This window comes from Prionailurus bengalensis, chromosome C1 (genome assembly GCF_016509475.1).
Source record: "Prionailurus bengalensis isolate Pbe53 chromosome C1, Fcat_Pben_1.1_paternal_pri, whole genome shotgun sequence".
Lineage (NCBI taxonomy): Eukaryota > Metazoa > Chordata > Mammalia > Carnivora > Felidae > Prionailurus > Prionailurus bengalensis.
In genome coordinates, this window is record NC_057345.1 from 130567713 (window position 1) to 130711891 (window position 144179).

General features: G+C 37.1%; 1 protein-coding gene across 2 annotated transcripts; it reads left to right on the forward strand.

The window, feature by feature from the left end:
• The first annotated feature begins 10564 nt into the window (after window positions 1–10564).
• SPOPL (speckle type BTB/POZ protein like) lies at window positions 10565–97098 on the forward strand. 2 transcript variants are annotated; one of them, XM_043576621.1, is made up of 11 exons: window positions 10565–10705; window positions 68377–68513; window positions 68705–68826; window positions 69318–69469; window positions 71517–71644; window positions 77054–77231; window positions 77312–77367; window positions 78975–79097; window positions 89089–89231; window positions 89321–89374; window positions 92731–97098. In XM_043576621.1, exons 2-11 carry the CDS (start codon window positions 68436–68438, stop codon window positions 92873–92875), a joined length of 1179 nt encoding a protein of 392 aa, XP_043432556.1. In that variant the 5' UTR covers window positions 10565–10705; window positions 68377–68435; the 3' UTR covers window positions 92876–97098. The 2 variants fall into 2 exon arrangements, with proteins under 2 accessions (XP_043432556.1, XP_043432557.1); XM_043576622.1 differs by lacking the exon at window positions 10565–10705 and adding an exon at window positions 12156–13142.
• The last annotated feature ends 47081 nt before the right edge of the window (window positions 97099–144179 follow it).

The window sequence follows — 144179 nt, forward strand, 5'->3', positions numbered from 1 at the left end:
TTTATTTTTGTTTGTTTTGGTTGTTATAGGTGGAAAGGTGAATCTAGACTCTGTAACTCCATCTGTGAGCTTTTCTTAAGAAGCAAAGGTAGTAGCAGGAAGGACTCTGAAATAGCCTATCATCAATGTCTTTATTTCTTTATATATAATGAGAATGGGTGGGAAATTTGGCTCAGATTATATATATATATATGTGTGTGTGTACATATATATATATACATGTATAAATATACATAAATATTATATATATAAATATACATAAATATTATATATATATATTTGTGTGTTTACATAGTTTTTTGTTTCTAAGATCATAAAAAAAAAAAAAAAACATAACACAGATGAAGCAAACACTGGTACCACAAACACATTCTTTCTCCAGAAACAAGAGAACTCCACTGGGAAATGCTCATTTATGGTGTGGTATCCTAGCCCAAGCTTTATCCTGACACTTTACACATCCAATTTCTCCACAGGGGTCTGATAGATGGGAAGTTTAAAGACCCAATATGTTATTAGCTGGGGAAATGGCAGTGAATGTGGAGGTAGGCCTGAACTAGTCATTTAAATTCAGTAGTAGGACAACAAACAAGAGGACCCTAACTTTCTGGCCCAACTTAATTGCAGTGTCTTCATCCTAAACCCCTACTACTTACCTCAATCATTAAGACTATTTTATTGAAATACTATATGAAAAAAAAACCTTAAAAGAACAATATATAATATTAATAATTATAGCAGTATTATTCGTGCTGACAAATCCTTCAAAGAGTCCATAGTTCCCCAAAGAAAAATTAACCAGGAGAATGTAAATCATAGATGAGGAAATGAATCTAATTGTCTTGAAGCAGTAAGTATCTTTTTTACCAGACTTGGAGACGCTATGTGTCCACAAAGCTTAGCAATATACTCATGTCAAGGACAGCACATCTCTTCTGTCTTCTCAGCAAAAGTAGCCCTATTACTACAACCTGCTGCTCCTGTTCTACAATCTGCTTTGATCAATATTTTCTTAAGCTAGGAAGAAAGCTAACTGACACAGTTGGAAATGAGAAACTGGTCTTAGAAACCTGCTGACAGAGACTCTTAAAAACTGAGAACAAACTGAGGGCTGATGGGGGGTGGGAGGGCGGGGAGGGTGGGTGATGGGTGTTGAAGAGGACATCTTTTGGGATGAGCACTGCGTGTTATATGGAAACCAATTTGACAATAAATCTCATATATTAAAAAAAAAATAAACCTGCTGACAATATAAGCTAAAAAAGACATGTTTGGAAAACTGGAATCAATATTTTCAAAATAATAATTTCTAGATTTTAAATAGCTATGGTTTGGTCTCCAATGGTAAGTCAATGGCAGCTCAGAGTATCATATTATGAATTATAATAATATGAAGGATTCTACTGATTATGGTCTCATCATGATGCTCATAAAATTCTAACTCTTGCTGATACTAAAGGTAGTCTACACAAGTACAGACCCAGAAATCTGAGTCATATTATGACTGAAATATATGTTCCTACTAGTATTCAATGATGCCTGAAAGGATATCAAAAGATACCAACATACAATAGTCAGATATAAAGTATTAGTGTGTTTTTTTAATACCTAATATAAATAACAAAAGGAATTAATTGTATGAAGAAAGCCTATCTTGGTTAGGTAGCCCAACCTCAATACTAAGCAGGAAGATTAATCTCTCGAACATAAATACTTAGTGAGACACATCACTGCTGTGACAATAACTGACTTTCACTGCAAGGTTTATTGATCTCTTAAGACAGATTATCCTTTGTGGCTACATTTTAAAATTTTTTCTTTAATGTTTTATTTATTTTTAAGAGAGAGAGAGAGAGAGAGACAGAATGTGAGCAGGGAAGGAGAAGAGAGAGAGGGAGACACAGAATCTGAAACAGGCTCCAGGCTCTAAGCTGTCAACACAGAGCCTGATGTCGGACTTGAACTTGTGAACCCCGAGATCATGACCTGAGCTGGAGTTGGACGCTTAACAGATTCAGCCACCCAGGTGCCCCTCATGGCTACATTTTTAAAAAGTCCTTCCCCATAATCTTCTCTAGAAAGCCAAACTCCTTTATTAATTTTTTTTAACAACTTAAATTTAAAACAAGGTGACATTTTTCCAAGTAAGTTTGGTTACATCAGTGGTTCTCAATTTGGAGTGCTTTTGCTCAACCTTGTCTCCCAGGGGACACTTGGCAATGTTTACAGATGTTCTGGCTGTCAAAACTGAAGGCAAGGGTGCTAACTGGCATCTAGAAGATAGACGGAAGGATTCCACTAAACAGTTTACCTTGTACAGAATGGCCCCCTAGAATAAAGAATTATCTAGTCTCAAATGTCAATAGAACTAAGATTAAGAAGTGATGTGTTAGATGTGATGCCGCCAAACTCTGTATAAATTCCAATCGGGAAATACCTTTGCTGCTGACTTTTAAAATTACATTTGTTTTAAGAAAAAATAACTAGTCTTATTTACTGTTTTTAAATAACCTCTTGCAATTGCTTAGCATTTTATCCTTTACAAAATCCTTTCATATGTTTTAATCTCATTTGCTCTTAGATCTGATGAAGTTATATTTTTCCTGTTTTACGACCAAGGGCCCTATTGTACAAGAGGCTTAGGAACTCGAGCAAGGTCACGCAGATTCAGATTCTGGATGAAAAATCCAGTGCCCTTTTTTGGTATCCTACAGCTGTGGCATTCTTGTTAGGAACATTATATAAAAAGGAATTTAAACATTAAAAAAACAAATCATTGTGCATCCATGGTGATATGACTCCAGAAGATAGATGTCATATGCTCTAAGGATGGAAAGTGGCAGAGAAAAGGGAATAGGTTGGGTATTATGGGAAGTGGGAAGCAAGGATGGGAGATAAGGAGAAAGAACAAAGACATTACTCAAGACATGTGGATAAGTACAGACAGATCCATAAGTTTAAAATGACTACTACTTCTCTCTGAAAATCATTCTTTGTCCAACAAACGGGAAAAGATTCTTATGAAAACATAAAATGGATAAATGTGCTGAGTCCAACCAGAAAAAAAGAAACCACATTCATTACTTCAAACAGAGAATCTGATACAAGGAATCTTATTGTATAGGTGATGGAAAAACTGAGAATCCAGGGATTAGCAACCAAAGGAAGCCATAGCACTTTAAACAGACAAGAGAGAGGAAAAGGTATTGCCAGGGCCCAAGGCTAATTCCATGGTAGACTTATCCAGCAGGAGATGGGACGTGGGAGGATACTTAGTTGTTGCAGGGAACAATGACTATGGCAGAAAGAGAAGGGAAGAAATACACTGGTTTCTTCCTTCCTGCCACCCTTGAGGTTCCTGATAGTAGGTTCCTGGCTTAACCCAGCAGGTAGTCAGCTGACACAGGGGCTTGGGAAACAACCTGGAACTGACTAAGATTTGGAGCAGAGAAAAGCAAGGGAAGTATCTGAAGGAAACAAGCTCAGAACCATCACATTGGCCTGTGGGCATTTTGCCAATGCAAGGATACCACAAATTAGATCAAGACATCAAGTAAACATTCCAGTACTAAATCACCTTTTCCTTCAAGGTAAGAAAAACATCTTAGATTTACCCTGGAACAAACAAATAAGTACACTAAAATTCAAACTCAGAAAAGGAATTTGACAGATGAAGCACAAAAACATTTTGTATAAATATCTAGACCTAAGTAATTACAACTGAGAGAAATAACAAATAGAAACAAACAAACAAAAAAGAAGCAAACAACCCAGCTCTAATAGGTGTTCAGAAAGGACACTTGGATTTTGTCACATCTCTTTTGCACACAGTAGGCTCTATATTCAAAGTAGAAGCAATTTCTTGCTGAGCTCTTGATAACATGAAAATGAAAACATTTGTCACCTTTTCCTCTCAAATTCGTAGACTACAGCAGAACACAATTTTTAAAAGGCCAGCCTAATTTTCTTTCTGGGAAAAAACAAAACTGAGAAAGTAGACTAAAGAGGCAATAATGTATTGTTGTAGACTCTCCTTAACTGGTTCACTATGTGCACTGAATATGCATAATTTGATTTTAAGAAGTATACTGAAATTGTAGAATCACTACCAAAAAAACAAGGTATCATAGAAAGTAAAAGCCAAACTTCTAGTGGCTATTTCAGTTAAGTAATGCTTAATATTTAGAAGAGACATAATCTAGGATAATTACTGGGGACATTTGGTTTCTTATATATACTCTCCATCTGCAATAGTGGGTGATCACAAAAACCTCCAGAAAAGTATAGCAGTAATGCTGTTTGTAACTGAGGCATAAAAGGCCTCCAGGGAAGGAGATACCTAAAGTAGATAAATGTGAACAAGGCACTTAAATATAAAAATGTAAAGTATGATTTCTGGTAGCTATCCTGCCTCAGATACAAGTGGGCCTCACTGGTCAGTCCCAGCACACAGGGTAAGACTGTAGCATCTAAAATGCAGTACTGGACCTGTCACTTTGAATGGAGGAGCCACCAGAGAGCTGGATGCAGCTGCAGACTTACGAGAGTCCGATGTGCAACATCATCATAGCTACAGGGTCAAGCAAACAAATGCCTAATCCAAAGCTGTGGTCTCCTGGGGGCCGGGGGCTTTAAGATAGTAATGGTGGGCCCACAGTGGTAGAAGGAGCACTATGAAAGCAAATCCAGGCTCTTGTGATGCTGTGAAATCCCAGCAGGCCGGCTGGCATTTGTAATAAAAGGAGTGTCTGTGTGAACAGAGTGAATAAAACGTGAATGACTGAGACAGGGGATCAAACAGAGAAGCCCAGCTATTAAAAACTGGAAAAGAAAAAGATTTAAGTGATGACAGGAAGTAGAGGGGAGGGCTTGAACCTGAATCAAGTGTGGAAGTGCTTATGTCCTTCCCTTCCAGAGCCATTTTTTAAATCCTTTTAAGGTTCGGTTCTCACTAAATAAAGGCACAGCCCCCAGAGCCTGTAAGCTTTTCCAGGTTTTATAAGATTGAGTGCAGGAAAAGAAAATGTCTTGGCTCTAAAATATGCAGAAAAATGCTAAATGACATTAATAAATATTTCAAGAGGAAAATTATATGAATCTCTTTCATTTTGCATAACCAGACATTGTATTTTTCATGTAGGGTATGGTTATATTTTCGTGTTTGACAGGATGTGGGATAAGGCCTCTAAAAGAATTTCCAGGGATTATGTAGCCCTTGAGTTGGTCCATCTTTAGCCTGGCATAGTTCAGGCAGGGAAGGTCAAGAATGTGTTAGAAATTCAGTAAGGATGGGCAGGCAAGGAGAGGAAGGCAGAAACCCAAATCACGAAGCCCAAAAATGTGGGGGTGGGGAGAAGAGGGAAGCTTGGGGAAGGGTGTCTGAGACAGATGCGGAGGTTGGGTTTGACCAGGTGCTGGGAGGTGCAGCAGTGTCCCTGAAGATGGCACAGTCTCGTTTCTAATTTTGGAAATGGCCAAACCAGGGTTTCCAAACTGGCAGGCAGGCTGGCAGCAGAGGGCTCTGACTAGCAGAAAGAACCATCTGGAGGTAGGTGGCCACTTGATGTTATGGAGGGGTATGAATGCAGAATTGGTAACAGCTAGACAGCAGGTCTTAGTTTCTAAAGGGGGTAGGTGGCAGAAGGGAAGAGAGGACTGAGCCGAGAACTCAGTCCTCCTAAAGCAGCGAAGCAGTGAAAATCAGTGAGTCAAGGAACACTGGGTGCATAGAGGTTCCAAGGCTCCCAGGTTCACCTAGCGTGATTGGCTACTGGGCAATCCTAGGAACATTCCTGGAGCTCATGCAATGGGACCTCTGGGACTACTAGATCAAGGGTCTGGGAGCAGGGCCCCTTGAGAGGAGTGGTGGCTTTGAGTGAAACAGGTCATTGGAGATTATTCTGGAGGCAGGGCCCTTTAATGTGTCCAGAGAAAATGGCCATGGAGCTGTTGTTTAAGTCACGGTCAGAGGGGAGTAAACTGAAGTGATCCCAATTTTCAAGGACAAAGCTAGACAGGGAACCATCCAATGGGATTTGCAGGGGCAGATGTTTAAGTAAACTCCCCCAGCCATAAATTGCCCTGATAGGCAGAAGGGTGTGTCTCTCTGGGAGGGGACCAAAGACCCTGACCTGGAGACATTGTGATGACTGAGCAGAGATAAAAGAGGAGGAGACTGAGTAGCTGTATTTCTAGAGCCATTTGAGGCTGCTGCAGAGGCTGGTGACCTCTAGCTGGAGAGCACAGTGGAGAGCTCTAGGCTTCCCTTGGGACTATTTCCAAGGTCCAGAATCAACCACAACTTCTCAAGTTACCTGAGAGCAGAGCAGGGGCAGGGCCAGGACACCAGCAGAGGAGAAAGAGCTTAGCTAGCCAAGCTGAAGAAGACAGAGGTCACTAGGGACTACTAGATCATGGCAGCAGCAGCCGCCTGGATCCTGGCACAGTAAATGATTTCCAGCAGCTGTAAGTAACCTTGAAGAGAGCAAGTTCTCAGGGAATGCCTGGAGGGATGCTATAGAAGCTTTGGATAATCCTGTCACAGAGATCATTTTTGTTGTTTTTCTCCTTATTAATAGTTGTAAATAGAGAACTTGTATATAGGGTAACCAAGGTTTTTCCAAGAGCATTTATTGCCTAGGTAGAGGTACAGTATTGCTCTTTCTCATTCATTGGGTATTAGTGATCCAGAATCTAGGGATAACTAATGTTTTAAGAGCCTCAGAATGTTTCAAAACTGATTAAAATTAATATTTAATTGAGTGGCTATAAAATGTAACAATGCCAACCAGTGAACTGCAACTCAACCCTTATTCTTCAAATGGTGATAGAAGAAAATCAGCAAAAATCATCTCTTATAGGAGACCTCATAGATTAGCCAAAGGACCACAGCATTAAATACATGAATGCATATTTAATTTGAAACAAGAGAGTACCCTGAAATATTTGACATAATGTGGCTGGGGACATGAAAAAAAAGGTGCCAAGGAAGGACTTAAACAAAAATGATCCTGTTCTCATAATTCTGGGTGGGTCCTATCTCAGTTTTCTGGGAATGATTTTTCAATAATAAGTATATCAAACTTACTGATCTTTTCTTGCTATAGGCATCAGTACACAAGGGTTTTAAGTATTAATTTAGAATTCTAAAGTTTTTGGATCCTCAAAAAAATTTTTTTAATGTTTACTTATTTGTGAGAGAGAGAGAGGGACAGAGCGAGCATGGGGAGGGGCAGAGAGAGAGGGAGAGAGAGAGAGAGACAGAGAGGAAGACACAGAAACTAAAGCAGGCTCCAGCTCTGAGCTGTCAGCACAGAGCCCGACGCTGGGCTCGAACTCGTGAGCTGTGAGATCATGATCTGAGCTGAAGTCGGACGCTTAACCAACTGAGCCACTAAGGTACCCCAAGTTTTCAGATCTTTAATAGATGAGTGTCATATAATGCAAAACTACTACAAAACTAGGAATTCACAAGCAAGGTAAAAAAACAAAGAAATGGAGACATGGTGAGAGAAAATGAAATTACATGTAAAATAACTCACAAGTTGTTAAACAAGAGCTTTAGTGTTTTCTTTCAAATAAAGAAGCTAAAGTTTATAACAGTAATAAATAATGAACAACCAAGTTCTTTTCTTTCAAAATAAATTCCAAAAGCTACATGTTATGTTAAATGTTTGATCACAAGTGTTAGTTTATGAAAGTAAGGCATGAGTTTGGTTCCCTTGAAGAAAATTCAAGATAGGAGGGGATAATAGTTAGAAAAATATGGGGAAGCCAGCTCACTCGGAGAGAAGAGTTTGGTGGACCACTTTAGGAAGGGTGAGGGTAATAGCAAAATGTCCAGGGAAGCACAGAGAGTACCTCACTTAGGATTCATGAAGTATATTGTGTTTGCTAAAAAGCATGTTACTACTGTCTGGACTCTAAACCCAATATAGTAATGAATTTGCAAACTGTTTGCCACTGCATGCTTTAGTTTTTAACAGCTAGAATTGGAAAATGATAGTACAAAACAGGTGGTAGTATGGAAGGCAGTGGTCAGTCCATTGTATGGTTACCCAGTCATGAAATGGGAGCATCTCTGAATTTACAAAAGAGGAATAAAATGCTGCAGTCACTAAACTATCAAAGTGGGATGCTTGGTTGGTTCTTCAGATGAGCCCCATAGAGTTGGGTCAAGAAGATCCACAGGCAAGTTCTGATCTGTGCTCATGAAGCTCAGAAAATGATTCTCCTGATCTTTACTAACTGCCAACCTATTAATTACAATAAGTAGAACTTCTAAGTTGTCCACTGAGGAACCTGGATGGTTTTCTATAGAAAACTGACAATGAACAGAAAAATGAGTACCAAAAGTTTCCTGTTTTCTAAGGAATTGGATGACCCTAATGGTTAATGCCTCAAGCAATGCAAACCTGATAAATGACCGGTGGAAGCATACTATGCTCTATACTAGTGATAAAACTGTTACTTACCTGTATAAAAACCACTTATGGCGGCAATAAACTATAGCCTAGAATAGTGTAGTTTTTCAATAGGTATCCAATAACTTCGAAATCAAATCAAGAAAGGTAGTTCTTTAGGGAATTGTTACTATAGAACAAGCTTTAATCCAAGCTTATTGACCGTAGAGCCATCTTTTACTTTGCCAAACCATCACAGTTTTATTATTAGCATTAGTTACAAGCCATATTTATTCTTTATCAGAGGCTGAAGTCACCAAGAAAAAAGAATGGTATGTCATAACACTACACAGAGATCAAGCCTAGGGAAAGGACTCTATGAGAATACTGTGAGGAGCTATTTGACATCCTTATAGTAAAATCACCCCTAACTAGAACCCAGTCAAGTGTCAAGGGTAAGCCAAGTCCCCACTCGTTTCTTAATTCCCAACTGAAAATCTACCTCAAGGATTTACTATAATTTGATTGATTGAGTATATTACATGTATTAGTGCCTAACAACGAGTGATCAGTGGAAGAGAGGGTGTGACAGAATCTTAAGGGGTTGAAAGAGCTATAAGGCCTGGGCAAAAATTATACATAATTTTCACTGTCACATATCATAAAGTTAACAGAGACCTACAAGAGTACAGCAACTAGTTTTAACTTTTTCTTTGTTTGGACGTGAACTTTTTCACTAATATTTCCTCTCCCCGCCAGTCCCTAGCATAATAACGGTCACTTCCACTTCTGCTTTTTAACTTTTGGCTAAGTCAATTTTGAATTTTATGGTTATGCTGATCTTACCTTTTTTTCTGAAAATCTTTGATGCTGGTTGTATCCCACACGTTTTGGGTGTTAAATACGTTGAATAAGGTAAAGTAGTATTAATTTGAAGTGAGGGAACTCTGCTTTCCCAGTATTCAAACTCCACTCACCCTTGAATGAGTTACTTATTACTTCTGATCCTCAGTTGCTTTATCTGTAAGGTGGGAATAATCTCCACCATGGAACTGCAATGAAGTTGAGAGGATTTAAAAAGATCGTACAGGTCTTTGATTACAGTGCTCAAAATAATGTTTTTCTTCCACCTCTCTTTTTGGGGGGAAAGGAGGTAAACAGTTCACGGATGCGCAGTTAAAGTGAAAGGAATGGGGGCGGGGGTCCTTCAATGATACTCGTGCCTGCTTTGGTCCCTCAAACCTCTTTAAAGGAGAATATTCTTGGCAGCTACAAGTTTTCTCTCACGAATGCTGAATGACGTTCTGTTTTCACCTTTCTTTAAACTCCATAAGGCAGTCTCCTCATCTCTTCAGACATTTGCTTAGATACAGCATAATTTACCCACGTCAGTCATGGGATGCCACCTGTTCAGTGCTTTGCAAGCAACCTCGGCTGCCTCTCGGCGGACCCCCTCCCTTCCTAGGCCTGAGACTTCCTTTTGAGGCTCATCTTCTCTAACCGAAAACCGTTCCACTGTGGCACTTCATTTGCCTACCCGGAGTTGTCTGTATTTCTAGCTGGAGACGTACACTGCTGTTTTTGTTCTATCCTTTCACATAGTTACGGGCTCGCAACAAGGGTTTAGTAAAAGTTGCATATTGGCTTTCTAGTCTGCTACAACCTCAAGGAAATCGTACGGAGAAACAGTTGGCCTCCTTTCGCACCCTACGTCTCTCGACTTAAGAGGCGTTATCAGTGGACTTTTTAGGTAAGGAAAGTTTAAGGCAGGGTCGAAGGAGATCCCCGCCAGGCGAGGTAACTCATCCTCTCCACAGCGGCCGGTGGGCGGACGCGCCCTGCTGAGAGCCCAGCGCCAGGCGCAGGGAGCGGCGGTGGCTTCCAAAACCCGGCGACGGATCCGGGCCGGCCCGGAAGTGCCCGGCGCGGGAGGGAGGGAGGAAGAGCCTTGCGAGCCCACGCCGCCGCCGCGCGCACGCGCCCTCGCAGGCTGGGGCTGGGGCTGGAGTCGCAACTCGGAAGCCGGAGCCCGGACGGGCCCGGGGCCGGGAAGGGGGGGCTGCGCGGGGGCGGGAGCAGCGGAGGCGGCCGCCCCTGGCGGCGGGTTTGTTTATCCCGGGGAAGAAGTTTAGGAGCGGGAGATAGGGAAGCAGGGCGGGCCGGGGAGGAGGGATGCGGCTCGGTGGAGGCGGCCGCCACAGGGACTCGCCGCCATCACCTTCGCTGCCGCCGCCGCCGCAGCCGCCGCCTCAGCGGGAGAGGAGCCGCTGCCGGGACTGCCCGCCGCCGCCCCGCACGTCAGGGTAGGTGCCCCTCCCCCTCCGAGGTCCCCGCCGCACCTCGGTCGCCTGCTCCTCCAACCCCTCACCCCTCCCACTCGCCTGCGCTGGAGCGAGGCGGCTTTCTTCTCACTCACTGCGCCCCCATCCCTTTTGGCCCGGGACCCCTGCTCCGGCGGCGTGCCTTCCCTTTCTCAGGGCTGCCTCCCTCCCCAGCCCCACCCTCCGCCCTCCGGGCCCGTCCTCCCCCTCGCTAGTCTCTGCTTCCCCTGGCGATCCCCCGCCCCCCCATCGATTTCCCAGCCTCCGCCTACCAGGATCCCCTAGACTTTCCTCTACAAGCCTCGCCCCTTTCCTTCTCTAGTCGGCCTCCTCTATACCTGTATACCTCCACTCCCGCCCTTTTATTTTCCCCACCGGGAGTACAGCCCAGAGAGGGAAGCCCCAACCCCACCCCCACCCCCCAGCGTCCTCACCCACACCTCTCATCCGAAACATATGTATGTGTGAAGTTATTCCCATTAAGCCCATTTTAGGGTAAATTCTCCGCTCTCCAGCCAGACCATTCAGTGTTTACTGCGGTGTTCATGCAACCTACCTCTCCCTCCAAGCACACATTGCCGTGTCACAGATTCTCTTTCAGGTTCACCAGGTTACATTAAGCTAACTCTGTGGTTCAGGGTCCAAGTCTTCACTTTCCCCTTTTATTCCCTTGTGCTATCCTTTCTGTTAACTCTTCTTCCTCTTGAGCCTATGTGTGCTGAATAAAGGGAAGGGAATGATCGAGTTTTCTCCTTCAGAGCAGTAGAGTCGGTACACATAAGATTCACCTTTTGCTTGGCCTAACTTTTGGCTTCTTTCTCTGTGAATTGTGTCATTCAGCCATAGTTTTTAGGGTTTTGGTTCTTTGTCTATATTTGAATAATCTTGGGCCTAGATATCCTTTATAGTACTTGTCTTCCCGATTTTTTCTTGCAGCTTCAGAACCCACTGTTTCTTAGAAATTAAGTAATAAAAGGTTTATACTTTGGGAAATTACATCTCCGCTGCCATAATGGGAAAGGTGGAATATTTCAAATTATCATCCTGTTTATTCTTGAGAGAAATGGTGCCTAATGGTTCAAAGCTCAGATGTAGCCATACTGCCAGGATCTAAACCCCAGCCTTGCCATTTACCAGCTCTGGCCTTGGGCAAATTACTTAATCTCTTTATGCCTCAGTATTCTTACAACTATAAAATGGGGATAGTGATACACTTGATAAGATGGTAGTGATAATTGCATAACTTAATGCAGGTAAAATACAACAGTACCTGGCACGGTAAATATTCTTTACCATCTCTTAGCTTAACTTGGTTTGGCTAATGGTAGGTTATTTTGGGGGAAGGAAGGTGGGAATAGAGAGCTGCTTTTTGCTCTTTTTTATCTAACACCTTTTTTGATGTAGGTATGATTCATATTCTTTTACTGTATAAATTAATTCCTTCTGGTGTGAAAAGTGCAGTTTTAGCTCCCTATTTTCAGGTAAGTTACCAGGCTACAAGCAGGTCAGTCCCAGCTTCAGGTATCTTTGTTTTGAGAATAAATGAAATTGAAATACATAGCAGGTTTATCATAGTGGAAAATGAGGATTTTACTGATAAGAATTTTAGTATGCTACAAATTAAATACTGAAAACTGTTCACACCCATCTGTCCTTTATATTGAATTGCTATTCATGAGGTTGGCTTCATTCAAAAGACTAGTGGCTTTTCTCTCTTAAGATGTTATGTTTGTTAACATGACCATGCCTTGATGTTCCCCAGATTTTACTCACTCTTTAAAACCCTGACAATTTTTGTCTTATCTGCTTACTTCCTGGGCATTATTATTTTCTTGATACTTTTTTTTGTAACAACACAGTTAAAATCCAAATAGGTACTGTTTAGTATTGTTATAAATAGTGATATATGCAACTATCAAAATAAAGATGTTTGCCCACATATAGCTTAAAATTATTTTTTGTGTCACCAATGAAATGTACTCCAAACTTTTGAGTGACAGCGCCTTTGCTTATGCTGTTCTCTGGCCTACAATAGCCTCTACTCTTTTCCCCACATATCCAGAGTCTACCTATCTTCCACATCGTTTTTGTCAACACTGGTTTCTCTGTCTCTTGGTTTTCCTCCTGTCTACATTCTGCATTTTTGACTTTGAATAATACAAGCCCTGGTTCAAGAAAAATGACTCCTCTAGAGAAAGACTTTGGAAGTTTATAGGAATTTTGAAGGTGTGGAATAAAATTGACACTCAGCATCTACTCTGTGCTAAGCACTCTTTCTTTGGTTTTGTATATATTCATTCATTCTAAAAATATTTAATAAGCACTTACTTCATGCCAGGCATTGAGGATACATAAGAGCAGCCCTTTTGAACCAAGAGTTCCAACGAATATCAAGCCCTAATGCCCTAAGGCATCCAAGGTATGTAATGAATTGACTCCTCTCCCGTGTACCTGAGATGGTACTAGCTGTCTACCTTGAGAGCGAGAACTGAGGAAATAATCACTTAACTCAGTTTCTGTAGGGCTTAATTCTTAGCGAACCCTGGCTGAGAAGAGCTCCGTCAGCAAATAATAATATGAACTCTGCTTTTTTGCAATGTATTTTAGAATGGCACTGACAGACAATAAGCCAGTAAACAGATAAAATTATTTTATAAGAGAGCACTGGTAATATTACAGATAATGGTAATCACACTTATAAAACCCTGTGCCAGGCACTGTTTTGAATAACTTAATGTCTTGTTTAAACCTAACAATCCCTTGAAGAAGGCTTTATTATATCTCCACTTCACAAATAAGGAACCTGAGAAAGTGAGAAATTACTTAACTTCCACAAAATCATACAGCTTTCTGAGCAATGAAGCCAGACGGTATTGTTGTGGTCTATTACCTTTTGTTGTCTCTCAGATCTTCCAGTTCCTTGTTGGTTACTTTACACAAAGTTCTTTACCTTTCTGGGTTTTGACAGTGAGGTTTTCCTGTCTTTTTAGGTTGTTTAGGGAAGTAAAGGAGTTGTTAACTTTCGTAAAGCGCATGGTACACAGACTTATCCCAAGTCTTGTGTATGATTAGATATTGAAGATACTTGCATTTTATTCACTTATGAAAAGGTTATTGAACAACTGATCTGTGCCAGGCACCATGCTAGGCTCTGGTGAGGTAATCGAAGGAGTCTACCTGTATTCATGGAAGCAAAAGCTATTGGCATAAAGAAACTAAACAGATAGTTACAAAAATAATGATCACAATTATGATAACTGCCACACAAGAAAGTTATTGTAAGCAATGAAAACCCACTAATGTATCAGGGAATGCTTCTCTGAAGAAATGACTATTAGGCTAAACCTGAAGGAGTAACTGGAGTTATCCAAGTAATGTTGGCAATTTCAGCTTTTTAGAACTGAAAAGTCCTGTAGGGGCTGGACCTTAGTATGTGAAGCTGGGTGATGTAAAACATACCACAATGGTTAATCATTGCTAAGCATTTTGTACTTAAATACCAAGTGCAGTGGGAAGCCACTTGGTAATGTTAAAAGGCTGAATAAGTTACTTACGTTTTTACTATAAAATATCACTTGGCGGCTCTGCGGAGGACAGATTGGAGAAGGGCAAGCATAAATGCAGGGAGACCAGTTAGGCCAGTGCTTCTCAAACTCATCTGTGGAGAACAACCTGTTTTGGATTGATTTGGTTTCTAATCTGTACTGGTACTTTAGTGGCACAGAATATGAATGACACAGAAATGAATGTTGTGGCAGTGTCAAATTGGTATAAATATTTCTAAATACTTCTCTCGGTTTCTGTCTTTATCTTGTCTCAGACCAGTAACAACGGTTCATGGACCAGTGTTGGTCTATAAACCACACCTTTGCCAGGATGGCAGTGATAGAAAGTAGCTGGATTGGGGGGAAGTAACATTGATAGGATTTGGTGGTGAATTAGACTAAGGGATCTGGAGGGAGGAGAAGGCAGATTTCCAGGGTTGGTGGTTCTTGTGCCTAACATAGGGAATACTGGGGAGATGAGCAGTTTCTTGTTTATTTGTTTCTGGGAAGTAGAGAGAGTATTGATGATAGTTCAGCTGGAAATTGTTAATATATGGCTTTCAATTAATATCTTAGTGTGGGCAGTGGGGGATGAGATTCCCTAGGGAGAGAGGTAATAAAGGAATATAGTAGTCCCCTATGAATCTTCAACATGAAACATCAGGGAGAAAATAATGGAACAAAGGAGACTGAGAAGATGTAACCAGAGTTGGGAAAAAAATTTACCCCAAGGCAGGAGACTATTTGAGAAAGAAAGGAGTGGGTAATCAACTATGTCAACTGTATTGAATCAAGCTGAGAAATCAATTAAGTTGGTAACTAAAAAGTACATTTTTGATTGAACAACATGAAGAAAATTTTATATTTCTCAGTAGTTGTCCATCCATAAACTAGTTGGTGATGAATTTGTTTTAATCTGCCAAAGCAACAGTCCTAAATTTAGGATAAAATTATATTTATAGCATGAGCCATCTTCCTCACTTCAGACCCGTGTTTCCATTTATCACCATCTAGATGTTCTATAAGTATCTCACATTCTTTCTACAGCTCATTTATTCAGAGCATATTCCAACAGAATATGCTTTTTAAGTACTATTAGGCATTGAATACTAAACTTTTAGAAATGCAATTACACTTCAGAAACTAGGGGAAATGGACAGTTAAATATTGTTATAGTGCGATCAGTGCTGTCGTTGCAGCTTATTCAGGTTACCTTGGAAGCACAGAGAAGTAGCATCAGAGAAGGCTTTCTTAGGAGAATGACACTTGAGCAGAGTGTTTCTGAAAGACAAGTAGAGAGGTGGAGAGGGCAATGCAGTTCTTTGAGGGGTTCAAAGAAATGATAGGTATTTTGGAAGCATGCAAAGTCAAGGAATTGTGGCTCTAGCATGTGCATCATAGGTTAGAGAGCTTGACTTGCCATTCAGAAGTTCTTTTCTTGAACTTGTATACCTCTTTCTGTTTGCCATTTTGATTAATATTATTACCACCCATATAGGCACCAAACATGGGGATATCTGCTGATTATCTTCAAAAATTAAAGATGATCTTTGTTGTAGCATTTATTGTCCAAGGTGATGTTTTATTTTTACTGGTTAGCTTTATATTTTATATGTTATAGAATCATTAAGTAATTGATAGCATAACTTAAATATCTGTTATGCTTTAGTGATTTTTTTTTTTACAGGAGAAATTTTATATGTATAACTTTTTCTCAAATGTAGAGAATTGAAAATGAAGGCCTTGGTAGGAATTGCTAAGAGTTTGCTACCAAACCTCAGGTATATGGTCAATGATGGTGCTTTTGGACTCAGAAACAGTACCCTGAGGCCATAAATACTATTTTAGGTAGTTGTCTAAATGTCTCTGGATTTACCCTCTTGCGCCAGAGGAGGACACAGTTTAATTGCAGGGATTACTTTCTGAAAAATGCTGCAATAGGCCAAACCTAATTGACAAGATCAGTCTCTTAGAAAATAGTGTATTAAAAGGTAAAATGATGTTAAATGGATTTTATAAACACAGTAATGGGGCGCCTGGGTGGCGCAGTTGGTTAAGCGTCCGACTTCAGCCAGGTCACGATCTCGCGGTCCGTGAGTTCGAGCCCCGCATCAGGCTCTGGGCTGAGGGCTCGGAGGCTGGAGCCTGTTTCTGATTCTGTGTCTCCCTCTCTCTCTGCCCCTCCCCCGTTCATGCTCTGTCTCTCTCTGTCCCAAAAATAAATAAAAAACGTTGAAAAAAAAATTTTTTAAAGCACAGTAAATATTCTAGAGTTCATCTGCTTATGTTTATTTATTTATCGTGAGAAAGGGAGAGAGTGCATGAGCAGGGTGAGGGGGCAGAGAGAAGGAAGAGAAAGAACCCAAAGCAGGTTCTGTGCTGTCAATGCAGAGTCCAACGCGGGACTCAAACTCAGGAACGGTGAGATCATGACCTGAGCCAAAATCAGGAGTCGGTTGCTTAATCAACCAAACCTGACAGGCACCCCTAGAATTCACCTGCTTTAAAATAAGAGGGAAATGGGCTTTATCGAAACTTTCTTCTGAATTCAGTGAGTTATTGTAGAAATGTTGCCCTTTTTTTTTAAGTTTATTTATTTTGAGAGAGACAGCTTGAACGAGGAAGGTCAGAGAGAGAGAGTCCCCAAGCAGGTTCCACGCTGTCAGCATAGAGCCCGATATGGGGCTTGAACTCATGAGCTAAGATCATGACCTGAGCTGAAATCAGCAGACTCTTAACCAACTGAGCCACCCAAAATGTTGCTATTCTAATCTGCTGATCACTCTTGCTTAAATTTTGTATTATGAAAATTGTAACTTTTTAAAAAAAATTTTTAAAGAAAATTGTAACTCTTTAAGTTTATTTTTTTTGTTCTTACTGGCTTTAGTATCTTTTGCTCTTGCCTTCTCCCTGGTTTTTAGTTCTTTAAATCTTACTGAGTTCTTGTAAAACAACTGTATATTTTTTATATATTACGATGGTTCTTAAAGGTGTACTTTTTCAGGGCTTTTATTTATGTACATGTGTAGAGCTCCTCTTTCTTGCCTTCTTCAGACTTGCCTACATGTTCTAAAGGAGGACAGAATAATTATTAGTATTATGTTCTGAATTATTTTCTATAACTACTGTATGTGAAACAAAACTTTACATAGGTAAAAGATAGATTAAAAAAAATTGTCTACAAATATGAAATTGCATTACCTTAGACCATAGTTGGGGTAGGTTGTTTATATACCTAGAACTAACATATAATGGGAGTAATTTATCTGTTCAATATGAATATGCTTAGAAAATCTTCCTTTGAGGTTGTCATATTTGTTTTCATTCTTTGTTCGATACAGGAATAAACATAATCAGGAATGACGATTTAAAAAGAGATGTTTACTCTCCTATTAAGTAATGTAAGATCTCAAAGGTTGTAGTATGACTGAAAAGTAGTATGATGCTTTTAAAATACTAGAGATTTGTTAGCAAAGAAGGAATCATTGTTTCCTCTCTGGGTATATTTTTTGAAGCAAATTTAACAGTTTTCTATTGTGTAGATGCGTTTGTGCTTCTCTTACTCCCCCTCCCAAGGGAATTAAGTGATTTTTTTTTTTTTTTTTCTTTTTCTTTTCCTTTTTTTTTTTTTTTCAAGGTAAAGAGTACAATTGACTCAAGGCACTTTTTTCACTTGTAATTTGGTTATAATTTTTGGTGTTTTAGTGGGAAATTCCCCTGAAAGGTAAATAGTTTTTATCATGTAAGTAAAAAACAAAAACAAATCCACAAAACCATTATTGAATATAAATTAATTCTGAAATTGTGAAGGCACGTATCAACACAGGAAGCTTCCAAATAAGTTAATTTATTTTAATTTAATTAAAATTTTGGTAGCAATTAGGATCAGTTTTTTTTTTTAATTTTTTTTTTAATGTTTCATTTATTTTTGAGACAGAGAGAGACAGAGCATGAGCAGGGGAGGGTCAGAGAGAGAGGGAGACACAGAATCCAAAGCAGGGTCCAGGCTCTGAGCTGTCAGCACAGAGCCTGACGCGGGGCTCGAACCCACGAACTGTGAGATCATGACCTGAGCTGAAGTCGGACGTTTAACCAACTGAGCCACCCAGGTGCCCCCAATTAGGATCAGTTTAAACCTTTTTTAGCTAAAATGGCAGTTGAACTTCAAGTTTAGTATTCCCAGTTTTGTTAGATCTCAAGTGGAGTGTGGGCATACACTAACTGGATTGGTCATTTCTCATTGCATTCAAAATGTATTATTTAAAACTTGAATTTTTTTTTTTTTTTTATGTGAGCATTTTATCAATGGCATTTGAGAACTGGCTTGAATCAAAGGGTGTTTGGGAATATCTTGGTTTATGCTTTATTCTTGATGATTTTTATTTTCTCAGGTGTCTTTATTTTCACCATTATTTTTTGTCTGCTCTTCCCTATTGCAAGTCCCTTATCAAAAGTTTCATCATCAAATTGTCTAATGAAGCCAGTATTTTTTCCTAGCAAAGTATAACCAAGTTTATTTGAACATGGATATGAGAAACTGACAACTTACTATGGTGTAAAGGTATTTTTACATGGAATTTTTTCATAGATCATTTTGGTTTACAGGGAAGAACTGCCCCCCCCCTTTTTTTTAAATTTTATTTATTTAATTAGAGAGAGAGCGGGAGAGGGGCAGAGATATAGGGAGAGAGAATCCCAAGCAGGCTCTTCACTGTCAGCACAGAGCCCGATGTCGGTTCCAACTCATGAACTGTGAAATTATGACCTTAGCCTAAACCAAGAGTTGGATGCTTAACCAACTGAGCCACTCAGGTTCCCCAGAACTTCTTTTTAAAACTTTTTTTTTTAATGTTTATTTTTGAGACACAGAGAGAGAGAGAGAGAGAGAGAGAGAGAACGAACCAGCAGGGGAGGGGCAGAGAGAGAGAGAGGGAAACACAGAATCCAAAGCAGGCTCCAGGCTGTGAGCTGTCAGCACAGACCCTGACAGCAGGGCTCGCACTCATGGATGGTGAGATCATGATTGAGCCAAAGTCAGACTCTTAACCAACTGAGCCACCCAGGCGCCCCCAGAACTTCCTTTTTTACCGAACTTTTATCAGACATTATGTCAAGTACATTAGGTATTTTATGCCATTAGGTACGGGTAATACTATAAGGCTTTGAATTGTACTTACCATCAATTACCAGATGCAATATGATTTTGTACCCCAGAGAGAGAGAGAACACTATCAATTATAATTGTAAAATGCCACCAACTTTAGAAATGTTGAAATACGGGGGGGAAAATGGGCATCTTAGATTTAATGAAATGTGGCATTAATACTGCCTCATTTTATGATTTAGCACCCAAGATCCTCAAAATACTAACCTCCCAAAATGAGATGAAAATTTATCCTGCTTTACCTCAAAGCTTTCTGAATTCTAAAATTCTACTATACTCTAGAATTCTAAAATTCTGTTTTACTTCAGAGCTCTCTAAGCAGCATAGCACAGTGGTTAAGAGCATGAATCCAGACTGCTATTTAACAACTTTGTGAATTTAAGTAGTTACTTACCATCTCTGCCTCAATGTTCCTGTCTATAAAATGGAAATGAAACAGTACTTATCATTTGAAAGAGTTGTAAGTAGTAAATGAGTTACATTTACGTTTAGAATAGTGCTTTTTACATAATTACATGTGTAAATGTTGGTTAATTAGGAACAATGTTGCTATTTTTGATGTAGGATAAGTAGATGATTTGCTTAAAAGATAGGGAAAAGGGGCCTTATCAAATGGGTCTTTGGTATTTTGGGCACACAATGAAGATAAAGTATTGTTGATTTGTCTTTTAAAACTAATGTAAGATAGCAGTCTTGACAACTTTGATATCTAAATTACATTTCTATTTTCATAAAAATAATACTGTATAGTTTCAGCTGAAATCTCCTTTCAACTGTGTTGTGACATAGTTACTCAGAATACTGACATGCTATGATGGATGTCTTGAAAATAACCTGTGATATACTTATGATTCCTGTCAACCTCATAAGGAATTCATTCAGAAATATTTTTAAAGGGTTTCAAACTAAAGAACCATGTTTTAATTTTAGTTAAAACATCCTACTTCCGCATTGTGAAGTATATGGAGTAAAAATAATACCGAGGTAGTTTTTGTTTACTTTGATGGTTTCATATGTTGATGATTTGTTGGTTCATTGAGATATAAAATCTTATCGTATACTTTAATAATAAAAGTAAGTTAAGGGACCCCTGGGTGGCTCAGCTGGTTAAACATTTGACTTTGGCTCAGTTCATGATCTCAAGGTTCATGAGTTTGAGCCTTGCACCAGGTTCTCTGCTGTCAGTACAGAGCCTGTCTCCCTCTCTGCCCCACTCCTGCTCGTTTTCTCTCTATCCCTCTCTCTCTCTCTCTCTCTCTCTCTCTCTCTCTCAAAAATAAACAAACATTTAAAAAAATAGGTTAAGACCTTCCTTTGAACTTCTTGATTTTTCTCATTCTCACTTTCACTTTGTTTTTATTTTTTGTTTTGAGTGCACATCATTCATTTATTCCACAAAGAGTTATTGACCAACTGTTGAATGTCAGGTTCTGTGTTTACAGTGATGCATTGGAAATAGCCCTTGACCTGTAAGCTTCATTACTTCGAATCTATTAAAACTGTCTAGCCATTGAGTGTTTAGGCACTGTGCTGCAAACTGTATATGCACTCTTTATTTTAATCCTCATGACTACCCTGCTAGGGTAGGTCATTACTTTTCAAATGTTTCTTCTAAATGTTTGGCAGAAGAGTGAACTCTTGGCTGATGGAAGGGAGGTGAAGATCTGAGTGGTCCAGGTAATGGTGGAGTGGGGGAGAGCTTTGGTGTTAACATTTTGTCCAACTTTTAGTGTTTTCTTCTAAAAAGGATTTGACTCTTGCATTCTGTTACCTTAATACAGCATTCTTTGTTTTAATATAAAAATGTTTTTAAGTGAGCAAGAAGGAAGATTTTAAAAAGTGTTCTGTCCCAGTTTTAGACTGGAGGTAACATGGCCCTGAGTACAGGATTTTATTGCAGACATCCAGGCGTCAAGCTGCTTATTTATTTATTAAATATTCGTTGTTGTTTTTTTAATTTTAGGTAAATTTTTACTGAAGTTTAATATCCATTTGAAGACATGCATACAGCATCATACAGCATGTACACCTTTATGCCTTGCTTCTTATCCAAAATATTTCTTTCTCTGTGATTCATTCATGTAGTGCATAGCATAGCTTACTCATTCTCATTGTTCTGTAGTATTCTGTCCCATTGTAAGACTGTATACACCATAAGTTATCCGTTCTACTGTTAGTGAACATATAGGTTGTTTCCAGTTTTGAGCTACAGTGAATAGTGCTCCTATAAAATATTCTTGTGTGTGTCTTTTGCTGCTGCATATGTATTTCTGTGGGTTATGTTCCTTGTAGTGAAACTGTTTACATTGTGGTGTGTGCTTGTGTTCAGGTTTAGTATGTATTATCCAGTGTTTTCCAAAGTGGTTGTGTCAATTTATGTTCTCATCAGTAGTGAATGAGAGTCCCATTTGTCCCACATACTCTGTAACATTTGCTTGATATTGTTTCATTTATTTAGCCATTCTGGTGGTTGTAAAGTGGTATTGCATTGTGGATAAGCTAGTTTTTCAAAATAAGCATGATTCCTTTCTCCATTTGTACCACATACCCCTCCCACATGCACACCCAGGAAAAGTGGAATAGAGACATGTTTATTTTTACAAAACCCATCAGATGATTCTGGCTGCCTTGTCAGTTGATAAGATGCTGAATATAAAACAAATTTAAGTATAATTTAAGGAAAATGAGTCTGTCATGAAAATGATAGCTTCACTATATAGTTCACTGACTTTCTGACAGATGGCGCATTTCTCCCTAACTATTGCTAAACATGGGAATGGTTTTAAGATTTTGCAAGCTGGTGAAAAGTTTTGTAGGCTAGTTTATTGAATGAGTCTGCAACATTGGCTCAAAGCTCTCATTACATAATGCTGGAATGCTCTTGCTCTTACTTGACTGTCTACCCAGATTGTAGGTTGTGTAAGTTCATTTGTGTGTGCGTGTGAGGTTTTGCTACCCCTTAAATAAGGGAAACATTGTCTACACAGCAGAGCTTACTCAGCTTTCAGATCTTGAAAATTGAGAAAATTTTAACCATATGCCCACAGCATGCTGTATGCTGTTTTATATTTAATTTCTTATTATGTATGGAATTTTTTCTTGTGTCAAGAGAAGGCAGTGTTACTAATATATTTTTCATTATTGAATAAAATAGTGAAAACCAAGGATTCAAAAACTTATTTCCTCTTGTGTATCCTTTTCAGTATTACGATTGTGGTTATTCCTCACTGAGTATAGATCATTTTAGAATTATATGTAGGGAAGTGCCATTCCTGCACCTTTTGTTCTTAATTAGTTGTTGTTGATTTCTTCTATTAAGACATACATAGACTCAAGTAACTGCCGATAAGGTACTTTTCCCTTTTTAACATTTTCATATACCTTTTTTTATATGCCTTTTTATAGCTTATATATATATATATATATATATATATTTATTTATTTATTTATTATTATTATTTTTTTTTAATTAAGTAGGCTCCATACCCAATGTGGGTCTTGAATTCATGACCCTGAGATCAAGTCTCAGGCTGAACTGATTAAGCCAGCCAGGTACTCCTATAGCTTATATTTTATATCTGACTTCATTTCTTACTGCTGCAAAATACTGTTCCTGGGTAGAGCAGCCATTTGGTAAATACTTGTGCTCTACAAGTTCTTAAGTAGTTACTGATTATTGCTAGTCATAAGAACCTTGGAATTATTAGCTCATCAGAAGAGCTGAGATGGCATTCATGTCCTTAGAGTGTTCCCATGAGGTACAAGAGTGATTTAGTTTATTTTGCAAAGCATTTCCTTGTGAGAGAGGTAGGGCTGGTAAGTGGATGGCAATAATCTTTTATTAAGTCCAGTTCAACCATGTGCTACATCATTTCAGAAAAGACTGGCTTAAAACCCAGGATTTCCTAACACGTTGTTCTTCATAGATCATTTTGCTGTATTTCTTTCTCTTTTCTTTTTGACTTCTTTTTATTTCTTTTTTTTTTCTCGTAAACTAAACAGCTTTGTGAAATGTTTTCCTTAAAAAAAAATGTTTTTCTTTAAATTTTTAATGTTTGTTTATTTTTGAGACAGAGAGACTGAGCTTGAGCAGGGGAGGGACAGAGAGTGAGAGGGAGACACAATCCAAAGCAGGCTCCAGCCTCCTAGCTGCAGAGCTTACTCGGGGCACAAACCTATGAACCTTGAGATCATGACCTGAGCCAAAGTCGGTTGCTTAACCAACTGAGCCACCCAGGCCCCACAAAAATGTTTTTCTTTAAATTTTTTAAAAATTTTATTTATTTTGACAATTTGTTTTGAGAGAGAAAGAACTAGTGGGGGAGGGGCAGAGACAGCGGGGGTGGGGGGTGGGGGGTGTGGTGAGAATCCCAAGCAGACACTGCACTGTCAGTGCAGAGCCCCATGCAGGGCTCAGACTCACAAACCATGAGATCATAACCTGAGCCAAAGTTAGACCCTTAACTGACTGAGCCACCCAGGTGCCCCAAGAATGTTTTTCTTTAAGGAAAATGAAGTCATTTTAATGGTGATGGGCATGCAGGGTGTAATGATGTAGACATAAAGATTTCTATTACCCTTTATCCTAAGGCATGCTATTTTGCCAATTTTTCACCTAGATTTTAATAACTAAAAGGTTCCAAAAGTGTATTTTCTCTTATCTTATGGAAATTTTACTCCAGCTGCTGCCATGCTCTAGTCTAGTAATATGTGAGATACATGTGCAGTAATGAGTTCTGCCTTTAACAGGTAACAAAATATGAAAGGAGTTTAATGAGTATGCCTCTTTTTTTCTAACCCTTCTCAGATAAAGTGTAACTAACACCTTCCTTTAATGACAGTATCAGGATGGGGATTTCCACGATTAGAAGTGGGCTGGAACCTGGGTTGCTCAGTCGGTTGAGTGTCTGACTTTGGCTCAGGTCATGATCTCATGGCTTGTGGGTTCATGCCTCATGTTGGGCTCTGTGCGGACAGCTCAGAGTCTGAAGTCTGCTTCAGATTCTGTGTCTCCCTCTCTTCCTGCCCCTCTCCCGCTCACACTCAGTTTCTGTCTCTCTCTCTCTCTCTCTCTCTCTCTCTCTCTCTCTCAAAATAAACACAATAAAAAAAAATTTTTTTAAGTGGGCTGGGCCACAAATAACTGGGGCAACAAACTCCATTTGGTCTTAGGTGATGGTAAGAGATAGTTATGATGCCACTGCCCTTATTGACCACTTTAGGTACCAGCCTGTTCCATGGTTGGTGCTATAGCTTGCAAGAGTAAAGTCAAAAGGAATGCAATATATAGTGGGAAATTATAGGTTATATGAGCTGGAATAGTGGCTGAGTAGTCTTGCCATGGAATGTGTAGAGCAGCAATGTTTAATAAAGCTTTGTGCAATGGTGGCAATGTTCCATAATCTCCACTTTCCATTATGATAGCCACTAGCCACTTTTGTCTATTTAGCACTTAAAATGAGTCTAGTACAACTTGAGGAGCTGAATTTCTAATTCAGCTTAATTTAATTTAATTATATCATTAATTGGTAAGACTTCTTTCACAACAAACCCTTTTGACAACAGAGAGTTAAAAATAGAAATATGTATTTAATGAAAGCATCCAGTTAAGAAACTACTCTTTTGCCTATAAAGATTTTTTACACCATTGCTCAGAAACCCAAATAAAGGAACAGTGGGTAGTTAGATTGACATGGAGTGGAGGGTTTACAGAATTGTAGTAAAAGAACAAAGGAGTGAAATGTTAAGCATGTTTGCTGGAGAGTGTTTGAAGTGGGGGCATTGAGGGTTTGAGTTTGATAAAGAAGGAAGTGAAGTCAAAATGTCTTAAGAATGGGAAGGTCTCAATGAAGTGTTGTTAATAAGAAGTATTGGGGGATTAAATTGGTGACAGATGGGAATTAGTTCTGTTATAAAAATGATATCCTGAAGTTTATTTTCATAGTTGCTCAAGCTATTTTATATTTTAAGTAAGTTCCAAGTCAGAATCTTTGAAAAAGATTGCTAAAATTTCAAGTGGTTAAGATCCTAAGGAATTCTGCTGCTGGTAGATTGGAAGTCCAGAGGAGTGCAGCTATCTAAGGTGATGGCAGGAACTGCAGAGGAGACATGGAGACAAGTGTTGAAGTCCTCCATAAAGGAACCTAACTGCAAGAGGTGCAAGAAGATGATAGAAGGGAGAAGAGAGTAAGAGAATGTGGCATTGGGCTTATGCAGTTGTCCTGCAGTTTTGGCAAAAGGTTATAAAAGTGGTCTAGAAGCAACAGCATGAAATCAGAAGAACTTTACTCTCAACTCCCTTTTTCTAGATTCTTCGCAGGTGTAAGAAAGGACCTTATTTTAGCAGTTCTATTTTATGTGCTTTAGTTAAGTATTTTCCTCTCTGACCTTATGTTTGTTGCTCCAGCGCCCGACCTGTTTACATACTTCATAAATGTTTGTTCAATAAATGCTAGGCGAGTGTGAAATTGTTCTAGTGCCCTGGAATCCTAGAACAAAGAGTGTTGCTTAGACACTTTAAAGAAATGATTTGAAAACTAGTAAAAAGGAACAGTTACTTTAACACAATCATATTTTCAAAGAATGGAGTTAATTACCCCATTTTAATTAGACATGTTTGTATTTGAAGTGGTAATATGGGAAATGAATTATATAACTTTACATAAATCAGTGGATGGTAGTTTCTTAATGGGTTATTAAGGGTAGTTAATATATTTGGGGGACTGTTCTTTTAGATGTTGATAGGACATTGCTGTCTTTCAGATCTTTGAGCAATTATTGCAATTCTAATCTCTAGCAATGGGTTACTGTGTCATTTCCTGGCATTGGAGCATTAATCTCTTGGAGGAAGGAATTGTAGCAGATTGATTAACTTTGGGCAAGTTGGGTAAAGAAGTCTTCAGTTATTTAAGGTAAACATTTTTGATCCTCTCTAAATGAGCAGGAGGAAAAATATGAAAGCAAAAGATTCCATTATGATTTTGCAAAAAATGAAAACAAAACCCAATGGGGGGTAAAAACTTCAATCGAATGAGGTTGGGGTGAAAGTAGGAAAAGGGAAGAGGAGATATTATAGCTTTTATTTTGGATAAACGTTTTAAGACTTAGATGAATTTGAAAAATGTCTGGTCTAGGGTTAATTTTAGTGGATCCAGAATTGGCAACTACTGTGCAGAAACTACTGTAAGTACTTTATAGCCCTTATTTCCTTTCATAGTCACTAAAATCTTTCTGAGTAAAGAAATTATTCCCTTTCTGAAGATGAGAAAGCTAAGGGCCAGAAAATGAAAGTAACTTAGTCAAGGGTTATAAGTCCTAGTTTGTTTGTTTTTTAATTTGTATTGTTTTTTACGTAGGTCTTCGAGCTATATTTCAATGAGTTTTGACAGATGTATTCACCTATATAACAACAGCTCCATCAAGATACTGATCATTTTCATTCCTCCAGAAAGTTCCCTTAAATGTTACATAATTCCTAAGAGACATTTGGACATCAGTCTGTCTTTTTCCAACTATACCTCCACATTTCTTGGATTAAAAGGGAGATGGAAGCTGTTAGAGATAAGCAATGTGAGAGCAACAGTGTTAATAGCTGATGTAATACTTGTTGGAGAGCCAAGTGATAAAGGTTGCAAAAGCAAAAATAAAACCTGAAATACATATTTAAGGAAATTTCACTCTGCTCTTCTGAATAGTTCATGTTTTATAAACTAGTTCTGTCTTTGAGTTTCATATTGATATTCACACACATTAAGCTAATTTATTGAGTGATTTCTGTGTACCTGACACAATGCTAGGTGCCTCCTATACATTCCCACTCAATATACCAGTTATTTGGGGCGCCTGGATGGCTCAGTCAGTTAAGCATCTGACTTCAACTCAGGTCATGATCTTGCTGCTTGTGGGTTCCAGCACATCGGGCTCTGTGCTGACAGCTCAGATACTGGAGCCTGCTTCAGATTCTGTGTCTCCCTCTCTGTCTGTCCCTCCCCTCCTCACACTCCGTCTCTCTCTCTCTCTCAAAAATAAACATTTCAGAAAATTAAAAAAAAAAAGTACACCAGTTATTTGAGGTGGTTATCATATATTATTCCATTTGTTGAGATATTACCATTTTACTATTATTATTATTATTATTGTTATCATCATCATCATCATCATCATCATCATCATCATCATCTTACAAACAAGAAAACTGAGGCCCGGAGAACTCACACAGTTTCAGGATTTGAACCTGAGTCTAATATCAGAAACCAAATTCTTAACACTGGTTGTATTCCCTGGATTATTTTGTAATACTAAGTTATATTTGGTACTTTGTTTTTAGGAGGCATTAAGCTATACACTGCTAGGAAATATATAATACTTTTCCAGTAGTTAACTTCAAATCCAGTCAGTGTATCTTTGCTTACTATCTGCTGTCTTCTTTATGAGGCCATTGGTTACATAAATTTGAAAATATAGTAATCTCAAGGAGTTTAACATATTTGATCAGTTAGAAAAATTGTAGTATTGTCAATTAAAACTCGTATTCAATTTGTGACTAACTGGCTATAATTTGTTGTTGTTTCTTAACTGTATGACCTTAGATCACATTACTTCCATGTTTTAGTTTCCTTGTCTGTAAAATAGAAGTAACTACTTCACAGGGTTGTTTAGAGGATCAAATGAGATAATATGTGTAAGAGTAAAGTTCTAAAGTGTGAAGTTAAACCTTAGGGATTATTGTACTAATAACTACAATAAATTTTATTTTGTGCAAGAGGCATTGGTTATAAAAGTACTTGAGTAGCTAGAGAGTAGTAATTCATTATACTGAGAAAAATGGTGTGGGGTTATAGATTGATTAGTAAAAGTTTTGTAGAAGAGGTGGCAATTAAGATGGACAGACCAAAAGAAGTGTTGGTGCTTTGGGATGCCTGGGTAGCTTAGTTGGTTAAGGGTTTGACTCTTGATTTCCACTCAGGTCATGATCTCAGTTTTGTGAGTTCAAGCCCCGTGTTAGGCTTTGTGCTGACAGTGTGGAACCTACTTGGTATTCTCTCTCTGCCCCTCCTGTGCTTGCATGCTCTCTATCTGTCTCAAAATAATAAAGTAAATTTAAAAAAATATTGGTACTTAAAGAAGGGATAAGATTAAATTATCATTTGTTAATTGAGATCATTACTATTCTGAGTTGGGTAAAATAAGTGTGGGATAGTACTGTAATTTATAAATTAGAGTTTGAATTAAATTAACTTTGAAATTTTTTAATTGCTTCAAAAGTTTGTAGCATGTATATATTTCCATGTTGTTTGACACACGTTTTACACAATTATGCATAGGTAATTTCCGATTAATTGTTTTGTTAGGAGCTTTAAGACACTGCTGAAATTTTCAAAACTTAATAGGCTAATGCCTAAGTAAACTTGCTTTAGAGACTATAGTGAATTCAGAGGTAATGCTTTGGTATTAAAGCATTATCTTGTTTTCTGAATCATGCTTGTGTTGCTTAAAAATACACATACACACATTTGGGTAACAACGTTTAGTTTCAACTTTTTGAAATTTGTACCAAAAAAGACGTGGTCAGGTTTTTGTTTTTTTTCATTGTTCTCTTAAGCACATTTGAAGTTATAGAAGATTTTTCCTGGGGGACTTATGAAGTCTAGTTCAAATTATGAGGCTGGGCTGTCTGTAATCCTTCTTTGTTTCCACAGGGCCTAAGTGTAGGTTCCCCAGTGGGTCAGTGAATAAGAGAGTGAATAAACAACAAATGAATGATTTAAAAAAAAAAAAAAAAACTGAGATGTTTTGCAGTTTGGTTGTATTGAATAGTCTCCTGACTGCTAGTCTCACCCCTTTTTAAAAAGTTCACTACAGTTTATATATTACTACAATTTAAAATGATTACCTTATGAGGTTTATTAACCATGGTTAAAAACTGTTATGATAACTAAACCTGATTTTTAAAAACCCCAGTACTGTCTTTACAAGATTTCTGGAAATAACCTCCTTCTAAAAAGTGAAATATTTATTTGCAGATAGGCTTATATTTTTCTTATGCCCTGTATATAATTTTTTACATAAGTGATAAGAAAATGATTGAACTAGCGGGACATATAATTTTAGTTGTTTGCAAATGATGATTTTTTTAAAAAAAAATTTTTTTTTTTGGTGCCAAAACCCAGGAATTAACCATTTAAAAAATTTTTTAATGTTTATTTATTTTTGAGAGAGAGAGAGAGAGAGAGAGAGAGAGAGAGAGAGAGAACACGCTAGCATGAGTGGGGGAGGGGACACAGGATCCAAGGCAGGCTCTGTTCTAAACAGCAGAGAGCCTGATGCAGGACTCAAACCCACAAACCGTAAGATCATAACCTGAGCTGAAGTTGGACACTTAACCAATGGAGCCACCCAGGTGCCCTGCGAATGATGATTTTCAAAGGTGGCTTCCAAAGATCCAGTGTGTTCTTAATATGTTATGCTATAGGAAAAGCAATCAGGTGCTCTATGATCTATAGTAGATTTTTTTTTAAAGAAGTTCATTGTGAGGAAATTATGTGGTGATATCAAGTAAGTCTCAGTCTACAGAGTATATGTCTTACTAAACATTAACTTGTACAACTAGATGGGACTTAATGATTCTTGCCTCAAACTCTTTGTATAGCTAAAGTTCAGTGATGTGCAAAATGGCTTGGGCCTGAAACCATTTTGAAATGGCTAGGAATAAAATACACATCTCTCAACACATGGGCCCCAGAGCCTTTTTTTTTTCCTTCCATTTTTACCATTGTTAAGGAAGATGACATATTATGTCTGTACCTAGAAATATTGTTAAATGATTTTTTACTTTTAGTCCTTTCTTTGAAAATACGATAAAGTAACAGAAATGCAGTGATTTTTGTGGAGCTACAATGTGTGTACACAGGGTTGCCTTTTAGTTTGTTCTTGTTTTTTTGTTTAAGGGAGAACTTTGTTATTGAATGACAAGGCAACAGTAAGCAGAGGCTTTAAATCTCTGTGCAGAAGCCTTCACCTCTGTGTGTTAATGGCCTTTATGAATTATCAAATAGAAAAAGAGTTGGTATTAAGTGTCTCTAAGTCTTTTGCCCATCCTTATGAAGTTTTCATGTGTGTGTGCCATTGAAATTACCTGCTTACTTTTTGTGTTAGAGGATGTTGTGAATTTCAAAATAGATTCCATAACACTGGAATAAGACTCTGGAACAAAGAAATTGAAAGCTAGCTCAATCCTCAGGATAATACCATGGTAAAATGGAAGATTCAATCAGAGTTAGAGGCCACATGGATAGCTAGGGCAGTGAGGATGGGGTTTTTGTATTCGTCATATTAATAGCTTTCTGGTAACCCTCAGACTAGAACAGTGGTTCTCAAGGTGAGATCCCTAGATCAGCAGCACCAGCACCTCCTAAGATCTTTGTTAGAAATGCACATTCTAGGATCAGGTCGTGATCTCGCAGTTTCAGGTTTGATATATTCTAGGATCAGGTCGTGATCTCGCGGTTTTGGGTTTGAGCCCCACATCTGGCTCTGTGCTGACAGCTCAGAGCCTGGAGCCTGCTTTAGATTCTCTGTTTCCCTCTCTCTCTGCCCCTCCCCTGCCTGTGTGTGCTTGCTCTCTCCCTCTCTCCCTCCCTCTCTCTCACTCTCTCTCTCTCTCACTCAAAAATAAATAAACATTAAAAAATTAAAAAAAAAAAAGAAATGTACATTCTAGGGCCCAAATCAGACCCACTAAATCATTAATTCTGGGGTTGAGGCCTAGCTTTCTGGCTAACACTTCCATGTGATTCTAATACACACTTATATTTGAGAATCACTGCTTTAGAGAAATATAACCTGTAAGTCTGCCATTTGTAATCACTCAGAGACTAGGACTATTAAATTGGACCATATAAAATTACCAATATTCTCATGCTTTTGACTTATAAAAACTTCAAACTTGTCAAGCTTTGAAGGAAGGGCATCCTTTATTTGGGACAGAGAGTTCAAACTGTAAAAGTTATTTTACTTAGGCCTCTCAGTAGTCAAAGTAGGAAAGAATTAAGAGCCCAGGTAAGTAGACTAAAAGGTAAACAAAGGTATTGGCTCAACCTTCATGCATTTGTTTTTCTTTTTTAGAACTAAGGCCCTGTATAATTTCAGCAGTAGCAGCAGCAGCCATGGCTCCTGGGTGCCCATGTTCTCCTACTCCCTCCAGCTCCTTTGGTTTTCCCTCGTAGCCAGGAAGAAGGAGTGATCTTTCTATCCCTAGCCAGTTTTTCCCTTGAGGGTTTAAAATATTGGTGTTGGGGCACCTGGGTGGCTCAGTCGGTTGGGCATCTGACTCTTGGTTTCGGCTCAGGTCATGATCTCACAGTTAGTGAGGTTGAGCCCCATATTGGGCTGTGTGCTGACAGCATGGAGCCAGCTTGGGATTTCTCTCTCCCTCTCTCTCCCTCTCTCTCTCAAAAAAATAAAGAAACACAAATTTTAAATATTGCTGTTGCTGTATTTTTTATCACCCCTTGTTCTTGCCCCCTAAGATTCTTCTCAGTAGCACCTGTGTCCAGATACACTGTCACTGAGTCAGATTGTTCTACTGAGAGTCAAAGCAATTTCTGATTGGAAGAAGAGACTTTGTCTCGTGGTATGCACATTTTAGTGAACTTCAGATTTTCACGTGATCAGAACTACAAGATGACTTCTATTTTCGTGTATAGGTCTGAATTAGCTATTCTATTAATTCCCTCAGACGATATAATTAGTCCCCTCCCTCTTTTAAACACACACTGAGGTTTTGCAGTGCAGAAATAGACAAAAACACAAAAACTTTCACAGGTGTCATAGATTAAGTAATAAAATGCAGTAAATGAAGGGGGTGATAGAGGTGGTTAGAAGTATCTAATGTGAGCTGACTATGACAATGAGTAATCAATTTCAGTTTAAAAAAAATTTTTTTTTAACGTTTTATTTATTTTTGAGACAGAGAGAGACAGAGCATGAACAGGGGAGGGGCAGAGAGAGAGGGAGACACAGAATCGGAAGCAGGCTCCAGGCTCTGAGCCATCAGCCCAGAGCCCGACGCGGGGCTCGAACCCACGGACCGCGAGATCGTGACCTGAGCTGAAGTCGGCTGCTTAACCGACTGAGCCACCCAGGTGCCCCTCAATTTCAGTTTTTTAAATGGGCATACTACGTCATATACTGTTATAATACTTCTAATACGATACTTTTTTTAGTCATAATTGTGTTGAGTTTCATGTTCCATGAGAGTGAAAAAGATAAGTCACCTTCCCACCCCCAGTTCCACTTTTCGCTGTAAATGGTGCCTCCTTTTATTTCTGTTAGTGGTTTTTATTAACAATGTTATTTTTTGTTTATTAGTTCTGGACAGTATTACCTCTGTGAATAATAGTCCTGTTCCTCTCCTCACTCCGTCCATCTCCTAATTATTCATTATTAATTTTATATCATCAAGGTATTTATGTTTTGTACCTATAAATTCTTTTTTGTTTTATTTACACATCAATTCTAAAAACTTTAAACCTTGAAATATTTATAATGTGATTATATGCCACTGTAAAACAAAGTAGAATGGTCTCACAGAGAATGAAATATAATTCTATGTACATTAAAACTTTACCAATTGAAAAATTTCCAAATGTCATTTTCTAGTAGATTCTCTTTTAGTTTTCTTCAGTTTACTTCTCGTCCTCTGAGACCTGTTTGGTTTTATTGTTTTTTCAGTTCCATGTTTTTTTTCTCCTTGGATTTCTTTTTCATTTGGTTTAGAGCTATGGTCTTCAAAATGAGACATCCATACACATTAAAGGGGATGCACAAAGTAATTTTAGGGGGTGTCAGAATATATTGTAAATTATTTGTTAATTTTTATCTGATTAAATTTCATACAAAAAAGTTTAGATTTCATTGGGTTCAGAATGTCTTATTGAGTAATTCTCAATAAAGACTGGCAAACTTTTCAAATATTTGCTGTCTGAAAATATCCTTTATTTGGTTCACATTCTTGAATAAATTTGAGTATGGAATTCTAAGTTAAATTTTTTTTCCTTATAAATCTTAAAAGGATTTATTCTATGTCTTAATGGCATCCAGATTTCAATGTGACTTGTTGCTTTGTAGATAACATGGTGAAACTCTGAACAGTGTTACCAGGATGTGTCTAGGTATAGACAGTGTTTCATGAAACATTCTTGGTACTTGGTAAGATGAACTTGTGTCTTCCTTCGGATCATGGTAATCGTCTTCTCTTTTTCCTACTCCCCTTTATATGTCCCTATTTTTCCTGTTTAATATCTCCTCCAGGAGCACCTGTGAGGTGAATATTCGATCTCTTCAACCTGATCTCCAGGTCTCTAGTTTCTCTTATTTCCTACATTCTTTGTGTTTTTTTGTCTCCTCAAAAGTAGTCTTTATCCTTCGACTTATGCATCACTTATGACTTTGTTGTTCTCATTCCACCAACTGAATTTAGAAGAATTCTTTTTCTAGCCAGGTTTTCAAAGCGGCTTATTGTTGTTTTACTCAAGTATACTCTAGGATAATTTTTTTTTTTTTGTAATGTAGATTTATTTTTAAGAGACAGGACGAGTGGGGGAGGGGCAGAGAGAGAGGGAAACACAGAATCCAAAGCAGGCTCCAGGCCCCAAGCTGTCAGCATAGAGCCTGACATGGGGCTCGAACTCGTGAGCTGCAAGATCACTACTTGAGCCAAAGTTAGACGCTTAACTGACTGAACCACCCAGGTGCCCCTAGGGGAAATTTTTTTGAGTGACCATGCTGCTCCCTGTATTCTCCCATTTCTACCAGAGTTATTTTGCTTTGTTTTTCAGTTTTGGATCTTTCCCCAAATGTCTGTTGGTTTCCATTAATATTTTGGGATGAAGAACTAAGTTACTAGTTCTTAACTAGTAAGAACTAAGTTACTAGTGTCTGGCTGGCATGGTTTTCCCTGAAGTTGCATAGGTCTTTTTCCCACCAGGCTTCTTCCCTGAATGGAAAGGCTGTGGATGCATTCGGTGTAAGTGGGCAAAGCGTTTCAACATTACCTACTTATCTGTAGGTTGTATGGGTAGGTTGGGGACCCCCCGCCCCCCACATCAAAGTAAGGAGGGCTTTATTTTGTGTGGTCGAGTATTTAATTTCTGTTAGGTATCATCTCTTCTTCCTGTCCCATTCCTAATGTCTCTTAGGATATTCAGAGTTAGTCCAGTTTGTGTCCAATTTGTTTCTTAAGCACTTGATACTCTTATAAAGAATGTACCCAGACAGGTGGCCAACTTCCTTTAGAGAGCAATTCTTCGACTTTGGCATGATGGTAAAAGCCACAGTTGCCAGCCTTGGGAAAGGGGAGGGTCCCAGCTGTCTCAGCTAGCCCAAATACTGTTTCTAAAATAATTAACCTTATGATCGCCCCTTGGCCTTTTCCTGCCCTTTGTATTTGATGAAAGGTCAGTTCTTCTTTGGGCCCCTTTCAAAGAACTGTGAATACCTCTAGTGTCTGGGACTGTGATTTTCTCCCTTAATTTCTCCACTAATCTCTTCCCACCTAATTTATTTTTTTTTTGCTAATTTATTCCCATTCATGTGCTTTGAATTTCTCAAAATGTCTGATCTACTGATACCACCCTTATTTTCGAGCCCTGTTGAGGCTTTATTCTTTTGTAAGAACTTGTCTCATTGATAAATTAGAAAATAAAAGAGACATAAGTGTGCTCACTTCTCTGCCTAGAACCATATTCTGTTTTCAAAGTTTCATCTTGGGTGGATATATATGATCCAGGTGCAATATATGGGTGCAATGTATGATCCAGGTATTTAGAAATTAGAAAATTGATAGAAGGCTACATACCTTTCACATGAGTTTTGAAGACGGAATATCCCTTTTGTTCTAGGTTTTTTAAACCAGTCTTTTTGTTTGTTTGTTTGTTTTCCCTTCTGTTACTAACACACAAGAAAGGATATCTTTAGGAATTTAGTATAAGCTTAGGCTCACATCAAGGCTGGTATTGCCATATTTTAGCATTAAAATCTTGGGCAGGTTTCATAGCCTTTTTGCACCCTAGTTTACTCATCTGTAACATTGGCAGAGGCAGTTACTGGCTTATTGAGTTATTTTGGGGGTCAAATTAGATAAATAGTTTGACATGTGGAAAGTCTTTACAAAATATGTGTTCTTGCCACTATTAAATTGCTTCTATTAGGAAAAAGTTATACATTTTATTTTTTTATTTTTTTGTTTGTTTTGAGAGAGAGAGAGAGTGTATACAAGTGGGGGAGGGGCAGAGAGAGGGAGAAAGAGAATCCCAAGCAGGCTTCATCCACGCTGTCTGTGCAGAACCCAATGCAGGGCTCGAACTCACTAACCGTGATACTGTGACCCGAGCCAAAATCTAGAGTCAGACAATTAACTGACTGAGCCGCCCAGGCACCCTAAAAGTTACACATTTTAAATAGCACTTTCCTTATAGAACAGGTAAGTTTCCAAAATGTTGACAATGAAGTGGATTATTAGAAAACATTTTTACATGATTCTCTTTGTAATACTGAAGATTTGTTTGCAGAGAAAAATCCCTTTGTTAATTGAAAACTTTTGGTGAAGTTTGTTAGTGCTGTTCTAGTATCCATATGAAGCATACTTGCAGGGGTTTGGCTGCTAGAGAGTCTTGTTCCTTCTTAGGAAATACCTACTGGAATAGTAGAGCTCTGCATTATTGTGCTCATGGGAAGCCAATAAATAACACTCATCTGATTGTCTCATTTTTCTCTGTGCCCACATCTGTAAAACTATAATAAACATGATGTGTATTTTTTTGGCCTTTTTGAATATGTTTGCAATTCTACCTCTGCCCACCCCCCCACCCCCTTCCTGTAGCTCAAACTCTTAAATTGTTTAAGAATCCAACTTGTGGGGCACCTGGGGGGCTCAGTCAGTTAAGTGTCCGACTCTTGGTTTCAGCTCAGGTCATGATCTCATGGTTTGTGAGTTCGAGCCCCGCATCGGGCTCTGTGCTCACAGCGTAAGCCTGCCTGGAATTCTCTCTCTCCCCCTCTCTCTGCCCCTCCTCTGCACTCTGTCTCTCAAAATAAATAAAACTTAAAAAAAATTTTTTTTTAACCCAACTTCTTATTCTGTCACTGACATAAACCCCCTTGATCATTGAATTAAGTCTGTTTTCAAAACTACAAACCTTGATAGCATTCATAATTTCTCAAAATCTTGCTACTTACAATTTTGCTATTCCAACTTCTTATATCTTAGTTTTCCCTGCTTTAAAACTTGGTCTGAATGAAATCATACAGCATTTCTGGCTTTTTTTGTCTTAACATTATGTCTGTGAGATTCATCCCTGCTGCAGTCTCATTGCTGTATAGATTTGCACTATGTGAACGTACCACATTTTATCCATTCTATTGTTGACGGACATTTGGGTCTTTTAAAAAGTTTTTGTCTGTCACAAGAGCTTTATTGCTTTATTTTTGTATTTATATCTAGAGTCCACCTGGAACATTCTTGTACAATCTTTTGATGAACATTAGAATATATACACAGGAGTGGAATTGATGGGTTATAAACTATTCATTTGTTTAGCTTTAATACTGTAAACATTTTTCCAAAGTGGTTATGCTAATTTATACTTTCACTCAGTGTAATTTTTAAAACTCAGTTCTCCTTATCTACCAACATTTATTGTATTGTCTTTTAAAATTTTAGCCTTTCTGTTGCTTGAATAGCAGTATTACATTGTTGTTTTAATGTATTTGATAACTAATGAAGTTGAACACCTTTCATGTTTATTGACCTGAATATTCTCTTCCTTCCCCTGCTTTGCTTGTTGTGCTGTATTTAAGTATTTGACCAATCTTTCTGTTCATTTGCCTGCATTTTTTTTCTGATTCATAGGAATTCCCTATGATTCTGGATATAAGTCCTGTATTAGACTTAATTTTTCCCCTCAAAAGCTTTATTGTTTTACTTTCATATTTATATCTGAAGTATATGTGGAATTGGTCATTGTATATGATGTAGGAGTCAGGATTTTATTTTTCTGTATAACTATCCATTTGACACAGCACCATTTATTAAAAGACCTTTCTTTATTGAAGTTCATTATTACCTTTGTCATAAATGAACTAGCTAAATGCAGGTGCGTTAGTTTCTGGACTCTTTATTTTCTTCCATTGGTAAGTTTCTCTGTTTTTGCCCAAGTACTGCTCTTTGTCTTAATTTCAGTGGCTATATTTTAAGTCTTGATATATTTTTTTTTTTGTTATCCATATCATTTTACTGAAAATATTTTATGTTCTCTTTTTGTGTTATGGCTTGTAATACATGCCTTACATCTTTAAAATGATTCATATATACACTTATTAAATAATTACACATACATTAGTGGCCAGAACCCAAATGTTGTTTTACTGATACTGGACTCTGATTCCTAAAATTTGGATATCATTGTGCCTTTTTATTTATTTATTTTTTTTAATTTACATCCAAATTAATTACCATATAGTGCAACAATGATTTCAGGAGTAGATTCCTTAATGCCCTTTACCCATTTAACCCATCCCCCCTCCCACAACCCCCCCGTAACTGTCTGTTTGTTTTCCATATTTAAGAGTCTCTTATGTTTTGTCCCCCTCCCTGTTTTTATATTATTTTTGCTTCCCTTCCCTTATGTTCATCTGTTGAGTGTGTTAAAGTCCTCATATGAGTGAAGTCATAAGATATTTGTTTTTCTCTGACTAATTTCGCTTAGCATTATACCCTCTAGTTCCATCCACATAGTTGCAAATGGCAAGATTTCATTCTTTTTGATTGCCGAGTAATACTCCATTGTATATATATACCACATCTTCTTTATCCAGTCATCCATTGATGGGCACTTGGGCTCTTTCCATACTTTGGCTATTATTGATAGTGCTGCTCTAAACATTGGGACGCATGTGTCCCTTCGAAACAGCATACCTGTATCCCTTGGATAAATACCTAGTAGTGCAATTTCTGGGTCATAGGGTAGTTCTATTTTTAATTTTTTGAGGAACCTCAATACTGTTTTCCAGATTGGCTGCAACAGTTTTGCATTCCCACCAGCAATGCAAAAGAGATTCTGTTTCTCTGCATCCTCGCCAACATCTGTTGTTGCCAGAATTGTTAATGTTAGCCATTCTGACATATGTAAGGTGGTATCTCATTGTGGTTTTGATTTGTAGTTCCCTGATGATGAGTGATGTTGAGCATTTCTTCATATGTCAGTTGGCCATCTGGATGTTTTCTTTGGAGAAGTGTCTATTCATGTCTTTGCTCATTTCTTCACTGGATTGTTTTTTGGGTGTTGAGTTTGCTAAGTTCTTTTTTTTTTTTTTTTTTTTTTTTCCTGAAATTTATTGACAAATTGGTTTCCATACAACACCCAGTGCTCACCCCAAAAGGTGCCCTCCTCAATACCCATCACCCACCCTCTCCTCCCTCCCACCCCCCATCAACCCTCAGTTTGTTCTCAGTTTTTAACAGTCTCTTATGCTTTGGCTCTCTCCCATTCTAACCTCTTTTTTTTTTTTCCTTCCCCTCCCCCATGGGTTCCTGTTAAGTTTCTCAGGATCCACATAAGAGTGAAACTATATGGTATCTGTCTTTCTCTGTATGGCTTATTTCACTTAGCATCACACTCTCCAGTTCCATCCACGTTGCTACAAAAGGCCATATTTCATTTTTTCTCATTGCCACGTAATATTCCATTGTGTATATAAACCACAATTTCTTTATCCATTCATCAGTTGATGGACATTTAGGCTCTTTCCATAATTTGGCTATTGTTGAGAGTGCTGCTATGAACATTGGGGTACAAGTGGCCCTATGCATCAGTGCTCCTGTATCCCTTGGATAAATTCCTAGCAGTGCTATTGCTGGGTCATAGGTTAGGTCTATTTTTAATTTTCTGAGGAACCTCCACACTGCTTTCCAGAGCGGCTGCACCAATTTGCATTCCCACCAACACTGCAAGAGGGTTCCCGTTTCTCCACATCCTCGCCAGCATCTATAGTCTCCTGATTTGTTCATTTTGGCCACTCTGACTGGCGTGAGGTGATACCTGAGTGTGGTTTTGATTTGTATTTCCCTGATAAGGAGCGACGCTGAACATCTTTTCATGTGCCTGTTGGCCATCCGGATGTCTTCTTTAGAGAAGTGTCTATTCATGTTTTGTGCCCATTTCTTCACTGGGTTATTTGTTTTTCGGGTGTGGAGTTTGGTGAGCTCTTTATAGATTTTGGATACTAGCCCTTTGTCCGATATGTCATTTGCAACTATCTTTTCCCATTCCGTTGGTTGCCTTTTAGTTTTGTTGGTTGTTTCCTTTGCTGTGCAGAAGCTTTTTATCTTCATAAGGTCCCAGTAATTCACTTTTGCTTTTAATTCCCTTGCCTTTGGGGATGTGTCGAGTAAGAGATTGCTACGGCTGAGGTCAGAGAGGTCTTTTCCTGCATTCTCCTCTAAGGTTTTGATGGTTTCCTGTCTCACATTTAGGTCCTTTATCCATTTTGAGTTTATTTTTGTGAATGGTGTGAGAAAGTGGTCTAGTTTCAACCTTCTGCATGTTGCTGTCCAGTTCTCCCAGCACCATTTGTTAAAGAGGCTGTCTTTTTTCCATTGGATGTTCTTTCCTGCTTTGTCAAAGATGAGTTGGCCATACGTTTGTGGGTCTAGTTCTGGGGTTTCTATTCTATTCCATTGGTCTATGTGTCTGTTTTGGTGCCGATACCATGCTGTCTTGGTGATGACAGCTTTGTAGTAGAGGCTAAAGTCTGGGATTGTGATGCCTCCTGCTTTGGTCTTCTTCTTCAAAATTCCTTTGGCTATTCGGGGCCTTTTGTGGTTCCATATGAATTTTAGGATTGCTTGTTCTAGTTTCGAGAAGAATGCTGGTGCAATTTTGATTGGGATTGCATTGAATGTGTAGATAGCTTTGGGTAGTATTGACATTTTGACAATATGTATTTTTCCAATCCATGAGCAGGGAATGTCTTTCCATTTCTTTAAATCTTCTTCAATTTCCTTCATAAGCTTTCTATAGTTTTCAGCATACAGATCCTTTACATCTTTGGTTAGATTTATTCCTAGGTATTTTATGCTTCTTGGTGCAATTGTGAATGGGATCAGTTTCTTTATTTGTCTTTCTGTTGCTTCATTGTTAGTGTATAAGAATGCAACTGATTTCTGTACATTGATTTTGTATCCTGCAACTTTGCTGAATTCCTGTATCAGTTCTAGCAGACTTTTGGTGGAGTCTATCGGATTTTCCATGTATAATATCATGTCATCTGCAAAAAGCGAAAGCTTGACTTCATCTTTGCCAATTTGGATGCCTTTGATTTCCTTTTGTTGTCTGATTGCTGATGCTAGAACTTCCAGCACTATGTTAAACAGCAGCGGTGAGAGTGGGCATCCTTGTCGTGTTCCTGATCTCAGGGAAAAAGCTTTCAGTTTTTCCCCGTTGAGGATGATGTTAGCTGTGGGCTTTTCATAAATGGCTTTTATGATGTTTAAGTATGTTCCTTCTATCCCGACTTTCTCAAGGGTTTTTATTAAGAAAGGGTGCTGGATTTTGTCGAAGGCCTTTTCTGCATCGATTGACAGGATCATATGGTTCTTCTCTCTTTTTTTGTTAATGTGATGTATCACGTTGATTGATTTGCGAATGTTGAACCAGCCCTGCATCCCAGGAATGAATCCCGCTTGATCATGATGAATAATTCTTTTTATATGCCATTGAATTCGATTTGCTAGTATCTTATTGAGAATTTTTGCATCCATATTCATCAGGGATATTGGCCTGTAGTTCTCTTTTTTTACTGGGTCTCTGTCTGGTTTAGGAATCAAAGTAATACTGGCTTCATAGAATGAGTCTGGAAGTTTTCCTTCCCTTTCTATTTCTTGGAATAGCTTGAGAAGGATAGGTATTATCTCTGCTTGAAACGTCTGGTAGAACTCCCCTGGGAAGCCATCTGGTCCTGGACTCTTATTTGTTGGGAGATTTTTGATAACCGATTCAATTTCTTCGCTGGTTATGGGTCTGTTCAAGCTTTCTATTTCCTCCTGATTGAGTTTTGGAAGAGTGTGGGTGTTCAGGAATTTGTCCATTTCTTCCAGGTTGTCCAATTTGTTGGCATATAAGTTTTCATAGTATTCCCTGATAATTGTTTGTATCTCTGAGGGATTGGTTGTAATAATTCCATTTTCATTCATGATTTTATCTATTTTGGTCATCTCCCTTTTCTTTTTGAGAAGCCTGGCTAGAGGTTTGTCAATTTTGTTTATTTTTTCAAAAAACCAACTCTTGGTTTTGTTGATCTGCTCTACAGTTTTTTTAGATTCTATATTGTTTATTTCTGCTCTGATCTTTATTATTTCTCTTCTTCTGCTGGGTTTAGGCTGCCTTTGCTGTTCTGCTTCTAGTTCCTTTAGGTGTGCTGTTAGATTTTGTATTTGGGATTTTTCTTGTTTCTTGAGATAGGCCTGGATTGCAATGTATTTTCCTCTCAGGACTGCTTTTGCTGCGTCCCAAAGCGTTTGGATTGTTGTATTTTCATTTTCGTTTGTTTCCATATATTTTTTAATTTCTTCTCTAATTACCTGGTTGACCCACTCATTCGGTAGTAGGGTGTTCTTTAACCTCCATGCTTTTGGAGGTTTTCCAGACTTTTTTCTGTGGTTGATTTCAAGCTTCATAGCATTGTGGTCTGAAAGTAAGCATGGTATAATTTCAGTTCTTGTAAACTTATGAAGGGCTGTTTTGTGACCCAGTATATGATCTATCTTGGAGAATGTTCCATGTGCACTCGAGAAGAAAGTATATTCGGTTGCTTTGGGATGCAGAGTTCTAAATATATCTGTCAAGTCCATCTGATCCAATGTCTCATTCAGGGCCCTTGTTTCTTTATTGACCGTGTGTCTAGATGATCTATCCATTTCTGTAAGTGGTGTATTAAAGTTCCCTGCAATTACCACATTCTTATCAATAAGGTTGCTTATGTTTATGAGTAATTGTTTTATATATTTGGGGGCTCCTGTGTTCGGTGCATAGACATTTATAATTGTTAGCTCTTCCTGATGGATAGACCCTGTAACTATTATATAATGTCCTTCTTCATCTCTTGTTACAGCGTTTAATTTAAAGTCTAGTTTGTCTGATATCAGTATGGCTACTCCAGCTTTCTTTTGGCTTCCAGTCGCATGATAAATAGTTCTCCATCCCCTCACTCTCAATCTAAAGGTGTTCTCAGGTCTAAAATGAGTCTCTTGTAGACAGCAAATAGATGGGTCTTGTTTTTTTATCCATTCTGATACCCTATGTCTTTTGGTTGGCGCATTTAATCCATTTACATTCCGTGTTATTATAGAAAGATACCGGTTTAGAGTCATTGTGATGTCTGTATGTTTTATGCTTATAGTGATGTCTCTGGGACTTTGTCTCACAGGGTCCCCCTTAGGATCTCTTGTAGGGCTGGTTTAGTGGTGACAAATTCCTTCAGTTTTTGTTTGTTTGGGAACACGTTTATCTCTCCTTCTATTCTAAATGACAGACTTGCTGGATAAAGGATTCTTGGCTGCATATTTTTTCTGTCTAGCACCCTGAAAATCTCGTGCCAATTCTTTCTGGCCTGCCAAGTTTCAAAAGAGAGATCAGTCACGAGTCTTATAGGTCTCCCTTTATATGTGAGGGCACGTTTACCCCTTGCTGCCTTCAGAATTTTCTCTTTATCCTTGTATTTTGCCAGTTTGACTATGATATGTCGTGCAGAAGATCGATTCAAGTTACGTCTGAAGGGAGTTCTCTGTGCCTCTTGGATTTCAATGCCTTTTTCCTTCCCCAGTTCAGGGAAGGTCTCAGCTATTATTTCTTCAAGTACCCCTTCAGCACCTTTCCCTCTCTCTTCCTCCTCTGGGATACCAATTATGCGTATATTATTTCTTTTTAGTGTATCACTTAGTTCTCTAATTTTCCCCTCATACTCCTGGATTTTTTTATCTCTCTTTTTCTCAGCTTCCTCTTTTTCCATAACTTTATCTTCTAGTTCACCTATTCTCTCCTCTGCCTCTTCAAGCCGAGCTGTGGTGGTTTCCATTTTGTTATGCATTTCGTTTAAAGCGTTTTTCAGCTCCTCGTGACTGTTCCTTAGTCCCTTGATCTCTGTAGCAAGAGATTCTCTGCTGTCCTGTATACTGTTTTCAAGCCCAGCGATTAATTTTATGACTATTATTCTAAATTCACTTTCTGTTATATTATTTAAATCCTTTTTGATCAGCCCATTAGCTGTTGTTATTTCCTGGAGATTCTTCTGAGAGGAGTTCTTCCGCTTGGTCATTTTGGATAGTCCCTGGCGTGGTGAGGACCTGCAGGGCACTTCCCCTGTGCTGTGGTGTATACCTGGAGTTGGTGGGCGGGGCCGCAGTCAGACCTGACGTCTGCCCCCAGCCCACCGCTGGGGCCACAGTCAGACTGGTGTCTGCCTTCTCTTCCCCTCTCCTAGGGGTGGGATTCACTGTGGGGTGGTGTGGCTCGTCTGGGCTACTTGCACCCTGCCAGGCTTGTGATGCTGGGGATCTGGCGTATTAGCTGGGGTGGGTAGGCAAGGTGCTCGGGGGCAGGAGGGGCAGGCTTAGATCGCTTCTCCTTAGGTGATCCACTTCAGGAGGGGCCCTGTTGCAGCGGGAGGGAGTCAGATCCGCTGCCGGAGGTTTGGCTCCGCCGAAGCGCAGAGTTGGGTGTTTGCGCGGAGCGAGTAAGTTCCCTGGCAGGAACTGGTTCCCTTTGGGATTTCGGCTGGGGGATGGGCGGGGGAGATGGCGCTGGCGAGCGCCTTTGTTCCCCACCAAACTGAGCTCTGTTGTCAGGGGGCTCAGCAGCTCTCCCTCCCTTTGTCCTCCAGCCTTCCCGCTTTCCGAGCAGAGCTGTTAATTTATGACCTCCCAGAGGCTAAGTCGCGCTTGCTGTCGGAACACAGTCCGCCCGGCCCCTCCGCTTTTGCAAGCCAGACTCCGGGGCTCTGCTTGTCTGGCGAGCCGCCCCTCCGCCCCGGCTCCCTCCCGCCAGTCCGTGGAGCGCGCACCGCCTCGCCGCCCTTCCTACCCTCTTCCGTGGGCCTCTCATCTGCGTTTGGCTCCGGCGACTCTGTTCTGCTAATCCTCTGGCGGTTTTCTGGGTTATTTAGGCAGGTGTAGATGGAATCTAAGTGATCAGCAGGACGTGCGGTGAGCCCAGCGTCCTCCTAAGCCGCCATCTTGCCGCAACTCCCCACTTCTTCGCTAAGTTCTTTATAGGTTTTGGATACTAACCCTTTATCTGATATGTCGTTTGCAAATCTCTTGTCCCATTCCATTGGTTGCCTTTTAGTTTTGCTGATGGTTTCCTTCGCTGTGCAGAAGCTTTTTATTTTGTTGAGATCCCAATAGTTCATTTTTGCTTTTGTTTCCTTTGCCTCCAGAGACATGTTGAGTAGGAAGTTGCTGCAGCCAAGATCTAAGTCTTGATATTTTATACTTAGGTTTTATAGTTAGGTCTGGGTGTTCTATATTTGATCTACTTATAGTCATTCAGCTTGGTTGTTCTTTCAAAATTGTTTTGGGTGTTCTTGACTCTTTCATTTCCATATAAATTTTTAGAATTCACCTGCCAGTTTCCACAAAGAGCACTATTAGTAGTTTGATTTTGATTACATTGATTTTATTTGTCAATCTGGGGAGAATTCTTCACAAGATTGAATTTTCCATTTCATGAACCTAAGCTTATTCCTCCATTAATTTAGCTTATCTTTACCCTTTCATACCATTTTGTACTTTCACTGTAGGGATTGTGAGCATCCTTAATTAGGTTTATTTCTAGGAGAAGTGGATTTTTTAATTACTATAAATGTCATCTTTTAACATTTTATTTTCTGATTGTTGCTAACATATAGAAATAATATAGATTTTTATATGTTGACCTTGTGTGCAACAACTTGGGCAAATTGCTTGTTAATTCCATTACTTTGTACACAATCATGTTATCATTGAATGATGATCATTTTCTTTTCTTTTTCTTGCCTGAAGGTACTGGCTAGAGCTTCTAGTACAGTGTTGAATGAAAGCACTGAAAGTGGTCCCTTATATCATCTCAGTGGGAGCTCTTACTGTAGGCATGTAGGTGTGCATTTTAAGACACCTGTAAAATTAAGAAAGTTTTTTATTCCTAGTGTAAAGAGTTTTTGTCCTGAATGGGTATTGAATTTTATCAAACACATTTTCTGCATTTATCAAGGTGGTTTTTCCTCTTTGTTACAGGGTGATTACATTAATAGATTCTAATGTTAATCTCCTTTGTATTACTCAAATAAAACTCCATTGGTCATGAAATAGTATACTTTTTATGCAGTGCTAGGTTTGATTTATTGCTGGTTTGCTTAGGATTCTTACATCTGTGTTCCTGAGAGATTTTCTTTATCTTCCTTTCTTTTAATGTGCTTGACAGGTTTTGCTATAAAAGTTAACACTGGTTTCATCAAAGTGTGAAGTTTGTTTTTGTCTCCTATTCTGTGGTAGAGCTTATGAGTGAAGCCATCTGTGTAAGTTTTCCTTGTGATAGTGTTTTTAATAATGAATTTAATTTTAATCAAGATAGGACTATTTATGATTTTCTCATATTGTGTGTCAGTTTTGTAAGTTATGTTTTTCAAGTAATTGTCTTATTTCATTTGAATTATCAATTAAATTGCTGTAACATTGGGTTGCATCTGATTCTTGATTTCAGCTCAGGTCATGATTTCCCAGTTTGTGAGTTTGAGCCCCACATCAGGCTCTGTGCTGTCAGCTTGGGATTTTTTCTCTACCTCTCTCTGCTCCTCTCCAGTCTTTCAAAATAAATAAATTAATTAAAACCATAAAAAATTAAATTGTTGTAACATTTTCATGATAGCCTCATCATTTAGGGCATCATTTTGGTGTTATAAATTTGTGTCCTCTCTCTTTGCCCTGATTAGTTTGACTAAAGCTATTAATTTTACTGTTTTTTCAAGAGCCAGCTTTTGGCTTTATATTTTCTCGTGTGTGTGTGTGTGTGTGTGTGTGTGTGTGTGTGTGTCCCAGTCATTGGTTTCTGCTCATACCTTATTATTTTTTCTGCTTTCTTTGGGTTTGACTTTTTTTCTAGCTTCTGTAAGATGGAAACTTAAGCCAGTGATTTTCAGCTTTCCTTTTCTGGTATATTCATGAAAGGCTATAAATTTCCTAAGCATCCATGTTAACTATAAATTACAAGTATGGAAATTTCTTATCTTTAATATTAAGTTCAAAATATTTTCTAATTCCCATTATGATTTCTGTTTTCACGAATAGATTTGGAAAGCTATTTACTTTCTGGAGACTTAGGTATTTTCTAGTTATCTTCTCCCAATTGATATTAATTTAATTTTACTATGATTAAGATTCATACTGTGAATGATTTCAGCAGCCTGAAATTTGTTTGCGAGGCTTTCTTTATCCTGCAATAATAACATGGTTAGGGTTGGTGAATGTTTTCTCTGCAGTTGAGAAGAATTTTCATTCTTTTGCTGTCGGGTGCCATGTTCTCTTTTTGTACATGTATGTAAATATGTCGTTAAGGTCGTTCTTTCACTTGTTGAGAGAATTAACATCTATGATTTTTGGAAGCAATCCTATTATATACAGACACACTTAGCATTATGTTTCTGTGATTGACCTTTTGTGTCTTTTTATTACTTTCCTTTTTATCTCTCCTAATGCTTCTTGCTTTAAAGTCTATTTTGTCTGATCCTAGTATAGTTGTACCTGCTTTGTTTTGGATAGGATTTATAAGGTATACATTTTCCCATTCTTTCAGTTTAAACCTTTCAGTACCCTTGTGTTTATGTCTCTGCAAAAAGCAAATAATGGCATCTTTTTCTTTCTTCACACAGCTTCCCATAATGTTAATACTATATTAAGCCCCATATTAAACAGCAATTAAATGTAAATGCTTTGTTATTATATTGAATAAAATAGCAATGTTATTAAAAAATAAGAAATTAATATTGGTATAATATACTCTTAACTAACTGAAGACTTGAATCATATTTGTACCAGTATTCCTACCACTTTCTTTTTACCATTCTAAGATGTGGCGTTGCACTTAGTTAAGTCTTTGAGTATTTATTTAATCCAGTCTGATAATTGGCATAGGTAACCTATTTACATATAAACGAATTATTTATATCATTATCTACCATCTTACTATTTCTTTTCTGTATTTTTCCCACTTTTTGTTGTTTACCATATGTTTAGTTGAGCTGACTTGCTTTTCTTTTAGTGGTTACCCTAATGATTACCCGTGACTTACTACAACTAATACCAGTACTTATGCTTACCATTTCCCCAAGAATTCTAGAGCCTTAGAACACTTTTTATTCCATTTATCCTCATGTCTTTTACATTATTGTTGTCATACATTTTAATTGTACATATATTTAATTCCTAAAAGACATTATAATTACTGTTTTGCTGACCAGTTTTGAAAAATTTTCAGTTATCTTTTTAAATGTTGTAGATTCACTCAAATATATGTTAGACTTTCACTGTGTCTCACATTTGTCCTAGGTCCTTTTTGTATTTTCCATAAATTTTTTTCTTGTGCTTCAGTGCAAGTACCTTTTATTGCTCTTTTAAAAGTTTTCTAGTCCTATCTTTTGCTGTTTTGTCTGCTGTCAAACTAACATTTTAAGTTGTTTTCCAGTCCTAGAATTTCCGCTTGACTGTTTCTTAGGGAATTGAGATAAAGCTGTTATTTTCATCTACTTTCTCCCATCTTTCAGCCTAGCTTTCCAGGCCTTCCAAATGAGAATTTCATGTTCTTACTCAGGTCCCTTTCTCTGGCTGATCCTGAACTCTAATCCTTATCTCTTCAGCCGTATAAAATATCTGAAAACTTTGCTGTGCTTTTTGGAAGCTTTTTTTCTTGGCTTCCTGCTCCATGCAAGGTCACCATTTGGCAGAAATTTTAAAGGTCACTCTTCATCAGGGTCTTAGCCCCTCTAGTATCCTATTTTTATCTCCTGCCCACAAGGAGAACAGAATCTTTGCAGATACTTCCTTCCCTTGGCAGCAGCCCCTGGCCTGGGCAAAGCCTGGATTCTCACTGTGCATTGTGGCTAGATTGAGCAAGTACTCTCAGGAAAAAAAAAAAAAAATGTAGCTAGGATCTGTCAGTTTGCCTTTAGATTATTCCCTCTTCTCTGGAATCTTGGGATCCCCTGTCCTGATTGCTTGAGCAATTCTAGATGTCTTTAAATAGATATTTTATTTTTATTTCAAGTTTTCTATTTAACAGCAGAACTTAAGTTACTTGCCAGGTATTCCATTATCCTCAGAAGCAGAAGACCTGTGATAGTCTTTAAGTACCTTTTATATATGTTAATTATTTGTTTTGGTTATTACTTCCTTTACCACCACTGCCCTTACCCCCACTTACTCTCAGATGTCACTTGTGAAGTTTTCATTATTATATGTCTATTCTGGTATTCAGTTTGTACTAAGTGTAAGCCTACACCCCCATCCCCCCACCCCCACACACACTTTATTTTATTCTTACAAACCATAGGGAAATGAGGTACTATAATTCTTTAATAGAGAAAGGACCAATGTCTGTAAAGTCATGTAAGAATACATGACAAAACACTGATTTACACTGGTCTCAGTGTAGAATGCTTGCTATAAGATCTGTACTGTAGTTATATAGTCTTCCTATTATTTATTCACTTCCTTTGGAATCGAGCTCAGGGTCTATCTTCTGGATATTCTTCCTGCCCTGCTTCATTATTACTTTATAGGTTACTCTGTCATATTACTATATTGGAAGTAGGCTAGCATGTATCTTTCTCTCCTACTATATTATTATCTTCTCCAGTGTAGAGACTATATGTTATTTATCTTTGTAGTTCAAAGCCCATTAGAGTGCATGATATATCTAAGCGTATAATAAATGCTTATTTCATTCCCATGAAGTCATCATATGCTTAATTCAAAGAGATTTAAGAAATTTATGAAACATGTATTGTTAGTTTATCATTTTTATAAATATTTATTACTGTAATTATTCTTCCTGATAGTTTTAGCAAAATTGTTGAACACGGTATATTGTTATATATTAGATCATCTCCTTTCATTTTGTAATCATAATCATCATATATATAAAATTGCTTTGGGGGCACCTGGGTGGCTCAGTCATTTTAGGCATCCAGCTCTTGATTTGGGCTCAGGTCATGGTCTCAGGACCCTGAGATTGAGCTGAGCGTGGGGCCTGCTTAAGATTCTCTTCCTCTTTCTCTGCTCCTTGCCCCTCTAAAAAATTTTTAAAAAATAATAAAATAGCTTTGGCCATTTCAGACAGTATTTTCAGTTATAACTTCATGAAGCAGCTCAAATAACTTTTAGCATAGATAGGTAGTATTTGACAGTTGAATGATTTACATTTTGTTGAAGAATTAATTAAAATGCTAGATGATTGGGGCGCCTGGGTGGCGCAGTCAGTTAAGCGTCCGACTTCAGCCAGGTCACGATCTCTTGGTCCGTGAGTTTGAGCCCCGCATCAGGCTCTGGGCTGATGGCTCAGAGCTTGGAGCCTGTTTCCGATTCTGTGTCTCCCTCTCTCTCTGCCCCTCCCCCATTCATGCTGTCTCTCTCTGTCCCAAAAATAAATAAACGTTGAAAAAAAAATTAAAAAAAAATAAATAAATAAAATAAAATGCTAGATGATTAATATCACAAAGTGGCATCTCATTAACATGGTAGTCACATTTTATAACTGAATAGAATTTTGATAATATTCTTCAGTGATTTTTTAAAAAAAGAACAACTCTACTTTGCTGTTTATTTATTTCATTGGTGGAAACTTGATAGCTAACACACTAGGAATACTGCCTAATTGAAGACAATTCTTAAAAAAAATAAAAACCTTACTTTTTCTTTTAAGAATCATTAAAAACAATCTGTTTAGTATTTTATTATCTAATAATGGCTAGTTTAGACTCAGCAGTTATAGAAGAAATTTTATAATTATTTACTTTTTAATCAAAAAGAAATGTATATGTGGATATGGACATGTGTTGCATATTTTTTTTAATGAGGTAAAATTCAGATAATATAAAACTCAGTGTTTTAAGTTTTGAAGTATATAGTTCATTGGTGTTTAGTACATTTCATGATGGTTTGCAACTATCACCACTGACTGGTTCCAGAACTTTTATTACTTCAGAAGGAAAGTAATACCCACTGAGTACTGAACTCCCCAGTCCCTGATCCTTCCAGCCCTGGCAACCACTACTCTGCTTTCTGTCTGTATATATTTGCCTATTTTGGATATTTTACATAAATGAAATCGTACAGTGTGTGTGGCCTTTTGTGTCTGGTTTTTTGCACTTAGCATGGTATTTGTGGTTCATTCATGTTGTAGTATATATCAGTACTTCCTCACTTTTTATGAACACGAAATGAATAATTTTGTGTTCAGTACCATATTGTCTTGATGACTACAGCTTTGTAATAGAGCTTAAAGTCCCGAATGGTGATACCTCCAGCATTGCTTTTCCATTTCAAGATTGCTTTGGCTATTTGGGGTCTTTTGTGGTTCCATACAAACTTTATGATTGTTCTAGCTCTGCAAAAAATGCTGTTGATATTTTGATAAAGAGTGCATTAAATGTGTAGATTGCTTGGGAGTATAGACATTAGCAATACATGTTCTTCCAATCCATGAGCATGGAATGTTTTTCCATTCTTTGTGTCATCTTCAGTTTCTTTCATAAATGTTTTGTAGTTTTCAGAGTACAGATCTTTCACCTCTTTGGTTAGGTTTATTCCTACATACCTTATGGTTTTTCATACAACTGTAAAAGGGATCAGTTCCTTGAGTTCTCTTTCTGCTGCTTCATTATTGATTTATAGAAATGCAATGGTTTTCTGTACGTTGATTTTATATCCTACTTTGTTCTAGCAGTTCTTTGGTTCAAGGTAATGCTGACCACATAGAATGAGTTTGGAAGTTTTCCTTCCATTTTTATTTTTTGGAACAGTTTGAGAAGGATAGGTATTAATTCTTCTTTAAATGTCTGGTAGAATTCCCCTGGGAAGACATCTGGCCCTGGCGTTTTGTTTGTTGTGACAGTTTTTTATTTGTTTTCTGTGCTGTTTATCTGTTCAGATTTCTGTTTCTTTCTGTTTCAGTTTGGGTAGTTGTGAGTTTCTAGGAATTTGGCCATTTCTTCCAAATTGCAGTTTGTTGGCATCCAATTTTTCATAATATTCTTTTATAATTGTGTTTCTGTGTGTTGGTTGTGATCTCTCCACTTTCATTTTTATTTATTTTTTCCATATTTATTAGGGTCCTTTCTCTTTTCTTTTTGATAGATCTGGCTCGGGGTTTATCAATTTTGTTCTTTCAAAGAACCACCAGCTCTTAGTTTTGTTGATCTGTTTTACTGGTCTTTTTTATTGTTGTTTCTATATCATTTATTTCTGCTCTGATCTTTATTATATCCCTTCTTCTGCTGGCTTTAGGCTTTATTTGATGTTCCTTTTCTACCTGCTTTAGGTATAAGGTTAGGTTGTATATTTGAGACTTTCTTGCTTCTTGAGGTAGGCCTGTATTGCTATGTGCTTCCTTTTTTTGACCACTTTGGTCACATCCCAAAGGTTTTGGACTGTCACGTTTTTATTTTCATTTGCTTCCATGTATTTCTTTATTTCTTCTTTAACTTCCTGATTAATACATTCATTCTTTAGTAGGGTGTTGTTTAATCTCCATGTATTGGTGGTCTTTCCAATTTTTTTCTTGTGGTTGACTTCAAGTTTCATAGTGTTTTGATCTCAAAATATGTGTGGTATGATTTCAATCTTTTTGTACTTGTTGAAGCCTGATTTCTGATCCAGTCTGTGATCAGTTCTGGAGAATGTTCCATGTGTATACTTGGAAAGAATGTGTATTCTCCTTTAGGATGACAGTTCTGAATATGTCTGTTAAGTCCATTTGGTCCAATGTCTGTCAAGCCATTGTTTACCCGTTGATTTTTTGCTTAGATGATCTGTCTATTGTTGTAAGTGGGGTGTTAGAGGCTCCTACTATTATTATTGTCAATGAGCTTTTTTATGTTTGTTATTAACTGATTTATATATTTAAATACTTCCACGTTGGGGTGTAAATATTTACAATTGCTAGATCTTCTTTGTTGGATAGACCTGTTTATTTTCATATAGTACCCTTCTTCTCTTGTTACATTCTTTGGTTTAAAATCTGGTTTGAAAGAAGTATGGCTACTCTGGCTTTCTTTTGACATCCATTTGCATGATAGATGTTTCTCCATCCTGTCTCTTCCAACCTGCAGGTGTCTTTAGGTTTAAAATGCTCTTGTAGGTGCTATATAGATGGGTTCGTTTTTTTAGCCATTTTGATACCCTTTGTCTTTTGATTGGAGCATTTAGTCCATTGATATTTAGTGAATTTAGTTCCATTGAATTTAGTGCCATTGTATTACCTGTAAAATCAGTGGTTCTGGAGATTTTCTCTGTTCCTTGCTATCTTTTTTTGCTTCCCCCCTCCCTCCCGGAAAAAAAATCCCCTTTAATATTTCTTGCAAGGCTAATTTAGTAGTTATGAGCTCCTTTAGTTTTTGTTTTTTGGGGAAACTCTTTATCTCTCCTACTTGGTGAAAAAGTATTCTTAGCTGTATATGTTTCCCATTCAGAACGTTGAATATATTATGCCACTCCCTTCTGGCCCTGCTATGTTTCTGTGGAGAGATCTGCTGCTAACCTTATTTGTCTTCCCTTGTAGATGGGGATTTCTTTTCTCTTGCTGCTTTCAGGATTCTTTCCTTATCTCTGTATCTTGCAGATTTTACTACCATATGTCTTGATTTTGGTCTGCTTTTGTTGCTTTTAATGGGAATTCTCAGTGCCTCTTGGATTTGGTGTCTCTTTCCTTCCCCAGATTAAGGGAAGTTTTCAGCTCTAAGTAGCTCAAATAAGCCTTCTGCCTGCCCCTTTTTCTCTCTATTCTCCTGGGACTCCTATGATTTGAATGTTAGTACACTTTATGGAGTTGCTGAGTTCCCTAAGTCTATATTTGTGATCCAGTATTTTTCTTTCCCTCTTCTTTCCAGCTTCATTATTTTCCATAATTTTATCTTCTGTATCACTTACTCGTTCTGCTGCTTCCTCCATCTTTGTGGTCACGACATCCAGTCAGTTTTACATCTCAGAGAATGTTTTTATTTCAGTCTGACTAGTTTTTAGGTCTTTTATCTCTGTGGTAAGTGACTCCATGGTGTTTTCTATGCTTTTCTCAAGCTCAGCTAGTATCCTTAACAATTGTTTTATATTCTGGTTCAGGCATATTACTTATATCTGTTTTGATTAGATTTCTGGCCACGATCTGTTTTTCTTTCTTTTGGGATGAGTTCCTCTGTCTTGGCATTCATCCTAGGCCTCTGTCTTCTGTGTGTTAGAAAAGGCTGTTATGTTTCCTGCTTCTGGGAGTAATGGCTATATTAAGTCATATGCTGTTCAGGGCCTGGCACTTTAGGAAGTATTTCTGGTATATGCTGTGTACACTCTGCTGCTGTGTTTTGGCTGCTCTTTCCCTCAGGTCAGTCTTCTACAGAGTTTCTCCTTGCCTGCAGTGGGAAGTATTTGGACCTTGTCTAGTATTTGGTGAGTTTTAACTTGGTGTGTTATGGTCTGCTTGTTAAAATAGGCTAGATCCTATTTTCCCTAGAGCTGAAGCTTTGCAGCACAGTATGGTCAGTAGACTTGGTGCATTGGAGGTTTGTGCTGGTCTTCTGGGGGGGGGGGGGGCCTGTTGCTGCTTTGACCCTCAGGTACACTTGCCCTAGTTCAGAAACACCTGCAGAGCGCAGTGGGGCAGAGCTTGGTGTATGACACCAAAACATCCGCTGTGGCACTGTGCTGCTCACTGAAGTCCATCCCTGCTGATGGCAGGGGATAAAAATGGCATTAGCCAGATCTCTCATCCCCAGAGAAGGGATTTCATGCCTGCCACTGTTCAGGAAGCCCTCAGAGATGAACAAACAATCTCTTCTTTCCTTGCTTGTCCTAGGCATCCCTCAGATCCCTCTCTTCACACTGTGTCTGAGCCCTCTGCGTACCTGCAGTGCAGTCCTCCTGTGTTTTATCCCAGGGACGTTGGCTGGGTTTCAAAACTCCAAACCTTACAGACTGGTGTTGATCATCTAGGGGAGGATGTTGCCACACTGTGGCTGGTGCTGGGTTGTCCCAGAAGGGTTGTCCCAGAAGGGCAGTCACATGAACGTGCAGGGGCTTGGAGCTTACAGTAAAAGCTCAGCAAAAAGCCGGTGTCCAGGTTAGCTGCGATCAGCAGGTGCCTCTGTACCTATCTAATGAATGGGGTAGCTCAATGGTGCCTGCTGGCTTTTGTCCCCGGAGAGGCAGTGCCACCTCTCCTAAACGCACTCCAAGAAAGGGAACTGTCTCACCTAGTATGACCCAGGGAATTCTCAGACCATGCTATCTGCTCCTGGGCCTCTGCCCTCCTCCACCGGAGCACCTTTACAAACACCACATTCTACCCATTGATGGCATAACTTCTAAAACTTCAGACTTTAAGCTCCACTGCTTGTATTGTGATAATTAGCTCCTCTTGTTTTCCCTGTCCGTGGTTTTGGGGAAGTTTTTCTTGTACAGTGCCCTGCTCCCTGCTCGCTCGCGCGCGCTCTCTCTCTCTCTCTCTCTCTCTCTTTCTCTCCTTTCTTCCTGATCAGTGCTCACTTTCCTCGCAGCACTGGTAATTCTTTCCCACCCCCAAAAATCATGCCTCCTCCCCTGCTACCTTCCACAATTTGGCTTCTTTTCTCCCTCTAGTGGTGCAGTTTTTTTTCCTCTTAGCACTTAGATCAATTTTCTGAGTGTTCAGAATGACTTGATACTTATCTAGCTGTGTTCAGGAGACAAAGCAAGCATAGGGTTCTCTTGCTACTCTGCCATCTTAACTCCTATACTTAATTTCCTTTAATAAGTAAAACTTATGCTATAAGTTTTACACTAAAAATTTTGAAAAGCATGTATGTAATGTGGAAGAAACTTTTATGTATTTACTAATGTGTGTTGATTATCTTGGGCTATTTCTTTAGTACTTATTTTAGTTTTGCTGTCTCTTCCTGTAAGCATTTCTGCAATAACAAGATTAGGATGTCCTGAATGTCCCGGATGTAGTTGATAGTCTACTGTGGGGTTTTTTTGTTTGTTTTTTTTTTGTTTTTTTTTTTTTGGTTTTTTGTTTGTTTGTTTGTTTGTTTGAGAACTGAAAATAGAATACTGGAAAGAGCACTGAAAAGGATATTGGGAGATCTTTTTCTATCTTATACTATTCATCTAACAGTATAAACTTAGTTTATTTCTCTAGTCCATTTTTCTTGCCTTGCTCCTCCATTTTTCTTGGTCTTACTCCTGGAGAGCTGGACCAGATAGGTATGAGCTGTTTCAGCTCTCTAAACTCAGAAGGGGTAGCTGATTCCATGGAAAGAGTATAGACTGCTCCACGTTTCAACCATTTTCTGATTATCTGCAATCTTTAAAGTAATCTTTCTAACCTATCTGGTCATTTTCGCAAGGTACATGATGTCTTGTAAGGACTCACAAATACAGCCTGCTCACCAGCATTCTCATACCCCCATTCCATGACTGCATCATTTATAGGAGTAGTTGGGGAAAAAAAGCAAAAATCTTTGTAGCCTTTTATTTAGTTGGCTTTTAAATGTTTATTTTGAGAGAGAGTGCATATGTGTGCGTGAGTGGGGGAGGGGCAGAGAGAGCAGGGGAGAGACAGAATCCCAACCAGGCTTCATGCTGTCAGCACAGAGCCTGTCACAGAGCTCAGTCTCACTAACTGCAAGATCATGACCTGAGCTGAAATCAGAGAGTTGGTCGCTTAACCAACTGAGCCACCCAGGTACCTCTAGTTGGCGTTTATATATGAATTATGCTGTGAGTACACTTGAAGAGAGTAATAACTCTTGAAGAGGCATTAAAGAACTTTCTTTTACTCTTCTAGTTTTTTAAATGTATTTATGTTGCTTTTTAAAAAAAAATTTTTTTTGTTTTTTTTATTTTTGAGAGAAAGAGAGACCAAATGCATGCAGAGGAGAGGCAGAGAGAGAGGGAGACACAGAATCTGAAGCAGGCTCCAGGCTCTGAGCTGTCAGCACAGAGCCACACGCCAGGCATGATGAACTCATGAGCCATTGAGATCATGACCTGAGCCAAAGTTGGATGCTCAACCGACCGAGCCACCCAGACACCCCTATTTATATATTTTATTAATATTAAATTAGTTGGTCTTCTTATGAAAAGTTAAACATTAAAGGTTACATTAAAATTTTCTTTGACCTACCATCTTCTTGGAACATTTCTCAATCTCTACTACTTGGAAAGTGATACATATACTCACACACATGTTTTCTGTGGGTTTGTATGGTATGCAAACAATTGTATTTTCTATTTTTAAAAATATGACTTAAAATTTTTTAATATAAAAATCTCACCACCCAGACATAGACTCTATTAATATTTAGGTGTACACCTTATCAGTGTTGACATTACACCGATAAAGTACAATTAAGCGCATCTATGTGCCAATCTGTTTTTCTTCGTGCATGTGTATTAACTCTGTATGCTACTTATATTTATAAAAGTGAGATCCTTTTAGGCATATTTTCATAGGTATATAAAATTATATATTATTAAAAGTATTATTAAAAATTTTGTGTACATACACATCCTACAGATCTTGAATACTTTTCCTGTCATTAAGAAAATTTATACTCTTGGGGCGCCTGGGTGGCGCAGTCGGTTAGGCGTCCGACTTCAGCCAGGTCACGATCTCGCAGTCCGTGAGTTCGAGCCCCGCGTCGGGCTCTGGGCTGATGGCTCAGAGCCTGGAGCCTGTTTCTGATTCTGTGTCTCCCTCTCTCTCTGCCCCTCCCCCGTTCATGCTCTGTCTCTCTCTGTCCCAAAAATAAATAAAAAACGTTGGAAAAAAAAAATTTTTTTTTAAAAATTAAAAAAAATAAAAAGAAAATTTATACTCTTAATAGTTTCATACTTCTTCATGTAGATCATAGAAACATACTGTGTTAATACTTAATTCTCTTTCTCCACAGTTGTAATATTGTGATAAAATTCTAGGCTGAATCTGATAAAGAATTTCTTTTGATATTAATGGTAAAATTGTTTCACAAACAGGCATATCAGTAATGTCTGCATCTGTGCAGTTTTGCTGGTTGTAGAGATTAATGATTTAAATAATCTTTGACCATACTATAAGTAAAAAATTATATGTGTTCTTTTTGTATTTTATTGATTACAAATGAGGTTAAATTTTTTCTTAGCCACCAGAAATGGTATAAATTGTTTTCATGGCCATCAAGTAATGCTATAGGTATTTTCAAACTTACAAAATTAGTGGCTTATTAGCATTATTTCCTTCTCTTCTTTTCCAGGAATTTCACCATAAAAAATGAGAAGGGAGATTATTAAAACAACTTTATAATTTACATTCCCACTAGAAACATATGAGAGTGCCTGTCCTTATATTGTCACAATTTTTTGGATTGTTTTTGCCAGTCTCATAGGTTACAAAATGACTTCTTAATTTTCTTTTAATTTGTATTTCTTCAGTCATGAGTAAAGTTCTTTTTCTGTGAATTATTAGTATTCTTGACTTTTTCTAATTTTCAGGAATTTCTTATGTCATAGGGAAATTAACCCCTCATGTGCTATCATGGAGTGCAAATACTTTTCTTGGTTTATGTTTTTGAAATTGTTCGTAAAGGTTTATCAGCTCGCTTCAGAACCAATTGGCAAAAGCTATTAACTAGGACAGGGCCCTTTTCCATATTTCTAATAGGTAAGTCTGATAATTTTTTCAGTACATTTTTAGTACATTTACTATGAATTTGTTTAAGAGAAACATCCAGCTCCACTTAGTGCTTCTATTTCCACTCCTAGCCCAGTAGGCAAAAGTGATAGTTTTATCAGTCTGGGGCCAGCCAGGAAAATAGCAGCTTGGCTGCCAGATCAGGTGATTTGATTTTGGGCAGGGAGCAGGGAACCTGTGGTTTTGTCAGTGAAAACTAGCAAACTCAGTGTGAAGGAAGGGGGCAATCTGCAAGGTTTGCTTAACCAGGCAAAGAGAAGAAGAAGAAGAAGAAGAAAAAGCCAAGCAGGGGCATCAGCATCCAGACGGTATGGTGGCAATAGACACTGCAGTTGAGTCCAGGCAAGTTACTAAAAACAACAACAACAACCCACAGTAACTCAATTCAGAATCCAGAGTTGCTACAGTGTATTAATCAAAATGTCCAGCTTTCAGCCAAAAATTATGAGACAGGAAGCAGGAAACTGTAACACATATTCAGGAAAAAAAAGCAGAAGTCAACTAGAACTACATATTGTACAATTGTATTTAGGTATCTAGGTAAAGGTCTAACTGTAGAAAACAGATTGCCTAAAATTGGGGGTAGGAAGGATCTCTTGGGATGATGGGTGAATTCTAAAACTGTTTTATATTGATGAGTGCACAGCTGTATAAATTCACTAAAAATAATTCATCTGTAATGGGTGATTTTTGTGATTTGTAAATTATACCTTAATAAATACTCTTAAGTATGTAAGGACAACTAATATCTTTATTTATTTTTTTTTTAATATGAAATTTATTGTCAAATTGGTTTCCATACAACACCCAGTGCTCATCCCAAAAGTTGCCCTCCTTAATACCCATCACCCACCCTCCCCTCCCTCCCAACCCCATCAACCCTCAGTTTGTTCTCAGTTTTTAACAGTCTCTTATGTTTTGGCTCTCTCCCACTCTAAGCTCTTTTTTTTTTTTTTTTTTTTTCCCTTCCCTTCCCCCATGGGTTTCTGTTAAGTTTCTTAGGATCCACATAAGAGTGAAACCATATGGTATCTGTCTTTCTCTGTATGGCTTATTTCACTTAGCATCACACTCTCTAGTTCCATCCACGTTGCTACAAAAGGCCATATTTCATTTTTTTCTCATTGCTACATAGTATTCCATTGTGTATATAAACCACAATTTCTTTATCCATTCATCAGTTGATGGACATTTAGGCTCTTTCCATAATTTGGCTATTGTTGAGAGTGCTGCTATAAATATTGGGGTACAAGTGCCCCTATGCATCAGCACTCCTGTATCCCTTGGATAAATTCCTAGCAGTGCTATTGCTGGGTCATAGGGTAGGTCTATTTTTAATTTTCTGAGGAACCTCCACACTGCTTTCCAGAGCGGCTGCACCAATTTGCATTCCCACCAACAGTGCAAGAGGGTTCCCGTTTCTCCACATCCTCTCCAGCACCTATAGTCTCCTGATTTGTTCATTTTGGCCACTCTGACTGGCGTGAGGTGATACCTGAGTGTGGTTTTGATTTGTATTTCCCTGATAAAGAGCGACGTTGAACATCTTTTCATGTGCCTGTTGGCCATCCGGATGTCTTCTTTAGAGAAGTGTCTATTCATGTTTTGTGCCCATTTCTTCACTGGGTTATTTGTTTTTCGGGTGTGGAGTTTGGTGAGCTCTTTATAGATTTTGGATACTAGCCCTTTGTCCGATATGTCATTTGCAACTATCTTTTCCCATTCCGTTGGTTGCCTTTTAGTTTTGTTGGTTGTTTCCTTTGCTGTGCAGAAGCTTTTTATCTTCATAAGGTCCCAGTAATTCACTTTTGCTTTTAATTCCCTTGCCTTTGGGGATGTGTCGAGTAAGAGATTGCTACGGCTGAGGTCAGAGAGGTCTTTTCCTCCTTTCTCCTCTAAGGTTTTGATGGTTTCCTGTCTCACATTCAGGTCCTTTATCCATTTGGAGTTTGTTTTTGTGAATGGTGTGAGAAAGTGGTCTAGTTTCAACCTTCTGCATGTTGCTGTCCAGTTCTCCCAGCACCATTTGTTAAAGAGACTGTCTTTTTTCCATTGGATGTTCTTTCCTGCTTTGTCAAAGATGAGTTGGCCATACGTTTGTGGGTCTAGTTCTGGGGTTTCTATTCTATTCCATTGGTCTATGTGTCTGTTTTGGTGCCAATACCATGCTGTCTTGATGATGACAGCTTTGTAGTAGAGGCTAAAGTCTGGGATTGTGATGCCTCCTGCTTTGGTCTTCTTCTTCAAAATTCCTTTGGCTATTCGGGGCCTTTTGTGGTTCCATATGAATTTTAGGATTGCTTGTTCTAGTTTCGAGAAGAATGCTGGTGCAATTTTGATTGGGATTGCATTGAATGTGTAGATAGCTTTGGGTAGTATTGACATTTTGACAATATTTATTTTTCCAATCCATGAGCAGGGAATGTCTTTCCATTTCTTTAAATCTTCTTCAATTACCTTCATAAGCTTTCTATAGTTTTCAGCATACAGATCTTTTACATCTTTGGTTAGATTTATTCCTAGGTATTTTATGCTTCTTGGTGCAATTGTGAATGGGATCCGTTTCTTTATTTGTCTTTCTGTTGCTTCATTGTTAGTGTATAAGAATGCAACTGATTTCTGTACATTGATTTTGTATCCTGCAACTTTGCTGAATTCATGTATCAGTTCTAGCAGACTTTTGGTGGAGTCTATCGGGTTTTCCATGTATAATATCATGTCATCTGCAAAAAGCGAAAGCTTGACTTCATCTTTGCCAATTTTGATGCCTTTGATTTCCTTTTGTTGTCTGATTGCTGATGCTAGAACTTCCAGCACTATGTTAAACAACAGCAGTGAGAGTGGGCATCCCTGTCGTGTTCCTGATCTCAGGGAAAAAGCTCTCAGTTTTTCCCCATTGAGGATGATGTTAGCTGTGGGCTTTTCATAAATGGCTTTTATGATGTTTAAGTATGTTCCTTCTATCCCGACTTTCTCAAGGGTTTTTATTAAGAAAAGGTGCTGGATTTTGTCGAAGGCCTTTTCTGCATCGATTGACAGGATCATATGGTTCTTCTCTCTTTTTTTGTTAATGTGATGTATCACGTTGATTGATTTGCGAATGTTGAACCAGCCCTGCATCCCAGGAATGAATCCCACTTGATCATGGTGAATAATTCTTTTTATATGCCATTGAATTCGATTTGCTAGTATCTTACTGAGAATTTTTGCATCCATATTCATCAGGGATATTGGCCTGTAGTTCTCTTTTTTTACTGGGTCTCTGTCTGGTTTAGGAATCAAAGTAATACTGGCTTCATAGAATGAGTCTGGAAGTTTTCCTTCCCTTTCTATTTCTTGGAATAGCTTGAGAAGGATAGGTATTATCTCTGCTTTAAACGTCTGGTAGAACTCCCCTGGGAAGCCATCTGGTCCTGGACTCTTATTTGTTGGGAGATTTTTGATAACCGATTCAATTTCTTCGCTGGTTATGGGTCTGTTCAAGCTTTCTATTTCCTCCTGATTGAGTTTTGGAAGAGTGTGGGTGTTTAGGAATTTGTCCATTTCTTCCAGGTTGTCCAATTTGTTGGCATATAAGTTTTCATAGTATTCCCTGATAATTGTTTGTATCTCTGAGGGATTGGTTGTAATAATTCCATTTTCATTCATGATTTTATCTATTTGGGTCCTCTCCCTTTTCTTTTTGAGAAGCCTGGCTAGAGGTTTGTCAATTTTGTTTATTTTTTCAAAAAACCAACTCTTGGTTTCATTGATCTGCTCTACAGTTTTTTTAGATTCTATATTGTTTATTTCTGCTCTGATCTTTATTATTTCTCTTCTTCTGCTAGGTTTAGGCTGCCTTTGCTGTTCTGCTTCTAGTTCCTTTAGGTGTGCTGTTAGATTTTGTATTTGGGATTTTTCTTGTTTCTTGAGATAGGCCTGGATTGCAATGTATTTTCCTCTCAGGACTGCCTTTGCTGCGTCCCAAAGCGTTTGGATTGTTGTATTTTCATTTTCGTTTGTTTCCATATATTTTTAAATTTCTTCTCTAATTGCCTGGTTGACCCACTCATTCGGTAGTAGGCTGTGCTTTAACCTCCATGCTTTTGGAGGTTTTCCAGACTTTTTCCTGTGGTTGATTTCAAGCTTCATAGCATTGTGGTCTGAAAGTATGCATGGTATAATTTCAATTCTTGTAAACTTATGAAGGGCTGTTTTGTGACCCAGTATATGATCTATCTTGGAGAATGTTCCATGTGCACTCGAGAAGAAAGTATATTCGGTTGCTTTGGGATGCAGAGTTCTAAATATATCTGTCAAGTCCATCTGATCCAATGTCTCATTCAGGGCCCTTGTTTCTTTATTGACCGTGTGTCTAGATGATCTATCCATTTCTGTAAGTGGTGTATTAAAGTCCCCTGCAATTACCACATTCTTATCAATAAGGTTGCTCATGTTTGTGAGTAATTGTTTTATATATTTGGGGGCTCCGGTATTCGGCGCATAGACATTTATAATTGTTAGCTCTTCCTGATGGATAGACCCTGTAATTATTATATAATGCCCTTCTTCATCTCTTGTTACAGCCTTTAATTTAAAGTCTAGTTTGTCTGATATAAGTATGGCTACTCCAGCTTTCTTTTGGCTTCCAGTCGCATGATAAATAGTTCTCCATCCCCTCACTCTCAATCTAAAGGTGTCCTCAGGTCTAAAATGAGTCTCTTGTAGACAGCAAATAGATGGGTCTTGTTTTTTTATCCATTCTGATACCCTATGTCTTTTGGTTGGCGCATTTAATCCATTTACATTCAGTGTTATTATAGAAAGATACGGGTTAGAGTCACTGTGATGTCTGTATGTTTTATGCTTGTAGTGATGTCTCTGGTACTTTGTCTCACAGGATCCCCCTTAGGATCTCTTGTAGGGCTGGTTTAGTGGTGACAAATTCCTTCAGTTTTTGTTTGGGAAGACCTTTATCTCTCTTTCTATTCTAAATGACAGACTTGCTGGATAAAGGATTCTTGGCTGCATATTTTTTCTGTCTAGCACCCTGAAAATCTCGTGCCAATTCTTTCTGGCCTGCCAAGTTTCAAAAGAGAGATCAGTCACGAGTCTTATAGGTCTCCCTTTATATGTGAGGGCACGTTTACCCCTTGCTGCTTTCAGAATTTTCTCTTTGTCCTTGTATTTTGCCAGTTTGACTATGATATGTCGTGCAGAAGATCGATTCAAGTTACGTCTGAAGGGAGTTCTCTGTGCCTCTTGGATTTCAATGCCTTTTTCCTTCCCCAGTTCAGGGAAGTTCTCAGTTATAATTTCTTCAAGTACCCCTTCAGCACCTTTCCCTCTCTCTTCCTCCTCTGGGATACCAATTATGCGTATATTATTTCTTTTTAGTGTATCACTTAGTTCTCTAATTTTCCCCTCATACTCCTGGATTTTTTTATCTCTCTTTTTCTCAGCTTCCTCTTTTTCCATAACTTTATCTTCTAGTTCACTTATTTTCTCCTCTGCCTCTTCAATCCGAGCTGTCGTCGTTTCCGTTTTGTTTTGCATTTCGTTTAAAACGCTTTTCAGCTCCTCCTGACTGTTCCTTAGTCCCTTGATCTCTGCAGCAAGAGATTCTCTGCTGTCCTCTATACTGTTTTCAAGCCCAGCGATTAATTTTATGACTATTCTAAATTCACTTTCTGTTATATTATTTAAATCCTTTTTGATCAGTTCATTAGCTTTGTTATTTCCTGGAGATTCTTCTGAGGGGAATTCTTCCTCTTGGTCATTTTGGATAGTCCCTGGAGTGGTGAGGACCTGCAGGGCCCTTCCCCTGTGCTGTGGTGTATAACTGGAGTTGGTGGGCGGGGCCGCAGTCCGACCTGATGTCTGTCCCCAGACCACCGCTGGGGCCACAGTCAGACTGGTGTCTGCCTTCTCTTCCCCTCTCCTAGGGGCGGGATTCAGTGTGGGGTGGCTTGGCCTGTCTGGGCTACTTGCACCCTGCCAGGCTTGTGGTGCTGGGGATCTGGCATATTAGCTGGGGTGGGTAGGCAAGGTGCACGGGGGCAGGAGGGGCAGGCTTAGCTCGCTTCTCCTTAGGTGATCCACCTCAGGAGGGGCCCTGTGGCAGCGGGAGCGAGTCAGATCCGCTGCCGGAGGTTTGGCTCCGCAGAAGCACAGAGTTGGGTGTTTGCGCGGAGCGAGTAAGTTCCCTGGCAGGAACTGGTTCCCTTTGGGATTTTGGCTGGGGGATGGGCGGGGAAGATGGCGCTGGCGAGCGCCTTTGTTCCTCACCAAACTGAGCTCTGTAGTCAGGGGGCTCAGCAGCTCTCCCTCCCTTTGTCCTCCAGCCTTCCCGCTTTCTGAGCAGAGCTGTTAACTTATGACCTCCCAGACGCTAAGTCGCGCTTGCTGTCGGAACACACTCCGTCCGTTGGGCCCCTCCGCTTTTGCAAGCCAGACTCGGGGGCTCTGCTTGGCCGGTGAGCCGCCCCTCCGCCCCGGCTCCCTCCCGCCAGTCCGTGGAGCGCGCACCGCCTCGCCGCCCTTCCTACCCTCTTCCATGGGCCTCTCGTCTGCGCTTGGCTCCGGAGACTCCATTCTGCTAATCCTCTGGCGGTTTTCTGGGTTATTTAGGCAGGTGTAGGTGGAATCTAAGTGATCAGCAGGACGCAAGGTGAGCCCAGCGTCCTCCTAAGCCGCCATCTTCTTCAATCTCTCAGGACTAATATCTTTAAAATGATAGTGTTCTGTTAGTGATCTTGTTATGATTGCCTGTTTGCTGTTCTGTTTTCAAATAAAAATAACCATTTGTGGTTTATAAAAGCAATTGAAGGTAACAACTTGGAGGTACCTAAGGGGAGTATCTGATTTTTATCAGAAATGAGTAATTCTTGTTGAAGTGACAATGGGCAATGCTCTTAAATTATATATTCCCTTTTCTTTGAGCCATTCTTCTGCCATTATTCATCTCTATTCTATTTTTGCTTGTTTAGTTAAGGAACATCCACTTGGTTTTCACCCCTCTCCTTTAATACTGATAACTTTTAAGTACTCCTGGTACAGTATTCCTAGTGTTATTCTCACTTTCTTGCCTGCCTACCTTGCTGATTCTCCCATTGTGCTGTCCTGCAGGTACATCACATGATAAGAACTTCTTGTATGTGAGGAAGTTAACATAAATATAAATACATTTGGGTGAGTGTGTTAGTATAAATGCCATAATTTAAAAAGGAAATTACAGGGGTGCCTGGGTGGCTCAGTCAGTTAAGCATATGACTTCGGCTCAGGTCATGCCTACTTCGGTTCAGGGGGCATGATCTCACTGTACTTGAGTTCAAGTTCTGAGTCCGGCTCTGTGCTGGCAGTTCAGAGCCTGAATCCTGCTTTGGACTCTCTCTCTCTCTCTCTCTCTCTCTCTCTCCTTCTCTCCTCCACCCCCTCCGCCTCCTTCTCCCCCACTCATGGTGTGTCTCTCTCACAAAAATAAACATTCAAAAAAAATTTTTAAAGAGAAATTACATGAACAATCTAATCATAAAGGATTAGTTTTAAAACTGTTCCATTTGAAGTATTTTCACTCTAATTCTGATCTTACTGTCTAAATTATACTGAAAAATCCATCAGTGACATCAACCACATTGGACTCCTTCCTTTTCCTGAAATTTGATCAAATTCTTTCCTGAACTAGGGCCTTGGCGTTGGCTGTTCTTTCTACTCTCTGATAGACACCTTTCCTTGATGTGTCTCAGCTGTTTTTTATCTTTTAGTTCTCAACTCAAATATCTACCCTTCAGAGCCGACTTAACTGGTTTTCTCAGTACCTAATTGAAGAATTTTCAGCTGTTGCATAACAATTACTTTTCCTGTTTCTTTGTTTCCTTTTAGTTTCATTTACTATAATTTATTGTCTTATTTATTTACTAGTTTATGTTTTTGCCCCAACATGTTTCCTGTGCTTGAAGAACATATTATAAATAGTAGTTACCAGTGGATGAATGAATTACAATTAATTCGTCAGGTTTTCTTCCTTTTAAACTAAACTTTGAGTCATTTAAGTTGGTAGCTTTTTTCCCCCACAAACCTGACTTTTCATTTGAATCAGCTGTTTCTTAATCTGAGGGTCAGATGAATGTCACCCTTTCATATATAGATTTCCAATTATTTCATAATTTTACTTAATATTTTATTCACTTATTTTGTTACTGTGTTCTAAAAGCTTTTCTTGCATGTCTCTGCAGTTTTAAAACATTATAGATTTGTTGTACAATTTCAGAGGTTTAAAAATCAGAACTTAGCATCATAGTGGAGGTTTTTTGTCTCTTTTTACTTTTGATTCATCTGTCTTTGGCAGAAAAATAACTTGAGTGAATTCATTCCTTCACCAAATAGCTATGGAGGTGGTTTACATATTTCACACATCTGGAAGTGAATTTTTGCTGCTTTAAACGTGAATAAAAACATGATAGAATGTACAGTCCTTGTGCTACAGCTCTTTTTCACTTAGAACTCTTTAGTAATTATCCTGTTACTTTCAGACATTTAACAATGTGGAGAAAAATAGGGCCATCTTGATTTTTGTTCCTTTAAAGGAACACATGTATACTTATAACATTTTTTTCTCACTTTGAATTTCACAGCAGTATATCTCAGTGGTAGTTTTGTATTTTCACTGTTTATTTCTGGTGCGAATTTATAACATACTTCTTCATTTGTACGTCTACATTTTTTCATACCTTTTGTAGGTATTTTTGTTTCTGTGCATCTTTCCCATAGTTTTCTTCAGTCTTTGTTTTCTTGTTTCATACTATTGTTACATTGGTTGTAGACACAAAACAAATATTTCCTTTTGAATTCTGGATGATGTTTCTATGTTTGAGTGTAAGCTTCAAACATCCTCACCCACACCCCTGCAAACTATACTACCTATGTAGCTCTTGGGTTTCTCCTCTTTCTTTTATAGACCTTCCAAGTTGCAAAGTATCACTCTCCAGTTACTAATGTCCTGGCCAAGTTATGCTGAATTAATTATATGCCCAAGTGAATGTAGTATGAGAACAGCTAACGAGAAAGAAATTTTCTGATAAGGTACATATTATGTAGTAGGGGGCACTCTGATAGGAACAAAATATTAACAGAGACACCTGTTAGTCTGAGATATAGGTGGACTTCTGTGGAAATCTGTGTAATTCTTCTTAATACAGCATTGCTTCTGAGTTCTCATTCTTTGTTCTAGTTGGCCAAAACTTTGACAGATGAGTGACTAATATTTGTAGTTTTCAGGACTGTTCTAACTTTGCAACCCTTTAGATTTTTGTGAATATATCAATGAAAAGATGAAGAAAGGTGAATCAGATATTAAAGTTGACCCTTGAAAAACATGGGTTTAAACTGTCCACTTACTGGACAGGTCCACTTATTTGCAGATTCTTCTTCGATAAATATAGTACAATAAATGTATTTTCTCTTATGATTTTCTTAATAACATTTTCTCTGGCTTAATTTATTAGAAGAATACAGCATATAACACATATACAAAATATGTGTTAATCAACATGTTATTGGTAAGTGTTCTGGTAAACATTAGGCCATGATTAAGTTTTGGGGAGTCATATAGGTGGATTTTAGACTGCTTGGAGGTCTAACTCCTGCCTCATTCAAGGCTAAATTGTAATTGTTGCCGGTAAGCTTCCATGTTATTTTGTGATTTTATGTGTATATGTAGGTTATTTATTGATTTGTGGTATTTTGATAAATATAGCTGTATAAAATAACGTCTTATCTATAAGCATTCTGTTTGTTTAGATTTTAAGTGTTATATGTCCCAAAGGGTTATTTTTTTTTTAATTATTGAAATAATGAAATCCTTGCATGTTCCCTCATAATCAAATTTGAGAAAGTAATTGTTTTATGATTGTTGAAGTACTATCTTGATCCAAACTTTTTCATCAGCAATGAAACTTCTTTTCTTTGTAGTAAAGTATTCATCTGTGTGGGATATTGCATAAATCTTGGAAGACTGCAATAAAGTGGCAATGTCCCGGGAACCTACCCCACCTCTCCCTGGAGATATGTCTACTGGTCCTATAGCAGAAAGCTGGTGTTATACACAGGTACATGCTGTTAAAAATGCCTTACTTTATGTTATGTCACTTAAAAATGTTATAGCATTTTGAGAATATTGTAAAGCACTTTGTCATAGTTATTCCAAGTATTAAGAAAAGTGAGTCATAGGATGTTTAACATGTGATAAGCTAAAAGCATATAAGTCATCATTGTAAAAGTAGTTTTCTGAATCTCTTAGGTTAAAGTAGTAAAATTTTCCTACATGTGGACCATTAATAACTTCAGCTTTTGTCGAGAGGAAATGGGTGAAGTGTTAAAAAGTTCAACATTCTCATCTAGCCCCAGTGACAAAATGAAATGGTAAGATTTTTGTTTTGAATTTTGTTTTGATATTATTTTCATCTACTTTATAGTTTGGTTGTTACTGTTTTTTGGTTGTTTTTTTTTTTTAATGTTTGTTTTTGAGATAGAAAGAGACAGAGTGTAAGCAGGGGAGGAGCAGAGAGAGAGAGGGAGACACAGAATCAGAAGCAGGCTCCAGGCTCTGAGCTGTCAGCACAGAGCCCAACGTGCATCTCAAACCCACAAACTGTGAGATCATGACCTGAGCTGAAGTCGGATGCTTAACCGACTGGTCCACCCAGGCGCCTCTGTTATTGTTTCTTCATGGACATTAGTCTAATTTTATACTAGATTTGTAAGTTCCTAAAAGTATAGAGAATTACAAAGAACTGGGGATATTGATGGGAGTGTTGTTTGTGATATTATCTGACAACGAATTTCAGTATTGCCTCTCTCTTTTGAGTTTTACGTTTTGTATTCCTCCATATGAGCCTATTGTTTTGTTTTAGGTGCCTGAGGGTAAACCCAAAGGGATTAGATGATGAAAGTAAAGACTACTTGTCCTTATATTTGCTTTTAGTCAGCTGCCCAAAAAGTGAAGTTCGAGCAAAATTCAAATTTTCCCTTCTAAACGCTAAAAGGGAAGAAACAAAAGCAATGGGTAAGTGATTTGGGATAAAGAAGTCTCTGAGTAACTAACTACATGTTAACTTACATACTTTTCCCTGGAAAGGATATTTTTTCCCCACTGAAATCTGCTTAACCTAAAACATGTAATGTGGCCATTTAATTTTAAATGCCAGTGTAGTTATGGTTGTTTTACTAAATCTTAGACTTCATAAGACATGTACAGTTTGTTAAAAATAATATTAAAATTTTACTTTTTCTTGTCCTAAAACAATATATACTTGTCACTTAGAAAAATTGTTGCTTTTAGGGCAAGGTGCCTGGTTCAATTTCTGGCAAATATAATCGGTGCTCAGGAAATATTTCTCCCTTACTGTTTTTACCAGATAATAAAATCTGAGGAACAGTGTGAAAGGAGATTGAATGTTCTGATATTTTGTCACTAGAATTTTTTTAAGCGGTGGACTAAACACTGACCGAAAGGAAATCAGTTTTTCTTAGTCTCCAGATCTATTTAATTCATCTCAAGCTTCACATATATAGCCAACTGAAACCATGTGGTCTGGAGCTTCATAAAGAAGAGCATTGTAGGAAATATACAATGTGCATAGTAAGAAAATATATCTTGAACCGCCACATTAAATTTTAAGTGATTTCTAGAAGTGAATCACAGAATCAAGTAATGTCATTACAAAAAAAAAAAAAAACTTTTAAAATACACTTTTAAAAATTATCTTTTGCCGAATTAATAACATAGTTTCACATATATTTTCATGGTGTCTGACATTTACAGTAGTGGAGCGTCTTAGTTTAGGTTGCTGTAACAAAGTGCTATAGATTGGCTGGCTTATGAAGGCTTAGTGTACAAGATCAAAGTACCAGCATGGCCAGGTTCTGGTGAAGGCCATCTTCTGGATTGTAGACTACTGATTTCTCTTGCTGCATCTTCACATGGCAGATTGAGCTAGGGAGCTTTGTGGAGTGTCTTTTATAAAGCACTAATCACATTCATAAGGGCTCCACCTTTATGAACTCCTCTAATTCCAGTCTCTCTTTTTTTTTTTTTTAATTGTTTTAAATGTTTATTTTTGAGGAAGAGAGAGAGAACGTGAGCAGGGGAGGGGTAGGGAGAGAGGGAGACACAGAATCTGAAGCAGGCTCCAGCTCACAGACAGTGAGATCATGACCTGAGCTGAAGTCGAATGCTCAACAAACTGAGCCACCCAGGCGCCCCTCACTGACCTCTTAATACCATCACATTGGGGGATAGGATTTCAATGTAAGAATTTTGAGGAGATACAAACAAACATTCAGCCTGTAACATGGAGTCTTTCAATTAAATTTATTTTTGGTTTTTCACCTCCAGTTAATTCTTTGTATAACAGATTGTGAATACTTTCTGTAGAGGATCTTGTTTATTTTTTAATATACAGTTCTCCAGTATGTTAGACATTTGAAAAATTTACCTCCGACATTATTAAGGCATTTACAGATTATACTAAATCCATCTTTTAGACTTTTATGAAAGTTGTTTTTAGGGATGAAGAGATTATGTCCAAAGATCTAGGGTGATAAGAGACTTTATTTAGCTTCTTTTTACCAGTTAATGGATTTTTCTCTGGTGGGGTAGATGCCCCAGGAAAGTTAAAGGATGCCGTTGTGATTTAGAGCATCCATTTTTAAAGGGAGAAACAAGAAATGAGAGCTATGTTTTCTTATCAGGTTCTGAGGAGGAGGAGTATGACTATGCCAATGTATTTTGATCCTTTTTCATCATTAAAGAGCCTGCATTGTTAGAGAGATCTCTTCCTTCTCCAAGAGATTTGATCTGCTTTTCTTCTGCTTAAAGATGGAGGAATCTGAAAGTGAGCTCACTGATAATGGCCAAAATCTGAGTAGTGCTGTGAACCAATCTGGTCCTACCTGATGTAAATCTTGTGACATTTTATGAACACACATATCTATAATTTTTATAATGAATGTATTGGCCAAGTTTTATTTTTGTACATTCATTTAACTGTGTTGTCATTAACATTCTTAGATGATTCTTTTGTTTAAACTTCTGTTCTGTTTTCCACCAGAAAGCCAAAGAGCATATCGATTTGTACAAGGGAAAGACTGGGGTTTTAAAAAATTCATTCGAAGGGATTTTTTGCTTGATGAAGCTAATGGTCTTTTACCAGATGACAAGCTTACATTATTTTGTGAGGTGGGTACGTTTTTTATTTCAAGGAACTCCAAAGTTATATTTAATGATAAAGCAAAAATATAAGCTAGAACAATATTGGCATACTTTTTTTTATTGCGAATACTTTTAAAATTCAGTAATCAGTATAATTGATAAGGTTTCATTTGTAGATGTTTTACCAGTAAGACTAGATTGTCTTCAATATAGTAAGTAGCCCATTCTGAAAAGAATCTGTCATGTCTACAGCTATAAATTATATATGGTAGTTATACTACCACATAGTAAGTACTTCTTCCTTCTAGAAAGACTATGGATGTGTATATCTTTATATGAAAATTTCTAAGTATCTTCTTCATTCTGAAATAGGTAATCACTATTTTTTGTCATATTCAGGTTGACCATATTAAACATGATTAGTAGCTTATCAGTTTGAATACAGACTGAAATATGTACATCCATACATAATGAAAGTGCCTGAAAAGATTGAGAAGCTTGATATTTATACATTTGGGTTCATTTAATTAAATAGATGTTGGCATTATAAGCAATAGCATCCCAAATTTTTAAGATATACCCATGTCTGTTGACAAACTTGTGAGATTTATTTATTTTCATAAAGTGTCATATTTTAACAGTTATGAACATAGCCCTGCCAATAATTTACAGTAATGATTTCTTTTAATTTGAGGCTGGAATTTGCTCTTGTCTGTACAAATTGTTGAGATTATTCCTTGGAGTGACTTCGAGGATTATATTATCTACCAATACAGTTTATAGAGAATATACATCAGTAACATAGTTTATCAAAATGTTTAAGGTAGTTGATAATTTTCATAGGAAAACTTAATTGAAAGGTTATGATCAAGTAAACTCAATGTTAGATATATGTTAATAAGTTATTTTAGATCAATGAATGTATTAGAAGCATGATAAGTTACTTAACTGCTATTAAGTTAGCTTTAATTTCTTTGTAGAAAATGTATAAAATTTCATGGCAGCATTATAAAGTAATTTTATGTTATTATGCTGTGTCAGAAAAATAATTGAAATGTGGCTCTAGAGACTACATAATGCAAATATAGTGCATCTTATTTTCACTTAGACAAGTTAAACGAACTGTAGGATAAATTTGTTATGAATATAATTATTTGGTTGGTAAAGCACATACCACAAGTGTCTTCAGAATTTATCATTAAATAATTTGAAAAACAAATACTATAAAGCATTTGTTGCCAATAGACATATATTCAGAGTAGTATCTTAAACAAATACAGATTATATTATTTAAGAATTTTAGCATCCGTACTATAGACTCTTCAGAATTTTAGGAGTTATCTTAAATTCCAACATGTTAATTTTTTAAATTGTACAATCTTTTAATTTAAAGGACCTTAAAAAAAGCTATGCAATCCAATTTCAAAAATTTACTGCAGGTAAATCTTATGTAAATAAACTCTTTAAGAAAATATTCCTTTTTTTTAGAATTGAAATTATGTTTATAGATATTTTAAGTATATTATATTGGAACCTAGTCAACAAGAAATTCAGAATGAAGGCTGAAATTAAGATCTTTTTTCAATACATAACTTTTGAAGTATATTTTTTATCCACATGCTAGTAACTTCAAAAAACATAACCTTCCATGCCTTACATTTTAAGTTGGCATTGATCGTATTCAGTTTTGGAGACTGTAATAGGTATTTTTTTACTGATGTGGAGACTTATACCCTGGGCACTGTATTTAGCATCGGTGGGCAAAAAGTACTTTGCACGAACATTCCTCATGTGCTCCACCGTTTCTTCCATACCTCTCATTGATGCCCTTCCTTCTACAGCACCTCCAGCACTGCTTGCAGAAGAGGAGGAAGCATTGCACTGCCCTACCTAAAGAACTGCCTCCTCCCCCTCCCCTGCAAGTGGTGCTGTAGACAGGTAAGGCAGTTTGGTGCTACCCTTTTTCTGCAAGAAATAACCTCATCTTGCAAGTTCCATATTGTGAATCAAGTAGCCAGAGTAGATATTTCTAGTAGTGTAAACAGCTCTGCCCATACTCTCCCAAAGTGATGGAGAAGACAGGAATTGAGGAATAAGTATGAGAAATAGAAAACTTTAGTTCATTTTTTTTAAGTCCAACAGATTTTAAATAATCTCATATAGACCCATACCATCTCTTGATTGCAGAAAATTATACATGTACAGTTAGAATGTGTGTATAAATTGAGTTTTTCATAAAGTTAATTCATTTAGAAGGACACACCTTTTTTCTCATCCTGTTTTTTGTTGCCAAGATATCGTTTGTGTTTTAAAATACTTGTGATAATGGATGGAAGTTAGGTTTCATTCTTTAAAAAAGCCCTTTTATGGCAAAATGAAAAGTTGACAACCCTATTTCTGTCACCCAGATTTTTAACAAGGATGCCTATCTATGACAGTCAAAAAGTCTAAGACCCACTATTTTAGTAGATGATGTGAAATTGGACTATTGAAAAGTTTCTCACTGTGAAGCCAGTGTGAGGAATGGTTAGGTAGTTGATTAGAGTGGCAAAATTTATACACTGTGAACTATTGTAAATTCCTAGTTTTAAAACTAGTTTGGAGAATTGAGATTTTTTTCAAACTAGAAATAATAGTCACCTCTATTCCACACTATCGGAGACCCAGATTTTCAGGGCAGTCATGTTTGATTAGAGTTTGCACATGTTTATCTTTAGTCTGAATTATATTCTCACAGTTTAGCTGAAACCAGATTTTAAAAAGAGCTTTCAAATGAGTGTTTCCTTTGCAGTATTTGTCAATTTTGAATATTATACCTTCGCATTTTTATTTTGAAAGAACAGCACTTAACTGTAGGAAAGAATCTCAGACTTTTTTCTGAATTTTTTACTCTAGGTTCCATGCAGTAAGAATGTTCATTACCTGTTTTTGAATATGTGCTAGGAAAAAAGCTAAAATTATACTAATTTCTTAATTATAGGCATCAAGAAAATAATCATTAGAATTTGTTCTGTATCAGTTTTTAATTAGGTCATTAAATTTGCCATATAAATAGTCCCTTGAGTACCCCTTACAGTATGAAATGTTAATTCTTAGTTTAAATTTGTGGTACGCATAATAATGCTACGTAGATGTGTATGTCAGTAATATAACTTCTGAATTATGATTACATATGCAAAATAAAAATAAAACATCAGTGTCTATGCCTGATAAAAATGGCTGTAATTATTGATCATTTTATTTCTTCTGTCACTTTATTTTTGTAAGATTTTTACATTAAATATATTCTTTTGAGTTAGGATAATAGGCAATAAATAGAATTTAAGAAATCCTTTCCTAAATTAAATAGGTTGTAACATTTTTATAAATCCACTGCATATTTTATGCACATAATTGAACTGATCCACTTCCTTCTGTCTTACAAATTTTTAAGAGTAGTGCTTGATAGGAACAAAGAAATACTGTCTATGTGATAAAAAACTGATCTCTAACTAAACCTTCAATATCAACACCAACATTTTTAAAGTATCATTAAGTTATAGTGGATGGTGTAAAAGAGCAATCAGGTAAGGATTAGTGAAGCTTTTTTTCTTATGTGTAGTCATTTTAGAAACAGTTTCAATAATTAAAAACTTAATAGAATAGAGAACCTTTGTTACTGGATTTTATTTATTTGTTTACACAATATCTTGGTTCCTATATTTAGAAAATCATCTCACAAGATTGTTGTAATAGATCCTTTTTGAGCCATAACTGCATCAAAGTAGTACTACTGATTTTAAAATGTATCCAAAGAAATATTTGTGTAGTGCCAAGAATTTAAAAAAAAAAAAAAAAAAAAAGGAATCTGATAATTACATGTCTAGCCTTCCTTTGGTATTGAATGAAGTGTGATTGATTGACGCATTAGTTACCTTCTTTGATCTCCCTTTGACATTTTTTTATAAAATAAGTTGATTGGATTAGATGATTTCTATATGTATGATTCCAAATGGTTAATAATGCCAGTTGGAAAAAAACAAAGTGGTTAATAAAAATATCCTCAGAAAAATAGTTTTTCTTTAGAAGTATCCATTCATTCCCATTTGATACATCAGGGTGAAGGAGCACTTCTGAGATTTAATATTCTCTAAATAGTTTATTGGACTATTATTATGCTGTGTTATTAGCATGTTAGTAGTTTGGTCTAGTTTATCCATTTCCAATTTACATTTTCTATGTAGTTTACTTTATTGGTATGTGTCCTTATTTATGCCTATCATTATTTAATAAAAGCCTTATGAAATGTTTTTCAATTAATATAATTTGCTGCATAACAAATGACAACAAAACTTAGAAGCTTAAAACAGTAGATAACTAACATATAACAGTAATGGTTCATTTACTCTGAAATATTTGCATTACTAGTTGAGTAGTATTTTCTTGTTTATTAAATGTAACATTAAATTTCTAATATTAGTAGCATACTTTTTTAAAGTTTTATTTATTTAAGTAATGTCAACACCCAACATAGGACTCGAACTCACAGCCCTGAGATCAAGACTCATGTGCTCCTCTGACTGAGCCAGCCAGGGTCCCAGTACCATACGTTTTCTTAAAAGTGATACACAAGACTTCACCAGTAGTGTTTTAGGATTTTATTCAGTGTATAGTCTTTTCTAATGAGAGAAAATTTAATCTATGTTATATTGAAATCTTTATAAAACCAGTGTTTTCATCATACTAATTTTATTATTTCATAGATAAATAAAAGGTCTGCAAATAGAACTAAATTGTATTTGTACTGTTGATTATTATAAAAGATTTACATGAATTTTAATAAGTGCGATTGCTTTTGTGGGAATTCTTGTACTTTACAATTTAAATTAATATTACTAAATATTTAAATCAATTTTACTGGAGTCGAAACATGTAGGAACTACACTTAAAATACTTCCCAAATTGAATATCATAGACTATAGTTTTATAACCTTTTTTAGTACTATAAAAAGTCCTTGTGAGTGTGATGCCATGTTTATTACATATGTAATAGACTTTAAATGTTGATAGGTCTGTGGTGTAAGTGAGAAAATAAAAATTAAAGAAATTTCTTGCTTCACCTCACAAAAATGTCTCCTGCTTGTTTCAATTTGATATCATTTTATGACTTTTATTTTGCTGAGGAGTTTTTTTAATTACTTTAATAACCAAGCATTCTAACCAATCGGTAAGCCATTTATTTACATAAAATGTTACTTGAAAATGATCAAATTTGTTTCTGTTTTTTTTCTATGTTCTTTAAATTATATCCTTAAATTTAATTCCCAAGAATTAGTGTTTTTAATCAGTATTTTGAATTATCCCTATAATTCTAATGATAAGAAATTTAAGTATAGACTTACTAATTACTGATACTAATTTATAAAAGTGTTTTTCTTGCTGTCCATTTTTTATTAGGTGAGTGTGGTCCAAGATTCAGTAAATATATCAGGACATACTAATACAAATACTTTGAAGGTGCCTGAATGTCGACTAGCAGAAGATTTAGGTAATCTCTGGGAAAACACAAGATTTACAGATTGCAGTTTTTTTGTGAGAGGACAAGAATTTAAGGCTCATAAATCTGTACTTGCAGGTACTTACAACTTTTGGGTAATATTGTACATTTCTTCCATAAATCTGTACATTAAATAATGATGCTTAATGTTGTTACAGCTCGATCCCCAGTTTTTAATGCAATGTTTGAACATGAAATGGAAGAAAGCAAAAAGGTAAACATCATTTAAAGGCTAATATTTAATTTGTACAAATGTAGAATAGTGGAATGTATATTTTGAAAGTAATTGCGCATGGTCTTATTGTTACACTAAAATTTCAGAAATAGAAGTAGAAAGGGAAAAAGTATGTTCTGTGGTAGAACAATAGATATAGCCTAATGTGGGTGAATATTCCAAATAATAACTATTTTGATGTCCATCTAGTGGCAAAATAAATGAGTAGTTTTTATCCAAAAGGGTGGTTCTGGTCCATAGCTATTTGAGATCTCTCTACTTAAGGTGTTTATTCCTCTTTTCTAAATTATACATTGATTTTGGAATTTTTTTTTTCTAGAACAAAAATAATGCCACTAAAATAAGAAAGATTTAAAAAAAAAAAGACAAATCACAGTAGTGTTATTATATATTTAATCAGTATGTTACCTCTTTGGTTTTCCCAAATGTTTCTCTGTCACCTGTCATCTTGAAATGTAGTCAGATTAAAGATCAGAGATTGATTCTTTGCTGGTTGCATTACATGTGAGCCTTCATGCTCTAACGGGACCACTCCAAAGTTTATTTATGTGGCTCAACTTCATTCTTTCTGTAGAACTAAAGGCTGAAATACATAGCTGCTTTCTTTCCTTTGATTGTTGGTCAACCAGGTACTATGATTAGCCTTCTGACCACTTTCACATAAGGAGACGTGAATAATTGCAAATGTTATTGTCAGCAGAGGGTCAGAAAAATTTGGTATTGTTTAGTGTTAGATATTTAGCTTCATTGATCCCATGAGAGAAACCAAATACAAAGATGTAGGAATAAAAAAGGAATTACTACTCTTTGGACTGGAGTATGTTTCAAGCAAAGAGGGAATGCCAGTGTATAGATAGTATGACATGCCATTTTTGCCAAAGGGAGAGTTCCGAGGTAGTGGGCTCTGGAAGTATCTCAAATACCTGACCCTACTTTTGCTGAAACCCACTGGTTACAGAGTCTTAGGCATTGTACTACGACCTCAGAATTCAACAAAGAAAAAGTTAATAGGTATCTTCTTCTAAGATACAGGTTAGAAATTGAACATACGTATTTTGTTTGGCCTAAAGACCTTAATTTGGTTTTCTTTTTGTTGGTTTGTTGTTTTACCCTTTTTAATTGAGATATTGAGGTTGTTTTTTTTTTTCAACTTTTTTTTATTTATTTTTGGGACAGAGAGAGACAGAGCATGAATGGGGGAGGGGCAGAGAGAGAGGGAGACACAGAATCGGAAACAGGCTCCAGGCTCTGAGCCATCAGCCCAGAGCCTGACGCGGGGCTGGAACTCACGGACCGCGAGATCGTGACCTGGCTGAAGTCGGACGCTTAACCGACTGCGCCACCCAGGCGCCCCAAGAGATATTGAGGTTTTATATACCCACATGGTAGTGCTTGACTCGGTATACTTCTCCTATTAACCTGCTTGCTTCACTTTGCCTGCTTAGGTTACTGAAGATTTACTTACCTCCATTTTAAAATAGAGTATTTGAGTGCAAATTTAGTTAAATTATTGTCAAAGTTTCTCTTAGGTTCATTTGTGTGTGTGTGTTGTTTGAGTATAACTTTTGTGTTTTTTTCAATATCAGAATCGAGTGGAAATAAATGATGTAGACCCTGAGGTTTTTAAAGAAATGATGAGATTCATTTACACAGGGAAAGCACCAAACCTTGATAAAATGGCTGACAACTTGTTGGCAGCTGCAGACAAAGTAAGTAGGTCTAAAGCACTGAAAACTGTACTCAAGCTTGATGTATCTAGAAAGTTATCGTCAAATGAAAATCCTAAGTAACTTGAAATGCTGAGGAATTAATTTATACTGTTTGTAGATGGCTCTTGAGTGTATTATGAAATAGCATGCAATGAGATGATATGGAAATGAGATTTTTTTTAATCAATAAGGCATATAAATATCTTGAGCCAGTTAGAATATATGAATAAAATAAAATAATGAAATAAAAAAGGAAAAAAGTATTGGATTTTTTCCTAACTTAATTGCCTGTATTCAGAGATATATATTTTTTAACATGATAGCATAGAAAGAGAAAAAATAATGCTAATTTTATAATATTCTTTTGTAATGGCTATTTCTTAAAGTTTCAGAAGCAATGCAAAAATACCAGAAAATCTCAAAGCCAGTAGTTTTCAATCCTGAAAGCACATTGGGAGGTTTTCTTGAACGTTTTCATGTTTATGCTTCTGTCCATATAAATAAGTTTATGAGTATGCCTGTCTATGCACATATGTACATGTCTTTATGTACACATACACATATACCACATAGAGGGTAGGGAAGAGAGTACGATATTGTACTTGTTTTGCAAAATATTACCATTGGAACCATTACCAATCCAAGAGTATATGGAATCTATTCTTTCTCTTTCCTCCACTCCCAAGTTGTTTAAATTCCAGTTAGTTAACATACAGTGTAATACTAGTTTCAGGTGTACAATATAGTGATTCACCCATTCCACACACAAGTGTTCATCACAAGTGCACTCCTTAATCCCCATCACCTGTTTAAACCATTTCCCCACCCACTTCTCTTCTAGTAACCATCAATTTGTTCTCTGTAGTTTAGACCCTGTGTTCTTGGTTTACCTCTCTCTCACTTTTTTCCCCCCTGTACTCATTTGTTTCTTAAATTGCACATATGAATGAAATCATATGGTATTTGTCTGAAATCATATGGTATTTGTCTTCCTGTGACTGATTTATTTCTGTTAGTATAATACTCTCTAGTGTCATCCATGTTGTTGCAAATGGCAAGATTTCATTCCTTTTTATAGCCCAGTAATATTCCATTGTATATCTATACCACAACTTCTTTATCCATTTATCAGTTGATGGACACTTGGGCTGTTTTCATAATTTGGCTATTGTAGATAATGCTGCTATAAACATGGGGGTGCATATTTTCCTTTGAATTAGTATTTTAGTATTCTTTGGGTAAATATCTAGTAGGGCAATTGCTGAATCATAGGATAGTTCTATTTTTAATTTTTTCAAGAACCTTCATACTGTTTTCCAGAACGGCTGCACCAGTTTGCATTCCCACCAACAGTGCAAGAGGTTCTCCTTTCTGAACATCCTCACCAACACCTATTGTTTCCTATGTTTTTGATTTTAAGCCATTCTGACAGCTGTGAGGTGATATCTCATTGTAGTTTTGATTTGTATTTCCCTGGTGATGAGTGATGTTGAACATCTTTTCATGTGTCTGTTGGCCATCTGATGTCTTTGGAAAAATGTCTACTCATGTCTTATGCCCATGTTTTACTTGGATTATTCTTTTTGGGGGGTATTTTGTAGGTTCTTTATATATTTGAAATATTAACCCCTTACTGGATATATCATTTGCAGATATCTTCTCCCATTCCATGGGTTGCCTTTAGTTTTGTTCATTGTTTCATTTGTTGTTCAGAAGCTTTTTGTTCTGATGAAGTCCCAAAAGTTTATCTTTGCTTTTGTTTCCCTAGCCCATGCAAGAAAGAAGTTGCTGCAGCCAGTGTCAAAGAGGTTACTCCCTGTGTTCTCCTCTAGGATTTTTATTGTTTCAGGTCTCACATTGAGGTCTTTAATCCATTTTGAATTTATTTTTGTGCATGGGGTAAGAAAGTGGTCCAGTTTCATTCTTTTGCATGCTGCTGTACAGTTGCTCAGCATCATTTGTTGAAGAGACTATCTTTTTTCTATTGGATATTCTTTACTGCTGTGTTGAAGATTAATTGACCATATAGTTTTGTGCTCATTTCTGGGTTTTCTACTCTGTTTCATTAATCTGTGTGTCTCTTTTTATGCCACTACCATACTGTTTTGATTATTATAGCTTCGTAATATAATTTGAAATCTGGAATTGGGATATGTCCAGCTTTTTCTTTCTTTTTTTTGTAAAGAGAGAATGAGCATGTGAGCGTGTAAGCAGGCGATATCCAGGAGGTGGGGAGAGAGAGAGAAAGAGAGAGAGAATGAATCCCAAGCAGGCTTCATGCTCTGCACAGAGCCTGATGCGGGGTTCAATCCCATGACTGTGAGAACATAACCTGAGTTAAAATGAAGAGTCGGACACTTAACCAACTGAGCCACTCAGGTGCCCCTAGTTTTGCTTTTCTATTTCAAAGTGGCTTTGGCTATTTGTGGTCTCTTGTGGTTCCATATAAATTTTAGGATTCTTCTATTGCTGGGAAAAGTACTGTTGGTGTTTTGATAGGGATTGCATTAAATGTGTAGATTGCTTTGAGTAGTATTGACATTTTAGCAATATGCTTCCAATCCATGAGCATGGAATGTCTTCTCATTTCTTTGTGTCATCAGTGTTTTATGGTTTGCAGAGTACTTTCACTTCTGGTTAGGTTTATTCCTGAGTATCTTTTCATTTTTGGTAGAGTTGTAAGTGGCATTGATTCCTTGATTTCTTTTTCTGCTGCTTCATTATTGGTGTATAGAAATGCAACACATAACTATACACTGATTTTATATCCTGCAACTTTACTGAATTCATGTATCAGTTCTAGTGGTTTCTTTGTGGAGCCTTCAGATTTCTATATAGAGTATCATGTCATCTGCATATAGTGAAAGTTTTACTTTTTCCTTGCTGATTTGGATGCCTTTTGTTTCTTTTTGTTGTCTGATTGCTGTGGCCAGAACTTGCAGTACTATGTTGAATAAAAGCGGTGAGAGTGGACATCCTTGTCTTGTTCCTGACCTTAAGGGAAAGGCTCTCAGTTTTTCCACATTGAGGATGATTCTAGCTGTGGGTTTTCATATATGGCCTTTATTATGTTCAGGTATGTTCCCTCTAAACCTACCTTGTTGAGGGTTTTTATCATCAGTGGGTGTTGTACTTTGTCAAATGCTTTTTCTGTATCTATTGAAATGATTGTATGGTTCTTATCCTTTCTTTTAATAATATGGTATATCACCTTGATTGATTTGTGAATATCGAACCACTCTTGAAACCCAGGAATAAATCTTACTTTGTTGTGGTAAATGATTTTTTTAATGTATTGTTGGATTCTGTTTGTTAGTATTTTATTGAGATTTTTTGCATCCATGTTCATCAGGCATATTGGCCTTCAGTTCTCTTTTTTAATGAAGAATTTATCTGGTTTTGATATCAGGGTAATTCATTCATCAGAATGAATTTGGAAGTTTCCCTTTTCTATTTTTTGGAATAGTTTGAGAAGAATAGGCACTAACTCTTCTTTAAATGATTGGTAAAATTCATATGTGAAGCCATCTGGTCCTGGACTTCTGTTTATTGGGAGGTTTTTGATTACTGATTTAATTTCTTTGCTGGTAGTCAGTCTGTTCAGGTTTTCTGTTTCTTCCTGTTTCAGCTTTGGCAGTTTATGTGTTTCTAGGAATTTATCCATTTCTTCCAGGTTGTCCAATTTGTTGACATATGGTTTTTGATAATATTCTTTTATACTTGTGTTTCTGTGGTGTTATTATTTCTCTTCTCTCATTTATGATTTTATTTTGAAGTCCTTTCTCTTTTCTTCTTGGTAAGTCTGGCTAGAGGTTTATAGATTCTGTTAATGTTTCCAAAGAACCAGCTCCTGGTTTCATTGACCTGTTCTATTATTTTTTGTTTGTTTTGTTTTGTTTTGTTTTAGTTTCTGTATTATTTATTTCTGCTGTAATCTTTATTATTTCCCTCCTTCTGTTGGATTTAGGCTTCATTTGTTGTTCTGTTAATGACTCCTTTAGGTGTAGTGTTAGGTTGTATATTTCAGATTTTGCTTGCCTGTTAAGGTAAGCCTGTATTGCTATATATGTCCCTCTTAGGACCACTTTTTCTGCATCCCAAATGTTTTAGACCCTGGTGTTTTCATTTTCATTTGTTTCCATGAACTTTTTGTAGTTCTTCTTTGATTTCCTGTTTGACTCATTCATTGTTTAGTAGCATGTTTAACCTCCATGTTATTTGTGGTCTTTCCAAATTTTTTCTTGTGGTTCACTTCTAGTTTCATACCATTGTGATCAGAAAAGATGGATGGTATGATTCCAGCCTTTTTGTATTTGTTAAGACCTAATTTGTGGCCTAATCTGTAATCTATTCTGGAGAATTTCCCAAGTGCATTTGAAAAGAATGTGTATTCTGCTGTTTTGGGATGGAATGTTCTGAATATATTTGTTAAGTCCATCAGGTCCAGTGTGTCATTCAAAGCCATTGTCTCCTTGTTGATTTTCTGTTTAGATGATCTGTCCATTGGTGTGTGGGGTATTAAAGTTCCCTACTATTATTGTATTCTTATCAATTAGTTCTTGTATGTTTGCTATTGACATTTATGTATTTGGGTGCTTAAATATTTACAATTGTTATATCTTCTTGTTGGATTGTCCCCTTTATTATGATATAATACCCTTCTTTGTCTCTTGTTACAGTCTTTGTTTTAAAGTGTAGTTTGTCCGATATAAGTATTGCTACTCCAGCTTTTTTTTGACATCTGTTTGCATGGTAATGTTTTTCCATACCCTCACTTACTTTTTTTTTTTAAGTTTATTTATTTATTTTTGAGAGAGAGAGAGAGAGAAAAGCAGAGAGAGGGAGAGAGAGAATCCCAAGCAGGCTGCATGCTCTGTATGGAGCCTGACGTGAGGCTCAATCCCATGACCAGGAGATCATGACCTGATCTGAAATCGAGAGTCGGATGCTTAGCTGATTGAACCATTCAAGTCCCCCACCATCCCCTCACTTTCTATCTGCAGATGTCTTTAGTTCTAAAATGAGTCTGTTGTAGGCAGCATATAGATAGGTCTTATTTTTATCTATTCTGACCTCCTATGTCTTTTGATTGGAGCTTTTAGTCCATTTACATTCAGAGTAATTACTGATGGATATATATTTACAGCCATATTATTACTTGTTTTGCTATTGTTTCTGGAGATTTTCTATGATCCTTTCTTGTCTTTGTCACTTTTGGCCTCTCCTTTGCACTCAAAGTATATCCTTTAATATTTCTTGCAAGAACTGGTTTAGTAGTCACAAACTCTTTAGTTTTTGCTTGTCCATGAAACTCTTTCTCTTTCCTTCTATTCTGAATTGTATCCTGCTGGATGGAGTATTCTTGGGTGCAGATTTTTCCCACTCAGCACTTTGAATATGTCGTGCCACTGTCTTCTGGCCTGCCATGTTTCTGTTGAGAAATCTCTAACTACCATTATGGGTCTTACCTTGTAAGTAAAGATGTCTTCTGTCTTGCTGTTTCTAAGATTTTTTCTTTATCACTATACTGTGCAACTTAATTACAGTATGTCTTGGTGTGGGCCTGCTTTTGTTGATTTTGATGGGAGCTCTCTGCCTTCTAGATCTGTATGTCTCTTTCCTTCCCCCAGATTAGGGAAGTTTTCGGCTATTACTTCCTCAAATTTTCTGACACCTTTTACTCTGTCATCTTCTAGGATTCCTATGATACAAATACTACATTTCATGGAGTCACTGAGTTCTCTAACTCGATTCTCAGGTTGCATAATTCTTTTTCTTTTGTTCAGTTTTCATTATTTTCTATTTTGTCTTCTAAGTCACTAATTCATTTCTCTGCTTCTTCCAGTTTGCTGTTCATTGTATCAAGCCTGTTTCTAATCTCATTTATTGTATTCTTCATCTCTGATTGATTCTTTTTTAACTCTTTTATCTCTGTGGTAAGAGTCTCACTAACTTTTTCCATTCTTTTCTCAAGCCCAGTGGGTATCTTGTGTTCATTACTTTAATTCTCCATCAGGCATGTTACTTATATCTGTTTCACTTAGACCCCTGGCTGTGACTTCATCTTGTTCTTGAATAATTTCCTTGTCTTCTCATTTTGTCTATGTCTGCCTGCTTCTGTGTGTTAGAAAGGCGATTTATGTCTCCTGTTTCTGAAAGTAATGGCCTAAGTCATGTTCCCAGGGCCTGATGCTTCAGAGAGTCCTTCAGATATGTGCTGTGTGAGCTCTCCTATTGTGTTTTGTTTGCTCTATCCTTCAGGCTGATTGTCTACAGATGCTCTCCTTGCCTGCTGTAGGCAGTGTTTGGTACCTGGCCTCATTGTGGAAAGTTTTACCTAGATGTGCTCTGATCTGCTTGTGAAATGAGACCTGATACAACTTTATCCAGAACTGAGGCCCTGCAGAACTCATGGTTAGATATAGTATGGGCAGGGCGTTGTTCAGGTCTCTCTGTGCTGGGACTGAGGGAAGCTTGACTGAGAAGGGCAGTTCTGCCTGAACACAGGGGAGTGGAGCTTGGTGTAAGCAAGTTCAGCAGCCAGTGCCATCCTGTGCTGTTTCCTGCATGTGGCTCTGTGTTTATGCTGAGGGGTTGGGGAAGTAACTGGTGCTGGCCAGCTCCTTTGTTCTGGGAGAAGTGTCTCCATGAATGCTGCCTCTCAAGAATGTCCTCCTAGAGGAGCAAATAATCTCCCCCTGTTTGTCCCAGATTTTCTTCAGATTGCTGTTTCATTCTGTCTGTTCCTGGCTTGTTTGTCTGCTTTCCTTCCAGGAGCAGAGCAAGCCCACTTACTGACCTTTAAATCTCTAGGCTTTAATCTCCACGTGTTGCAAGAACTCATGAAATTCAGCTTTTCTCGTTTTGCAAACCAATATTTTTGGGGAAACATTCTCCTTTATATCCCCCTGTATGCTTCTTTCTCTCTGGCCCTTCTCCATGACCATGGCTCCTCCCCTCCACAGCACCCATGATACATTTCTCCCCTAAACCACGTCTCCACACTTCTTACCTTCTTCAACATCGCCTCTTCTCTCCCTTTAGTTGTTAGTTTTGTCCATCTTCTGGTTTATTTCTGGCGTATTTTGGATGATTTGGTAGTTATCTAGTTGTGTTCATGGGACAAGAGGAGCCTAGGGTCTACTTACTCTGCCACTTTCTTCTTGAGCTGGAATCTATTATTTCTCTCTTTCTTTTTTTAATATTTATTTATTTAGAGAGAGTGTGAGTCGGGGAGAAGGAGAGAGAAAATCCTAAGCAGGTTCCATGTGTTAGCGCAGAGCCCATTGTGGGGCTTGATCATGAACTGTGAGATCATGACCTGAGCCGAAATCAATAGTTAGACGCTTAACCCAGCTGAGCCACCCAGGCAGCTCTGGAATCTATTATTTCTTACAACTGCACATGAATCTATAACTGTCTTAATAAAAATTTAAATTAAAAAAATGACATTTGTAGTAGTATCAAAAATATTAAACATATAGGCATAAATCTGAGAAGATCTTCAAGACTATACCAATAATTACAATATATTGATAAGTGAAATTCAGGTACTACTTAAATAAATGGAAAGAGAAATTTTGTTCATGGATTAGAACTCTCAATATTGTTAAAATTTCAGTTCTTAAAATTCATTAGTAGAACCAACATGTCTCTTGTAGGTTTTGTGTGGGGTTTTTTGACAAATGAATTTTAAATTTATGTGCAAGTGGGAGGACCTAGAGAAATCTGATAACTTTGAGAAAAGAAGGTCAAAATAGAGGACTCACACTGCGTGATGACAAGACTTACTATAAAGCTTCAGAATTTAAGACCATGTTGTATTGGTGACAAGATAGACAACTCATTTGAACAGAATGGAGAGTATAGAAATAGGCTCTCACATATCTGGATATCTAATTTTTTTTTTTAACGTTTTATTTATTTTTGAGACAGAGAGAGAGCATGAATGGGGGAGGGGCAGAAAGAGAGGGAGACACAGAATCGGAAGCAGCCTCCAGGCTCTGAGCCATCAGCCCAGAGCCCGACACGGGGCTCGAACTCACGGACCGCGAGATCGTGACCTGAGCCGAAGTCGGACACCCAACCGACTGAGCCACCCAGGTGCACCTGGATATCTAATTTTTGATGAAAGTGCAAAGACGATTCAGTGAAGAAGGGATAGTCTTTTCAGCAAGTGGTGCTGGAACAGTTGGATACCTATATTCCTGAAAAAAATGAACTTTTTATGTGAACTTCACGCCAAGTACAAAAAGTCATGCAAAATTGATTTTAAACCTAAAATCTAAAACTTCTAAGAGAAAACATAGGAGAAAGTCTTTGTAATCTTGTGTTAGGCAAAGAATTCTTAGCTATAAAACCAAAAAACAATACATAAAAGAAAAATAGACAAATTAGACTTAAATAAAATTTTAAAACTTCCTCAGAAAACACAGAATAAAAAAGACTAGCCGCAAACTAGGAGAAAATTCTTTGCAAAGCATATATCTGATGAGTACCTTATATTCAGAATATATCTGCTAACAGACTTTTGTATATAAACTATATAAAGAACTCTCAAAACTCAGCTATAAGAAAACAATGTTATTTCTAAAAATAGAGAAAATATTTGAACAAACACTTCCTGAACTAATGTCAGTTAACAACATCAAAAGATGCTCATCACCATTAGTTACTAGGGGAATGTAAATTAAAACCATGAGATATTTCTACAAATGTATTGTAATAGATAAAATTACAAAGACCATACTAAGTATAGGTAAGGATGTGGAAGAATAAGGACTCTCATACACTGCTGATGGAAATATAAAATGGTAACAACCATTTTGGAAGATTGGCAGCTTCTTAAAAAGTTTTACACTTGGGGCTCCTGGGTAACTCAGTCAGTTAAGCATCCGACTTCAGCTCAGGTCATGATCTCATGGTTCATGAGTTCAAGCCCCTCATCAGACTATCTGCTGTCAGCACAGAGCCTGCTTCTGATCCTCTGTCCTTCCCTTCCCCCTCAAATATTAAAAAAGAAAAAACATTTTACACTTGCCATCTGATTCAGTGAGTCTACTTTATCTAAGAGAAAAGAAAGCATATTCCCATACAGTAACTTATATGAATGTTTATAGTCGCTTTATTTGTAATAGCTAAAAACTGGAAACACCCATTGTTTATCAAGAGAGGATTGCAGAAACAAATTGTGGTATGTCTGTACACAATGGAATATTATTCAGCAATAAAAAGCATAGAACTGTTGATAAAATGGTAGTGACATGTATGAATCTCAAAATAATTATGCTGAGAAGCCAGTCACAAATTATATGATTCCATTTATAGAAGATACCAGAAAATTTAAACTACAGCAGTAGAAAGCATACCAGAGGTGTGGCCTGAGGTGGGGTGAAAAGGAAGGATTATAAAGGGGTAGGAGGAAACTTTTGGGGATGATGATTATGTTCAGTGTCATGATTTAATGATGGTCATATGACTGTATAAACTTTATTTGCAGTTTATTGTATATCAATTATAAATTTTCAGTAAAGCTGCTAAAGTCGTAATAACTAAAGAAGTGGTTATCAAAATGATTTGTTGGCCTTTTATAATTCATTCTTCAAGATTGAGCAGTGGCAACAGACTGGCTGGTACACTCTGGTGTTTAAAATAGAGAAGAGAAATTCACTCATTAAGAGTTTGAGCAAGAAGGGTTTTTGTTTTTTTGGTTTTTTTGTTTTGTTTTGTTTTTAAAGAATAAAACCCTGTTTTTAAAATTGACAGTACATATTTTGCACAAATTGAAATTTCCTAAAGAAAATTGGTCTTTCTCTTGAATTCATTGATTTGTATCTTCTTAATATTAGGTTAAAATAACTTCAGGACTTTTTTTTACCCTCAGTTCAAAGTATAATGTGCTTTAAATTTATTTTCTAAGTTATAAATACCAAGTATTTAAAACTTGGTAGTTTGAGTAAATGTTTAATTGCTGTGTTTTCCTTTTGGATAGTATGCACTGGAACGGCTGAAGGTCATGTGTGAAGAAGCTTTGTGTAGTAACCTCTCGGTAGAAAATGTTGCTGATACCCTTGTCCTTGCAGATTTGCACAGTGCAGAACAGTTGAAAGCACAAGCCATAGACTTTATTAATAGGTAAGCTATGCCTGTATTTCAGTGGGCATGACACCTTCAACATTTTTTCACTGGACTTTTTTTTAAGTGTGTTTAAATCTTTAATGCAGGTGCAGTGTACTTCGACAACTTGGGTGTAAAGATGGGAAAAACTGGAACAGCAAGTAAGATGACATCAGTTTCTGACTTAAAGTTGATCTGCATACATGAAATTAAGTGTTTGCATAGCCTTTTGCTCATCTACAATAAGTATGAATCCAGATATTAGTTGTATGAAGCAAACTGCCAGTTATTTTAAAACATAATAATATGATTTGGTGGATTCTTGAGGCTATGCTCCCTTGTAGATCAGCTTCTAATGTGAACTGGGATAGACAGTTTAATTTTTTAAGCACAGTATATAGCTGAGCCCATGTATTTCAGTGGCTACTAGATTTTTTCCCTGTCCCTTCAGAAAACATTTCTAAAGATGTTAGGAAATACTTATTTTTTTCCTATGAGGAATGTACCCCATTTGCCTAGACAGTCTTTATATTTGACTGCTCACCCACTGCTTCTTAGGTTAGCCAAGTACCTTGCATCATATAGTATTTTAGGCTAGCTGCTTCATATTCCCTACTGGTAGCAGTTTGTTCTTTCCTTTCCCTGTTGAAACTGTATGGTAGTTGTTACATTTTTCTAAGACAACCTTCTGAATATGAACTATTAGAACTTATTATTTCCTTTTTTTGTTTTCTTCTCCTATTTTTAGAGTGATTTTCTACTTTTTGTAATTTTTCAAAATCAGAAAAGGTGAAGAGTTGATAGTTTGAAGAATTTTCACCTGCTTTTGATTAGTTTTTACCAATAAACCCTTAAATTCCATTTTCACACTTTATCAAAAGTAGATTTAAGTGAAAAAAGACAGTGTTAGAGACAATAAAATGAATGTTGACCTGATTACTTCCCATTCTTTTAAACTGTATTATGTTGTTAACTCTGAATTCCTATCAGTTTGTGAATTCTGTTTTCACAAAGTAAAAATTAGTAACTACGTTTAAGTCACTGGTGGTATATTGGTTAGTATTTGATGATACGTTATTGTCATGGTATATGATCACAGAAAAATCTATTTAAATTTAAAATATATTAGCATTCAATGATAATTTTTTTATCCCCTTATTTTATATCCCCTGGAGTAGCTGTTGTATGTACAGATTTTCAGTAGATCTTTTTGAATTAAATAAATGAAAATGCCAGGTATATTAAGAGGTATTTATGTGACTCCAAACAGTTAGTTAAAATGATAAACATAATTACATACAGGTAATATGATGTCAGGCAAAGTTTTAAAAAGTTGTTTTATTCAGCTACTGTTTAGTTCCACAAACATTTACCTAGCATCTGTGTCTCAAGTACTGTGCTAGGGTGCTGCATATAAAAATAGGGAAAAATCCTTTTCTTGAGAAATTTGTCTAATGAAAGAAATACATGTATATATTATTTCATAATGTGGTAAGTAACATGATAAAGGAAGACATGTGCAGGGCACTTGACAAAGGCTGGATGGTTTAGGAATGGCTTCCTGCAGATGACATCTGAGTCTTTAAACACAAATAGGAGTTAGTGAAACTAAGAAGGAAATAACAAGCATTATAAACAGAAGGGATCACTTGATCCAAAGTATAGAAGCATGAAGCAGTAGGTGATCCATTCATTTGACATACGTTTATATTTATTATCAAGTAAATACCTCAGGCAGTGTGCTTAGTACAAAAAAATATAGTGATGAACATGACAAATGTTTCCCCTACCTTTATGGAGTGTTTAGTTTAGCAAGAAACAAATAGGAATTAAACAAGTAATTGAAATAAAGCATAACAATTAGATAATGTATATCCCAAGCATACAGCAAAAGAACCTTACCTAAACTAGGAGTGAAAGAAAGCCTTTTTGAGGAATTATTGTATAAATAAACACCTGGAGTATTAGTAGGAGTTACCATGGTAAAGAAGAGGGAAGAAGCATGAAAGTTTATCCCAAAAAAAGGGAATCACGTGTGCAAAGTTTTGGTGATAAAGAAAGAACAATATAGAGTCAGAGAGAGGTTATGAGAAGAAGCTGGAGAAAGCAGACAAAGGTCAGATCCTGGAAGGCCATGTAAATAACATTGGGACTTTTAGACATTCAAAGAGAAATGGGTATCCAATAAAAGGTTTTAACCTAGTACAGGGCATGATCAGAGTTTCAATTTTAGCAATCTCTCTGCCTACAAGGTAGAGAATATATTGTGGGGAGCTTGAGGTGGTGGTTGTGGTGACAGTTGAGCAAGGTTAAATATAGGAGATACATTGGAAAGTTGCTGGAGTAGTGCAGGCAAGAGATGAGCAAGAGATGAGAGTTGAAATTAGAGTTGATTGGTGACAGTTGGGGCTAGAGAGAAATGAAAGGATAAAACATTTTGAAAGGACAGTCTATAATATTTGGATATTATTTGGATGGTGGATGGATATAAGGGAGAAAAGAGACCAGGATAACTAGATTAGGTATTTACTCTGCATGCTCAGGAGACCATGTTGTACAGTCAGTATACAATGAGCAGTTACCTGAGCATGTAAGGAGAGATACAAAGGTAGAGAGAGGAAGTAGGAAAAATTGTTTCTTTTTCTAAAGAACTTGGATACAGGCATTAGGGAACAATAGGGTGTAACATAGTCATATTTGTGTTACTAAGGCAGTTCATGGAAGCCAGTTTGAGAGGAGCAAGATAGGAAACTAGAAGACAATTTAGGAGACTGTTGTGATAATCCAAATGTGAGATGATGTGAACCTTGACTGGGAATTCAAAATATCTTTGGAAATTAAAATAGGGCTTTAATGATTGATTGGAAAGGATGGAGTCTAAGATGATTCCCAGGTTTTTGATGTTACCTCTCGGTGGTGGTGGAAGCATCAGCTGATTAGAAATGAGGGAAGAAGAATTTGCAGCTTGGATAGAGACGTGTTGAGTTCTTTCCTGGCGATCCTGAATTTTTAGGGCTTGAGGCTGTCCAAATAAAGAGAACAAGTGGTTGGGACTGTATCTTGTGGGGAGGGCTAGATTTAGCAAATCAGTAGTTTACCATCATTGAGTATGATAGTTAAAATTGTAAAGAGTGGATACAATAGGATGAATGATGAAGTTAAGAGAGAAGAGTGAGGGCAAAAGTTGGAACTCTAGAGAAAACCTATGTGTAACAGCCAGGGAAAAGAGCTCTTAAAAAGCTGGTACAGAAATGGTAACAATGGGAGTTGGGACTATGGAGAAAAGTGTCACATATTTCCAGAGTATAGAACTTCCAGAAGAATTTAAGTTTCAATTGCAACAGAAAATACCGGTAACATAAAGATGGTATTTTAATGAATTCACATGGCTTGACAATATAGAGAGGCAAAAGTGCTTGAAACATTTTGAAATGTGTGATTTTTTCTAAAACTAACAATGCAACAATGCATTTTGAAAAGTACTCTTTAATAAACATCACTTAATTTTATTTTTCAGCCAAGCAGCAGACATAATGGAAACATCAGGGTGGAAGTCCATGATTCAGTCTCACCCTCATTTAGTAGCAGAAGCCTTCCGAGCACTAGCATCTGCACAATGTCCACAGTTTGGCATTCCACGCAAACGGCTAAAACAGTCCTGAAATCTTCCATGAACTGTAGAAAAATGGAATTGACTTTTACTCCTCCAGGTCCAGAAGGATTCTAATAACAAACCATAAGCAAGAGTTGTTTCTGTTGTCTTGTCCACGAACAGAAGCTGAAAAAGCATATTGCTTGCATTTCAGGTGGATAATTTATGGTTTATTCTTCAGCTTTAAATTAGACTGATTATACTCTAATTCACTTCAAGGCCTTAAATTATCTTCAATGACTTCTCTTGTTCATATAATACTTTAATTTTTTTATTGTGCCTTGTCATTTTGACTAAGGCTATGCAGGATTGCACTAGCTCCATAATGCAGTAATATTGATAACTGAAGATATTAAGTTTCAAAAGGATCTTCCATTAGTTTGAGAAAAGCAAAATGAATTTTATAGGGTTTGTCCTATGCTATCTCAAAGTTTAAAACTAGGTTCTTCTTAAAAGCACTCGTATTGGAGATTACTGGTAATGTCTCCAGTCTAAGTCCTATACATATAGGAGAACCTGCTTACCTTCAAAGTAAGTTACGGCAATACACTGCTTCAATTCTAATTTATTTTTCATTTCAGGGGGCAAATATGCAATGAGTTGGCCCAAATTTTTAGTAAAATTTGGATGTTTTTCTGTGTGTTGACTGTCCAGCAGACTAAGAGAAGCATAACAAACCTTTGCTTGTGTTTCTTTGTGGGTTTGTTCAAGTTTACAATGACTGAGAACTGATTGAGGTTAAGATTTCAATAAAAAGAAAGCATGTTTTGTGCTGAATTAATTTTTTTTTAATTTGTAGTGACCTACATTTATATGACCTACATTCTGTCCATGTTGAAAGTAAGGATGACCAAATGTAAATTTAATGAGTGGGCCAATTAAGAAAGCTATATATGCACTTTTCACGTGTAACTTTTGTATGCTAAATGGTACATATATTTTTTTGTTTGTTTTTGAGGGTATTAATAAGGTATAATTAATTGTGTCTTAACTTTTGCAAGAATTTTTTAAGACTGAGGGAGGCAACTGGGATGTTTGTGATAATAGATAAGAAAGGTATTCTTGATTATAGTTAAATTGGTTTGAATTTCAGATATTTATTATTGAATTTACTCTGTCTTATCCCACTTTGGAGAAGGCAATTGAACAATAAAATTCTGGACACTCTACTCTCCTTCTAAAAATAGTGAACTGATATTTGCAGACTAAAGGAGAGAACCCTTAGAAATATATTAGGCCACACTCTGAACCTTTTCCCCCCTAGCTTTCTCCTTTCTGTTTCAGTTACTGTACTAACATTGTGGATGATACTGAAATTCTGCATAATGTGAACAGGATAAACTATTTATAAACTGCTTTTCATGGGCCAGTTCTTTATTATAAATGAATTTAGCTTTAAACACATACACATGTTCAGTGTTTGATAGCTCTGTTCACAGTGAAGGTCTGTCCTGGTGCATTGTCCCGGAGAAGTAGGAGCAGTGGCAAGTCACTGCATCTGATTTCATGGAATAGTGACAATATGCTTCTTAGACAAGATTTATACTTGACCACAAGGGGAAAAGTGTGTCACTGGAAAAAAATGCATATACCTATATATTCACATACATACTTTATTCTCCATATTAAAATTTGTATAATTTGTTTATTTAGTTTTTGAATTTAGAACAAACGGAAAAAAAAGCCTGAGGTTTTAAAATAGATTTTATTTTTGTTATCTCTTTGTTACATATTCACTGAAGCAGTCAGAATATATCAAGAGTGATTCATATTTACATTGAACAATCACTATCAGATAAGCATTTGTTAACCACAGCAAACTAGTTTGAAAAGATCATATTTTCAGATATCTTCATTTCTTTCTATGTAGTTTAATTGGAATCTTGTTAAATTTGAAATTGGAAGAATCCCTTGAGATAGAAGGATTCTTACATGTGATTGAACTTCATCCTATGTAAGAATACTATAGGAAACAGAAACTCACTTCCTTAACCAAGTTGAGTCCATTAAATTTACAATGTACAATTTAAAAAGTACATACGCACATACATATACACGTTAAGATTTTTAATATTTTGCCAGGGTCTTACAACAAAACAAAATTCCTCAGGCTATAGATTTTGTTGTCATGTGTCAAAATATATATATATATATTGGTGTATCCATTTATATCAAATGCACGTAGGCACATTGTGAATTAATTCACTGCTTGCATCTACGTTTCTAACCATAGTGACTTCAGTAATAACACCCGTATAATGAACATTTCGGCTTGCTTTTACCTACTTAATTTAGTGTTTATTGCAAATCCTAAGGGTTTTATTATAAAGGGTTTTTTTCGTTTTTTGTTTGTAGTTTGGTAGTACATTTTGTACCAAAAACGTCAAACACTGTGCTGTGAGAATATCCATGTCTCTAGAAATGTCCACGTTTCAGATAATATAATGCCTACCATTATACTAACAGAATCCTATCATAGTTGATTTATTTTTTTATTTATTATGGGTTGGGGTTTTTGGGGGGTTTTTGTTTTTTTGGGGTTTTTTTTGGTTTTTTGTTTTTGGTTTTTGTTTTTTGTTGGGTTTTTTTTTGGTATTGTGGGATCTTGAGGCAATCAAAAAAAAACTTAATGTATTCTGACAAAAGTGCTCTAATAGCCTTTTTATTTTTTCGTTTTGAAACTACACACTACTGTGTTCAGTAGGCACAGACTGTCCTGAGCAGCTTTGCCTTTTATCAGCCTGCTCTTGTTTTCCTTTTGTCACCTAAACAGAACTTTTCCTTAAAAAAGAAGTGACTGGTTTTAAATGTTATACGTTATCACAGTAACCATTAGAAAACTGTTCTTCAGCTTGAGATACAGAAACACTATATTTGTGCCTTTTTTGTTTTTAAATTTTAACGTATATTGGTATTTAGAGCACAAATATGAAGGTGCCATAATGTTATGGCTTGCCATTGTTACCTCCTTGAATACTCATGTGTCATTGTCTTGAAATAGTAATTGGAGAACCATGCATGTATTATGTCATTTGGGCGTGTGTGTGCGTGTGTTTGTGTGTGTGTGTACATATGCTTGTATTTGCTTAGACTTGTGTGTGGTATGTTCAGAAGAGTGAATTTCTGAAAATAGGACTCAGTTAAATGTTGAAAATTCAGGTTAGTTGAAATATTTCATTAAATGTGCTTTATTTGGGGGGACAGTTGATGGACAAGCAATTATAATTTTCAAAAATGTGACCTTTACTGCATGATGAAATATGAAAACAGTGCCTTTTTAGGACATCAGTTTTAAAGTTCAGTTTTAAAATATTCGCAAAGAACTCTTAAAAAGTAACCATGAGCATTATTAGCTTATTTTTAAACTAGACCTAAGTTAGAATTTAAATTGCCAAAAATGTTATACTAATTTATTTATCCATTTAAATTTTGTGCATAAATTTAAAACCCAAGTAAAAGTTTTATTAAAATATGGGTCATATATGCTACCCAATGTTACTAAATTAGAACACTAGAGACTTCAGTAAGTTGTTTTGTTAAAATCCACCTCAACAAAGCTTTCCTCATAACCATGTATATATGAAAAGGTGAATTATTCTGACTTGGACCTTCATGCTCTTTGATGGATAAAATTCAGTGTATTCTTGCAAAATAATGTGGGTGGGTGGGTGTCTTCAGATTATAAAGACAGCACTTTCAGCATATAGAAGAGTATTTTGCAAACCTCTTTTATACAGATTATGAGCTCTACTTTATTTAAGTGTTCATGGAATGATGTCAATTTTAGGTCCAGGTGAACAAATATTGAGTGCCTAACATATGCAAGACTTCCTCTTCACTAGGAATGAAATCACCACACCGTGTCTTCTGTTTGCAGTATGTGGACTTTATGTTTGAAAAGGAATTCTTATATTTAAATATTTTTCTGTTAGAGTTTATTGTTGTATACTGTAACCCAGCTAATTTCACATCCAGTTTTTTAGAATGAAGATATAACTTAAGTGAGTCCCATTTTTGAAAATAAAATTATGCTAAAATTATTTAAAAATTAATTCTGGGGGAAATTGATTTTCAAGATTAAAATGTGTAAAGACTTATATTGAACTTTTCAGCCTCATTTTTAATCAGCTGATGTTAATGATAAGATACATACTTTTTGTATCTTGTTGCTGAAAATATTTTTTGCATTTCAGCACGTTGAGTTAAAATAAAGTTGTTACTACTTATTCAGAATTAATTGGTTTATTTTGTGTTTATTTCAATATATGAACTTTTCTTTTTCAGATTGCTATGATGCTTTGCAAAAGGGCCATGTGTTTGATATGGTTACTTTAAATTATGCATACTAATTGTCTTTCCTCCATAGGAAAGCTAGTATTTTTTGGAACCTACTAAAGACTTATTCCTTAACTGTGAGATACTATACCTATATCTGCTTTGACGTATGTATTTCCATCAATATTGAAAGACTTTATGTCATATAACTTTAATGTAGTAAGTAAAGATCCCCTTTCCCTGGTCCTTCTATCCCTTCTTACTTTTAACTGACAACTTAATTATTCGCTTCCATCAAAAAGACCAGAATTGGGGCAATGCATTCCTGGCCTAACTTAGTAACACAATTAGTGCTTAAAAATTATGGCCAAAGTGACAGTACGAATGCAATGAAAAATCTCTCATACACATACATACTCATGTACACACACACTGAATTTTCCTTAGAAGAATAAAGGAAGGATTGAAACACTTAAGAATATTGTCTATGCAATTAAAGTAAAATAGGACAAATGGTGGTCATATTCTAAACTTTAAGTGGATTGTGTATAACCATTCCCCTTCTACTTTGCAGTAGCCAGTACCCTGAAAAAACAGATTTTTTTAGAACATTGGGATATAGTATTCCTCAGTTCTACCACTCAAGAATCATTTCTTTCCAAGAGAATGCCAAGAGTGGCATTGGTTTTCGATCACTACTTTTTTTTAATTTTATTTTTTATTTTTTAAAATTTACATCCAAATTAGCATATAGTGCAACAATTTCAGGAGTAGATTCCTTAGTGCCCCTTACCCATTTAGCCCATCCCCCTTCCCACACCCCTCGAGTAACCCTCAGTTCTCCATATTTATGAGTCTCTTCTGTTTTGTCCCCCTCCCTGTTTTTATATTATTTTTGTTTCCCTTCCCTTATGTTCATCTGTTTTGTCTCTTAAAAGTCTTCATGTGAATGAAGCCATATAATTTTTGTCTTTCTCTAATTTCACTTAGCATAATACCCTCCAATTCCATCCATGTAGTTGCAAATGGCAAGATCTCATTTTTTTTTTTATTGCTGAGTAATACTCCATTTTGTGTGTGTGTGTGTGTGTGTGTGTGTGTGTGTGTGTGTGTGTGTATATATATCACATCTTCTTTATCCATTCATCCATCGATGGACACTTGGGCTCTTTCCATACTTGGGCTATTGTTGATAGTGCCGCTCTCAACATGGGGGTGCATGTGTCCCTTCGAAACAACACACCTGTATCCTATGGATAAATGCCTAGTAGTGCAATTGCTGGGTCGTAGGGTAGTTCTATTTTTAATTTTTTGAGGAACCTCCATACTGTTTCACAGAGTGGCTACACCAGCTTGCATTGCCATCTATGATGCAAAAGAGATCCTCTTTCTCTGCATCCTCACCAACATCTGTTGCTGCCTAAATTGTTAAGGTTAGCCATTCTGACAGGTGTTAGGTGGTACCTCACTGTGGTTTTGATATGTATTTCCTGGATGATGAGTGATGTTGAACATTTTTTCATGTGTCAGTTGGCCATCTGGATGTCTTCTTTGGAGCAAAGTGTCTATTCATGTCTTTTGCCCATTTCTTCACTGGATTATTTGTCTTTGGGTGTTGAGTTTGATAAGTTCTTTATAGATTTTGGATACTAACCCTTTATCTGATATGTCAGTTGAAAATATCTTCTCCCATCCCATTGGTTGCCTTTTAGTTTTGCTGATTGTTTCCGTCACTGTGCAGAAGCTTTTTATTTTGATGAGGTCCCAGTAGTTCATTTTTGCTTTTGTTTTCCTTGCCTCCGGAGACGTGTTGAATAAGAAGTTGCTGCAGCCAAGATCAAAGAGGTTTTTGCCTGCTTTCATCTCAAGGATTTTGATGGCTTCCTGTCTTACATTTAGGTCTTTCATCCATGTTAAGTTTATTTTTGTGTATGGTGTCAGAAAGTGGTCCAGGTTCATTCTGCATGTTGTTGTCCAGTTTTCCCAGCACCACTTATCAAAGATTAGTTGGCCATATGTTTTTGGGTTCATTTCTAGGTTCTCTATTCTGTTCCATTGATCTGAGTGACTGTTCTTGTGCCAGTACCATACTGTCTTGATGATTACAGCTTTGTAGTATAGCCTGAAGTCTGGGATTGTGATGCCTCCTGCTTTGGTTTTCTTTTTCAAGATCACTTTGGCTATTCAAGGTCTTTTCCGGTTCCATATAAATTTTAGGATTATTTGTTCTAGCTCTGTGAAGAATGCTGGTGTTACTTTGATAGGGATTGCATTGAATATGTAGATTGCTTTGGGTGGTATTGACATTTTAACAATATTTGTTCTTCCAATCCAGGAGCATGGAATCTTTTTCCACTTTTTTGTGTCTTCTTCAGTTTCTTTCATAAGCTTTCTATAGTTTTCAGTGTATAGATTTTTCACCTCTTTGGTTAGATTTATTCCTAGGTATTTTATGGGTTTTGGCACAACTGTAAATGGGATCAATTCCTTGATTTCTCTTTCTGTCGCTTCATTGTTGGTGTATAGGAATGCAACCGATTTCTGTGCATTGATTTTATATCCTGCACCTTTGCTGAATTCATGGATCAGTTCTAGCAGTTTTTTGGTGGAATCTTTTGGGTTTTCCATATAGAGTTTCATGTCATCTGCTAAGAGTGAAAGTTTGACCTCCTCCTGGCCAGTTTGGATGCCTGTTATTTCTTTGTGTTGTCTGATTGCAGAGGCTAAGACTTCCAATACTATGTTGAAAAACAGTGGTGAGAGTGGACATCCCTGTCTTGTTCCTGACCCTAGGGGGAAAGCTCTCAGTTTTTCCCCATTGAGGATGATATTAGCGTTGGGCTGTTCATATATGACTTTTATGATCTCGAGGTATGCTCCTTCTCTCCCTACTTTCTTGAGGGTTTTTATCAAGAAAGGATGCTATGTTTTGTCAAATGCTTTCTCTGCATCTATTGAGAGGATCATATGGTTCTTGTTCTTTTATTGATGTGATGAATCATGTTAATTGTTTTGCGGATATTGAACCAGTCCTGCATCCCAGGTATAAATCCCACTTGGTCGTGGTGAATAATTTTTTTAATGTATTGTTGGATCCGGTTGGCTAATATCTTGTTGAGGACTTTTGCATCCATGTTCATCAGGGAAATTGGTCTGTAGTTCTACTTTTTAGTGTGGTTTCTGTCTGGTTTTGGAATGAAGGTAATACTGGCTTCATAGGAAGAGTTTGGAAGTTTTTCTTCCATTTCTATTTTTTGGAACAGTTTCAAGAGAATAGGTGTTAACTCTTCCTTGTTAACAAGGTTTGGTAGAATTCCCCTGGAAAGCCATCTGGCCCTGGACTCTTGTTGTTGGGGAGATTTTTGATTGCTAATTCGATTTCCTTACTGGTTATGGGTCTGTTCAAATTTTCTATTTGTTCCTGTTTCAGTTTTGGTAGTATATGTTTCTAGGAATTTGTCCATTTCTTCCAGATTACCCATTTTATTGGCATATAATTGCTCATGATATTCTCTTATTATTTGTATATCTGCTGTGTTGGTTGTGATCTCTCCTGTTTCATTCTTGATTTTATTTGGGTCCTTTCCTTTTCCTTTCTGATCAAACTGGCTAGTGGTTTATCAATTTTGTTAATTCTTTCAAAGAACCAGCTTCTGGTTTCATTGATCTGTTCTACTGGGTTTTTTGTTTTGTTTTTGTTTTTTGTTTTTTTTTGGTTTTGATAGCATTAATTTCTGCTCTAATCTTTATTATTTCCTGTCTTCTGCTGGTTTGGAGTTTTATTTGCTCTTCTTTTTCCAGCTCTTTAAGGTGTAAGGTTAGGTTGTGTATCTGAAATCTTTCTTCCTTCTTTAGGAAGGCCTGGCTTGCTATATACTTTCCTCTTATGAGTGCCTTTGCTGTGTCCCAGAGGTTTTGGGTTGTGGTGTTATCATTTTCATTGGCTTCCATGAACTTTTTAATTTCCTCTTTAACTGCTTGGTTAGCCCATTCATTCTTTAGTAAGGTGTTCTTCAGTCTCCCAAGTATTTGTTACCTTTCCAAATTTTTTCTTGTGGTTGGTTTCGACTTTCATAGCGTTGTGGTCTGAAAATATGCATGGTATGATCTTGATCTTTTTGTACTTACTGAGGGCTGATTTGTGGCCCAGTATATGGTCTATTCTGGAGAACGTTCCATGTGCACTGGAGAAGATTGTATATTCTGCTGCTTTAGTACGAAATGTTCTGAATATATCTATTAAGTCCATCTGGTCCAGTGTGTCATCCAAAGCCATTGTTTTCTTGTTGATTTTTTGATTAGATGATCTATCCATTGCTGTGAGTAGGATGTTGAAGCCTCCTACTATTATGGTATTACTATCATGAGTTTCTTTATGTTTGTGATTAATTGATGTATATATGTGGGTGCTCTCACATTTGGCGCATAAATGTTTACAATTGTTAGGTCTTCTTGGTGGATAGACCCCTTGATTATGATATAATGCCCTTCTTCATTTCTTGATACAGTCTTTATTTTGAAGTCTAGATTGTCTGATATAAATATGGCTACTCTGGCTTTCTTTTGTTGATCATTAGCATGATAGATGGTTCTCCATCCCCTTACTTTCAATCTGAAGGTGTCTTTAGATCTAAAGTGGGTCTCTTGTAAACAGCATTATAGATGGATCTTGTTTTCTTATCCATTCTGTTACCCTATGTCTTTTGATTGGAGCATTGAGTCCATTGATGCTTAGAGTGAGTACTGAAAGATATTAATTTATTGCCATTATGATGCTTGTAGAGTTGGAGTTTCTGGTGGTGTTCTCTGGTCTTTTCTAACCTTTGTTGCTTTTGGTATTTATTTATTTATATATATTTGTTTTCATCTTTTCTCCCCTCAAATGGTTTAGTGGTCACAAACTCCTTAATTTTTGTTTGTCTGGGAAACTTTTTATCTCTCCTTCATAATGTTTTGTTTTTTTATTTTATTATTATTTTTTTATTTTTGAGACAGCATGAGCAGGGGAGGGGCAGAGAGAGGGGGAGACACAGAATCTGAAGCAGGCTCCAGGCTCTGAGCTGTCAGCACAGAGCTTGACACGGGGCTCGAACGCACAGAGTGTGAGATCATGACCTGAGCTGAAGTCAGACGTTTAACCGACTGAGCCACCCAGGTGCCCCTGTCTCTCCTATTTTGAATGACAGCCTTGCTGGATAAAGAATTCTTGGCTGCATATTTTTCTGATTCAGCACACGAATATATCCTGCCACTCCTTTCTGGCCTGCCAAGTTTCTGTGGATAGGTCTGCTGATCTGTCTGATCCACCTGATCTGTCTTCCCCTTTAGGTTAGGGACTTTTTCTCCCTTGCTGCTTTCATGATTCTTTCCTTGGCTGAGTAATTTGTGAATTTAACTATGATATGCCTTGTTGATGGTCGGTTTTTGTTGAATCTAATGGGGGTCCTCTGTGCTTCCTGGATTTTGATGTCTGTGTCTGTCCCCAGGTTAGGAAGGTTTTCTGCTATGATTTGCTCGTAAAGCCCTTCTACCCCTATTTTTCTCTCTTCCTCTTCTGGGACCCCTATGATTCTGATGTTGTTCCTTTTTAATGAGTCACTGATTTCTCTAATTAAATCGTGCTCTTTTGCCTTAATCTCCCTCTTTTTTTCTGCTTCATTATTCTCTATACATTTGTCCTCTATATCACTGATTCTCTGTTCTGCCTCAGCCATTCTTGCAGCTGTGGCATCCGTTAGAGATTGCAGCTCAGTTACAGCATTTTTTATTTCATCCTGACTAGCTTTTACTTCTTTTATCTCTGCAGAAAGGGATCCTAATCTGTTTTTGACTCTAGTTAGTATTCTTATTATCGTGATTCTAAATTCTTGTTCAGACATCTTGCTTGTATCTGTGTTGGTTAAATCCCTGGCTGTCGTTTCTTCGTGCTCTTTCTTTTGGGGTGAATTCCTTCGTTTTGTCATTTTGAAGGGAGAAAAGGAATTAATGAGGTAGAAAAATTGAAATTAAAAAAACTAAAATCCAAAAATATTAAAATTAAAAATTAAAAACACACCCACACACAAAAGTCGAATAGGTGATGCTAGATCCTAGGTGTGTTTTGGTCTGGGTATTGAAAGTGGCTTGACAGATTAGAGAAAAAGAGGGGGGGGGGGTAAAAAAAATCGTTTGAGAATTTGAAAAAATGAATACACTGAAGTAGACTGAAATGAGGTTATGTGGGTAAAATAGAATTTGAAAAAATATACACAAAAATAAAGAATTTAGTAGAAAAAATTAAAGAAAAATATTTGTAATAAAAAAAGTGAATTTTTCTGTTTCTGTATTTAGGAAAAAAGAAAAAGGAAAAGGAAAAAAGATTAAAAAAAGAAAAAAAATCATTTGAAAATTTGAAAAAGTGAATACACCGTAGTAGCCTAAAATAAAATGATGGAAGTAAAATAGAATTTGAAAAAAATTACATAAAAGCAAAAAATACAGTAAAAAAATTAAATGAAAATACTTGAAATAGGAATTAAAAGTAAAAATGAAGTTTTTTTCTCTTTCTGCATTCAAGAAAAAGAAAAATGAAAACGAAAAAAAGGAAATTGTTTGAAAATTTGAAAAAGTGAATACACTGTAGTAGACTAAAATAAAATGATAGAAGTAAAATAGAATTTGAAAAAATTTACACAAGTAATAAATAGAGTAATAAAAATTAAAAATATTTTTAATAAAAATCAAAAATAAAATGAATTTTTTCTTTCTGTATTCAATAAAAAGTGTAAAAGAAAAAAAAAAGAAAGAAAATTGAATAGATGAATCTGCTAACAGATTGAAGTAGGACTAAAATTGCTTCGTTTTCCCCTAGAAGTAAGTCTATGTAGTGCTTTATTGTCCATAAACTAAGCAGGCGGTGAGACTTGTGTTCTTAAAAAGCGAAGTTGGCCCAGTTGGGCGGGCTCAGTGTAACAGCTCCGCTGTCCAGTAGATGGCGCTGCTAGCCTACTCGGGTGGATTGTTGCCGTGCTCCTTAGGTGCGTATGCGCATGCGTGGGAGCGGTGAAATGACTCCACCCAGCTACTCAGTCTGTTCTGGATCAGCAGTCGCGCACCTGACCTCTGTCTTCAGCTCTCGTCCACTCCCCACTTTTTCACTCTCCGTGACCAGGCCCCAGGCAGTACCTGTCTCTAAAGTTTTGTCTCATGCGGCTGTTTTCCCTGGCCCCTTACTTCCGAAGGACTGCGGCTTTGACCTGTTCTGCCCCTCTGCAGGAGGGTCTCACCGAGCAATGGCCGAATGAGCAATGGCCAAATGTCAGCTGCATCCAGGAATGCTTGGTGGACCCTGCTGCAGAGGGTCCCCCCGGGACTGCGGGCAGGTGCCAGCCCGCCTCAGATAAAGTTCGAGAGACAGTGTAGCAGCAGCATTGCAGGGATTATGGAAAATCACAACACATCTGGCGCCGGGCTTCACCCTTGATGACCTTCCCCCAGCACCAGCGTATATGGCCGCTTTCCAGGGTCTGCTGGGACCAGATGGCTTCAATAGTCTCTACCAAATGTCCTTCCAGCAGTGGAGCCGCTTTTCCCCGTGTGGCCCGAGAACCTCCCGGCCCCCACTCTGTTCCTGGGGATTCGCCCTTCCCTCTAGAGCACAACCAGGTATGGAGCTGCGGAGTTGCAGCCTTTGCATTCCCCTTGTTTACAGTCTTACTGGAATTTAAACCCTCTCCTTTCTCCTTTCTCCTTTTTTAGTTTAGTCCCTGTGGCTATTTACAGTTTTCCACTTTCTCTCCAGCTGCTTTTGGGGAGGGGTGCTTTTCCCGTATTCTCCCCCTCTCCTCAGTCTCCATCCTCTCTCCGCCCACAAAAGCAGTTCCCTACCTTCTGCGGTTTCTTACTCCCCAAGTTCAGCTCTCCGCACCGCGTACCTGCTGAATTCTGTGGTTCACGTTGTGCAGAGTGTTGTGTTAATCCTCCAATCAGTTTTCTAGGTGTGTAGGATAGTTTAGTGTTGGTCTGGCTGTATTTCATGGATGCGAGACACAAAAATCTTCCATGCTGTTCCGCCATCTTGGTTCCTCCCCACCTAGATCACTATTTTTAAATAGAAGGCACATTGGCAAAAATCTTTCATATGTTGTTGCTACTTGTTGGGGTACCAGAGAGGTTTGTATGCATCTGCAGTGAATATTGGCAAAAAAGTTTGTCCTTCCTGATAAGAATAGTTCCTTTTCATCTCTTCTTCTCTTGCCTTCCATCCTTAATTTTTTTTAAAGGACTCAGGTATAGCCAAACAATTGTAGAATTGTTTCCTTATTTAGGAATAACAATACAGGGGCGCCTGGGTGGCGCAGTCGGTTAAGCGTCCGACTTCAGCCAGGTCACCATCTCGCGGTCCGTGAGTTCGAGCCCCGCGTCAGGCTCTGGGCTGATGGCTCAGAGCCTGGAGCCTGTTTCCAATTCTGTGTCTCCCTCTCTCTCTGCCCCTCCCCCGTTCATGCTCTGTCTCTCTCTGTCCCAAAATAAATAAACGTTGAAAAAAAAAATTTATAAATTAAAAAAAAAAAAAAAAAGGAATAACAATACAGCACACCCCCCCCACCCCCCCAGAAAAATAGTGACCTGGCAATTGTGATATTTACTTGGCTCTAAAATAGATTTATTGTCATAGGTTATTAGATGTATACTTAATTTTAGCTAAAAAGATAATGCAGTTTACGAAAATGGAATGGGCAGAAATGAGGAAAAATGAAAATGACGTGCAGTTGAAAAAAATTAGTAAAATTAGATGCATTAAACTTGATAAATACCAGAAATGTAAGCAGAAATTTGAATAAGTAGAAGACAAGGCTCCTAAATGCTCCCAGATCACAAAGACAAGAATTCTATCAACAACAAATGGAGTGCCAAGCACTGTACTGAATTTGATAACGTAAACAAAGTATAAATGGTCCATATCCTCCTAAGTCTATATTCTTGAGGAAAGCATAATTATATAACACAGTATGTGAATTGTGATAGGAGTACAAGAGGGGCACCTAATATGAGGCGGGGATGGAGATCCCAGAAAGCTTCTGAGGAAGTGATGTCTACATTGAAATTGAGTGGAGGTTAGGCAGTTCGTGGGAGTGTCCTCCAACTGGGACTTGTGTGTGAAGTCCCAGAGGTTGACCAAGGTTCATATAGAACGTGTATGGGAATGAAGATGAACATGGCTGTGTGCTAATGTGTAAGTGAAGGGAAAAGAAGAGTAAACCAGAAGGTGAAGTTAATGATTTTTTTTATTTTTTAAAATTTACATCCAAATTAGTTAGCATATAGTGCAACAATGATCTCAGGAGTAGATTCCTGAGTGTTGAGGGGTTTTAAGTGAGCTTATGTCACGATCAACACCATCAATCTTCAGATGAATTGCATGGGACTAAAGGAGAAGGTAAGGAGACCCTGAAGAGGTGAGGAATGCTAGTGCTCTGTGCTAGGCTAGGAGCGCGGAGATGGAGCAAAAGGGGGAGATTTATGATGAAATACTGCAAGGGGTTGGAAATAAATTGCGTATGGTAAAAGGAAGAGACAGGTGACTCCTAGTAATCACAAGAGTAGCAGAAGCTTTGAGAGAAAAACCAATTATTTCAATTTGGAGCCTGTTGAGCCTAAGGTTCCTATGGGACATTCTGGTTGGGTATGTGAATCTTAAACGGGAGAGTGATCTGGGTTATAAAGTCAGGAATCCTCAATACAGAAGACAATAGGTGCGTGCAGGCTAGTAATGAGAAGACAGCACAGGGCAGAACCAAGGATAGAGAAAGAGCAGCTTACAAAACAGGATGAATAGTCACAGAGGTAAACAAAGAGTGGTCCATCCCAGAAGTTGGAAAAAAGAATGTTTCAAGACAGCGTCATGCTGAGCAAATAGGAAGCTAAAATATGAATTCCACATGTATTTGAAAGCGGACATGACCAGAGTCAGAAATGGGGAAAGAAGTAGGATTGGAGTGAGAAAATGGATGTTCCAAGTATAGAACATGGGACATTATGGGATGGAGTTTAGAATCAGTTTCTTATTTTGTTCTCTTTTATGGTAAAAGAAGTATCAGTATATTACAATGAAGATAAGGAGTTAGAAAGTAGAAAACAGATGGGATTACTGAGGTTCTAATCAGAAGAGAAGAGAAATGGAAATCAGATGCCTGACAGGAAGATTGCCCCTAACATGTGCAAGGGACACATGTATGGATACAGAGTCAGATTTAGACTTTGGTTTGATCTGAAAGTTGATATACTTATTTTATGTATTTTATTCCTTGTGAAGTCAGGAATTCACAGTAAAAGGGGCAGGTGATAGGTTTAGAGCAGGGGTCAGCAAACTTTCTTTTTAAAGGACTTGGGTAATAAATACTTTACCTATTCAGCTGTGCCATAGTGTGAAAGCCCTTGCCTTAGACAATATGTAAACAAATGAATGTGGTTGTGTTCCATTAGAACTATTTACAAAAGTAGGCAGTGGGCTGGATTTTACTTCTGTGCTATAGTTTGCTGAATTCAAAGGTTTGAGGAGACCAGAGGAGTTTTGGAATAACTGATAAGGTTAAAAAATATGGATGGCCCAATTGCGATTGGAGACCATGACTTTACAGAGGATGAGGAGAACAAATATTTGCTGCACAATTGATATTACCAGAGAAATAATTGGAAGACAAACAGTGACTAAAGATATTAATCCTGTTTCTTTAAAAATGATGAATTTTGGAGTTCCTGGCTGGCTTAGCGAGTAGAGCATGCAACTCGACTTCTGGGTTTTAAATTCAAGCCCTACACTGAGTGTAGAGATTACTTAAAAATAAAATATTAAAAAAAAAAAACATTTTGGAAATGAGAAAATATATAGGTTCCAGGCAGAATTGATGAACAATTGTCCAAACCTAGGCACACTGGGTGACTTGTAAATTGGAAAGATGGGTAGTATGAGCCTCCAAGAAGTAAATATTTTAAAGTCCTATTTCTCTGACAATAGTTTACATGAAAAAAATTTTTACTCAGTAACTCTTAGCTTTATAGTGATTCATTTCTGAAGTTAACATTTAAATTATATAGAAGTAGTATATTAACATAGTACCCAAAGCATAGGCAATGCTGAATATTGATAAAAATTAATTCAAGCTTAGGAAGTTGAGGCTTAAAAGGACTGGCAGTGAGTATTAAACTATTATAAGGAAGTCTAACTTATTGTAACATTTGCACATCTAAAAGTTGACCACAACCCCCTCACCCCAACCTGCCGCACTCCCGATCCCGCCTGCCCCCCCCTTCCTGTCCTTCAGGGTGATAGCTCTTAGCCTCCCTGCAGAGGGATCATCTTGCTTTGCTGATGAACCCTGGCTGGTTTAGAAGTATAAACTATATAAAGTGTAAAAATATAAATACATATGTAAAAGTGGTCATCTATTATAAATAAAAAGGAAACCAGACAGGAAGAAAATGGAGAACTGGGATTGGGAAATAAAAGTCTAAAATTCTTCCTCTTGCATAAATGGGAAGTAAAAATGTTTTCTTACTGATTTTTAAATTTTGAGTTCTAAACATTCAAGGATTTTTTTTTTTTGTAATAAAGAAGCTTTATAACCACTGGTAGAATTTAAAATAGACCCTCTCTCTCTCTCTTTCCCTCCCTCTCTCTCTCTCTCTCTCTCTCTCTCTCTATATATATATATATATATATATACATATATATATGTATATATATCCATCCTCCAAAGCACAAACAAAACATTGTGTGTGTGGCAAAGTCAATTAGGACACCAAACAAATTAGAAGGCAAAGATAACATTACAAAGATGTAGTAGAACTAGTATGACAAATGGAATAGGTTAAACACACCTACTGTAAGAAAAACTTATTCAGCAATGATCTCATTCATCAGATTGTGCTAGCTGGGAATGTAATGAGAGAGAAATGCTCTTTTCTGATTGAGTTTGATGAAATCAATCATAAAATATAAACCTTCGGGCATCTGGGTGGCTCAGTCTGTTAAGCGTCCAACTCTTGATCTCGGCTCAGGCATGATCTCATGGTTCTTGGGATTGAACCCCGCATCAGGCTCTGTGCTTGGGATTCTCTCTCCCTCTCTCTCTGCTCCTCCCCCACTCACTCTGTCTCTCAAAGTAAATAAAAAAAAATTTTTTTTAAGTAGTTTAAAATAAAAAATAAGCCTTGTGCAATGGGAAATAAAGGTGTTGTGTAGCACATCTCACAGTCTACAATTGTTAGCCCAGCATAGAGGAGGAAGAGCATTTTTATAAAGGAACAAGTGTGAAGGCTCAGGGGTAAGAGGGGATGATGATTTTACTGAAATTCAGTAGAGCTGAAGGGTAGTGCTTCTTGTCTATGTGTAGTGTCTCTGTGTGTCTTTTCTTGGCGATAGAAATCCAAGTGAGAGAATTCTAATAAGACTAACTCAAATTGACTAGATCAAGTTAAAAATGGAAATATTACCTCTACAAAAGGTTTGGAATTAGGTTGACTTTATATGGAAATGATTTCAAACTTCCTAGGAACTGATCATTCCCATGATACGTGAATTAAAGTAACTACTGAAAATTATTTTCTTTTAAGCTACTATAAACCAGGTAACCTTAGGAAATTGCAAAAAGTAAATGAAATCATATGTGTAAGATTAATGCAGCTTCCTAGAGGTAGCAGTAGCCTAGTAAATGTTCTCACCAACTGTAATTGTGGATTTCTTCATTTCTCCTTTGAGTCCTGTCAACGTTTACTTCTTGTATTTGAAGCTCTTTTTATCAGACATACACATACTTAGGATGTTTATGTTTTTCTAATGACTTGATCTTTTAATCATAATAAAATAGTCCTCTTGATCTCTCAGAATGCTGTCTTGAAGTCTACTTTAGTCGTATTAATATAGCTACATCAGCTTTTTAAAGCTTACATTAGCATGGTACATGTATTGCCACTCTTTCAATTTCAACCTACTTGTGTTTTTATATCTAAAGTGAGTCTCTTGTAGACAACATATAGTTGTGTCTTTTTTATCTAGTCCAATAAGTTCTGCCTTTTATAAATATGTTACACGAATTATCTAATTACTGATATGTTTGAACTTTGCCTTGTTTTCTGTTCCTCTGTTGCTTCTTTCCTGCTCTTTTTGTGTTTTTAAAAATGTTTTTAATATACTATTTTATTTCTTCTGTTTACTTTTTAATCTATCCTTTTTTGCATTTTTGTTAGTTGCTCAGACATTAATTACAATATGTGTCCTTATTACAGTCTGCTTGCAATTAATATTTCATCACTTCATGTAAACTATAAAACACATACTACTGTCTCATTTATCACCGCCTTCTTTGCACCACTTTTGTCATATGCTTTACTTCTGTATATACTATAAACCCTACAATATCATGTTACAGTTATTCTAAAAGTCAGTAGTGCTTTTAAAGAAATTAAGAAAAGAAAAATGAAAAAACATTTTTCTACTATTTCAATGCTCTTTACTATTCTGTGGAATAACCCATAGATCTCTCTTTCCCATCTATTAGTTGCATTTATTCAGAGAGCTCTGGAGAGAGTTTTGGATAAGTTAATGATTGATTATCTGAAAAGTAAGCAAATGTACAAAAAAAAAAAATATTTGTTAACGCCTGAGAACCAAAACAGTTCTATATAGGGAATGAACCTGAGCATACTGTGTGGCTCACCTGAGAATGATATTTTTATACCAACACGATGATGTAAACAGTGAACATTGCCATAACCATGAATTGTGATTTTATGCTCTTAATATTTCTTAGTGGGAAATTAAAAATGTCTGAAACTAAAAAGTTAAAAATTAAGTAAAAAAATAATAAATAGCCATAATAGCAAGTTTGGAGTTTGGAAAGGGGAAGATAGTTCCAAATGGAAGATTTCACAGTTGTCGGAGTTTGACTCTGGGAAGTTGGAGTGGCAGTAAAGTAGGGGACTGCTCTTTCTCCTAACAGGCTTAATTTTACTATTTGCCTTTTTATATTATGTACATGTACTAATCTGATAACTAAAACAATTGTAAAGCTAATGGGAATATCCCAGTGGAGAGGAAAAACATGAGTATAGAAGAAACAGGCTAATGGACAAGGTAAGATTTTCAACTACACACATTGGGATGATAATCAACAAAGTAAGTGGCCTAAATAGAAGAAAAGGTAGATAGTTGTTCTACTCAATTGAACAAGAGGAAAGGATGATAGGATCAGAGTAGATGATGGTAGGTTTCTGTGTTTGGTGATAGGAAACTGAAGGACATCCTGGTTCTATCTTCTCTATGAAGAAGTCAGCATGAGAATAAAATGGAAGCAAAGTGTCACTGCTTTTTCCTGAGGCCCAGTAGTGATGACGATGAGAGGACTTTTTTTTTTAATCATTTAAAAAATTTCCATTAGTTTCCTTTGGGTTATATTTGTTGTTGTGTTCATCCTTATATCCTGATACTTTACTGTTTAGTTTATTCTGTATGTGTTTCCTTTCATAATTTCTCTTTTTCTTCCACTTAGTCTCAGGTTTACTCCCCTCATAAGACTTCTGTAGTCTTGTGAAGATGTGTTCTTTGTCTATTCTCTGAATAACCAAAATAAACTTTGTTTATGAATATCTGAGGAAAATTATAAGTGTTAAATCTGAAGAAAAATTATAAATGTCTATGTTATCCCCATAATTTCTGCATTCCTTCTGTGCTTTGGATAATATATTGTCAAAATGTTAAAGAAGCTTGAAATCAAATGGGGATGCAAAACAAAGTCTCCTGTCGATAACTTTCTGTATCAAAGAGCCTGGTAGATGTGCTTTGAGCCTAGAGGAAGGATTTGGTATGCCTGATAGTGACTGGAGAAAGATGCATAGACATTGAAGGATACTAAGCCTGATGATTAGAACTTGGGTCCACTAACCACCAGTGTTTCCTGTTCTTAGACCTCGTAGATTTTATTGAGCAACTGGGAGCTGGTGTCACTGCAATTGAATGCCCCATTGCTTACCAGCTGTGTGTTGGGCAAATTACGTAAACTCTGAGTTTATTGCCTCATTCCTTAAAATGTTGATAACTTTATTACCTTACAGGAATGTTGTGAGGATTGAATGACACAGTGGATGTGAATGCACCTATCACACCTGACATACATACAAGCATATACTTGGCTACAGGAGGAAGTAGCTATTATCGCTCACTGTCACCATCAATTAATCAATCAGCAGTTAAACAAAACACCAGCTCATCTAAATTTAAGGAAACTTGCTCTTTAGAGAGTCAAGGTTTCATCCTTTCAATGAGGAATTAGCAATCAATTTTAAGATTCTGATGTAGGAAGCATGAAAACAAAATGGAGAAAGATGAGGTTAATGTGGAAGGTTAGAGAAAGGGAGAGAGGAGATAGAGTAAGAGACAGAAGAGTAGGAGAGCAATTATAGAACAAAGATGCTGAAGTCTTAACTTGGGTTTATGGTCATGAGCATAGATGTAGGGGCAGACCCAATATTTCCAAACTGTGCTCACGTGACCAGTGTGTAAATGCGGGTTCATTATGAACTAATAAAGCTTCAGCTTCAAAGTTCCCTCACTTGCACAAGTGAGCTCCTTCCAGGGCTCTGGGAGAAATTCTGGTAATGTGATTGCATATTCATGTGTTTTCATAAAATCTGCAAAAGATTGGACTGCAATTGGTTAAGACAGTTGCCTTTCACTTCAGCTTTCTCTGTCATTTTTCCCGTCATATTGGCCAGGGGAGGGAGGTGGAAATGGGGATGGAGTGGCCACAGGCATTTTGAGGCTCCTACCAAGGAAAGATGAGTTGGGAATACATTTAGCTTATTTTGTGGGATGAGTATTTGTGGGTCACAAATGCTCATGTTCAGTTAAGTTATTGTTAGCTGTTCTGTTAGGAATGGTTTCCAGGAATAATCCTACTGCCCACTATGCAATATCCCTAAAAACCTGTAAAAAAAAAAAAAAAAAGGCACAGGGCCATGTGTTGTCTCATGGTATAAACATGTCCTACTGCACCTGGCATTGAAGTAATGTGTAATGGAGGAGAAACAATGTTTAAAAAGTATGGAGCCAAATGGCTTGTGCAAGAGTCTAGCCTTCAGATATGTCCATTTTCAAGAGGTGAATTTAGTTCTCATTAATACCTCGAAAAAAGTTGTGTTAAGAATATACTCAATAGTGCACCATATATAATTATCAGTGCATGATCATTTTTTTCTTGATGGAATTGTGTGAAATTCATCAGAATGTCTGTATGTAAGGCACAAAACCTGTGGTAGTATTGAAGATGCGGTACAACTGGGTGTGAAGTCACGTTTTATGCATCCCAATATACCGCATTTCATTACCAATGAAATTGTGAAGCTGACATTTTTTTAAAAAGTATCAGTACTGTAACAAATTTCATCAGCCATGTTTCAGGCTGAATTATGTTTCTGTTACCTCATTAGAAAGACTATATTACAAAATTGTCAATATGAAGAAGTATGCAAAGGTTATGCACACTGTAAAGAAAAAGAAGTATAGTGTATGTCAGGCAATTAGTAAAAATATTGTGCTTATATTGATTTTGTGATGTTTATATCAGCTTTGAAAAGTTTTTAATTTATTGTAATTTCTTTTCTCACTCAAAATAAATATTCGCGTTTCTAAAAAAAAATTGTAGTAATAATTTAGTTCTTTTTTTTCTCTTAACCCCCCAACCAAATTGTATGAACCTCAAACCTTACAAAAGTTGACCCTGCCTGGACAGTGAGATAATGCAGGATAGAATCGTTTTTCTAGAAAGGAACATTAGTTCACTCCTAACGCTGCTGAGAGCTTCCAGTTAATCACTAAACTGGAATGAATCATACCACAGACGGGGCTACTTTCAGAAATTGACTTCTTTTCTTTTAGTACCTAGCTATGGTCTCTTAATTCTCCGAAATGGATCAGCCACATCCTAGAGCAGATGCTGGCTAAAGCCTTGGGGCATCCTTGCACTTAATGACTTTCTCTTTCAAATTAGCATGAGACCTCTCAAGCCTTGTTTCCTCCCAGCAAAATGGGGCAGCCAGGACACAGGATCTAGAGATACCAAAAGAAAAGTTTATGATGTTCTTTCTGTTATTGCTCTAAGTAAAGAGTTTATCTTAATTTCTTTCCTTTTTTTTTTTTAATGAAGTATAAACCCTAGGAAATCTCTTTATGTCTTACAAATTGGGCTTGAATTGTTTCTGAGATAAAACCAGGTGCTCTTTGTTACAGTGATTACAAATGAAATATTAAGATTGTGGATATTAAATTTGACTTTCATCTTTATCGAGGATAAAATCGTCAGTCTTTTTAATAAGAAGATCTATGCCCTGGTTTCTCAACTCTCAAAACAAGCATGTTGAACCAACTTCCTGAGCTAGAAGCCATGGGAATGAAAAGACAGCAGAGCAGACATGAAGCTGCTGCATTTTGCTAATCTGTAAATTAAATGATCCTCACATGGTCTATCTTCCTTCAGCCTGGATCAGACATCTGCTTGTTTGCGGTTTCCAATCAGGCAGTGTTTCATTCCTCCCCTTCCCCTCCAAAACATTTCTTTATTTTCATATTTATAGAAGGGGCTTTACATAATGCTATATTTATTCCTTTTGTACCTCCTAGTGGAATGAAATCTCTCTATCTCATCTACATTTAAGTTTAGCAACTTCCTGTTTTCTTGGTCAATGTTTATATCTCTTAGGATTTTGAGTTTGTTTTGTGTAAAAGATGCTGAGAACCTCTTTCCAAAGTTGTCTCAGTTATTAAGTGACCTTCTACTTAGAGTCTTCAGACATAGAGTTTTTGCTGGTACTCTCCTACTCCTTTTCCCTCCATTTCTCTGTTCTTTCTTCCTCTCCCTGGTCCCTTCCCCTTGATTTCATTATCATTCAGGGAAGACTGGGGAGAGCAAGAAGTTACTTGCTGGTTCTCATACTCTCTACTGGGAGCTGAAGGGGACTCGGTGCACCTTGACAAGATGACTACTGATGGCGTCACTCAAGAGAACAGTTTCTGCCTAGAAACCATTTGGATCTCAGCCTGGATTGCAACCATTGGTGAAATCAGAACATCACATAAGGAACAGACACTTTGTGAGCCACCAGTAGAAGTAAATGATTGTGAACTTAGAGAAATGTTTCTTAGAGTTGTGAAATTAAGTTTTATCTCTCTGCTTCTGGGAGAGCTACCACTCCAATCCTCTGTAAGATATTTTGAGAAAATATTTACTTGGTATAAAAAACTTAAAAAACTTTGGATTAGAATAGATGTCTCACCAGCCACCTGAACTCAAGGTCCAACCTCCATTTTTTATTTATATTTAATCCACATTTCTCACTTAGTCCACAGTGTTCTCCTTAATAATTTATCTCTTACATCTTTCTGTCATTATTCCAACTGCAAGTGAAACATCTCTAGAGATCCAAGTGGCAACAAAAATTTTGTGTATATCTTTTAAAAAATTTTTTAAAAGTTTATTTATCTACAGAGAGAGAGAGACAGAGAAACCGCGTGCATGAGCAGAGGAGAGGCAGAGAGAGAGACAGAGAGAGAGAATCCCAAGCAGGCTCTGGGCTGTCAGCACAGAGCCCAATAGGGAGCTCAAACTCACAAACTGTGAGATCATGACCTGAGCCAAAACCAAGTGTCAAACGCTTAACCGAGCCACCCAAGTGCCCCAATTTTGTGGATATCTTAACTCTGATTACAGTATACTCACTGACCTTCATCAGTACCTTGTATGTGACCATCGAAACTCAAGGCTTAATTTATTTGAGCATATATCACTGCTATTTACATCTTCTATTTCCTCTAGATAGCGAAGATCACTAGCTGTTTAAACTACAATTGTTTTTGTACTACATCTTTTATAAATTTAATACTGTAGTCAAAAATATTTTAAAGCATGCACAAAAATTAAGAAGAAAAGAACAAGAGAAAACATGACAATCACTAAATGTCAATATATTTTTGAGACACTAGTTAGCCAAGGAAAAAAGAGAAATCTGATGAATTAACATTATCCCATAAAAGGAAATGTACCAGTTCCTCAGATGATGTCTTTTAAATGTCAACTTCTAATGTAATTGATCAGATTACAACATTCCAATAATATCAGCATCTCCCATGTTCTTCAAGACTCTCAGTTATATGCAATATCTGTAAAATGGCATAGTAATAGTAGCTATTAGAATTCTCCATTTTTGTAGGTCAAAATAGTTAAATATGGCCAATTTCATATGGCATAAAATCATATCTCATTAGTTTAAGTTTAGTAATAGAGGGAAAAATTGTTCCCATCTTTATCTCCATCCAAACCCATTGCTCCTTTTAATGGTGATTGTGTCTTCATTCAAAATATCTTTACTTCAGTATAAGCCAAAAAATACATAATCTTTATTTTTCCTTTTTTTTTAAATTTTTTTTTTCAACGTTTATTTATTTTTGGGACAGAGAGAGACAGAGCATGAACGGGGGAGGGGCAGAGAGAGAGGGAGACACAGAATTGGAAACAGGCTCCAGGCTCTGAGCCATCAGCCCAGAGCCTGACGCGGAGCTCGAACTCACGGACCGCGAGATCGTGACCTGGCTGAAGTCGGACGCTTAACCGACTGCGCCACCCAGGCGCCCCTATTTTTCCTTTTTGTAATAAAAAAAAAATGTAGACCATACTCACTGTTATATGCTTTGCTTTTTAAAAAGAAACTTAACACCACAATTTATGTATCAGTAGCTTCTTGTCCTCCGCACCTCTCCTTTTTTAAAAAACAAGTACAGTATATAAATATTCCATTGTAAGAATCTGATTTATTTTATCAGCCCCAACTGATGGATTTTCTGGTTGGTGGTATTTTTAAGATGACTATTGACATCGTCAGGTAAATCATCTGCTATTATAAACAATGTAGTAGTAAATAGCAGTGACATTACAATCCTATGTGTGCAGATGTAGGATTAAGATACATTCTCAGAAATGGGGTTGCTGGATCCAATGGTGAACATATTTGCACTTTGGATATTTACCATTGCCATGCAATGAATAAAAAAGCCATATCCTTGAAGTTTTGTCAGCATAATATGTCATTAAATGGTTAGAATTTCTGCTATATGACAGAAGTAAAATAGTATTTTTGTATGGTTTTAAATAGTATTTCTATTACTATGAATAAAGCTTAGTGTATTTTTCATTTAAGGAACTCTCCCCGCCCTCTGCTCAGAAGGAGGCTACTCATCTCTTTTCTCCTCTTACTGTTAAGTTATGGTTCTTATACTTATCATTTTCTAGAAGTTCTTCAAACCTTAACTGTTTTTCCCAGGTAGTCACTTATAGTTTGACTTTGCCTATAGTTTAGTTTTTTAACTGAATAGAAGTTTTTATTTTTATAGAAGTGAGTGTATCCATTTATTTATCTTTTCTTTAATAGCTTCTAGATTTTAAATCATAGAAGGGCTCCAGGTTTGTAAAGGATTTCAAGTTTTCTTCTAATACTTTTATGTTTTTTTTAAACAATTATTTGATTCTTACCGAATTTATCATATTATAAAATGTAAGATTTGAACCAACATTATTTTTTAGATGCCTATCTAGCTCTTCCAACATCGTTTATTGAAAAGTCCATCTTGCCCCCTGTCATTTCAGATGCACCTTTATATAGGTTTATCTTTGGAGAGATAGTTCCATGTTTATTTTGTTCCATTGTCTATTCTTGCACCTATATCACACTGGTTTCATTATATAAAATTTATTATCTGTTTAGCATCTAATAGTTTTAGTCCCTTTTCAATGCTCCTCTTTGTCAAAATTTTCCATGTTATTTTTTCTTGTTTATTTTCCCATATGTTTTAGAATAAATTTTCCAGTTTTTAAAAGTGTCCTGTTGATACTTTTGATATTGCAGTACATTTTTAAGTTAATTTAGGGAGAACCAACATCTTTTATCCCCTAGAAGCTATACCTTTTCTTTGTTGCAATTAGAAACAGTATTTTTTTTCCTCCTATTACATTTTGTAACTTGTTTCTGTTATGTATGAAATCTATTGATTTGTGAATACTAATTTTCTACTCTACTACCTTATTGAATTCTCTTGTTCCTTCTAGTAATTTTCAAGTTAATTTTATTTCCCAAGTATATTACCATATCATTTGCAAATAGTGACAGTTTCATGTCCTTCCCATTTTATACAAGCAATATATGAATATATTAGTCATTGAATAAAAAAATCAAGCAATGCAGAAATATTGTGAATCACAAACAAGAATCCTTTTTAACTTCCCCAACCAACCATTTTCCTCAAATGTAACCCACTGTTCATCTGAAGTTTTTTCTGTATATTTCCATAGGTACATATGTGAAATTATTCAGTTTTGTTTTTCTATATTCATATTTAGAATGTACTTTATATACTATCATTTTACATCATAGTCTTTAAGAATAATTCTTTCAAACAATCACAGATGTGGAAGTTTGCAGGTACAGAACAAAGACTTGCTTTCCTGAATCATTTTAAAGGAAGTAGTGTAAATTTCCTACATACAAGGATGTTATCCAAGAGAATCATCAAAATCAGGTAATCAACATCAATACATTAAAATCATCTAACCTGAGACTCCATTTGCATTTCACCAATTGTCTCAGTAATGTTATTTATAGCAAAAGAATCCAGTTTAGCCTCACTTGTTACAGTTAGTTGTAATGTCTTTAGTCTCCTTCAGTTTTTCCTTGACTTTCATGATCTTGACTCCTATGAAGATTACTGGCCAATATTTTGTACAATGTCCTTCAATTTGGGTTGGTTTGATTTTTTTTTCTCCTAATTAAATTCAGGTTACACCCAGGAACACAGTGGCAGGAATATCACAGAAGTAAATCTGTGTTCTTCTCATTGTGTCTTATCTGGTGGTACATGACTCTCATTTGTCCCATTACTGATTATATTCACTTTGATCATTTAATTAAGGTTCTGTCTGCAAGATTTTGCCATGGTGATGTTACTGGTATACTTTTGTAATTAGCATTTTGTGAGGAGTTATTTTGAAACCAAGTAAGTATCCCACTCTTCATGAAAATTTTTACGAATTTGTTTATGTAGTTATTTATATCCATATGAACATGCATGATTTCCTATTTTTTTCAATGGGTTATAACCCATTACTATCATCATTTCTTTTGATGGTCTATTTGTCCCTGATCTGGCCAGTGAGGGCTTCATCAGGGTGATTTTTGTGTTTTTTGTCATGTCTCCTGATAGTCTTTAAGCACTCCCTTGCTTCCTGATACAGTAAGATGTTTCAGACTTATATTTCTGCCTCAGCCCTAGAATCAGCCATTTCTTCAAGCAATCCCAGTTCTTTTCAGTGGAGAATGGTATTCAGAGGCCAGGATCTAGACACTTGGTATGCTTACTGCTGCTAGAGCATCTCTGTTCCCAGATCTTTTTCATGGACAAAGCTAGAGAATATATGTTTATGTATATGTGTGTGTGTGTGTGTACATATATATATGCATTTATATATTTGCATCTTTTTTCTGCACTTACTCTATTTCCATCTGTATATTGAAAACCACAGTTTCATATTGATAATTCAAAATTTTAGTGAAGAGACCCCTTTTTGCTAGTGATAAAATTGTCTCACATTACCCTTAATAGGTTTAGTTATTTCATCACGTTTCCTGAGTGCAATCTCCTATCTCCACCACCACCCACCTCCCAAGTTCACATGCGCATCATTTTCACCCTGTAGGGTGATATCACACTGTAGTGCACTGAAGCTTCTTTTTCTGGGGTCACCTATTTTGTTGTACCCATGTAATGTAATGACTTTAGAAATGAAATTGTTCAGGAAGGAGTAGGGAATAGGAAGTATAGATAGATTTTTAAATTTTTTTTAATTGTAAAATAACCCAAACATCAATTTTGAAATCAAAACCAGTCTTTAATTGGTTTTATGTTTTACTTAATGCATGTATTAAAAATCTTTCAGTGTGAATATACATACATCCACTGCATTCTTTTCAAATTGCCTTGAGCAATCCTATATTATGGTTATACTGTGGCTTGTCAATAGAAGGATGGTAATAAGATCTACCTTTGATTTCTTGAATTTTTCAATTTATGAACAATGGATGTCTTGTACATATTGCCTCTGTGTATATTTCCATGTAGAAAATGCAAAGTGGAACTTCTGGACTGAAAATATTATTGGTACTTTATTTGAGTAAGTGTTTTGGATAAATTTTCTTTTGAACTACTTTTATTTTCTTACTGATTTGAAAGAAATTCTGTGTATTAAGAATATTAAGACTGTTTCATATGTTGCAACTCTTTCTATTTTTTGGTGTGCCATCTGTTTTTTCATTCTTTTATGGTGTCTTTAAGCCATATGCAGTTCAAAAGAAAAAAATATATATATTAAAGAGGATATATATATACATTGTACAGTATAATACATATATTAAAGAGAATTAATCTATTCATATTTTTCTATAGCTTTCATTGATTTTTTTAATTTTCTTTAGAAATTTCTTCTAGTGTTTTTTCAGATGGCTTTTCTTTTCCTCCAATATTTTTAACTGGTGTACAACTTACATTAAAAAATGCATGGATCTTAAGTATACAGTTTAATGAGCTTTTCTTATTTTCAACCTACTGCAATAATTTTTAACATTTCCATTACCCCAGAGTGTTTCAGCCCATCCTCTTGCCCCTTTCAGCCCATCCTCTTGCTCCAGAGACAACATCACTGTCTGATTTCTATTGCCATACACTAGTTTTGTCTGTTCTTGGACTTCATTATTAATGAACTCATACAGTATGTACTGTTTTATGTCTGCTCCTTCACTCAACATAATGCTTTGCAGATTTATTAATTTGTATGTATCAGTAGTTTTTTTTTAATTTCTAAGTGTAGTCTATTATATGTTGATATAACAATTTGTTTATTAATTCTCCTGTTGATGCACGTTTGAATTGTTTCCATCTGAGAACTATTATGAATGGCACTGCTATGAACATTGCTGTACAAGTTTTTGCTTCATAATTTTGGAATATTTTCATTTCTCTTGGACCAATTCCTATGAGTGGAATTACTGGAATATAGGATATGTGTATGTTTAACTTTACAACACACTAACAGTTTTCCAAAGTGATTGTACTTTTTTATGTTCCCACAGGAAAGTATGAGAGTTACAGTTTCTCCACATTCTTGCCCACATTTCTAATTATTGCCATTCCATTGTGTGTGAAATAGTATCTTTGGTGATTTAATTGTTAAATGGATGACACTGAACACTAAATGTTGTTGGTCATATATCTTCTTTTGTGAAGTATTCAAGAGTTTTGCTCACTTTAAGATTTTTTAATTTATTTTTTATTTTATTTTTAATACAATATAATTAATGTATTTTTTATTTATTACTAATTGTCTTATTGACTTTTAGTATTTTGTGTATTCTAGATACAAATCCTTTTTCAAATATATGTATTTTTTCATCCTAGTTTATGGTGTCTTTCTTCATTTTCTTTTTTTTTTTAATATTTTTTCAATGTTTATTTTTGAGAGACAGAGAATGAATGGGGGAGGGGCAGAGAGAGAAGGACACACAGAATCTGTAGCAGGGTCCAGGCTCTCAGCTGTCAGCACAGACCCTGACACAGGGCTCGAACTCAGGAACCATAAGATCATGGCCTGAGCTGAAGTCGGACACGTACCTGACTGAGCCACCCAGGCTCCCCATGACATCTTATTTTAAATATTTTTTAACGTTTATTTATTTTTGAGAGACAGAGAGAGACAGAGAGCAAGCAGGGGAGGGGCAAAGAGTGAGGGAGACAATGAAACCAAAGCAGGCTCCAAGCTCTGAGCTGTCAACAGAGAGCCCAATGCAGAGATCAAACCCAAGAACCGTGTGATCATGACCTGAGCCAAAGTAGGACACTTAATAGACTGAGCCATCCAGGAGCCCCTCTTTCTTCATTTTCTTAATGGGGACTCTTGATGCACAAGAAATTATACATGTAGATGAAATACCATTTTGTATTTTCTAAAATTGTTAGTGCTTTTGTGTCCTGCCTCCTCCCACCCCACCCCCAAATATGCCTGTCTCAAGTTTGCTGAAACATTTTTTTCTGTTTTCCTCGAAAACATTTGGAATTTGGCTTGTACAGTTTTATGATTTCATTTTGAATTGATTTTTGTGAATGGCATGAGGTAAATGTCAAGAATCTTTTTTTTTTTTTTTTAATTTCAATGGAATATCCTGTTGTTCAAGTGTTATTGTGTTGAAAAGACTTTCCATTACCCCACTGAATTCACTTGGTACTTTTTTGTTGTTAAAGTGAAATTCTCATAACATAAAATTAACCATTTTAAAGTGTATAATTCAGTTGCATTTAGTACATTCACAATGTTGTGAACCATCACTTCCATCTCATCCCAAAACCTTTTAATCACTCCCCAAAGACCTGTACCCATGTAGCTGTTGCCCCCCCCATTCCCTAAATACTTTTTTAAAAAAATAAATCATCAACAAATTGACCAATATGTCCAGGACTTGATTCTGTTCTGTTGAAGTATGTACCTATCTGTATGCCAATACCCCTATTTTTTTAATATTATTATTGTTAGCTTTATAGAAAGACTTGCAATCACGTTGTGAAAATTTTCCAGCTTTATTCTGAGATTGTCTTGACTATTCTAAGTCCTTTATTTTACTATGAATTTTAGAATTAGTTGTCATTTTCCAATTAAATAAAGCCTGGTAATATTTTGGGTCAAATTTCATTGAATCTATAAATAAATTTGAGGAGCACTGACATCGTAACAATACTGAGCCTTCAAATTCCATGAATATGGTATGTTTATTCACTTTTTAAGGCTTTTAAATTTTTTCTCAGCAGTGTTTTCTATTTTCTCATATTTATTCCTAGTTGATTTTTTTTGATGCTAAGAAAAATGATACTTAATTTAGAATTTTTTTGTTGGTTGTATTTAGAAATGCAAATGATTTTTGTAATTTCACCTTAAATCCTGTGACCTTGCAAAATATACTTACAAATTCAAATAAGTTTCTGTAACTCCCTTAGGGTTTTCTATCTGTATAATCATATAATCTGCAAATACAATTTTTCTTCTTACTTTTCCATCTTAATACAATTATTACACTTCTCTTGCTCTAATGCTCTGGCAGAGACCTCCAATACAATGTAGAATAGCAATGGTGGGAGTTGCATCCTTGCCTTAGTCCTGATCTGAGAGGGATAGCATTCAATATTCATCATTAAGTTTGATATTAGTAGACTTCTCATAAATACTATTTATCAGATTGAGGAAGCTCATGTCTCTTTCTGGTTTTCAGGGTTGTTTATTATTATTATTATTATTATTATTATTATTATTTATCGGTGATTTACTTTGCTAAATACATTTTTGGCGCAGCTTTTTAGGTAATAGTTCAAATTTTCTTTTTATTCTTTTCACATAGTGAATTACATGAATTTTTTTTAAGTCTTTATTTGAGAGAGACAGAGCAAGTGGGGAAGGGGCAGAGAGATAGGGAAAGAGAATCCCAAGCAGGCTCTGCACTGCCAGAGCACAGCCTGACATGGGGCTCCAACTCACAAAGCCATAAGATCATGACTTGTGTGGAAACTGAGTTGGTCGCTTAACCGACTGAGCCACCCAGACACCCCTATAATATCCTTCTAAAATTCTCTTTATGGCAGAAAGACAGACACTCAGATCAATGGAACAGAATAAATAACCCAGAAATGGATCCACAAATGCATGGCCAACTAATCTCTGACAAAGCAGGAAAGAATATCCACTGGAATGAAGGCAGTCTCCAGCAAATGGGGCTGGGAAAACTTGACAGCGACATGCAGAAAAATGAACCTGGACCACTTTCTTACACCATACAAAAAAATAAACTCAACATGGATGAAAGACCTAAATGTAAGACAGGAGGCCACAAAAACCCTTGAGGAGGAAGCAGGCAAAAATCTCTTTGACCTTGGCCACAGCAACTTCTTACTCAACACGTCTCTGGAGGCAAGGGAAACAAAAGCAAAAATGAACTACTGGGACCTCATCAAAATAAAAATCTTCTGCACAGTGAAGGAAACAATCAGCAAAACTAAAAAAGGCAACAGACGGAATGGGAGAAGATATTTGCAAACAACATATCAGATGAAAGGTTTGTATTCAAAATCTATAAAGAACTTATCAAACTCAACACCCAAAAGAAAAATAATCCAGTGAAGAAACGAGCAAAAGACATGAATAGACACTTCTCCAAAGAAGACATCCAGATAGCTAACAGACACATGAAAAAATGTGCAACATCACTCATCAACAGGGAAATACAAATCAAAACCACAATGAGATACTACCTCACACCCGTCAGAATGGCTAACATTAACAACTCAGGCAACAACAGATATTGGCGAGGAAGCGGAGAAAGAGGATCTCTTTTGCATTGTTGGTGGGAATGTAAACTGGTACAGCCACTCTGGAAAACAGTATGGGAGGTCCTCAAAAAGTTAAAAAGAGAACTACCCTACAACCCAGCAATTGCACTACAAGTTATTTATCCAAGGGATGCAGATATGCTGTTTCAAAAGGGCACATGCACCCCAATGTTTAGACCAGCACTATCAACAATAGCCAAAGTATGGAAAGAGCCCAAAAGTCTATCGACTGATGAATGGATAAAGAAGATGTGGTATATATATATATATATATATATATATATATATATATATATATACACAATAGAGTATTACTTGGCAATCAAAAAGAATGAAATCTTGCCATTTGCAACTATGTGGATGGAACTGGAGGGTATTATGCTAAGCAAAATTAGTCAGAGAAAGACAAATATATGATTTCACTCATATGAGGACTTTTAGACACACAACAGGTGAACATAAGGGAAGGGAAGCAAAAATACTATAAAAACAGGGAGGGGACAAAACATAAGAGAATCTTAAATATGGAGAACAAACAGAGGGTTACTGGAGGGGTTGTGGGAGGGGGTATGAGCTAAATGGGTAATGGGCATTAAGGAATCTACTCCTGAAATCATTGTTGCACTATATGCTAACTAACTTGGATGTAAATAAATAAATAAATAAATAAATAAATAAATAAATAAATAAATAAATCTCTTTAGTGTTTGTAAGCTCTTACTAACACCTCCTCTTTAGAATTGTTTATTTGTATTTTATCTCATTTCATCTCAATCCAGTTTTGCACAGTGTTTATCAATTTTATTAATCTTTTCTAAGAATGAGCTTCTGGTTTTATTGATTTTTTTGTTTATTTTCTATTTCATTGATTTTGATTTATCCATATTATTTTCTTTCCTCTACTCATTTTAGTTTTGATTTTCTCTACTTTTAATAACTTCTTAAGGTGGAAGCTTACATCATTTATTTTATGTTTATCTCATTTTCAGATATAACCATTTAGCACTCTAAATTTATCTCCAAGCACTATTTTAGTTGCTCCATAAGATTTGATTATGTTCTTATCATTTAACTTGAAATATTTTCTAATTTCTTTTATTGTTTGAATCATGGATTATTTAGAAATTGGCTGTTTAATTATTAAGTACTTAGGAATTTTCTAGACATCTTATTGTTATTGATTTCCAACTTAATTCCATTGTCACTGATGAACATGCTCTGTGTAATTTCATTTGAAATTTATCCAGACTTGTTTTATGGCATGTACATATTCTATGTTGGTGAATAGCCTATATGTACTTTGCAGTTATTGAATGCAGTGTTCAACACTCAGTGTAGCGTTGAATAAAACAAATGTGAAGCTGTTCTTGTGAAAGGAAAATTTTCCACAGACAATTTAATAGTAGACTTTTATTCAGCTATTTGTGAATCAGACGGCATCTTATCTTAGCAAATAGAAAGGAGCTCTGAAGAGCTGCACCGGAGACAGCTTTTTATAGACCAAAGTGAAGAGGAAAAATGAAGTTACATTGGGCATCTGCTGATTGGCTAAAATTACTTTCCTCATATGGAGCAAACGGTAGTCTAAGAGCAGGCCAGGTAACTTGTGCTAAGCAGACAAGCCATGATTGGTCAACTTGAGCCTCCTGGTTCTGGGTGAGCTGAGTAATTTATTTGGTTTGCTGACATGGAGCTTAGCATGAGCAACTCAATCTTGGGCCTACTTTAGATACCTTCAGAGTCTGTTCCTTAGATACATAATTCACATAAATTTTAGTTGTGTCTGTGTGAAGAGGCAGAGACCTAGTTTTTTTTTTTCAAATGCATAACCAATTGTTTCAATGCCCATCATAGTTGATTTGAAATGCCACCTTGTACCTGTCAGTAACTATTCTTGACTACTATATTATTTTTTGAGATGAGGTACGCAATTACCTAATATGAGAATATTTATTTATATATATAGCCTGTATATAATGTTTATATTTATATATATATTATTTATATTATACTTTATATATATATATATATTCTTTCTTTTTAAGTTTATTTATTTTGAAAGAGAGAAAGTGCCAGGGGTGGGAGGGTGGCAGGGAGAGAGTGAGAGAGAGAGAATCAATCCCAAGCAGTCTCCGTGCCGCCACCACAGAGCCTGACGCGGGGTTTGAACTCACAAAACCATGAGATTATGACCAGAGCTGAAGCCCAGAGTCAGACATTTAATCAACTTAGCTACCCACGTGCCCCTACTTTATATATATTCTAAATATAAAAGGACTGCGTATGTTTAGGGTGATGTTTAAAATCCTTCCACAGCAACCTGGTTATGCAATAAATCACTAAGAAATAGCTGTCAAGGACTGTGTACTTTTGGAAAAATCATGACTTGTACTGAATAAATACTCAGTGTATATCAAATAAATTGAATTGTCTTGACTTACTGATATTTTTTTCTTAACTCCTTAAAATAATACTATTTGGGGGTGCTAGCATCTTCCTGTAATTTAACTGTTAAGTTGTGACATGTTCTCTTGGAAAACTTTGTCTCATGAAAGAAATGTTATGAGTCATGGTGTTAGTTGGTCAGGGAAGGATGTGAGGCATATGATAGTGGTTGAAAAGTGTTTACTCTGGCTGCTGCTGCTGCTTCTGCTTCTTCTTCTTTTTACTCTTCCTGCACCACCTTGGCTACAATTAATTTTTCCCTCTTAGAATGCTTAGAGCTTCTCTCTTAGGATGTTGAGCACATACCGATTTGCACTATTATTCAGAGACATGACCTACTTGGTCTCTGAAAATGTTACTCCTGAATATACTCACACGCATACACAATGGAGTTCTTTATCCATTCATCTGTTGACAGACACTTGGGTTCTTTCCATATCTTAGGTATTGTAAATAATGGTGTAACGTACATGGGAATACAAATATCTCTTTGAGATACTGATTTTGTTTCCTTTGGATATGTACCCAGATGTGGGATTACTGGATAATATGATAGTTATATTTTTAATTTTTTGAGGAACCTCCATACTATTTTCCATAATGTCTGTAACAATTTATATTCCCACAAAAAGTATACAAGGGGTCTCTTTTCTCCACACCTTCAGAGCCTAAAAACATTGAACTTGTAGGACCAGAGAATAGAATGGTGATTCAATTCGGGGGTGGGGGGGGGAGCATGCTAATAAGAATATGTTGGTCAAAGGGTACAAATTTTCAGTTAAAAGATAAGTTCTGAGGTTCTAATGTAAAAACGGTGGTTATAGTTAATAATCCTGTATTAAATAAATACTTGCAATTTGTTAAGAGAAGAGATCTTAAGTGTTCTCAACACGCTTTCTCACACACTCACACACAAATAGGAACTATGTGAAGTGATGAATGTATTAATTAAGTTGATTGTGGTAATCATTTCACAATGTATATGTATATTAAAATTATCATGTTGTACACCTGAAAAAAGTCACATTATACAACCTAAATACATACAATTTTTATTTGTCAATCATACCTCAATAAATCTGAAAGAAAAAAAATTTATTTACTTATTTATTTTTTTTTATGAAATTTATTGACAAATTGGTTTCCATACAACACCCAGTGCTCATCCCAAAAGGTGCCCTCCTCAATACCTGTCACCCACCCTCCCCTCCCTCCCACCCCCCAACAACCCTCAGTTTGTTTTCAGTTTTTAAGAGTCTCTTATGCTTTGGCTCTCTCCCACTCTCACCTCTTTTTTTTTCCTTCCCCTCCCCCATGGGTTTCTGTTAAGTTTCTCAGGATCCACATAAGAGTGAAACCATATGGTATCTGTCTTTCTCTGTATGGCTTATTTCACTTAGCATCACACTCTCCAGTTCCATCCACGTTGCTACAAAAGGCCATATTTCATTTTTTCTCATTGCCACGTAATATTCCATTGTGTATATAAACCACAATTTCTTTATCCATTCATCAGTTGACGGACATTTAGGCTCTTTCCATAATTTGGCTATTGTTGAGAGTGCTGCTATGAACATTGGGGTACAAGTGGCCCTATGCATCAGTGCTCCTGTATCCCTTGGATAAATTCCTAGCAGTGCTATTCCTGGGTCATAGGGTAGGTCTATTTTTAATTTTCTGAGGAACCTCCACACTGCTTTCCAGAGCGGCTGCACCAATGTGCATTCCCACCAACAGTGCAAGAGGGTTCCCGTTTCTCCACATCCTCGCCAGCATCTATAGTCTCCTGATTTGTTCATTTTGGCCACTCTGACTGGTGTGAGGTGATACCTGAGTGTGGTTTTGATTTGTATTTCCCTGATAAGGAGCGACGCTGAACATCTTTTCATGTGCCTGTTGGCCATCCGGATGTCTTCTTTAGAGAAGTGTCTATTCATGTTTTGTGCCCATTTCTTCACTGGGTTATTTGTTTTTCGGGTGTGGAGTTTGGTGAGCTCTTTATAGATTTTGGATAGTAGCCCTTTGTCCGATATGTCATTTGCAACTATCTTTTCCCATTCCGTTGGTTGCCTTTTAGTTTTGTTGGTTGTTTCCTTTGCTGTGCAGAAGCTTTTTATCTTCATAAGGTCCCAGTAATTCACTTTTGCTTTTAATTCCCTTGCCTTTGGGGATGTGTCGAGTAAGAGATTGCTACGGCTGAGGTCAGAGAGGTCTTTTCCTGCATTCTCCTCTAAGGTTTTGATGGTTTCCTGTCTCACATTTAGGTCCTTTATCCATTTGGAGTTTGTTTTTGTGAATGGTGTGAGAAAGTGGTCTAGTTTCAACCTTCTGCATGTTGCTGTCCAGTTCTCCCAGCACCATTTGTTAAAGAGGCTGTCTTTTTTCCATTGGATGTTCTTTCCTGCTTTGTCAAAGATGAGTTGGCCATACGTTTGTGGGTCTAGTTCTGGGGTTTCTATTCTATTCCATTGGTCTATGTGTCTGTTTTGGTGCCAATACCATGCTGTCTTGATGATGACAGCTTTGTAGTAGAGGCTAAAGTCTGGGATTGTGATGCCTCCTGCTTTGGTCTTCTTCAAAATTCCTTTGGCTATTCGGGGCCTTTTGTGGTTCCATATGAATTTTAGGATTGCTTGTTCTAGTTTCGAGAAGAATGCTGGTGCCATTTTGATTGGGATTGCATTGAATGTGTAGATAGCTTTGGGTAGTATTGACATTTTGACAATATTTATTTTTCCAATCCATGAGCAGGGAATGTCTTTCCATTTCTTTAAATCTTCTTCAATTTCCTTCATAAGCTTTCTATAGTTTTCAGCATACAGATCCTTTACATCTTTGGTTAGATTTATTCCTAGGTATTTGATGCTTCTTGGTGCAATTGTGAATGGGATCAGTTTCTTTATTTGTCTTTCTGTTGCTTCATTGTTAGTGTATAAGAATGCAACTGATTTCTGTACATCGATTTTGTATCCTGCAACTTTGCTGAATTCCTGTATCAGTTCTAGCAGACTTTTGGTGGAGTCTATCGGATTTTCCATGTATAATATCATGTCATCTACAAAAAGCGAAAGCTTGACTTCATCTTTGCCAATTTGGATGCCTTTGATTTCCTTTTGTTGTCTGATTGCTGATGCTAGAACTTCCAGCACTATGTTAAACAGCAGCGGTGAGAGTGGGCATCCTTGTCGTGTTCCTGATCTCAGGGAAAAAGCTCTCAGTTTTTCCCCGTTGAGGATGATGTTAGCTGTGGGCTTTTCATAAATGGCTTTTATGATCTTTAAGTATGTTCCTTCTATCCCGACTTTCTCAAGGGTTTTTATTAAGAAAGGGTGCTGGATTTTGTTGAAGGCCTTTTCTGCATCGATTGACAGGATCATATGGTTCTTCTCTCTTTTTTTGTTAATGTGATGTATCACGTTGATTGATTTGCGAATGTTGAACCAGCCCTGCATCCCAGGAATGAATCCCACTTGATCATGGTGAATAATTCTTTTTATATGCCGTTGAATTCGATTTGCTAGTACCTTATTGAGAATTTTTGCATCCATATTCATCAGGGATATTGGCTTGTAGTTCTCTTTTTTTACTGGGTCTCTGTCTGGTTTAGGAATCAAAGTAATACTGGCTTCATAGAATGAGTCTGGAAGTTTTCCTTCCCTTTCTATTTCTTGGAATAGGTTGAGAAGGATAGGTATTATCTCTGCTTGAAACGTCTGGTAGAACTCCCCTGGGAAGCCATCTGGTCCTGGACTCTTATTTGTTGGGAGATTTTTGATAACCAATTCAATTTCTTCACTGGTTATGGGTCTGTTCAAGCTTTCTATTTCCTCCTGATTGAGTTTTGGAAGAGTGTGGGTGTTCAGGAATTTGTCCATCTCTTCCAGGTTGTCCAATTTGTTGGCATATAATTTTTCATAGTATTCCCTGATAATTGTTTGTATCTCTGAGGGATTGGTTGTAATCATTCCATTTTCATTCATGATTTTATCTATTTAGGTCATCTCCCTTTTCTTTTTGAGAAGCCTGCCTAGAGGTTTGTCAATTTTGTTTATTTTTTCAAAAAACCAACTCTTGGTTTTGTTGATCTGCTCTACAGTTTTTTTAGTTTCTATATTGTTTATTTCTGCTCTGATCTTTATTATTTCTCTTCTTCTGCTGGGTTTAGGCTGCCTTTGCTGTTCTGCTTCTAGTTCCTTTAGGTGTGCTGTTAGATTTTGTATTTGGGATTTTTCTTGTTTCTTGAGATAGGCCTGGATTGCAATGTATTTTCCTCTCAGGACTGCCTTTGCTGCGTCCCAAAGCGTTTGGATTGTTGTATTTTCATTTTCGTTTGTTTCCATATATTTTTTAATTTCTTCTCTAATTGCCTGGTTGACCCACTCATTCATTAGTAGGGTGTTCTTTAACCTCCATGCTTTTGGAGGTTTTCCAGACTTTTTTCTGTGGTTGATTTCAAGCTTCATAGCATTGTGGTCTGAAAGTATGCATGGTATAATTTCAATTCTTGTAAACTTATGAAGGGCTGTTTTGTGACCCAGTATATGATCTATCTTGGAGAATGTTCCATGTGCACTCGAGAAGAAAGTATATTCTATTGCTTTGGGATGCAGAGTTCTAAATATATCTGTCAAGTCCATCTGATCCAATGTATCATTCAGGGCCCTTGTTTCTTTATTGACCGTGTGTCTAGATGATCTATCCATTTCTGTAAGTGGTGTATTAAAGTTCCCTGCAATTACCACATTCTTATCAATAAGGTTGCTTATGTTTATGAGTAATTGTTTTATATATTTGGGGGCTCCGGTATTCGGTGCATAGACATTTATAATTGTTAGCTCTTCCTGATGGGTAGACCCTGTAACTATTATATAATGTCCTTCTTCATCTCTTGTTACAGCCTTTAATTTAAAGTCTAGTTTGTCTGATATAAGTATGGCTACTCCAGCTTTCTTTTGGCTTCCAGTCGCATGATAAATAGTTCTCCATCCCCTCACTCTCAATCTAAAGGTGTCCTCAGGTCTAAAATGAGTCTCTTGTAGACAGCAAATAGATGGGTCTTGTTTTTTTATCCATTCTGATACCCTATGTCTTTTGGTTGGTGCATTTAATCCATTTACATTCCGTGTTATAGAAAGATACGGGTTTAGAGTCATTGTGATGTCTGTATGTTTTATGCTTATAGTGATGTCTCCGGGACTTTGTCTCACAGGGTCCCCCTTAGGATCTCTTGTAGGGCTGGTTTAGTGGTGACAAATTCCTTCAGTTTTTGTTTGTTTGGGAAGACCTTTATCTCTCCTTCTATTCTAAATGACAGACTTGCTGGATAAAGGATTCTTGGCTGCATATTTTTTCTGTCTAGCACCCTGAAAATCTCGTGCCAATACTTTCTGGCCTGCCAAGTTTCAAAAGAGAGATCAGTCACGAGTCTTATAGGTCTCCCTTTATACGTGAGGGCACGTTTACCCCTTGCTGCTTTCAGAATTTTCTCTTTATCCTTGTATTTTGCCAGTTTCACTATGATATGTCATGCAGAAGATCGATTCAAGTTACGTCTGAAGGGAGTTCTCTGTGCCTCTTGGATTTCAATGCCTTTTTCCTTCCCCAGTTCAGGGAAGTTCTCAGCTATTATTTCTTCAAGTACCCCTTCAGCACCTTTCCCTCTCTCTTCCTCCTCTGGGATACCAATTATGCGTATATTATTTCTTTTTAGTATATCACTTAATTCTCTAATTTTCCCCTCATACTCCTGGATTTTTTTATCTCTCTTTTTCTCAGCTTCCTCTTTTTCCATAACTTTATCTTCTAGTTCACCTATTCTCTCCTCTGCCTCTTCCAGCCGAGCTGTGGTGGTTTCCATTTTGTTATGCATTTCATTTAAAGTGTTTTTCAGCTCCTCGTGACTGTTCCTTAGTCCCTTGATCTCTGTAGCAAGAGATTCTCTGCTGTCCTGTATACTGTTTTCAAGCCCAGCGATTAATTTTATGACTATTATTCTAAATTCACTTTCTGTTATGTTATTTAAGTCCTTTTTGATCAGCTCATTAGCTGTTGTTATTTCCTGGAGATTCTTCTGAGGGGAATTCTTCTGCTTGGTCATTTTGGACAGTCCCTGGCGTGGTGAGGACCTGCAGGGCACTTCCCCTGTGCTGTGGTGTATAACTGGAGTTGGTGGGCGGGGCCGCAGTCCGACCTGATGTCTGTCCCCAGCCCACCACTGGGGCCACAGTCAGACTGGTGTCTGCCTTCTCTTCCCCTCTCCTAGGGGCGGGATTCACTGTGGGGTGGTGTGGCTCGTCTGGGCTACTTGCACCCTGCCAGGCTTGTGATGCTGGGGATCTGGCGTATTAGCTGGGGTGGGTAGGCAAGGTGCTCGGGGGCAGGAGGGGCAGGCTTAGATCGCTTCTCCTTAGGTGATCCACTTCAGGAGGGGCCTGTGGCAGCGGGAGGGAGTCAGATCCGCTGCGGGAGGTTTGGCTCCGCCGAAGCGCAGAGTTGGGTGTTTGCGCGAGCGAGCAAGTTCCCTGGCAGGAACTGGTTCTCTTTGGGATTTTGGCTGGGGGATGGGCGGGGGAGATGGCGCTGGCGAGCGCCTTTGTTCCCCACCAAACTGACCTCTGTTGTCAGGAGGCTCAGCACCTCTCCCTCCCTTTGTCCTCCAGCCTTCCCGCTTTCCAAGCAGAGCTGTTAACTTATGACCTCCCAGACGCTAAGTCGCGCTTGTTGTGGGAACACAGTCCGTCAGGCCCCTCCGCTTTTGCAAGCCAGACTCGGGGGCTCTGCTTGGCCGGCGAGCTGCCCCTCCGCCCTGGCTCCCTCCCGCCAGTCCGTGGAGCGCGCACCGCCTTGCCGCCCTTCCTACCCTCTTCCGTGGGCCTCTCGTCTGCGTTTGGCTCCGGCGACTCCGTTCTGCTAATCCTCTGGCGGTTTTCTGGGTTATTTAGGCAGGTGTAGATGGAATCTAAGTGATCAGCAGGACGTGCGGTGAGCCCAGCGTCCTCCTAAGCCGCCATCTTGCCGCAACTCTCAAGAAAAAAAATTTAAAAGCCACAATAGTAATGCAGATTTTGGGGCGCCTGGGTGGCGCAGTCGGTTAAGCGTCCGACTTCAGCCAGGTCACGATCTCTCGGTCCGTGAGTTCGAGCCCCGCGTCAGGCTCTGGGCTGATGGCTCAGAGCCTGGAGCCTGTTTCTGATTCTGTGTCTCCCTCTCTCTCTGCCCCTCCCCCGTTCATGCTCTGTCTCTCTCTGTCCCAAAAATAAATAAACGTTGAAAAAAAATAGTAATGCAGATTTTATCATTACCATCCCTAAGCCTGAAAAAACCAAAATTCAAATTTAGTTTGCAATTAATTGAGGGTTTTGTTTTCGTGGAAGACAATGTTATAGGCAGTATGTCATAGTAAAGATTTGTGCAAAGAGCAGTATTTATGGAAAAATTATTTTTATTTATTTAACCACTGATAGTTGGATGCCTTAAACAAATTTATATAAACTCTGGGCATCATTTGAATATAGATGGAAATGGTTTAACTACAGAGTTCCAAATATACTCCCTTAAATAAAATCATCTCTCATTGCAGAAAAAAATCATGTATGATGTTGGTGTGAATATGAATTAGTAATGTTGGAAGGCACTTGACAATTTTTATCAAAATGTTAAAAATAAGTATACCTTGCAAACTAGCAATTCAAATCCTATTAATCAGCTCTTCAAAATCAACCTACGTGCCAGTTTGTATGTGTAAGGTTATTCAATGAAGCTTTTTTTTTGTAATAGCAAAAAAATATAAATGGTGTAGATTCCAGCTGATAGAGGGACAGTGAAAATGCTAGTCATTAAAAATAATATTGTAGATCTAGTGATACAGATGTAAAAATATTTCAGGACATATTGCTGTGTTTAAAAAAGGCCAGTCACAAGCAATACATAATTCTTGACTTAAATGATGTGAAAGGAAACCATATATATGTGTCTATGTATGCTAAGCTATATCCTGTGGCTACCTGGGAAGGAGAAAAAGATCCTAGTGGAAGGTAAAAAATGACCTTAGCTTTTTGCTATATACAGTTTTGTGTTTCTTGAATCTTTTAACATGAGAATGTTGTCTTTTGTGTAATTATTTTCATTTTCAGAATCAAAACATAGAGAAAAAATAGAGAAATGATTGGTATTATCTTGCCCTGTTAAATTAAAGGCCATGCACTATAGTGGATAAGGACATGAGCTTTATAGTCAAACTAATCTAATGATCTGAATCTGATTCTAATACTTACCCGCTCTGACTTCGTATAAGTTGTAACTTCTCTGGATCTTTGCTTTTTTATCTGTAAAATGAGAATAGCAATATCTAAATAAGATAATATGTATACAACATAGACTACAGTGTTTGGTTCATAGTAATTATTTAATCAATACTAGCTGCCTTTTTTCCCATTCTCTTCCTTTTTATTACTATTAGTATTCTTATTATCATTAAAATTGATGTACTCAATTTCTGATGATTTCAATTGATGTACATTAATGGAGTATTTAAAGTCACTTTACAGTATGTGTATGTGTACATATGCTGTTTACATGTCCTACTTTATAAATGTGATTATAATGGCCACTTTTGCCTGTCAGGTTCCTATGTTACTGAACCAGTGAACCAGAATTCTAAGCTGAGCACAGTCTCAGGGCATTGATGATTGTAATATTGTCCTTACACCTGCAGGAGGAGCGTCTAGCTCTGAGCCTTATATGTTATAGGGTTCACATAGCAATTTCTTCAGACACTAAATTTCTAATATCATATCTTTGAAAGAATAGTTGATTGTGAAAATTTGGGGGTTGAGTCATTGCCAGCTTTGAAGACAGACACCAATTTGGAGTTTGAGGAAGATTTGCAGATAAAAGAAAAGGTGAATAAATTAATTTATCCAATCTTCTCTCTATGGTAGCATAAATTCCCTAGATTTTGCCTACCAAAGTGTCTTTTCCTAGTAGTGCCCAATGCTCATTTTCTTGTATCTCTTTGTGTTCCAATTTGTGGTTCAGAAGGGATCCATGAATTAACAGTGAATCCACCTCAGGGTTCACATAGTGACAGATAAACGTTTTGTTATATAAAATAATCCATATATTTTATACACAGGAACATGCATATACATATGTATTTAAACTACAGAATATATATATATATTTTTTTTTCTTTTTTTTAATTTTATTTTTTTTATTTACATCCAAATTAGTTAGCATATAGTGCAACAATGATTTCAGGAGTATATTCCTTAATTCCCTTTACCCATTTAGCCCACCCCACCTCCCACAACCCCTCCAGTAACCCTTTGTTTGTTCTCCATATTTAAGAGTCTCTTATGTTTTGTCCCCCCTCCCTGTTTTTATATTATTCTTGCTTCCCTTCTCTTATATTCATCTGCTAAGTGTCTTAAAGTCCTCATATGAATGAAGTCATATGATATTTGTCTTTCTCTGACTAATTTCACTTAGCATAATACCCTCCAGTTCCATCCACGTAGTTGCAAATGGCAAGATTTCATTCTTTTTGATTGCCGAGTAATACTCCATTGTATATATACCACATCTTCTTTATCCATTCATCCATCAATGGGCATTTGGGCTCTTTCCATACTTTGGCTATTGTTGATAGTGCTGCTATCAACATGGGGGTACATGTGTCCCTTCGAAACAGCATACCTGTATCCCTTGGATAAATGCCTAGTAGTGCAATTGCTGGGTCATAGGGTAGTTCTATTTTTAATTTTTTGAGGACCCTCCATACTGTTTTCCAGAGTGGCTACACCAGTTTCGCATTCCCACCAGCAATGCAAAAGAGATCCTCTTTCTCCGCATCCTCACCAATATCTGTTGTTGCCTGAGTTGTTAATGTTAGCCTTCTGACGGGTGTGAGGTGATATCTCATTGTGGTTTTGATTTGTATTTCCCTGATGATGAGTGATGAGCATTTTTTCATGTCAGTTGGCCATCTGGATGTCTTCTTTGGAGAAGCGTCTATTCATGTCTTTTGCCCATTTCTTCACTGGATTTTTTTGTTTTTATTTCTGCTGTGTTCATTGTGATCTTTCCTCTTTCATTCTTGATTTTATTTATTTGGGTCCTTTCCTTTTTCTTTTTGATCAAACTGGCTAGTGGTTTATCAATTGCATTAATTCCTTCAAAGAACCAGCTTCTGTTTTCATTGATCTGTTCTACTGGTATTTTTTGTTTTTTGTTTTTTTAGGTTTTTTTTTTTTTTTTTTGGTTTCAATAGCATTAATTTCTGCTCTAATCTTTATTATTTCCTGTCTTCGGCTGGTTTTGAGTTTTATTTGCTCTTCTTTTTCCAGCTCCTTAAGGTGTAAGGTTAGGTTGTGTACCTGAGATCTTCCTTCCTTCTTTAGGAAGGCCTGGATTGCTATGTACTTTCCTCTTATGACTGTCTTTACTGCGTGCCAGAGGTTTTGGGTTGTGGTGTTATCATTTTCACTGATTTCCATATACTTTTTAATTTCCTTTTTAACTGCTTGGTTAGCCCATTCATTCTTTAGCAGCATGTTCTTTAGTCTCCAATTATTTGTTACCTTTCCAAATTTTTTCTTGTGGTTGATTTTGAGTTTCATAGTGTTGTGGTCTGAAAATATGCATGGTATGATCTCAATCTTTTTGTACTTGTTGAGGGCTGATTTGTGTCCCAGTATGTGGTGTATTCTGGAGAACGTTCCATGTGCACTCAAGAAGAATGTATATTCTGCTGCTTTAGGATGAAATGTTCTGAATATATCTGTTAAGTCCATCTGGTCCAGTGTGTCATTCAAAGCCATTGGCTCCTTGTTGATTTTTTGATTAGATGATCTATCAATTGCTGTAAGTTGGATGTTGAAGTCCCCTACTATTATGATGTTATTACCAATGAGCTTCTTTATGTTTGTGATTAATTGATGCATATATTTGGGTGCTCTCACATTTGGCACATAAATGTTTACAATTGTTAGGTCTTCTTGGTGGATAGACCCCTTGATTATGATATAATGCCCTTCTTCATTTCTTGATACAGTCTTTATTTTGAAGTCTAGATTGTCTGATATAAATATGGCTACTCTGGCTTTCTTTTGTTGATCATTAGCATGATAGATGGTTCTCCATCCCCTTACTTTCAATCTGAAGGTGTCTTTAGGTCTAACGTGGATCTCTTGTAAACAGGATATAGTTGGATCTTATTTTCTTATCCATTCTGCTACCCTATGTCTTTTGATTGAAGCATTGAGTCCATTGACACTTAGAGTGAGTACTGAAAGATATGAATCTATTGCCATTATGTTTCTTGTAGAGTTGGAGTTTCTGGTGATGTTCTCTGGTCCTTTCTAGTCTTTGTTGCTTTTAGTCTTTATTTGTATGTTTTTGTTTTACATTTTTTCTCCCCTCAGAATGTCCCAATTAAAATGTCTTGCAGGGTTGGTTTAGTGGTCACAAACTCCTTTAATTTTTGTTTGTCTGGGAAACTTTTTATCTCTCCTTCTATTTTGAATGACTGCCTTGCTGGATAAAGAATTCTTGGCTGCATAATTTTTGATTAAGTACATTGAATATATCCTGCCACTCCTTTCTGGCCTGCCAAGTTTCTGTGGATAGGTCTGCTACAAACCTGATCTGTCTTCCCTTGTAGGTTAAAGACTTTTTTTCCCCTTGCTGCTTTCATGATTCTTTCCTTGTCTGAGTAATTTGTGAATTTGACTATGATGCCTTGTTGATGGTCAGTTTTTGTTGAATCTAATGGGGATCCTCTGTGCTTCCTGGATTTTGATGTCTGTGTCTTTCCCCAGGTTAGGAAAGTTTTCTGCTATGATTTGCTCACATAACCCTTCTACCCCTATTTCTCTTCTTTTTCTGGGGCACTTATGATTCTGATGTTGTTGTTTTTTAATGAGTCACTGATTTATCTAATTCTTAAATCATGCTCTTTGGCCTTAATCTCCCTTTTTTTCTGCTTCGTTATTCTCCATAATGTTGTCCTCTATATTACTGATTCTCTGTTGTGCCTCATCCATCCTTGCTGCCATGGCATCCACTCGACATTGCAGCTCAGTTATAGCATTTTTTATTTCATCCTAATTACCTTTTACTTCTTTTATCTCTGCATAGAGGGATTCTAATCTATTTTCGACTCCAGCTAGTTTTCTTATTCTCACGACTCTAAATTATGGTTCAGACATCTTGCTTGTATCTGTGTTGGTTAAGTCCCTGGCTGTCATTTCTTTCTGCTCTTTCTTTTGGGTTGAATTCCTTCGTTTTGTCATTTTGAAGGGAGAAAAGGAATTAATGAGGTAAAAATTTTTTTTAAATATTAAAACTAATAAATATTAAAATCAAAAAATTAAAAACAAACACACACCCAAAAAAATCAAATAAATGATGCTAGATCCTAAGTGTGTTTTGGTCTGGGTGTTGAAAGGGTCTTGATAGGTTAGAGAAAAAAGGGGAAAGAAAGAAGAAAAAAAAGGAAATCGCTTGAGAATTTGAAAAAATGAATACACTGAGGTGGAATAAAATGAAATGATGGAAGTAAGATAGAATTTGAAAAAAATTACCCAAAAGTAAAAAATATAGTAGAAAAAAATTAAAGAAAAATATTTTTAACAAAAATTGAAAATAAAAATGATTTTTTCTCTCTCTGTATTTAAGAAAAAGGAAAGAAATGAAAAAGAGAAAAAAGACAACAGAAAAAAAGAAATAAAATTGAATAGATGGACCAGCAAACAGACTGAAATACAATTGAAATTACTTTGTTTTCCCCTAGAAGTCTAACTATGAAACGCTTTATAGTCCATAAACTAAGCAGGTGGAGAGACTTGTGTTCCAGAGGAGTGAGATTGGCCCAGTTGGGCGGGGCTTAGTGTAATGGCTCTGTTCTCCACTAGATGGCGCTGCTTAGCTTACCAGGGTGGATTATTGTGGCGCTTGTAGGTGTGTGTGTGCGCGTGCGTGCACGCGGGCACACACACACACACACACACACACACACACACACACGTGGAAGTGGTGAAAATGGCATCATCCAGATACCCAGTCTCTAGTGTGGGAACTGTGTTCTCCCCGATCAGCAATTGCACACCTGTCCTTTGTGTTCAGCTTCCATCAACTCCCTGCTTTTACACTTTCTGTGACCAAGCCCCAGGCAGAACCTCCCTCCTGAATTTTGTCTCGGGTGTGGCTGTGTTTCCCGACCTTTATTTCTAAGGGACTATGGTTTTAACCCATTCTGCCCCTCTGGGGGAGGGTTTCACAGGGCAATGACTGGGTGCTGGCCATACCCAGTAGCGTTCTCTGGACTGTGTTGATGCCGACGCCCAGAGACTGCAGCCGGTGGCCAGCCCACCCCATAAAAAGTTAACACGATTGTGTAGCACCAGCGTTTCAGGGATTAGGGCAAATCACAACACACATCTGGCACCAGCCTTCACCCCCAGCAACCTTGTTCCAGCACCAGCGAATGTGGCTGTTCTCCAGGTCCACTGGTGCCTTTGCCTGTGGGGGGAGTCACATCGCCTCTACTAGGTGTCCTCCTAGCAGGGGAACAGCCTCTCTCTGGGTGGCCTGAAGAACCCCGGACTCCACTCTTGCTCCTGGGGATCCTCCCTTCTCACCAGAGCACCACCAGGTATCGAGCTGTGGAGTTTCAGACTCTGCACCCCCTGTTTATAGAGTCTTAATGGAATTAAAACCCTCTCCTTTCTCCCTTTTTAGTTCAGTCCCTGCGGCTGTTTCCACTTTTCCACTTTCTCTCTAGCTGCTTTTGGTGGGGGGGTGGCGCTTTTCCCATATTCTCCCCCGTTCCCTGTCCTCTCTCCACAAGCAGAAACAGCTCCCTGCCCTCCACAGCTTTTCTCTCCCCCAGTTCACCCCTCCATGACACGTACCTGCTGAGTTCTATGGTTCAGTTGTGTAGATTGTTGTGTTAATCCTCAGATCAGTTTTCTAGGTGTGCAGGATGGTTTATGTTGGTCTGGCTGTATTTCATGGATGCGAGACACACAAAAAAACTTCCATGTTGTTCCACCATCTTGGCCTAAAATACCCAGAATATATTTTTATAATCAAAAGAAAAGAAACCACATGTGAGTTACACAGCAAAAGTTACATGTCAATAAAATACAAAAAAAATTAATCAGAAGTTAGAAACAAAAATGTCTTTAAGGAGAAACAAATAATATATGCAAATAAATAATCCTGAAACTAATGTTTAAGAAGAATATTCTCTGGGGGCTCCTGGCTGGCTCAGTTGATAGAGCATGTGACTCTTTATCTTGGGGTTCTGAGTTCAAGCTCCATGTTGGGTGTAGAGATTACTTAAAAATAAAATCTTAAAAAAAAAAAGAGAGAGAGAGAGAGAATTGTTCTCTGGCTATTACAGATTAAGACAGGGTCTTGCTTAAAGAGATATCTGACTTAATCTTACAACATACTATTTTTAGTTTTCTTTGTAAACATCCCAAAATTGAAATATTTGAAATAACTAAAGAAATGTGAAATGGCTCTAGATATTGCTTTAAATAATGGCTAACCCTGTGATATATAAGTGACAAAAATTTTATTAATGAAATTAAAAATATAGCATTTTTAATGTTAATGATAAATTTTTATATGTAGATGAATTATGTTTCAACATGATCTATAAAATTCATGGTTTATGTCCAAATCTAGGCATTGTTTTAAGCAATTTGTTGAAAATATCAGTTGCTCTTGCCTCAGCAGAGCAGTTTCTCAAAATTAAAATTCATAGAAGCTACCTAAGAACAATAATCACTCAAGGAATTTGGTCTAATTGGGCAATCCTGTCAATAAAACACAAATTATGTGAAAACCTTGATAACAACAACATAATTAGTACATTTTCTGAAATTAAGGCAAGAAAAATAAATTCTATGGGATAAATATATGATAATTTATGGATTATGTATGTCTTTATTTTATTACTCATCCTAACATCACCAATCCTTCAACAGAACACCCAGGTGGATCATCTTTGACATTTTGCCAACTTTCTGTTAAATCAAAGCTATAGCTTCTCAATTTCTTTTAAAATTTTGTAGTATGATGGTATATTTTTCAAAATAGGAGAAAAACACATTTTATTTAATAATTTGTTGCATGAAATATAACTGAAATAATTAGACATATGTGATGTGGATCTCTGTTTATATTCTTATCCTAAGCCCTACAGATGTTGGGGCGAGCTGGTGCATTGGAATTCTATTAGTGACCTCTCTACATATGCAAGAAACGAGTAGCTCTAAGTGCCAGAGGTCTTAGCGTGGAAGATCATATCTGCTGGGAGTTAAGAGTGAGGGAAGGTAGCTCCGACTCTGCCTTACTTGTTTTCCTGCAGGATCATCATGGTGTTTCAAGTCTGACTCATGATATTCTTTCCACCAGAAATACCCTCTCCTTTACATTCCCTTAGATGCTTCCTAATCGTTCTTCATGTGTCAATGTTGTGGGTTGAATTGTCCCTCCAAAAAAGATATGTTGAGGTCCCAATACCTGGTACATACTAGTGTGTCTTTATTTGGCAATAAGATCTTTGTAGATGTTATCCATGTAAGACGAGGAGGTCATACTGAATTAGGGTACATCCTAAATCCAATGACAAGTGTCCTTGTAAGAAGATTGTAAGAGACTCGGTGAGGAAGGCCATGCAATGGCAGAGGCAGAGAGAAGCCAAGGAATACCAGCAACCACCAGAAGCTGGAAAGGGCAAGAAAGGATTCTTCCCAACAGGCTTCAGAGGTAAACATGGCTCTGATGACACCTTGATTTCAGACTTCAAATTGATTTCAAATTCCTGTTGTTTTAAGTCACTGTGTTTGCTGTTGCTTTGCTACAGCTGCCCTATAAAACTGATACAAGTGTCATGGTGTTTTCTAGCCTGTAGGCTGGACTCAGGAGATTCTTCCTACCAGTAATACCCTGTCCTCTTCGTTCATTTGGACACTTCCTATCATCCTTCGTGTACCACTCACTACTTCCAACTTTGTTGGACTTTATATTGGCAACCCAAGGCAGGTTTGGCTTTATGCCAAAGTAGAATGTGGCCAACAAGAGGATGCTGCTGCTTCCTCTAACCTTGTGTCATATTACTGTTTCCTCTGCAATTGGGAAGAACCATGTACAATCTCATGGTAGTAGCCAGTCCTCCTGATATGTTCTCGGTATCAAACTGTCTGACAAATCAAACTGGCACGGCCTTGGTTGATTCTTTCCAACTCCACCTTTTGGAAAGAGGCAACCTTGGCCAGCATCTGTTCATGCTGTTGGAAGGACAGCTACCTTAGCACTCACTCATCTGGGCAAGAGAACAGTCTTTTGCTCTGCAGCTGATTCCACCAGATGCAATGGCTCAGCTTGTCTCTGAGCCCCAGTGTCTGAAGTCCTCAGTGCCACCTACCTGGCATTTAAGTCAGGAGCAGCATTTTCCAAAGGACCCGGGTGTCAGCAGCTGCTTGTGTGGGTAACACTAGGTTTAATCATCCACTTATGCTCTCAGATTAAGAGTTGATTAGGCCAATTGTATCCAGATAATTTTTCCCTATGAACAATGGCAGCTGCAGAGCACATTTTCAAGAAATTTAGTCCAAAATATGAAAAAAAGATACTGTTTTTTTTCTTAGAAATAAAATAGATTGGACTCAGCTCCTGAATTTTATTTTATCTCTCTCTGGGTTTTAACAGCAAGCTTAATGTAGCTGTATTAGAAAAGAAGTATTTCAGTCTGGAGGGAAGGAGTTTGCCCTCTTAACAAATCAGCATTCTTTTCTCTGCAAAACATGGAGCTTGAATATGCAAATGATCCTCTAGTAGGAATTATCATTAGTCATTCTTTCACAAAGAAATAATTGAAGAACATTGTAGTATGTGACAGACAGCATTAAGATTCATCAAGTTTCAATTCTTGAGATCTGTCAGCTTGTCAAAAAGCAGATGTGTGATTTTGTGGCCCTGCTGGTGAAATATTGTACTCTTTTCTCTTAGTGCACAATAGTCACCTCCTATAATTTGCTTTTAAATAAACAAGATCTGGCATGGTACGTCTTCTATCTAATGG

Excerpts from the sequence above, each read along its gene's own strand:
- SPOPL (XM_043576621.1), top strand. The coding sequence starts at position 68,436 with ATGTCCCGGGAACCTACCCCACCTCTCCCTGGAGATATGTCTACTGGT. Across the intron at positions 71,645-77,053 it reads AGCTTACATTATTTTGTGAG|GTGAGTGTGGTCCAAGATTC; the intron begins GTGGGTACGTTT and ends ATTTTTTATTAG. Across the intron at positions 77,232-77,311 it reads TCATAAATCTGTACTTGCAG|CTCGATCCCCAGTTTTTAAT; the intron begins GTACTTACAACT and ends ATGTTGTTACAG.